This window comes from Pituophis catenifer, unplaced genomic scaffold, assembly GCF_029215685.1.
Source record: "Pituophis catenifer annectens isolate HBS135680 unplaced genomic scaffold, rPitCat1.0.hap2 SCAF_2, whole genome shotgun sequence".
NCBI classification, from domain to species: Eukaryota; Metazoa; Chordata; class Lepidosauria; order Squamata; family Colubridae; genus Pituophis; species Pituophis catenifer.
The window spans coordinates 79,177,243-79,321,421 of NW_027256882.1; the positions used below are offsets into that span (position 1 = coordinate 79,177,243).

At 37.7% G+C, this 144,179-nt stretch overlaps 2 protein-coding genes across 3 annotated transcripts; both read right to left on the bottom strand.

The window, feature by feature from the left end:
• Positions 1–7,964: 7,964 nt before the first annotated feature.
• On the bottom strand, positions 7,965–112,649 carry ATG7 (autophagy related 7). Of its 2 annotated transcripts, XM_070933669.1 has the most exons (18): positions 112,398–112,649; positions 111,037–111,091; positions 102,484–102,601; positions 101,090–101,167; positions 99,794–99,910; positions 96,720–96,869; positions 95,363–95,451; positions 92,818–92,939; positions 90,030–90,120; positions 89,173–89,317; positions 87,278–87,436; positions 84,331–84,525; positions 83,097–83,300; positions 82,453–82,568; positions 82,173–82,248; positions 78,789–78,869; positions 52,818–52,940; positions 7,965–9,425 (listed from the first exon to the last, which is right to left on the bottom strand). In XM_070933669.1, exons 1-18 carry the CDS (start codon positions 112,579–112,581, stop codon positions 9,393–9,395), a joined length of 2,136 nt encoding a protein of 711 aa, XP_070789770.1. In that variant the 5' UTR covers positions 112,582–112,649; the 3' UTR covers positions 7,965–9,392. The 2 variants fall into 2 exon arrangements, with proteins under 2 accessions (XP_070789770.1, XP_070789771.1); XM_070933670.1 differs by lacking the exons at positions 7,965–9,425; positions 52,818–52,940 and adding an exon at positions 72,740–72,815.
• Positions 112,650–122,405: 9,756 nt separating this feature from the next.
• Positions 122,406–123,863, bottom strand: HRH1 (histamine receptor H1). Its single transcript, XM_070933671.1, has one exon. It carries the CDS (start codon positions 123,861–123,863, stop codon positions 122,406–122,408), a length of 1,458 nt encoding a protein of 485 aa, XP_070789772.1.
• Between the last annotated feature and the right edge of the window lie 20,316 nt (positions 123,864–144,179).

The following is a 144,179-nucleotide window of genomic DNA, read 5'->3' on the forward strand; positions in this document are numbered from 1 at the left end:
TTTTAATGTCACAACTCACCCACAATCCCCACACATTCCAGCAGTTACAACTAGTCCATTGAATAGTGGGTTACCTAAAAGGATAGGTGCTGTTGAAAGCATATAGGATAAGGCAAAAGTCTGAAGTGCACGTGATGTCCTTTGGGCTATGTTATAGCATTGGGGCCAGAATTTATATTTTTGTAAAAATGAAAACCACGGTTAGGAAAGATCAGCAAAGGATCTGTTTTGTCCTGTTCCATAGAGTGTAGCTGCCTACTTTTAAAAGCTAGAAAAAGACAAGAGAAGCTCCCCCTTCATTTGCCCCTTTCACACATTTTACGGTCATGTTAATGGGTAGTTAAATGCTCAGTCACCTTTGGCATTCAGTACCCTACCCCTGTAAGAAAAGTGCAGAAAAAAAAACTTTTTTATATAGGTAACTTTAAGACCATCATTACGCTGTGCGTAAAGAATGTACAGAGAAATTTGTAGGTATTTTTTGAGGAACAATTAATTTGTTAATGATATGTAGCTATTTAATTTTTCCCTTTCCTTTATTGTAATCATTCTCTTTTATTTTTGTCTGGAGAAAAAAGTTGATCTTTTTTTTTTGTTGTAGATGTCTGTAATACAGTAAAAGTGCAGGAACACAGTTATTCTATAAGAACACTGCATTAGCAATTAATAGCCACTAGTGTGTTGTTGCTACAGGCTACTGAGCGGTCTAACAAGTACTAATGACTGCAGATGGACTTTGTGGATACAGAACCCTTTTGACATGTCTTTGAAGCACAAAACTACAAAGTTAAATTTACTTATCTGTGATAAGTAAATGGGGCGTAAAATAATCACTGCAGTCCTAACACACAACACTTGGGACATACACTTGTGTTGATTGTGGTGCAATGTTCTTTGAAGTAAATGCATTGAGGATTATCTTCTCAGTGTGATGTGTAGCGTATACACAAAACCATTTGGAAGAGAGAAAAAAATAGTCCACGGAAAATAGAATTATTGTTTAAAAGCCAAAAGGGTCGGGAGGGGGAAGAGAAGGAGAAAGGATATTAACCTCATTCTTACATGAAGTTTTTTTTTCACAGAGCCACAGGATCTACAGTCCAGATTGAACAATGTTCTCCATGTTTGTAAATCTGTAACATATCATTCTTTTGTGGCCTTGTTTCACCTGGCAATTTTTAAAAAAGGTTTGGCAGGCCATCTTTTTTTTTTGTACTTAAAAGTAGCCTTAATGAACAATAAAGTGCTCTTAAATCTTACAACCGTGAGCATGTGGTTTCTTAAAGTGTAATAAGGTTTGCCTAAGTTAGCAATGCCACGTCACTTGGTAAGATATTTTAAGTGCTTCCTTTCAAATAATGTGCAAAGCAGATATCTGTTGTACCGGTGATGGTTGGAATGAAACATATTGTTAAACCAATGATCTATACTAATTTCAGAAGATAATAGACGCAAGGATACAGTGACTGCAGGCTTAAATAGTGAAAATCTGTATTTCCCAGTCTGGAATCTTAACATATAAGCTCTAACCAATATGGGAGTTATATAGAAGCCCTGGAAGGAAACTTTAAGAAGCCCTGGAGAAGTCAAGCTTTAATTTGCTTTGCAAATAAAAGATTCCAATGGGTGGACTTGCATTTTAGTTGCCATTTCATGTCAGCAGAAAACAAAAAGCTAGGTTACACATTTTTCAGTGTGAGCAAAGCAACATAACAGCTGCTTTTGCATTATTTGTAAAAAAAAAAAAAAAAAGTACTGTATTTTTAGGACACGTATATTTGCCTTCATTTATGACAGTTTATTCTCAAAAGATTGATCAATAATGACAATTATTTCTTGTACTACAAATCAGCCTGCAATTATTTCAAACTATTTGAATGTTTCATGTAAAATATAGTACACTGCTCTCTGAAAATCTTACAACACAAGTAAATTAGCTAATACAAACTAAACTCTCCTCCAACTATTATGTTCTTTAGTGTCTCCCTCACAGTTGTAAGGATTCTGTTCTGCCCACCCGCCGGCTCCCACCCTTCTGTTCACGTATTTTATGTTGCTACACGCTTCCCTTCCTTGAGGTTATTGTGTCAAGATCGAGATCCAAAGAATGAGATCCAATAGTGATGTGTTTACATGACATACTGACACACACACAAAAAAACCTTTAATAAATGAAAATATTTCACAACTCACTCTTAACAGGGTTATGGTATTATGCAATTCCATTTGCAGAATATGGAATTTGCAAAATATGATAAGCCTATGGCTGCACATTTTATACTAAATTATCAATTATAATTGGAATATGAATATTCCATAATTGGCTGCTTTTACCAATAGTAATCCATAATCATGTATCACACAATGACAGCATGCTGGGCGAACACAGCCATATTTTGGTTTATAGTGGCTACACACAAGTCAGCCTTACGCACGTTCAACATTTTTATGTTAAACAAAACCAACTTTTGAATGAAAGCAAAGGACTGCAAACAACAGATAAGCATCCACAACACCATGTATGTAAAATCCTAACTTAAGAAACCCACGATTGAGTCTCTTTGAGATGGGCTGCTATAGAAATTGAAAGAATAAGTGATGTTATCCTGTTCAGCGCACTATGAAATGCTTCAAATGCAGCAGTCTACTTCAGTAGATAAGACTAATAAAGAAGTGGCATCAAGATCACAAAGGAGAGTTAGTAATTTTGCTTCACATTGCTCTGCTCTGCATTAAATTTGCATTGTTTGGGAAAGCTGAATCAAGCAGAAGGTTATGGGACTTTTCTATAATTCTATGCCATCAAAGGAATTGCTGTACTCCAGTAATAATCCATGACATACAAAAAACAATCTAGACTACAGCCAGTTATCAAGAATCAAAGCAGATGATAGGGAAATCATTCAACAGTGCACTGCCTTTAAACGCTTTGCTCCTGCGTTCTTTCCACTCTCACTCAAGAGGTGATGTGATTCTTAACATAGATGGAATAAACAAACAGAAATAAATACAGAAACAAACTTAGGGAAGGAGCTGAGATTTGGAAACATCCCTCTATGTAACACAAGCACACAAACTTTTTTATGTGTATAGTATTTTTTAAAAAAATTATGTTGCTTCCTTCAAAGTTAATGTATGTTGTCTGCAGAGTGTGCAACTTAAGCACCCAAGATGTAATATGTATACACACGAAGTATTCTCATAACAAGTAAAAACAAAACAATAATAAAGCAGCCTAAGTCATGTTCAGACCTTCATTCTTGGCTATCCAAAACCGGACCATAGCTATTGGTGGACTTTTTTTAAAAGCAGACTGGATCATGGGTGTTTTCTAGACTGATCTATAAAGAAGCAAATAAGACAATTTAGCTCTGCCCTGATTGGCACGGAGGACATAGCTCTGTCCACAAGCAGAGATAGTGCACATACTATTAACTGTGTAACTGCTAATATGTTTGCAACATTACAGCAGATGCTAAGATGGGGAACGTTGCATCTGAAGGTAGTATTATCCAGAGATTTCTATACATAATATCCAGAGAAGATGCATATATTTTCCTCCTCCTTTTCCCAATTATTTTTTTTCCCACGTGTTAATTTTTATAGAGATGACATCTTACACATATTTACAAAGCTTGTATCTCAGAGGAGGAAAGTGTGATTGTGCAGTTCAACTTCACTACCTATTTATAAACCCATAAAGGAAGAAGATGTCAAGTCAAGACCAAAGATTTGTCAACTCGCAGATCAAGGAGTACCGGCCAATTTGGACACTTCTACTTAGTGCCCTTTCAGATACAGTAGATAAAGAGAATGAACTCAGGCTCCAGCACTTAAGTTGCCAGCAGAATCAGATAGGAAAGAGCAGTCATCACACAACAGAAAATTGGCATGTCAGAAAAAATATTAGGTCCTCTCACTTTCTATTCTCCATTTAGGGAACATTTTCTCCTAATATTTCATTCTTTACATATGGGAGTGACAAATGACCATAAGACACAGAAATAGGGAGAAAATAATTTGATCCGGGAATCCAATTCCCTGGACTTGGCAACAGGGCTGAAAGACGATGAGCAGCCACTTCTATTGGAGCTGATCCATTAAGTCAACAACACATTTAGGAGGCTATAACTTCATATAGCACAATGATATATTCATTAATTGTGGCAATACTTTCGTTGATATTTATATCAGCTGACAAATTTCTATTTGTAACAAGATATGTGGGAGGAATTCTAAATTGACATTCTGGTTATTCATGGCAGTCCAGAAGCCAAAAATATTATCGCCATCACTATTCTTACAATAGACTTTTGAAATTTATGACAAAGCTGTGACTCAATTCCAGCACCCTTCAATCCATTTGACATGAGGCCATTTCAGCCCTCATGATGGATGACTGGCTGCACTGTTCATTGTTGGCCTGTCATTTCAGAGGTCACATTGATTTTGTTACAAAACATCTTTCATAAAGGAGGACATCGGTTATGTTTTTGGAATGAAAAGACCCCTCCCCTCATGCTTTCATTTGCATTCCCTATTCTGGTTCCTCAGACTTTTATTTTAGAAAAATGCAAGATTCTTTCCTATCCTATTACTACCAATGAACCATTCCCTCTTGTGATCCAAAGTGAGCTTTCAGCAAAAAAGTGGAGCCACTACAGGATTCCATATTGAATGTTGTCATTCAAGGGACAGGAACAAACAACAGTGGCAGTAAGTTTGGCATAAGCCAGTAAGTTAGGCAACCATATCTATTGTGCACACAACATTGAGAAACTGTTACTTCTTGTGATGATGTATGACAAAAAAGAACTTTTGCATTCCTCTAAACATAGAACAGTAGTGTAAGTTTTCCACATGATTCACGCCTCAAAGCTGAAGCACATGAGTATAATTGCCTGTTCCATTAGAATTAAGCAGTAGGACAGAGTCCCCATTTCTTCATGGACAATTCATTGTACAGCAAGGGGGTGGTTGTGTAAATGACATTTATGGAAAGTTCCAGTAACTTTAAATGTTACTTAATCAGGGTAGGGTCCTTTGACTGTATAAGAGTCTGGCATTAACTGTGTGATGTAGGCTACAGAAAGAGCCAAATGAATGTGAACAATACAGGCTAACATACATCTAATCATGTGTGGGTGAACCTCTACATCAGCTAAAACTGGATCAGATTGGCCAGATTGTAGCATTCACAAATTAATTCCCATTTATCCCTAAACAGCTGGGCTGATACAGAGGAGGTTCAGAGAAAGTTGCAATCCACTGAGAAGTCACATATTGCCTTTCCCTTAGTTCTATCTTCCTTTCAGGCTAATGGTTTTTAAAAGTATTTATCATGTTTGTGTAGCCTATCTCTCTTGCATGAAAGTGACTCCAGGTGGCATACAGCAGTATCAGCATGCTATAAAAAGGCAGATACTATTCACAGCAGTCTAGTTTATGTTTCTTTGGTCCAAGGGCACACACTAGCTACAGTGCAGAATCTGGAAATTGCCTAGCTTTATTCAAGGTACTTAGCAGTTCCTGTCCATAGAAAACAAGAAAGAGAAGGGGTTTCGTGGCTGAATCAATTGGGTGGCTGACAGAAAATCATAAAGCAGTGGCAATGAAGACAAAGACACATAAAATGGCACAAGAAGATGGAGCTGCTTCTTAAACAGAGGGAAAAAGGAAAGATATGCCAACTAAAGGGCCAAAACAGATGAATTTATGCGGAAATCTAGAAAGGGAAAAGGTAGAAAGCTGGAAAACAAGACTGAATATTGGATGTTGATGTATAGAATGCCCAAGAATTCGCATGTGCGAAGGTGATATAATCATAGGAATTGTTAAGCAGGGGATCCAAATGGGAGATGGAGGCTTTTGGTAAAACCTTTTAAACACAGCAGTGCTTTTCTGTATGGTTCTTATGCATAAAAAACATACATCCTCATTCCGATTAAGCTGCAATTCAATAGAGCGCCCCCCAAAAAACAGAACTAAAATTGAACTAAGTTGATGTAGAGGCTATGCAATCTCAAGTAAGGCATTAGGGTTGCCAGGAAGGGAGATTAGACTGCCATCCCAATTATGCCTCCTTATATTAGCTTGGGCTGCAAAGGGCTGCCATTTGGCTTGGATTTCATTTATTGATACCTCAATCCTGAAGGACTCTAGCCTGGGTACAAAATATACATCTACTGTACTTGAAATACTTGAGTGTCACTGTGGTGTAATGTTGCACTAGGAAAAAAGAAGCTCAGGTTCAAGTACAACCTCAGCCACAGTTCATTGAATGACTTTGGGTTACTGTTAGCCCAACAATATTACAGAGTTATTGTTGGTTTGTAGAAAAATAAGGAGGAAGATTTGCTACCTATGCCATCTTGAGTTCCCCAATGGATGTGGTCATGATAATGGATTAGATGAGGACTGAAGTTTAGTTCAGATAAAACAAAGTTTATGTTAGCAGATGTTCTTTTGCCCAGAGAAGTTGATGACAATCTGTTCTGAATGGTGCTGCATTCGGCTTTGTAACATTAGGATGCTTCTGATAGAAACCATATCACTTGTGAAATACAGTTGCTCCAACCTGAGCACCAAATCACAACTTACCAGAGCAAGGAAGTTACTTTGTAAAGAAAATGAACTGGCTTTAACCACCTGAATTGGTGGACCGAGACCTATACTGGTTCATCATCTTTATAATGGTTACAGACCAGCAAATATAGGACAAGATAACATTAAAAAATGTATAATAAATAAATAAATAAATAAATAAAGGATTTACACATAATGAAACAAAAGCTTGCTATTTTTAAAGAGACACTTCTCTTGATCATCTAACACTTAGCGTAAATATAAATTATTAGACTGTCCTGAGAATGTAATTAAAACAGGAGTAATCAACTAGTAAAAACTGTTCCTATAAAACTGACAAGAGGAACAGGGCAGTGGTTTCTGTTCTAGCCTATCACAGAGACAATATTATGTTTATAAAGTAAATCTCTTCCAAGACAGTTGAGGCGAAGGCATTAAAACAAGCTAGAGTTAAATGTTTCCTGAAAATGTCTGCTGAAATTTGGTACAGGTATGAAGCCATGCCAGCCCAAAATTAAAACAAAACAAACAAACAAAAAAACCCCAATCATTTAAAAGCCTGTACCCATTATCCAAAACTCAAATTGAAGTTCTTCCGTTCTAGAAGCGGCTGTGTGGGTAGTACCAGATGCCTCCTCTCCATGGATACAGAGCTGTGAGTAAAAGTGCTTGGAAGTTCTTTTAATGTACATTGCACTCATTTGACTAAAAGCTTTCATTATGTCCCCTTCAATTAAAGTGCTTACAACATTTTACAAAAGGAAAAGTTTGGAAGCAAGTAAGCCATTCTGTTTTGTCACAAGAGAGGGGGAAAAAACAATAAAATGGAAGAACAGAAGATCTTCTAAGTCATACTGGGGCACTTCTGCACAACACAGACATCTGGGAAGCATCTGGACAGGAAGCAAGTTCAGCCTTATACAATTCTTAAGTTACTCAAATTGCTAAGCAAGGAAACATCATATTACCTTGTGCTTAAAATGTCAGATATAGGTTCTTCTTTGTGGGAAAAAAAAAAGAGTTGACAAATTGAAAGTTGTTAATCCAAGAATCAAGACAGACATTTCATTGGATAGTATTCCTGGGAGACACTAAGCTGTTTTTGATTCTCAACAAACCAAGCCTGTAAAATTTCAAAACACAGCTTCCTGCTCACTATCTCCAAATGACGTCTGTATGGGGTGACTCATAGCAAGCGGTAAAGTCCTGATTTTCCCCAGTATGTTTTTTTTTTAATAAAATGAGCCTGAAAATCACTAGATAATTATTTAATTTATATTACAAGCATTTCATACTTACAATTGAAAAATAGCAATTAATGTTTATGTTACTAGAATGGTTAACTATACAAACTGAGCTTTCTTTAAAATCATGCCTTTTTCAAATCTAGATTTAAATGATCAAGAAATTTAGCCAGTGAACAACAATACTGGAAATATTGTGCAGAAGCTAGGCTCCTTACTAAATGCTGCATCAGTAAAGTAAAATATAAATGTAAACAGTGGACATTATAAACTGAGTAACATAGATTTAAATGACCTATTCGCATCATTAAAACTAAAAAATATATCATGAATTGCGTATTCTGAACCTTCCCGCAATTTTGTGATTATAATTTATAAAAGGGAAAGCGATACAAGGTTGAAGAATATGAAATATTTGGTCTCCTTGTCTAGGTATTTTATATCACTGGGAGTTCCTTTTGGAGGAAAGCTAAGTCAACAGATGCTAGTAGTATATGAAGCTACTGCTCTGGATAGAGACCAGTGTAGTATTTCCTAAAATGAAAAAAAAAAACAAAACCCATGACAGTTTGCATTGCATTGCTGCTTATAAAGAAATGGGTGAAAAGGAAGGCTTTCTTCTAAACCCAGTGAAGCTAACAATGCCCACACTTTCTACTAGCTAACATTCTGTGTCTTCAAGCAAAAACAGATTTGTCACTGTAGTAAAGCAAATATTTGTTACATTAATTATTCAGAACAACAACTGAATTGTTGTTCAGTACACACTTTTAATGTGAGTTAGAATTCCTTTTCCTTATTTTACAGGGATATAAACTACTAATCATTTGCAAAAAGGGAAAAGGTGGCTCTATGAAAGATTGAAGTTTGACAGCTTCAGTCTAAATTGCTGTTCATGCAATGAAGTTAATGGAATGTACTTGCTTGTCTACGTTGCAGCTTATTTCATTCAGAGTCCCTGATTTTTGAGAGAAAAGTGGGTGAAGATAACTGAATTGAGGGGAGAAGATAGAATTTCTACCTGTCCCTTGTACAGGTAGTAATCAAGACCCCGTGTCTTTTTGTATCCCAAAACATCTGGCCTTCTTTGTTTTATTTATTCTCTCTGTGTAGGTTACTTTTTTGGTTCAGTTTTCAGTTTTACACAATAATGACAAGTCCCTAAAACACTGTAAAATGCTTTTCAAATTTAAAATGAAAATTTCAAATTTCAAATTTAAAAGAAACATTCCAATTGGGGGTAGGTGGATGAGAGATACAAAGATATGTACTAAAGAAAAAATTTAAATATAAACTGTATTTAGAAACAATAAGTAATTTTAATTTGAGCTGTCTTATAACTAACTATATGTGCATCAAGAACACAATAAAAAGAGGAGCAACCACAGTACGCTTGCTTTGAAACTGTCACAGTGTGCCATCTTGATCAAAGATGTAGACTGAACATGTTTATGTTTGCAATAAATTCAAGGAAGCAATCATTAAATGACTGATAAAAATACATCCACAGAACTCTAAAGTAAGTTGGCTTGTTGGTCGTCTTTTACTTCACACACTAGATTTTCAGAGTGTTTCATCATCACTTATATCCCAAATCTGTAAGAAAAAAAAGAAAATTTACACTCATTAATTTAACTTTGCTTCTTGTTACTCATATGGTATAATTGTTAACAACATAAATTTTAAACATATGTTCTGGTTTTTCAGAAATTATTGCCAAAACTGTACATTGTGTAAAATAAAAACCTACCTTACATTAATGTAATCATTTTGGGCTATATTGCAATAAAAAAAAACAATATTCACCCGAAACTCAAATGTTTTTTTTTTAAAAGAAATAAATCAAAAGGAATCATTTGCCCAGTACCTTACATTACATTAACAGTTTTATATTTCATTTATTTATTTATTTATTGGTTCGATTTATATGCTGCCCCTTCTCCGGAAACTCAGGGTGGCTTACAATGCGTTAACCAATAGCCTTCATACTTTTGTATATACCTGCTTAGTAGGGCTTCCCCCCCCCCACGGTGTTCTTTTTTATACAAAGTCAGCTTATTGCCCCCACAAACTGCGTCCTCATTTTACCTACCTCGAAAGGATGGAAGGCTGAATCAACCTTGTGCCTGGTGAGATTTGAACTTGCAGTAATTGCAGGCAGCTGGTGTTACTTAACAGTGCTTTAGTCTGCTGTGCTACAAAGATCTTTGCTGCGCTACCAAGGTTCTTCATCACATGTATTTATGCCAAAATATTTATGTTTCAAAGACTGGGCTTAAATAAGCATTTTCTTTTTCTTTTTAGAACATTGGGTTGGATTTTTATATCACAAAATCAGCAATCATATAAATCATTAGTACAAATTTTGTTTTAAAATAATAATTTTAAAAAATGAAATTTCATACAGGATGATTTTTTTAGGTTTGAGGTGAGAAAAAATTGAATTTTACAGTTTTTTTTTTCTTTCTTCTACATCTTTGGAAAGATGCTTCATAGAACTAAGGATCTGTCTAAGACAGGAGTCTCCAACCTTGGCAACTTTAAGATTTGTGGACTTCAACTCCCCGAGTTCCTCAGCCAGCTTTGCTACCTATGCCAGCTTTGCTGGCTGATGAATTCTGGGAGTTGAAGTCCACAAGTCTTAAAGTTGCCAAGGTTGGAGACTCCTGGTCTCGGATAAGGCACACAGTAATACAGCTTCAGAATGAGCACTGGCACAAACTAGAATTCTGTTCCCTTTCTAAACAACGAAGTTCCTCTCAATTCTCTGGAACTCTCTCTCCCCCCAAAAATGGAAGATCACACTCGAGCCAAATCATAATAATCTAAAATCAGTTAAATCTATTATATTTGGAAATGATGAAATTATACCACAGCCTTTTATGTGCAGTTATATTACACTTTATAATATCAATTCAAATGTAGTCATGGGAAAATCAAACACATATCAATCATACACTGATCTCTGGAACTTTTGGTTTCCTTTTAAGTTCTTTAAAATCTGAATTTGCCAGCTATATGATAAGACAAGGCGGCTCTGTATTATATTTACTTCAACACTGTTTGGCATTTGGATATTTAAAGTTAAAAGAAAGTACTTTTTTACCTTTTTTGAAAAAATAAACTGTGCTTCTGTTTATTTCTTTTGAAATCGGCCTAGCTTTCAGAGAGAAAGGATAGAATCCTCTAGAGCAGGGGTGTCAAACTCAAGGCCCGGGGAGCGGATCTGGCCCGCAGGGTGCTTAGATCTGGCCCACAGGGCCGCCCTAAAAACAGTGAAGGGCCAACCCGCAGTGCCTCTTCCAATGAAAACAGAGCTTGGGAGGGCTGCGGGCAGCACTCTCAAGCTCCATTTTTGCTAGCAGAGGGTTGCAGGAGGCCATCGTAGCCGAAACAGAGCTTGGAACCCATTTTCGGTGGCAGAACACTTGGACCACCACAGGCACCCCCGACACGGGTGATGTCGAGCTAGCCACTCCCACCCTGGCCACACCCAACCCGGCCCTGAAGTCAAACACAACCCTGATGCGGCCCTCAATGAAATCGAGTTTGACACCCCTGTTCTAGATGCTGTGCTTTACACTACACAGCTGATATGTGAGATGCCCCTTGAAAGATAGATGACAGAAGAATGAATTACTATGCTCTCTATTCCAAAGAAAGATGGAACAAAGAGGTGACCCAGAGAATGCTGTAAGAGGCGGCCCCAACCTTCCATCCTATAGGACATTAAGCCAAGCCCAAGGGAATTAGATTTGCATCCACTGTATTTATATCTCAGATCTGTGTCTGTCTTTAACATATTGAAGTGGAGAGGAGGGTTATCTTTCCACTTTAGAAACACACATCCTCTCTCTCAAAGATTCCCCGCCTCCCCAAGTTTGTGAGATGTTAAGTACTTTTTTTACACAAAGGAAAAAGGGAAAAAAAATCCCCTTCCCACCTCAGTTTCTATTTATCCAGTGCTATAAAAGAATTTTAAGTGAATGGACTTTTTAAATGTGGAACAATGCTACTTTTCACCTCCTATTGGTTGCAAAAGCACCTGAAAAGAATTATTAAAAGGGAAGTACACAAGCAAACAAGGATCTAAAGGATCAAAAGGAAAGCAATTTTGTAACAGCTTTCAGAAAAAAATACATTACAAAATGACATTGCTTATGAAGCATTTTTACCATAAGTATTTTGTAGCAGTTATCTTAGAAAGCAGGGATAACTAACTGAATACTCCTACTAGATGTCTGATATAATGTATATAATGGCTGATATAATATGTCACGTTTGATCTAGTAGTTAATGTACCAGACTAGAAACCAGGAAACTGAGTTCTAGTCCTGTTTTAGGAATGAAAGCTGATTAGGTGACTTTGGGCCAGTCACTCTCTCGCAACCCAACTCACCTCACAGGATTGTTGTTTCAGGGAAAATAGGAGGAGGGAGGAGTATTAGATATGTTTGCCACCTTGAGTTATTTATAAAAATATTAAAAGTGAAATTAAAAATTTACACTGATTTCAATTTATGAACAAAATTTAAAAAAAAAAAAAACCAAAACAATGGAACAATCATGTCCGAAGTTCTTAATACTAAAAAGATAACGATGAACAATTAACCTAAAATCTATTTATCTTGTGTTGAACAGGGAAATAACTGCTGTAGTTCTTATATTGTTGAAAATTGAATGTAACCAAGTACAACATCAAAAAGGTAAATAGTTATGAGTGTAAAACTAGAAGCTCTAAAAAACAAATTCCTTCATCTTATTTTCTTACTGACATTTCCAAAACTCAGTATCAAGATCTAACTTTAATTGCTTAGCTGGAAGTGGCTATGACATGGGCATGCCATAATCTTATTTCCATAATACTAAGTATATATCCACACCAAAGAGCTGCTGGAAAGTAGTTAAACATTTGGATTCAGAAACCAATGAAGCAGTAAACCATCTTTTAACAATAAATTCTGATAGGGAAGGAAGAATGCGTTCTTTTATCAAAATAAAGTCTGAAGAATTGAGAAAGTGGGAACAGGAAAACTTGTCTTTATTCTCTAGACACTGAATAAACAGCAAGACCCAGATCAGGCATTTACACTTGTCTTTTCCTCAACTTGGCTTTCAACAGGAATTGATTAATGGCAAGTTATCTTCCCGTCTGCTTTTATCATCATCTTGAAGACTTTCTCTCCTTCTTTTCCCTTCTTTCTCTGTATTCTGGTGCCTATATTTCATAACTATTATACAAATGGCATCCAGTTAGTTCTCTTTTTCCATTCCCATTCCCAGTATTTTTCCTACATGTCAACCACAATAAGTAGAAAACATATTTTTTGAACATGATTTGATTTTACAAACCCAACCCAACCCAAACTCTTTGGTATTACTGGTATTACTCTTTCTTTTCCATGGAAGAAATCCTGTCACAAAATCTGTTTTTTATGTCTATTTCTAATGCTTATAGGGTCTTCTTTGCATAATTTTTAACAATTCCTTAAAGATATATTTTCCATTAATTGTTCTTATCTCTAAAACCTTATTTGCAGGTCATAGGCGATATTTGCTTACAAATTGGAGCCTTATGGATGTGGAAAGTGTTCACATTTAATGGAAGCAGAATGTTTTCTTTATAAGAACTTGTAGCAATTCTTTGCAGGATGAACTGTTCTCACATGAGGGATAGTTGTTAGTAGACTTGATGAGATTTGGTGTCTCTCATGGACAGCATGAGCTGACACATGAATACACATTTTTTTAGAGTCCTCATAGTAATAAGTTACCAGCTACTTTCCTCCTTTTTTACAGCAAACAGCTGCAACTCCCTAGCTTTCAGGGATCTACCACTTCCAGTTCCATTATGCCTTTTTCCCACACTAAAGGCTTGTTTCTGAGGTCTAGTGGTATACAATATCTAACTTCAGGCCTCCATTTGTGTCCATTTCACTTGTTTCTTTGTTTATATTATGGACTATGGACTATTTTTCCATGACCATTTCTACTTCAATGTTTCATTTCTCGGTTAAGACTTTGATAAGTCTTTGTCATCTGTTGTAAGCTGAAAAGTGTCACAAGAGTTACCCCAACTTTGAATTTTTGCAAATGCATGCAAGATCTTTTTAGGCAGAAACAGAAACCACGCTATAAGCACTGAAAATCACAAACACTGGTTCCTGTCCATTCATTTTCATAGAAAGTCTTTTCTTATTTTTTCTTTCTCAGACGCTCAGGAATATTTGTTAGTGACTCTCCCCTACCTGCAGTCGCAAATTCCTGTTTGCTTGATAAATTCACTTGCTCTCTAGAAACTGTCTGCCTTCTGATCAGTCTCTGCTTACTTATCAGGAAGCAGTGATTCTACCCATGATGGAAAATCAACAGCTCCCTGAATATAACTCTTGCAATCAGCAGCTGCTCTGGAGATGACTTCATAAGTCCTCTATACAAGTGCTCCCACTTCAGCCAGAATCTTCCACACTCAGGCTTCCAGTTAAAATTTAGAACTTGGCTCTTCAGTAAACACAAGCATGGGTAAATACCACGCACATCACCAACATCACCCAGGAGGGGGAAAAACCTGCTTAATACTACTTATGGTCAAACTAAACGGAAGAACAACTGACAGTAATCACCAATTGACCAATATTTTATTTAGAAAGCACATAAATTCACGAGCCTACTGTGTTTCCCCAAAAATAAGACATGTCTGGATAATAAGCCCAATTGGGCTTTTCAGCACATGCGATAATATAAGCCACCCCCGCAAAATAAGCTCCCTTACCAACTACTTACACGCATGTGCAGCTGGTCCCGCCATTTCCTCTGGTTGCTTGCTGCACAATCAAAATGAGTGGAGGTGAGGCCGGAGTGAGGGAAGGGGAGGGACATGCCATCCTCTCCCTGTTCCTTACAGCGGCCAAGCGGCCCAACGCATCCCACCCCACCCCACCCCAATGGTAACAGCAGCCTGGCTGCTTCCCTTCCCCGCCGTCTCTTTATTGAGAGGGGTGGCGGGGAGAAGCAAGACACGTGGAGCGAGACCTGGCTCCCCTTGCCGTCTCTTCTCCCCCCTCCTCGCCAGGCATGGCAGGGCTCCTGGACCTTGCTTAGCCACCCGCCCCCTTTAGGGATGCAATTTGGGGGTGGCAGGTGGGGTGGGTGAGAAGCGGGATGCAGGTCTTACCTTTCAAGCTCCATCACTTTCCTCGCTGTTGTGTCCAGGGAAACACACTGTAAAAGAAAACCTTCTCGCGAGTTCGAGAAGTTTGACTGAACTTTCTTTTATCCCATATGGAACCTTCTTTGATCTTTTAAAGCTATTATACAAATGCAATGATATTCATTTTATGGGATCAACAGAGACCAAAGAAATAACATACTAATCCAAGAGTGAGTGATAATATGAGAAACTATCATTTGTAATTCGAATAGAGAGGGCATAAAGTATCTCTAGTGTGTTTCCAAAATGGGATTATGTTACAAAGCTGTAAAATGAATTCTTTCTATAAAAACAGTAATATGTCCGCTTTAAACACAGTCTAAGTATTTGGCTCTTTGTTTTATGAATGTTCACAACTCTTATTTAAAAAAAAAAAAAGAACTGAACGTTCAGAATAATGTCTTACAACTATTGGACATGCCAATAGTGCCTAACAATTAATGTTTTAAGATTTAAGATGCTTAGTATACTTATCTGAATACAAATCAACAGAAACAAGAAAACAGGAGCTATTCTAATTAATATTATTTACTTAACATATGTTATGAGGCATCTACTTGCCCTTTCCAAACTAGACAGGGAGGCAGGAATGTACCAGAAGTCATGAAAAAGCTACTGAAATGATTACTACTCACTGCTTTCTAGGCTTGGGAAGAAAATTATGAAAATCCTGAGAAAAGCATGGGAGCGACCGCAGGGAAACTCAGCTCCCTGGAACGAAGAGTGCTTCTCATCTTCCTTGGGAGAGATTCTCACCATGACAACAGCATTACCGAAACTTAACATACAATTGCACTGCCAAAAATACCCATTTACAGATATTATAGAAGGAGAGTTGTGTTAGTCTATAATAGTAAGGGCAAAGAAGAAAAGGATGGCAGAGAATGAGGTGGCTGGATGGAGTCACTGAAGCAGTCGGCGTGAGCTTAAATGGTCTCCGGGGAATGGTAGAGGACAGGAAGGCCTGGAGGAAAATTATCCATGGGGTCGCGATAGGCCTGACATGACTTCACAACTAACAACAACAATAATAGTAAGACATTTGAAGTCTGGTAGCACTTGCTAACTAACGTATTTAATTAAAAGGCTCAGAACTTTGTGAGCTGCAGCTCACTTCATAAGATGCATGGAGTAGCTAGACCAGTGGTTCTCAACCTTCCTAATGCCGCGACCCTGTATTAAAGGTGACCCCCAACCATAAAATTATTCCTAAAACCATTGAAAATATGTATTTTCCGATGGTCTTAGGCAAGGGGTCCCCAACCTTTTGGACCTCAGGACCACCAAGTTCATAATTTTAAATTTTGCGGACCACTAATACGAATCCAGCACGCCACTTGCTGAAGCACCTGGACTCCCAGTGACGGGATGGGGTTCTTCAGGCACTCTCCCTCCTTTCTCTCTCCCTCCCTCCCTCTCTCCCCCTTTCTCTCTCTCCCCCTCTCTCTCTCATTCTTTCTCTCTCTCCCCCTCTTTCTCATTCTTTCTCTTTCCCTCTTTCTCATTCTTTCTCTCTCTTCCCCCACTCTTTCTCCCCCCTTTCTCTCTCCCCCCTCTCATTCTCTTTCTCTCTTCCTCCCTTTCTCTCTCTCCCCCACTCTTTCTCTTTCTCTCTCCCACCTCTTTCTCTCTCCCCCCACTCTTTCTCTCTCTTTCTGATTCTCTTTCATTTTGTCTCTCTCATTCTCTGATTCTCTTTCATTCTGTCTCTTCATCTGTCTCTCATTCTCTCTCTCTCTGATTCTGTCTCTTTCTCTCTGTCTCTCATTCTCTCTTTCATTTTGTCTTTCTCTCTTTCATTCTTTGTCTCTTTCTCTCTGTGTATCATTCTGATTCTCTCTCTTTCTCTATCTCATTCTCTCTCTCTCTCTCATTTCATCTCATCTCATGGGCCAGCCAGTGTCTTGGGGCTGAGAGGAAGTCAAACATCTCCCTGAGAGACTAAGGTGTGCGAAGCACCAACAAGGGCCGGAAGAAGTGTGGGAGCGAAGCACTACTTGAACTTGCGCAGCATGAGCATTCGCCTTGGTGTATTTGCGCCAGCCGGTGGCCAAGGCAGCCCTCATCTCCTGCTGCTTGGGACTCAGAGCGGTAAATGGTGACTGGTCTGGGGAGCAGCCGGATTTTGCTCTCCATTGCGGATGCCAGATCGGCCCCCTGCAAGCTCTTGTCTCTCGAGGAGCGCTCCCTGAAGCGGCACTGGAAACTTTAGTCGGGCTCCTTGAGAGAAGAGAGCTGGCAGGGGGCTGATCTGGTGTCTGCAATGGAGAGCAAAATCCAGCTTCTTCTCTCTGCTGTAAATGCGGCATCAGGATTCCACCTTGGTATATTTGCGGCACAAGGCAGCCCTCGCTTCCTGCTGCTTGGGATTCGGAGCGGTAAACAGCGTCTGGTTCGGGGAGCAGCCGGATTTTGCTCTCCATTGCGGATGCCAGATCGGCCCCCTGCAAGCTCTCGTCTCTCAAGGAGCCCAACCAAAGTTTCCCACACCACTTCAGGGAGCGCTCCTCAAGAGACGAGAGCTTGCAGGGGGACGATCTGGCATTTGCAATGGAGAGCAAAATCCGACTCCTTTCATGAGTAAGAACATGAAAAATATTTATGACTAAGTTGGCTAAAACTTAATTCACAACTTCTCTAACTTATTAAAAGGTGTTATCTAAAAGCATCAACTAACCAAAGCCATAAGGCACCGCAAAAGTCAGTATCTACAGGGCAATCTGTATAGCATATAGAAGAACGGGACTTGGAATGCCAGGATAATAAATGGCTAAAGTACATGAATTAATGAAAGACGAGGGTGGCTTATTTATACAGTGGTTGTGCAACTTATTTAACAGGCATGAGAAGCTGTATTTGGTTCTGATGATTAGAGAAATGCCATTACTGTTCTCCCATACGCAGAGAAAAGCAGCAAGAGTAAAGGAAAAATTATAGATGCATTTATTTGTTGAAAATACCTAAACCTTGTCCAAAAATAGTCCAACTGATAGGTTGCAGATATGACAAAAATGCTGCAGGCAGTCCTAAGGGCCTTTGCTCCCAGATCACCCAGTGTTCCCCATCCACACAAATATACTATCTATACTAGTATAGATAAATGGATAAAGCAGTAGGGAGTGAAGTATGTATTGGCTGCCTGTGGAGTAGGGATAAGGCTGAGCTTCCCATCCAATGTATATTTTGCAATTTTCCAAGAGATGTTAGGGTTCTTATTCAATAACGAGAATCAAATGAGGTCATCCTTAGAACAAGTAAACCTACTATTAATAAGTGTACTTGTAAGGGTAAAGCATAAGTTGCTATAGAAAAGGCAGCTAAGAAATATGCGAGCTAGAATTTCAGTTTCCTCTAGGTCACATGGGCAGATTCTCTTTGAAAAAGGAGTGTTTTATTATTTATACCTTCCCTGTAAAATCACAGAGAGCAAGACACTGAAGTGGGCTAAGGAAATAGTTCCTTAGTGTGTTGGACAATTAATACCAAACAGATAATTTGCACTGCTCTATCAAGCACCCATGCCAGATCCTGGCTCTAGCTATGGCTAGAAGAGCTATATTTGATATGCCACACTAGCATAAATCACTCTGAGGTTTTTCTCCAGGAAGAAGAAAAATTATCAAGATTATGGCAGCCAGGGGACCACTTGAAAAATGAAGCATGAGCCAAAAGTAACGTAGATATTTATGAGCTCTGGACAGGCTTGGTTTACCACAGGCAGAATTTCTTGTAGGCAATCATGCATCTACAAGATCTGCAATGACATGAAGACACTGGAAACAATAACGATATCTCAATAATTCTAGGTAAGCCAAGGTTCTCAAAGTGATAAGACTACATTCCATAGTCTTTTTTAATAGCAAATTTCATAGTCTGTTTTAATAGTAAATTTACTCATTGTATAAATAACAAAAGTATTTCGTTAGTGGACATATTTTGTCCACTAGTGGACATATTTTGCCAATGGGTGAAATATTATCAAAGAAAAATATAAATACATAACTAGGAAATTCAATTGTAATTGTAATATTGAAAATCGTAGCACCATATATGTAAAATTTAACTGTAACAAGATTTATCTTACAAAAAAAAAAAAGTATAACCCTAAAATATTGTGGCATTGGTTAAAATCCTTTATCTCTTTCACTATCTAGGAACCTTGTCTCAATAGACTAAAGTAAAATAGAAAAAAAAAGTAAAAATTATATTCCTGAGATGTAAAAACTAATTTATGGTCTTCCTGAAAAACTGTAGGAATTTTATTGCAAGTTTTCCTCCTGAAGTTAGCGAAGCTTCTGGCTATACAAATCCACTGAGAAAAAGTAATTTCCAACTGATGGAATAAAAATCAGTTTCTAAGCAAAACATAGCTTACTTAATGAAGATTTGATATGGAGAACATTAATTGCTACATTGAGTGCAGTTTGGCAACCGGTGTTCCCCAGTGAGTACAAAAGTCTGTTTCTCTGTAATAATTTATTATGTTTCTATGAGGTAGTTTTCTTGCAAATAACTCTGACATATGGACATAGTTGTGATTTAATATTACACATTGCAAAGGGACCCCACAAAAAAAATGTTATACTAATATTCCCAGCATAAGTGTTTTCTAATTATAGCGGAAAAAAATATTAAAGACAAAACTGTCCAATTCAAAATGTCTTACTGCATATATTTAATTTCATTGTATGAGGTGCAATGACAATAAAGTAAACTAAAACTAAAACTTTAATATGGGGGTGTGATGGCTCAGCTGTTAAAGACACTGAACTTTGTCAGCTGGAAAACTGACAGCTCAGGTTCAAGACCCAAGCGCCACGAGATGGGCTGAGCTCCCGTTACTTGCCCCCACTCCTGCCCATCAAGCAGTTCGAAAGCAAGCGAATGTGAGTAGATAAATAGGTACCACTTTGGTGGGAAAGGAACAGTGTTCTATGTGCCTTTGGCATATAGCCATGCTGGCCACTTGACCATGGAAAGGGTCTTTGGACAATGCTGTCCAAAGATGAATACCACCTATTAGAGTTGGATAGGGCTGGACAGGGAAAAAACCTTTACCTTTTTATTGCATATATGACATTGAAAGTTCAAAACAATTAAGTTCAAAAACTTAAATTTCTGAACAAATTTTTGAGGTTTTCAACTGAATACTTAAATTTTCCTTGGAAAATGTTAAGAGATTTAAATCAATTTATCTGCAAAATGAAGGACGAATTTGAGCACTCTCAGTCTCATCTCCAATATAAACTGATACTAGTGGTTTACACTGTTGGTAGCTGCTGTAAAGTGTTCTATCATCATGGTTATCCACACTGTAGTAAGAGCAAGCATCCCCTATATAATAATAATAATAATAATAATAATAATAATAATAATAATAATAATAATAATAATAATAATAATAATAATAATAATAATAATAATAATAATAATAATATTTCTATACCGCCCTTCTCCCGAAGAACTCAGGGCGGTGAACAGCCAATTTAAAAACACAGGACACAACAATAATTAAAAATTAAAATAATTAAATAGATTTGGCCAATTTAAAACCCCAAAAATTTAAAATACCCCAATTTAAAATTATTATGTTGATAGCCCTGCCTGGCGGAACAACAGGGTCTTCAGTGCGCAGCGAAACACCCGGAGGTCAGAGATCTTACGTATTTCCGGGGGCAGTTCATTCCACAGGGCTGGGGCTCCCACAGAGAAGGCCCTCCCCCTGGGTGTCGCCAGCCAACATAACTTGGCTGATGGCACCCTGAGGAGACCCTCAGGGTCGGTGGGAGGCTATTGGTGGCAGAAGACGGTCTCAAAGGTACCCGGGTCCTATGCCATGGAGCGCTTTGAAGGTGGTAACCAACACCTTGAATCGCACCCGGAAGACCACTGGGAGCCAGTGCAGCTCGCGCAGGAGGGGTGTCACGCGGGCACAACGAGTTGCGCCCATAACCACCCGCGCGGCCGCATTCTGGACCAGTTGGAGCCTCCGAGTGCTCTTCAAGGGGAGCCCCATGTAGAGAGCATTACAATAGTCCAGCCGGGAGGTGACAAGGGCATGAGTGACCGTGCGCAAGGCGTCCCGGTCCAGAAAGGGCTGCAACTGGCGGATCAGGCGAACCTGGTAAAAGGCCCCCCTGGCCACGGCCGTCATATGCTCTTCTAAAGACAGCCGTGCATCCAGGAGGACACCCAGATTGCGAGCCCTCTCTGTGGGGGGCAAAGATTCACCCCCAATAGTCAGCGATGGCACCTGCTGACTATATCGGGACGCTGGCAGCCACAGCCACTCGGTCTTGGACGGGTTGAGTCTGAGCCTGTTCCTCCCCATCCAGACCCGCACGGCCTCCAGGCAGCGAGACATCACATCAAGGGCATCGTTGGGGTGGTCTGGGGTGGAGATGTACAGCTGAGTATCATCAGCGTACAGATGACACTTCACCCCAAAACCACGGATGATCTCACCCAGCGGCTTCACATAAATGTTGAACAGAAAAGGCGAGAGGACCGACCATTGTGGCACTCCCCATGCGAGACGCCTCGAGGTCGACCTCTGCCCCCCTGCCAACACGAACTGCGAGCGGTCGGAAAGGAAGGAGAACCACCGCAGAACGGTGCCCCCTATTCCTAACCCTCTCAACCGCTGCAGCATGATACCATGGTCGATGGTATCAAAAGCCGCTGAGAGATCTAATAGGACTAGGACAGAGGAGCAACCCCTGTCCCGAGCTCTCCAGAGATCATCCACCAACGCGACCAATGCCGTTTCTGTGCTGTACCCAGGCCTGAAGCCCGACTAGTACGGGTCTAGATAGATAGCTTCATCCAGGTGCCCGGGCAGTTGTCGTGCCACCACACTCTCAACAACCTTCGCCACAAAACGAAGGTTGGAGACCGGACAGTAGTTAGCTAATTCAGCCGGGTCCAGGGAAGGCTTCTTGAGGAGGGGCCTCACCACCACCTCTTTCAAGGCGGCGGGAAAGGCACCCTCACTCAGAGAAGCAGTTATAATCCCCTGGAGCCAGCTTCGTGTAACCTCCCGGGAGGCCAGTACCAACCAGGAGGGACACGGGTCCAATAAACATGTGGCGGCACTAATCCTACCCAGAACCCTGTCCACATCCTTGAGAGCCACAGGATCAAACTCCTCCCAGGTAATATTCTCAAGACCTACCCTCATCTCCTCCCCCGGACTCACCCAGTCGGAGTCCAAGCCTTCCCGAATCCGAGCGACTTTATCGTGCAGGAATTGCAAAAAATCCTCAGCTCGACCCTGCAAGGGATCTTCCCGCACTCCTCCCCGAAGAAGGGAGTGGGTCACCCTAAACAGGGCGGCTGGGCGGTTCTCTGCAGATGCGATAAGAGTGGAAAAATGGTTAGATTTCGCTGCTTTTATCGCCACTAGGTAGGTCTTGATATAAGACGTCACCTGTGTCCGGTCGGAATCAGAATGACTAGTCCTCCAAATGCTCTCTAGGCGTCTTTTCTGACGCTTCATCTCTCTCAGCTCCTCAGAGAACCAAGGAGCCAATTGAGATTGGCATCAGGTCAGAGGCCGCAGAGGCACGACACGATCCAAAGCTCCGGCGGCCGCACTCTCCCAGGTGGCCACCAGCTCTTCAGTCGAGTCGTGTGTCAGAGTCTCAGGAAACGGCCCAAGCTCCGTCAGGAATCTTTCGGAATCCATCAGGCGCCTGGGACGGAACCATTTGGTCGGTTCCGTCTCCCTGCGGCAGGGGGAAGCGGTAGGAAAGTCCAAGTGAAGGAGCAAATGATCTGTCCATGACAAGGGTTTAATATCTAAGTCCCCTCTACCAAGATCATTCAACCACTGACCAGAGATGAAAATCAAGTCCAGAGTGTGTCCCCCTATGTGAGTGGGGCCTTGAACTAACTGGGTCAGGTCCATGGCCGTCATGGAAGCCATGAACTCCCGAGCCACCTCTGACACCTCACCCGCGGATGGAAGGTTGAAATCTCCCATGACAATAAGTCTGGGGGTATCCACCGCCACCCCGGCAATGACGTCAAGTAGCTCGGGCAGGGTCACTGCTTCGTGGCAGGGAGCCAGGTATGTAGTCAGCAAACCCATCTGCACCCCACGGCCCCACTTCACAAAAAGGGACTCACATCCGGCTATCTGAGGAACAGTGGTCTCCCTCGGACAAAGACTTTCCCTAATAATCACCACCACTCCCCCACCCCTCCCCTGGGCCCTTGGCTGATGAAATGCACGGAAACCTGGTGGGCACATTTCGACGAGGGGGACCCCCCCTCTTGGCCCAACCAGGTCTCCGTAATACCTGCCAGGTCCGCACCCCCCTCCAAAATAAGATCACAAATGAGGGGGGCTTTATTAACAACCGACCTGGCATTACACAACATCAGCCGCGGACCCTGGGCCTGAAACTCTGCACAACCCAGGCCACGAGTCGCACATTGGGAGCCGGAGTGCGCAATTGCTCGTAAACAGCGTGTGCGCACCCCGACACATGATATGGCCCCCTGCGCCCGTCATACCTGCCCCTCCCACTAATTATTTCAATTTCATTGCCCTTCCTGTTCCCCGGATAAATTTCCTTTCCCGACCCCTCTGCAGCAACCAATCAACCTATCGCCCTGCTCAGTAGCTATCTGGACCCCCCCAGGTCCACTTTTACAACCCCCTCCCTTCCTCCCGGGTCCCCTTAAAATTTTCATTAAAAATTTAAATAAAAAACCCCTAACCCCCTCTTTGCTGCATGCCATCTCTCGGGATTCCAAAATCCGTCATCAAGATAGGCCCTCGATAACATGGAGGGCCAGGCCTGCAAGAGGGGGGAGTCTCGCAACGCGAAGAGCTCAGCCGGTGAATACATCCTATAGTCTGTCTGGGGAAGATGAACGAGTCCAAGGATTCAATGGTGCTGATTAAAAAAGGTCCAGGAGAGAAAGTTCACCATTCCGGCATGGGTCAACCGGACTCCACTGTCCTCTCACTACAGTGGAGAGGAGTCTCAGGCTGCTGCCCCGGGAAAGCAGTGACCAAGCCATCCTCTCACAGCAGCTGGTAATAGCAGATCTTCTTCGGTGACAGCTGCAACAAAGTGACTCCCTCAGTGCCCATGCCCTTCCCAACCCCTCCAATCTCCACAAGATCTTTTAATTCCCCCCCCCCCACAAGTCCCAAGGTCTTCAGGTCTTCAAGGTAGCTCCAAATCAGTTCGCCAGGACTCCCCTTCCACAGCTGGCAATAGACCAGTTGGAAAAGGTCTAAGTTTGAAAAGTTCCACCAGGTCGTGCCACTTCCCTCGGCGTCGCCCCAACCGCCATTTCACTCACGCCACCGCAGCCGCCGCGCCCAACGTCGCCGCCGCTGCTGGCAGTCCCAAGCTTTTTCTGGGGAGGGGCGGGGCATCCAGGGGCGCTCTTGCATGCCGCCATCGCCCTCACACACCCCTACCCCATCCGGCCGCTGCTGGGGGGACGCCGAGGCAAGAGGCGCCACCCCGATCAATTTCAAGCCTCCCGTCTGCGCCGCCATAGCCTCGCAGCGCTCCACGGCTCCAGACAGCCTCACAAGCGGCTCAAAAGAGTCCAAAAGCTCGTAGCAGGCTGTCCTCATGTTCGACTTGCTGGGCCAGGGCCGTTGGTTGGAAATTCGGCCCTCCAGGAATCCATGGGAACACCTACATTGCCCCCAGACGTCGGAGCTTCACCCGCGAGCCGCCATCTTCGAGCATGCGCAAGAGATATGCAATGTATCACTCTCCTAGCTTAATACTCAATATTGGGATGAACACAATGAATTAAAAGCACATTACAGATACTATAAACTACTCTACCAGCTTGTACTATCTACACTGAGGTTTACATTTCTCTTGAAATACTTCAGAGATTAAACTCTGTATGAAAACAATTTGCTCTGGAATTGGTTTAGCAGTGCTTATTTTTAAATGTTTCATGGCTAAATAATAACCACTATTTTCTTTCTACCATTTTGGAGGAAACAATGATGTTCAAAGACCATTTCTGTTAATATGGTACATTGTGAGAAAGTTTTTTTAAAAAAGCTTCTCAGTGAAAACTTCAAATCAGATATTGAAAAAACAAGAGTTATATCTCTATACAATGTGATCCTCCTAAATCATATAGTGGAATGTTGCATCTCATGCTAAATCTCAAAGGTATAAGAAAGAGTTGTTAATTTCAATCACAAAGAAAATACATCATGGATCCTTTTCAAACTGCCTGGAGTCCTCTCAATAGGTAAAAAACCACAATAATTTGTTTCAGATTTTACTTGTTATGTAACTATTACTTCTATGAAAAAAAATTATCTCCCCTTGTCTTTAAAAACATCAACAACATCACACACACAAAAAGCACAATAGAACTTTTTTTCTAAGATCTTCCATATAGGAAGAATTTATACTTGGAGAGATCTAGACTTTTTATAGGATTCTGAGCCATGACAGAACACAAAAACCTGTCTCCAGAGACTCAATGGTAGCAACGTTTCATTTTCAGCCAAAGATTTAAAGAAGCATTTAATTTGATTCTTGGCATCCAAACTAGCAAAAAGATATTTTAGGGCATGCTCCATTAAGCACTGAGACTGAACAGCCTATATTAATGTGGATTATATATTTATCATTTTAATAAAAGACTGCTTTGAATGAGCAATTCTTACATTATTATAGAAAGGTTCCTATCATAACTGAAAAAGATCACAATATTGGTTCATGTGAAACATCTTGTAATTTCACCATTGAATTATACCATTGGAGCACATTATACACATACATAACTCTATTGGAACAGTGGATATGGATCTATCTAAAACAAATATATCCTTAAATGGTTTTAAGCCAAAAAAAAAGGGGGGGGGGGAATGTAATGCAAATCATGGTGTTCCACCAGCAGAATCTGTTAAATATTTAAGTAGGAAAGTTGATGCAAGCAAGTAATTATCAGTTCTTTAGTCCAAAATATTCTATCAAGTTTTTGTAAGGTACTGTAACAGCATGTAGGCTATAAAGGTTATTTTTTAAAAAAATTCAGAACAAAATCAAAAACTTAGGATATGGGCATTAAGTGAACAAGTGAACTTATGCTGGAAGGATGGCTGGCCCGATGACTATTAGGTGACTAGCCTAAGAATTCAGCTTAAACAATTGCTGGAAGATCAACAGTTGTCATAACGAGAATGAATTGCTTCAATCTTGGTTATTGAAGTCATATTCCCAAAGGCTGAGTGGTAGGAATTTCCTTCTGAACCGAGTGTTTTAATACTGCTGGGTCTGTTTTGGCTTCAGGCTACATATTAGAAATGATAAAAGTAGTTCTTTCATACATTTTAAAGTCAGAGTTGTTGTGCTGCCAGTATCAACATGAGAAAATGCTTTTGGCGATAAAGAGAACTCTGCTGTAAGTACTGGACAAGTGTGAACAGAAACTATTTTAGCCAATCAAAGCAGAGGCTTATCTCATCTCAGTCTATTTTTCCCCTTACCTTTTTTATATTTTAGTTTGATTTAATCATTATTGCTTTGGCAATAATTACAAGACAAGTTCAGCGCAATGTTCTCTCACTGGAAGGTGAAGTAGTATCTTTTTTCCTTTTCCCCTTGTTTGGTTAGCAAGTGAAAAGAAAGCAGGACCAATAACTTTCTATATTTTCCTCATCAGTCATTCAGTCACAGTGCTACACCCAAGGGAATAAAAAAGATGGTGGCTGCAGTTGTGCGATCAAGGACCTGATCCTTCTTTACGAGTTTCACACAAGCCTTTGGCTACATAGTATCATGAAAGGTTTGCTTCTATTCAAAGAACCTCGGTAAATGTTCTGTGAGAACAAGAAGAATCTGAATGCAAATTCACGTGGTAGTTACATTTAAACCTGGATGGAGTTCGTGGTATAATATTTCAGTCATTTGCGAAAAGAAAGAACAAAAAAACCCACATTTTCTTGGGATACCTAAATGCCTGTGCACAATCCTGTTTAGTTTCTGTGATCTTGGCCAACAGGTATTATTTAACACTTCTAACTTATTTTAGAAGTCAGTATTTTCAGTAGTATACATTCTGCTGTTCTGTTACACATATATATTAAGTAATGTACAAAGAAGACTAAAAATGCAGTTAGATAATGCCCATTTGATCACAACGGCTTTGTACAGAGCAAGGCTTAACCAATAGTATCCACTTAGCCAAAGTCCAGCTTATGTTTAAATGTGAAGGGGAAAGAACACCACAAGAAAGACCAACACTGACTTACCTCTGAACTAAATCCTTCCTCCTTTGAAGTGAACAACTTCAGATAACCTGTTAGTTAGAAATGCCTACTTAAATATCACTTTTTCAGGGCTCTTTTTGTCCTTTGGTATGAAAAGACTGGAATGTATAATGAAAAAGTTTATATTTTAGAATAACATTTTAATTGTTTTAGCTGGAACAGCATAAAAGGGAAAAAAAGTCCTATCTATTACTGTAATTGCCATTATGTAGTTTGAGTAGTACCAGTAACTTAAATAAATAATTTTAATACAGTCAAGAGTCAGACTTGCTACAATAATTTCATTAAAATATTATAGCTTATATATTTCCCCTTTAACATAAATCCATTTAGGTCTAACAGAAAAACACAGAGCTAAAAATAATTCATGAATTATACTTCACTGCCTTGGCAGATGTTTCAATGGGTGTGGGTCAGCTTGCAGTTTTAATATTCTCATAAATCCTGTTGGAACATGTTTGTAGAGAATTAAAGTTATATCTTTCTTATAAGCTCTATTTCTCAGATCTCAATGATTGAATTATGTATGGTTTTATTTGCCAAGTTTTTGATTTCCATCGTCCCAGATTATATCATAGAATTTGAAACACAATCCTTATTAGTTCTATTGAAAAAGTTGACAAAATACCTGCATCTATACTTCGACAGTTGGAAAGAAATATTTCTTTTGAAATAACTTATTTAAAAAAATATATACAACTTCAAATTACAACAACTCTTTTATACAACATAGATTATGGAATTTTACTATTTCATTATGCATTATTAGGCTTTTTAAAAACAATATAGAAAAAGTACAAGATTTTTATAAAACAAATTTAAAAAGTTAAAATATAAAATACAGGCTCTGAAGATTATGTTAAACCTGGATCCATTTTGAGTACCATTCTTTCTCCTCAAATTCATACAATTTCTTACACGTAATTAATGGTAGTTGGGAAATGTAATCTAAATTTTTATCTAAAAGCCCTAGCACTTATATTAGTATTATATTATTTCCAAAACTGAATGGGAAAGAGATTGGTGGAGGAAAAAACAATGACTTAGATAAGATCAGACAGTGAATTTGTCTTTACAATATTGTTCAACTGAAATTTCAGTCAGGAACTTCCAAGCTCACTGCATTGGCTAAATTAGATTTCAGTGTTACATAATTTATTCATATTTAGTTTTAAATTTTCTAGGCAGATTTTTCATTATTAAACATAATTCCCAAACAGGATTTTTTTTGAACAGGAATTAACGGAATTAGTTAGGAAGTAAGTAAATCATATCAAATCAAATCAAATCACTTAAACAGGAATTAAACAATACCAATATAATAAATTTTTAAAATGTTAAAGTAATTTTAAAAACAAGCAGCTCAGAGATAAGTAAAGATGAACTCCATACTGGAATGTTTGTATTGTGTCTTCTCCTATATTGCCACAAAGTATGTCCCTTGAAAATGTTGTCTTTCAAAACACAATCTTGTTAAATCTTAATTAACCAACATATTGGATCCTTTATCAGATATCCATTGTCTTAACTTTACATATGTGTAATTTTATAACAGCTGAACTATACTTTTCTGAATTTGATCAGGCAGATATTAATATATTAGATTATAAAAGTATTCTTTTTTTTTAGTAAAACTTATATGATGCTCATCTTGTGATAGTGTAGATTATGGGTGTCCAATCTTTTGGCTTTCCTGGGCTGGACTGAATGAAGAGGAATTGTCTTGGGCCCCATATAAAATATATTATATAGTTTTATAATATAAAAATCACATAAAAATGTTAAAAGGGTATGATCTTGTGGGGCCTCATTACTAATTGATATAGATTAATACACAAATTCTAATATTCAAATAATATACTTCCTTTCTCTAAAGACAAAAAAATAGTTTTAAAAGTTAATAGCACGAAAGATAGGAAATGCGATGCCTGATCGTTTTTTTCTCATTTCAACTTTTTAAATTAAGCAGGGGGGAAAAAAAGAAACCTACAAAAACTTATCTCCTTTAAATATTATTCAAAGCTAATTTGACATATATTATTGACATAATTTGACATACATAATAATATTATATTAAGCAATTTAACTCCAGAACCCTGTCAATTAGAAAAGAAATACAGAATTGAGTGTCCATGTTACACCAGGCTGAAGAAGACATATTTCAGATTATGAATAATAACTGTTCATATGAACCTATGGGTCTGAAATTATACCTCTCCAGCAGAAGGGAATAATACTGACAGGCCGCAACTTTTAAATCAGATTAGCTAATGCAAATAATGGCCTGGGAACAATAGAGGGTGTTGTTTCCTGAATCAGGGTGTTGCTTGACGCATTTGGAGGGACCCAAATACTGAATCACTGTTTGATGTTTGAACAGAAGTTGCAGCAGATGTAGTTGTGTTTAACTGGATCGCAATGAATGTTCATTTTCTATCTAGTCATTTAAAATAGGCAATTTAAATTGGTTTTAAATATATTGTGTTAGTTACTTTGAACTGTTTAGTAAGTTATTAACAAGGAATTACTGATGCTTTTCTGAACATAATACAATATAATGCCATACCTTAATTAAAAATGTAAACATATTTCAGTTTATAGCTTTATTTTAACAGGTTTGCACATAAATTCGCCTTCCACAATTGAGAATCTCTCCTTACGAGACAGGCTTTGATCTATCAGAGGGCTCCCTTGGCAAAAGAGGGAGACAACATTTTTATGAGTTCTTCCTTCCTCTGAAAATCCCAATGCTACCTTGTCTCTCATGTATAAACATGTATTATCCAAATGGAGCAGAGCTCAGAAAGCATCATCAACAACAAAAACTCTCCTCCCTACGACTAGGAATATCTTAAGAGTAGAATTCCATTGATGGCATCTCAAGACCCAGCCATCCTTAGTCAGGCTGACTGTGAAAGTAGCTACATGAAGTTGTGTAAGTACTAAATCTTGCCTTACATAGATTAAATTGGTCCTGATTAAGATGTCTTTTGCAAAGTGGTGCATAAATTGTTAACATCCATTCCCAGAGAGGGTACTTTGACATTCTTGTTTAGACAGTTGGTAAAGAGTACACAAACTGTTATAAAGAATATACATTTATTATTTTGGGAAGGGCAAACTGATTATGATTCATACCTTTTAAAAGATGCAGCGAAAGTCTTTAGTATCCCTAGTCTTTGATCCTAGTCCAATGGAAGATGTACACGACTTTTGGTTTAAAATACTATTGGTTCAGTTTGGATGTGGTTGTGGCTATAAATTTTAGTGCATATAAATAATGAAAGGAAGAATCAGAATGTATGAGTTGGAGCTGAAAATTGGAAGTCATTTTTTTCTAACATTCTCAGAAGCAACTTTTTGACAAGGCTGCTATCGCAATATGATATAGAGGTTTTAGAAAGCAAGCAACTTGTAACCACTTTGCCTCCACCCAAGTACCAAATGAGGGAGATAAGGGTTGCCTAAAAGATTGCCTATGTTCATTTATTTGGGTTTCAGGTTTTTTTCTTCTTAGGGATTTCCTGCAAGTGCAGGGTCTGTTTTTGTTGTTTTCAGACTGTCCAAGTGTTGATCTATTGGTTGCAACAGGAATTGACTTATTGGTCATGCATGAGATGATGGGGGCTGAGAGTGACTGGCCTAAAGTCACCTAGCTGGTTTTTGACCTGAAGACAGGACTAGAACTCAGAGTTTCCTGGTTTCTAGCCAACTGCTTTAACTGGCTCTCTTATGTGAGTATCAGTTAATGTTGCTTAAATATGTGAATGCTGATTACTCATGAACCTCAAAAGTATTCTCCCAAGCACTGTGTATGCATAGTGAGATATATAAAAAGAAGAGATGGAAAGTCTTCCACTTGTTTTAATGCTTACTTCTGAATTTGGATCTCACCCATCTTTTACAGAACACAACTATAGAGTTATCTTCAAATTATTTCCATGCTGTCTTTTCAATCAGTCACTTTAAGGAAAATTGCCTTATAAGAATTTTTTTCCCCCTAAAACATTGTTTTAATCAGAACTGAATCATGGTGCAGTCATTTCAAAACTTGAAATAGGAAACTAATAAAAGAAAGACTAAAGAGCAGACATATGAGCTGTTTCTTTTTGCAATGCATAATTAAATTAAAATCACTCCCTGAGATGTTATTTAATTTAATTAAAGTAAAGGCCAAACTGTGTGAAGAAAATGTAGGGGAAAAGAACAAGATTTCAGGACCAGGGAATGTGAATTTCTGATCCAAATATCAATAATTTAAACATATTTAATTAAAAACCTCTGTACAGAGGAAATGTGCAAGAAAAACATCTCTAGATTTTAAGCTTACTTTCTCCTTTTAGGCAATGGAAAGAAATAAAATAGGAAATCCTGCTAACACACACTCTGTATGGATAAAACAGGATTTGGCTAAAAACGTCTGTTTTTCTTGTCATAAAAATCTTTATTGTGCTCTTTGGAAGTGCCAAGGACTGAGACTCAAAGTGCTTCAATAATTTTATAGAAAAAATATAAAAATGTAACATATCAAGCATCTTTTGGCCTTTAAGTATTTTAAATCAATCCTGGACAAGGATGATTTTTTTAGAAGGTTGTAGTGAAGATTCTAGTATTGGGGTGTAATCTATTTCCTGATAATATCCTTTTCCCTAAAACATCATAACCAGGTTTGCCAAGATCCTCACATTTTGTAAGACTTCTTGTACTCAAGTTCTTCTACTATAAATGTCTTAGAGATTTATTTTAAATAGAAAAGCATGGCATATTTAAATAAATAAAAGATCCTATCTTTTATACTATATTATACTAAAAGTATCCTACCAAGATCCTACCAAGATCACGTGAAGTGCTAATACCACTTTATAATGCCTTGGTAAAGCCACACTTGGAATACTGCATCCAGTTTTGGTCACCATGATGTAAAAAAGATGTTGAGACTCTAGAAAGAGTGCAAAGAAGAGCAACAAAGATGATTAAGGGACTGGAGGCTAAAAGATATAAAGAACGGTTGCTGGATTTGGCTATGTCTAGTTTAATAATTTAAAAAAAGGACTAGGGGTGACATGATAGCAGTGTTCCGATATCTCAGGGGTTGCCACAAAGAAGAGGTAGTCAAGCTACCTCTGCAGAGCCTGGTGGCTCTGCAGACTGATAGCATTGTGATTAACACCAGCTGTCTGCAATTACTGTAAGTTCGAATCTCACCAGGCTCAAGGTTGACTCAGCCTTCCATCCTTTCTAAGGTAGGTAAATTGAGGACCCAGTTTGTGGGGACAATAAGCTGACTTTGTATAAATATACAAAAGTATGAAGGCTATTGCTTAACGCATTGTAAGCCGCCCTGAGTCTCCGGAGAAGGGCGGCATATAAATCAAATTTTTTTTTAAAAAAAAGGCTATTCTCCAAAGCACCCGAGGGCAGGACAAGTAGCAATGGATGGAACCTAATCAAGGAGAGAAGCAACCTAGAACTAAGGAGAAATTTCCTGACAGTTAGAACAATTAATCAGTGGAACAACTTGCCTCCAGAAGTTGTAAATACTCCAACAGTGGAAGTTTTTAAGAAGAGATTGGATAACCATTTGTCTGAAATGGTATACGGTTTCCTGCCTAAGCAGAGGGTTGGACTAGAAGACCTCCAAGGTCCCTTCCAACTCTGTTATTCTATTCTATTGTAAGTATCCTATATCAGTGGTTCTCAGACTGTGGTCTGTGAATCCTGGAGGTCGGCGATGTCTTCACAGTGGGTCTCTACAAAGGCTTGAAGATAAATTATGATTTAAATCTTGTGTTAAGTCTTGGGAGATCCATGGCCACAAAAGGGAGTCTGTGGTGAAGAAAAGGCTGAGAGCCACTGTCCTACATGAATAATGCCACCATAACAAATGAAATGATAATTCTGTGCTGGAATACAGCAAGTGCCTCTGCTGATTTGGTTACTGATCCTCTTTCCTATCCAACCACTATAATGTAAAGAGAAAAGGCAAAAATATCTAAATTGTTGATACCCGCATCTTTACATGCAAATAGTTCTTTTTGGAACTGCACCTTTTTATACCTTCCATTTCCTACTTCTCTCAACATTATTTTTATTTTCCAAACAGAAAATAAGATGTCTTGCTCAAACACAACTATTTACTATAATTTATATAAAAGTTAATAAAATTCCAGATTCTAATTTGATCCAATGCTCCGAGTCTAATATCAGGCTTTCCAGTTCTGCATTTCAAAGCAAATACAAATTGTCCTATGATTACATTTTAAATTCCTAAATTCAACATAAAGAGAGTATAATATTTTAGTCAAATTGAAATAAAATGCTTTATACCAGGACAGAATATAAATATATACAATATTTCATACCGCAAATAATAGATTATTGTGTTTGATCAGCATTTTATGTTTTACACATTGGGTCTTTTTAAAAAATTAGGTGGTTATCTTTTCTACTGCTTGTTTTTGACACAGTCAAGAGTCACAGAATTGGGCAGCCCTCTAAATTCCATAAATAAATAAATAATGGAAAGGCATTATTAGTTCATAATTTCAGATAAAGTAGAGATAGAATATGACATTATTTTTCCCTTTATAAATATTTCAAATAAAAATCTTAATTTTATATGCAATAAGAAGTTTCCTGGTAACCTAAATTTTATATTGATTTCCTATCTTCCAGGCATCTTTCATTATTCTCATCTTTCTCATACATGCTGTCCATTCAGTTCCATACTTTGGTCTATTATTTCTGCTTTTTTTTCACTTTGCATCTTTCCTCTTTTTCTTTATCCTTGGCCATTTCATACAAAGCCATTTGCAAAAGAAGAAAAAATTATGCAGGAAAATCAATGAACATTAAATATTAATAAGTGACCAAATATCTGTATCAAAGATAAGTGTCTCAGCAGATAGCTCTTTAGTAATCAAGTCATTCTCACTTGTGGTACATTTGTTTATCAATTTATATATTTAAAATGTGTTGAACTTTTCATTACTAGTGAAAAAATTCAGATGCTTTTATTATATTAGGAGTACAAAATAAGATCTGAACAATTTTTTTCAGACAAATAAATGTGCCATCTTTCCAAAATGAATGTGCTTCCTAGACAAAATATATTCTTCATTCCTAAAAGTATTTGAAACAGAATTTCCTTGAAAATGTTAATGAGTAAGCAAAGTTGTACGCCACTTATCACACTTATGCTATCTGCTCTTTTAAGTTCATGCCAAATTCCATCCCTTACCGTCATAGCTACTTACAGAATATATCTGTTTAATTTCAGCCTTGGAAAAACATTAGTTGCTTTGGAGACATACTCTCTGAAGGCAAAACAGAATGCTTTTTGAAATGAATGTATTCTTGGGTTAATTTTAAGTCCTGGTAGCCTAAAGCCACTAATATTTTAGATGCAGTGGTTTCCAAAATCTGCTTCCAAATTCTACATTTTAGGAGATGGGCTACAACTAGCACTTCAGTGCACAAGGCAGTATATTGATAAATGTCTAAAAATACAAAGTATGGAGAGATGAGCAGTCCTAAATCTCCAAAAGAAATCCTTGACTGCTACGGGACAACACTAGAAAATCATGTATGCCAGTTATCAACCACCAGACAAGAAAACAGCAAAGAACAGGATCTTAAATGGGATTTATTAAATTGAGGACTAAAATACTACATCATTTTACCTTTATTTATTTAGAAATATATTCAGTTCCTTGAGTAGTAGTATTAATTGCTTCGTGTACAAGTAATCCTCAATTTATGACAAGAATTGAATTGTTCTGACCCAAGTCATGCTGGCTAGGCTGAGGTTAAATAAAGTCTGTTTATTACACACTTAACACAGTGCCAATGCCCCATCAATGGTGCCGGTGAAGCTTGCCCCAGCCCTCAAGTTTTCCCTCAGTCCAAATTCCCTGGTTCCACGAACTAAGTCCTAGCCAACCCATGAGGCCAAGAGGGAAGTCGCAATACCCACAAGTACCAAGTCCATAAAACAAGTCCAAGGTTCCAAAAACCAAAGCACGGTCCAAGAGTCCGAAGTCAGGGAGCCAAGTCCAAAGTCCACAAATGAAGTCTAAAGTTCAGAGCAAGAAACATGATCCAAGAGTCCTAAGACAGTATTCACAAAAGTGAGGAAGCTGTACATCAAAGCGAACATCTCAACAAACACCTCTTTCCCCAAAATCTGGTTATACCACCCTTCCCCAAGTGTTCCTTGTAAGGAGGTGCAGGGTTGCTTCCTCATGAGCAACCTTTCTGACCTCTCTGTGCTTCCCTCTGCTCCACTCTCCACACTCATGGATCGTAGACAGCTGTTCCTCATCAGAGGTGGTCTGGAGCCTGTCATCTTCACTGGTCCTCTGCAACTGATTTACTCCTGCAGGAGTCTCTCCTGCAGGCATCTCTCCTTCCAATTGGCTGTTACATGCCTTGTTCTCAGCCCTGTTTGTTCCAAGAGGACAATGCCATCCACACTGGATGGTCCCAGTTCCAACTCCTCCTCCTCTTCCAAATTGTGGAGATTGTGGAGGAATAGTTAATCTAAAACTAAAGCAATAACAAATATGCCTCCAAAAGACATTGTAAACCATTGCTTTTGTTTCATAACTGCCTTTAATTTTATATTTTCCTTTGTTTCCACCAAAAATATTTTTATTGAAGAAAGAGGATTAAATCTGGAAAAAGTAAGAATGCATCTACTAACATTTGGTTTTGCAGAAAACTCCTGAGAATACCATGGACACCCAAGAAAATGAATAAACAGATAATTGAATAAATCAACCTAGAGTTCTTACTTTGGACATATTAAGCCAAAACCTAGGTCTGTAAAGACGACTCTGATGCTGGGTAAGATGGAAGAAAAGAGGACAACCAGTAGTTAACTGGCTCGTCTCAATTATAGTATAGCACTGGAAGATCTGAAGGTTCAGGTTAAGGATAGATTATAAACAAAATCTACCTATACATTGCTAAGAGTCAAGATTGACTTGATGATACATTATAAATCAGTCACTATTGTGTGACTATTGTGAGTAACACACCCAATTGAATGCAGAATTCCAGAGAATAGCTAGAAGAGGTAAGAATGCCTTCTTAAATGAACAGTGCAAAAAATTGAAGAAAACAATAGAATAGGGAGGACCAGAGATCTCTTCAAGAAAACTGGAGATATGAAGGGAACATTTCATACAAAGATGGGCATGATAAAGGACCAAAATGGCAGGAACCTAACAGAGGCAGAAGAGATTAAAAAGAGGTGGCAAAATTATACAGAAGAACTATATAAGAAAGAGCTTAACATGCCTGATAACCACGATGGGGTGGTCACTGACCTTGAGCCAGACATCCTAGAACCGTGATGGTGAACCTATGGCACGCATGCCACAGGTGGCACGCGGAGCCATATTAGTGGGCACACCAGCTCAGCTCTGGGGTGCATGCGTGCACCGGCCAGCTGATTTTCGGGCCTTCTGGGCCCACCAGAAGTAGGGAAACAGGCTGTTTCCTGCCTCTGGAGGGCCTGGGGGTGGGTGGGGAAGGCCTGTTTTTCTTTCTTACCTGACTCCAGATCCTCTCTATGCATCTGAGATGGGCGAAAACAGCCTTTCCCACTCCCTTGGAGGCCCTACGGAGGCTGAAAGGGCCCATTTCCCGACTCTCGGTGGGACAGGAAGTGACATTTTTTCCTGTCCCCAGCCTCCAGAGACTCCTAGAGAGGCTCCTAGAGAGGTTCTGGAGGCTGGGGACAGCAAAAAATGTCACTTCCTGTCCCACCGAGAGTTGGGAAATGGGCCCTTTCAGCCTCCATAGGGCCTCCAAGGGAGTGGGAAAGGCTGTTTTCACCCTTCCCAGATGCATAGAGAGGATCTGGAGCCAGGTAAGAAAGAAAAACGGGCCTACCAGGCCATCATGTGCCAGGAGCGGGGGTGGAGGAGGTTGCGTGCGTATGCGGGTGGGCACGTGCGTGCGTGACCCACCCCCGCTCCCATCTCCTGGCACGTGATGGCAAAAAGGTTAGCCATCACTGTCCTAGAATGGGAAGTCAAATGGGCCTTAGGAAATCTGAGCAACAACAAAGCTAGTGGAGGGGACAGTATTCCAGCTGAGCTATTCAAAATCTTAGAAGACGATGCAGTAAAAGTGCTACACTCAATTTGCCAGCAAATTTGGAAAAATCAACAGTGGCCACAGGATTGGAAAAGGTCAGTTTACATTCCAATTCCAAAGAAAGGCAATGCCAAAGAATGTTCAAACTATCGCACCACTGCACTCATTTCACATGCTAGTAAAGTTATGCTTAAAATCCTACAAGCCAGGCTCCAGCAGTATGTGGATTGAGAACTACCAGAAGTACAGGCAGAATTTAGAAGAGGCAGAGGAACTAGAGATCAAATTGCCAACATATGCTGGATCACGGAGAAAGCTAGGGAGGTCCAGAAAAACAACTACTTCTGCTTCATTGACTATGCTAAAGCCTTTGATTGTGTGGATCACAACAAATTGTGGCAAGTTCTTAAAGAGATGGGAGTACCAGACTATCTTATTTGTCTCTTGAGAAACCTATATGCGGGTCAAGAAGCAACAGTGAGAACTGGACACGGAACCACTGATCGGTTCAAAATTGGGAAAGGAGTCCGGCAAGGCTGTATACTGTCACCCTGCCTATTTAACTTATATGCAGAGCACATCATGAGAAAGCCAGGGCTAGATGAATCACAAGTTGGAATTAAGATGGCCTAATGCTGGGAAAGATTGAGGGCAAAAGAAGAAGGGGACAACAGACAAGGAGGTAGCTGGATGGAGTCAGTGAAGCAGTAGGCGTGAGCTTAAATGGACTCCAGAGGATGGTAGAGGACAGGAAAACATGGGGTCCCGATGGGTCGGACATGTCTTCACAACTAACAACAACACCATTGTGAGTAACTGACACAGCAAAACTAAATGCTGTGATAGGGTGAAGTAACCAGGTCAGTTTGGTCCTTAGGAACTCTGACATAGATCTTCAAGGTTTTTTTTTTTCAACTATTAAGAAATCATTTTAATGGAATATTTAACATGAACATTTATCAATCTATTTATATTTCACTTAAAACATCATTGTGATTCACTTTTTTTCTTTATATTGACTTGATATGGCTCTATGCTTTGAACAATTTATAAAAGTTTTAAAAGATGACATATTTAAAACATCACCTGAAAAGCCATTCTGTTGTAGGAGATGATTTTTTTAGAGGAAACTTGTTCCTCTCTTTTGTTAGAGGGAACTAACTAATGTACTTCTATTTTTTGGAAAGTGACTTTGTGACAGTTGAATTTCTTCCTTTCTTTGGCTTTCGAAAATCTGCAATTTTACAGACTGTGATGCATTATCATATGATACTTTGCTTCTTCAAGAATAATCTAATAACTTAATAATAGCTTAATAAATAAATAAATATGAAAATACTTCAAAACCACAAATACATGCATCTTTAAAGTCAATATCTTGTAGATACCGGTAAAATTTTAAATCCTTTTTTTTTTTTTTTGCTGAAGAAAAAATATTAATGTTTTCCTTTCAATTCAAAGTTGAATGTAAAAAATGCAATGTATGAATAAAAAAATTAAATTCTTACATCCCCATCTCTTATGTATCATGGGCCAAATGCATTTCACATATGTGAGCAGAGAATACTGGCATTAACCACATGTGAAATAAAACTGTTGGCAGGAAAATCAGAATTGTGTGCCATTTAGAAAATTGGAATCAGAACAATGTAGCTTTTCCAAAAGTGAAGAAACTTAACAAAAGAAAAGAGGAAGTGGTAATGCTCTGTGGCAAAGTTAAGAACTGCATCCAAAAAGGTTCATTTACTTAACTACACAATGGTCATTAAATCTCTAAAGATTTAAGATTGTCAACTTAAATACAAAGATAGGAGGATCATAATATATACTCCTTCTGTTGACAGATACAGGAATTTGCAGGCTAGAAATTGCCTCACTTGACAACAATAATTAAAAAGATTACATTAACACATTATTTGCTGACTTTTCCATTGTGCTAAACAACTGAAAATTTCTGAAATTCCTACAATGGGCCCTATCATTCACACACTCACTTATCAAACTCAAACAATTGTCAGTTGTTTTGAGAGTAGAAGTTGTACTTACCTCGTGGGGGAGTGTTCAAAAGAATGGGAACCCACCCCGTCCCCATACTTTTTTCAGAGGGGTTGTTCCCAGCAGATCCTCTCTAGAGTCAGATGGAAAGATTCAGTTCTGATGAGGCTTTGCCTGATATATCACAGTATTCTGCTGCAAAGCTTTAGAAACCAGGATTTTGAACTGTACCTGGAAGCTTACTGGCAACAAATGTTAAAACTGGTGTTACAAGCGGTGGTGTTCAAGACTACACAGAATGACCTAGTGATATCCAGCCTGACACTGTTTTTTGGTTCAGTTGCCACCTCCAAGTTATTTCTGGAGGCAGCCTAGATAATCAGGTAGTGATCAACTCAATGATTGCTAATTCTGGTCCAAATGCACCAACCAAAGTTGGGCAAAGGCTTTGATATCCAGGGCTTCTGCCTGCTGTTTGAGCTGGATCCAAGATATTCAGGAGGACCACCAAATCACAAGTCACCTTTTCTAGAGAGGGCATGATACTCTCCAAAGTAATTATAACAGTCAATATTTACTGATTTATTCATACCTCATATTTGTGAAGCCATACTAAAATAAAAATTAAGTATGAAAACTGTTTGATGATTAATCCTATAGCCTCACAATCTCCCAATACAATCCATCCTCAAAGGAGCCACCCACTCACTCTGACTCAAAGCCTGGGGAAAGCGCCAAGTCTTTAGGACTTGTCTCAAAGAGAGCAGGACTGCTTGAATGGAAGCTGTTTGAATGTTTGAGGAGATAATGTTTCAGAGAAATCCCAGGATCCCATCAGATGGCATTGATTCATGGAAAGGCTGAGGTTAATGTGAACTCGTACAGAATTGGAGTGAACATCTATATTAAATCTAAATAATAATAATAATAATAATAATAATAATGATGATGATGATGATGATGATGATGATGATGATGATGATGATGATGATGATGGTGATGATGGTGGTGGTGGTGGTGGTGGTGGTCGTGGTGGTGGTGGAAAGAATTACCAGACCCAGAGAGCTTCAACATCCACAGAAACTTGAATTTTGCTAGAGTGGAGCCTTGAGTTTGCTTTCCCCAGTCCAGACCACAAAAAACAAGGGATAAGATCTTGATGTAATTAGATTGTTCTAATATTTTATACTTTGCAGAATCAATATTGAATACAGGCATACCTGTAGGGGAATATCTATGAAACTGATTTTTATTTACTTTCATCAGGCAGTGAAACATTTAAAACCAACCCTTAATTTATTATGTCCTATATTCTAAACTGAGCACCAAAGAATCAAGACCTTTGAACTATGGTGCTGGAGAAGACTCCTGCGAGTCCCTTGAACTGCAAGGCGGTCAAACCGGTCAGTCCTAGAGATCAACCCTGACTGCTCTTTAGAAGGCCAGATCCTGAAGATGAAACTCAAATACTTTGGCCACTTAATGAGAAGGAAGGACTCACTGGTGAAGAGCCTAATGCTGGGAACGATTGAGGGCAAAAGAAGAAAGGGACGACAGAGAGTGAGGTGGCTGGATGGAGTAACCGAAGCAGTCGGCATGAGATTAAATGGACTCCAGAGGATGGTAGAGGACAGGAAGGCCTGGAGGAACGTTATCCATGGGGTCGCGATGGGTCAGACACAACTTTGAGACTAACAACAACAACAACAATACTCTAAGCATGGCAAAGCTATTGTCTTACATCAGTGGTGGGTTGCTACCGGTTCTCCCCGGTTCTTGCGAACCGGTAGTGGAAATTTTGAGTAGTTTGGAGAACCGATAAATACCACCTCTGCCTGGCCCTGCCGCCAATCTATTCGCTGCTTCCCAGTCTCCTAGCTGATTGGCTAGAAGGAAAAAAATCAGGGCTCACTTGACAAAGAAGAGAAAAAAAACACAAGACACCATCGCTTTAAATTGACAAGCCAAGAAGCAGCTGCTGGAAGGAGGTTTTTACTTGCAGAAGCGAAGTGACATTCAGCAATTTGTTTCTGGGTCAGCTGAACAACAAACTGGATAAGAGGAGGGATTCTTATATGGTTCTATGTTTTTGAAGTTTTGGGGTTTGTGCAACATGGGCTTTGTGTTTTTAAAAAGGTTGGGGCGATTTCCATTGTGAAATATCCTGTCTTGAATGAGTTTTCTGCCTGTTTGTAAATGGAGCCGAACTTCCGGCTTCCACCTTCTATTATCTCTAAGCACCAGCAGGAATGTGGAATGAGTATCAGGCTGGTTCCTTGTTAGCAGCTTGATTTTTTCTTGCTTTTCTGGAAACCTTTTCTTATGAGTAATATTTTATTTGGGGAAATGAAGAGGGGGGAGTTTGATTCCTTACCAGAGCAGGTTAGTGGGGTGGGGAGGGAATTGGGATTTTGAAGTAACCTTCCCCTGGAGTGGGGAGGGAATGGGGATTTTGCAGTATCCTTCCCCTGTCTTGCCCGCCACGCCTACCAAGAGAACCGGTAGTAAAAATTTTTGAAACCCACCACTGTCTTACATGTGCTGATGGACTCCAATTCACATCATACTAATAGTTAGAGGTTATGTACCACAGTGCATCTGAACAGCCACAAAGTAGATATCTTTGCTTCAAAATAACCCCAAATAATTGAAAGTTTTTAAAAAATCATTTAATCATGAACAAATTTTCTCTTAAGATCTGATTTTTAATACATGTTCTTCCGGTGTACAGTGCTAATCTGTTTTCTGTATAATTTGACCTCAAGATTCACTCTAGTATTTACGAATACTGCTCTACTCTACCAATGAAATATTATTTTAAAAACTCCTGATTATTGCTGTTCTGAAGTATAACAATGTATCTCAACTCACAAGTATACTCACAACCTGGGGAAATTGGCTCAGTAGTTTGTTTTTAATCAAGAGCTATACCTCCTTGTAAATAGCTGCAATTTCCATGGGGTTAACAGTATACCCATGTCATTTGGATTAACCCCTTCTACCTCTAGTATGATGTAAGATATATAAATAGTAAGGAAAGAATTTGGTGGACACTTTTCTTTCTCAAGGAAATGGAAAAACTGAGCCACACTGGCTTTATATGGAATGAGAATTTCCAGAATCAAACACATGCAGATTTCTAAGAGCCACTTATTTTGAAAACATAAAAACTGTCAGGCATTAAATATATGAAAAAATACAGAAACATTTTTGGTTGTATCAGCAAAATCATGCTAATCCTCAAACTGCTTTTTAAATTAACAGTACTTATGTAAGAATATAATATGTGAAACAGTGTGTGGGAGGGCAAGATAAGAGTTATTAGCATTTTCAAGAATAGAACTTCTTGGCCAGTGATAGCATAGAAAGGGTTAATTAAGTGTCCTGATTATTATATATTTTCCAACACTGGTGAACATTTAGTTTCTCTAAAAAAAAAAAAAAAGTTTTCAATTTATTACACTCCCTTGAATCAGGATATCTTTTAATGTATGTATGGGAATCTCCACATTAAAAACTAAAAATAGTTTTCTGGGGTTTTCCATCTGAATCTTACATTTCTTCTCCAGGCCAGAAAAGTTTTTATCATCAACCAGCAGCTGAAGACAGATAATATTTTTCCCTTCCATGTAATGTAACCTGTCTTTAAAAAAAAAAATCTGATTGCAGAACAGGAATGTGTGTGTGTGTGGGGAGGGGGAGGGAATGTATCTAGAGACAACTCTCTCTTGGAAAGAGAAAACTGTATAGTAGGAGACTAATGAAATTGCAAAACTCTGTCAAAGGTACGTTTTTAGTTAAATGATACAATTTGCTATCACACCAAGTTGACTTTAAAAGGATATCAGTGCAGGATAGGACTATCCATGGCTCCTAGAGACAAGTTTGTGTCTAGGCATATTGACAGCATGACCTTAAGTAACAAACCATTGAAAAGCAAAGGGAGCGAGCACTGAATTTATGCTCCTTTGTGAACTTCCTTGTGGCATCTGCTTGGCCATGACAGAAAATAGAATATCAAACTAGACAAAATCATAGAATTGTGGATCTGGACAATCATTCCAACCTATTGCCAATGTGCAAGAAAATAAACAATCCTCAAAAGGAGAACCCACAATCACCATAAATTGAGTATTCTATTGTTGCACATCTCCCTGGTTGGCAATTACTGGGATCTACTTTTCCCCCCTAAGGAGGGACTTATCTGTTCTTCTCCAATCATTTGACACATTCCTTCTTCTTCAAGACCCTTTTGATTTATACTGCTGACTAAATCAACAAGAACCTAAAGTAAACCTAAGAGATCATTTGCTGGTAGGAGTTTTTTTGATCCAAAAATATTCTTGCTTTCCAGTTTGCCATTAATTGCCACATGAAAATGGCTTTCTAAATGCAGTAGTTAATGGCAAGTATGGATTTATAAGTGTAGGAGTTGCAGGAGAAGTTTCTTTTTTCTGGAAGAGTTCCTCTGGTGATTTCCTTACTCAGGAATAATACAGTAGAACAGTGGTGTCAAACTCAAGGCCTGCAGGCCGGATCCAGCCTGTGAGGTGCTTAGATCTGGCCCCTGGGGCAGCTCTGGAAACAATGAAGGACCAGGTTGCGGTGCCTCTGACAGCAAAAACACAATTCTGTTGCAGGAGGCCATTGCAGGTAAAAATAGAGCTCAGGAGCCCATTTTTGCTGGCAGAGTGCTCAGCCCGCCACAGGCACCCGACATGAGTGACGTCAAGCTGGCTGTGTCCCGTGGCCATGCCCCCGGCCCTCCAGAGGTCAAACACAACCCTGATGTGGCCCTCAATGAAACTGAGTTTGACACACCTCCAGTAGAATATCCTACTAACCATAATAACCATAGGAAAGTGGTTGTGACCTAAATACACAACATAGGCATTGTTTCTGACTGCTATGTTGACAAATACCTATGATTTGATCTTGTAAATGTCTCCTATCTGCCCTCTTAATATTCTTTTAACAAGTGATGTTAAATAGTTAAAGTCTATACTTAACCCTTTAGAAAAGAGATCTAACAATATAGGAAAGAAGCAGTATGTGTGCTATAGAACAAAATAGAATCAAATATGTAGGCTCCTTTATGTAGGACGCATTCTATAGGAGGTTGGATAGCCATTTCCCAGAAATGATTTAGCTTAGATTCCTGTTCGATGTTGTGGTCTAAATAATTTTTTGCATCTTATGATTCTATAACATTTTATTTGCATATTGAATATTCTTAATTCAACATGTTACAGTGGGGCAAAAAAGTATTTAGTCAGCCACCAATTGTGCAAGTTCTCCCACTTAAAAAGATGAGAGAGGCCTGTAATTGTCATCATAGGTAGACCTCAACTATGAGAGACAAAATGAGAAAACAAATCCAGACAATCACATTGTCTGATTTGGAAAGAATTTATTTGCAAATTATGGTGGAAAATAAGTATTTGGTCAATATCAAAAGTTCATCTCAATACTTTGTTATATATCCTTTGTTGGCAATGACAGAGGTCAAATGTTTTCTGTAAGCCTTCACAAGATTGGCACACACTGTTGCTGGTATGTTGGCCCATATAAGGGCCTGGTAGCTCAGCAGACTGATAGCATTGTGATTAACATCAGCTGTCTTCAATTACTGTAAGTTCAAATCTCACCAGGCTCAAGGTTGACTCAGCCTTCCATCCTTTCTAAGGTAGGTAAATTGAGGACCCAGTTTGTGGGGGGCAATAAGCTGACTTTGTATAAATATACAAAAGTATGAAAGCTATTGCTTAACGCATTGTAAGCCGTCCTGAGTCTCCGGAGAAGGGCGGCATATAAATCAAATTAAAAAAAAAAATCCTCCATGCAGATCTCCTCTAGAGCAGTGATGTTTTGGGGCTGTCACTGGGCAACATGGACTTTCAACTCCCTCCAAAAGTTTTCTATGGGGTTGAGATCTGGAGACTGGCTAGGCCACTCCAGTATTTGAAATGCTTCTTACGAAGCCACTCCTTTGTTGCCCGGGCGGTGTGTTTGGGATCATTGTCATGCTGAAAGACCCAGCCACGTTTCATTTTCAATGCCCTTGCTGATGGAAGGAGGTTTGCACTCAAAATTTCACGATACATAGCCCCATTCATTCTTTCCTGTACATGGATCAGTCGTCCTGGTCCCTTTGCAGAGAAACAGCCCCAAAGCATGATGTTGCCACCCCCATGCTTCACAGTAGGTATGGTGTTCTTTGGATGCAACTCAGCATTCTCTCTCCTCCAAACACGACGAGTTGTGTTTCTACCAAACAGTTCTACTTTAGTTTCATCTGACCATATGACATTCTCCCAATCCTCTTCTGGATCATCCAAATGCTCTCTAACAAACTTCAGATGGGCCCGGACATGTACTGGCTTAAGCAGGGGGACACGTCTGGCACTGCAGGATCTGAGTCCCTGGCGGTGTAGTGTGTTACTGATGGTAGCCTTTGTTACATTGGTCCCAGCTCTCTGCAGGTCATTCACTAGGTCCACCCGTGTGGTTCTGGGATTTTTGCTCACCGTTCTTGTGATCATTTTGACCCCACAGGGTGAGATCTTGCGTGGAGCCCCAGATCGAGGGAGATTATCAGTGGTCTTGTATGTCTTCCATTTTCTAATTATTGCTCCCACAGTTGATTTCTTCACACCAAGCTGCTTGCCTATTGCAGATTCAGTCTTCCCAGCCTGGTACAGGTCTACAATTTTGTTTCTGGTGTCCTTGGACAGGTCTTTGGTCTTCACCATAGTGGAGTTTGGAGTGTGACTGTTTGAGGTTGTGGACAAGTGTCTTTTATACTGATAACAAGTTCAAACAGGTGCCATTAATAGAGGTAATGAGTGGAGGACAGAGGAGCCTCTTAAAGAAGAAGTGACAGGTCTGTGAGAGCCAGAAATCTTGCTTGTTTGTAGGTGACCAAATACTTATTTCCCACCATAATTTGCAAATAATTAATCTTTTTAAGTGGGAGAACTTGCACAATTGGTGGCTGACTAAATACTTTTTTGCCCCACTGTATATGATAAAAATTTTAAGGTAGACATTTGCAGATTCTTAGTTTTTTTACTGCCAAAAAAGTCACAATGAGGCTGAAAAAATGTTGCAAGATTTATACGGATATTGAAAAAAAATAAGCAAGCTGTATTTATTATTATAACAAGAAAAGGTGGAATAACTCCATGCAGAAAAGCTTTGCTTGTATACTTATTTAGTTTCTCCTTCTCATCTCTGTCTTTTAAAACAAGTTCCATTTATAAATGTCCTATCAAATAGTACTCATTTCACTTTTCAAACAACTTATGCTTTGCATTGTTAACTGGCTTTGTTCCATTTGGCTTCCAAACATTTGTCATGGTCTGGTGGTTGGCTTGTTCTCCATCTTTTAACTTTATAATCATAGTTTCTACAGTCTTGTTTTATTTCAGTGCAATAGTTGTCCAAAAGAATTGCTCAACTTAGCTGTACTGACCACAAACGAAGTAGGCTGTCCCTAAAGGTTCCACACAGACAGAACAGACTAATTTCTACCAAGCCAATAATTTGAAGAACAAGAATAAAAGTATTGTTATCTGAAATATCAAACTACTGAAAGTAGTTCATAGGACAGGACTTATTTTTCCACGATGAGGCTAAATCGAAGATATTTATGCTACTTTTATGGTAAGCATTCTTACCAGTTTATCTGTAGGTCCAAGCTACTCATCACTCAAGAGATTGTCATTTTCACACCACTCCCAGCTTCCTTACTTCTCCCACTGCGGTGGCTACCACTTGCAGGGAACTTTTACATCTCTTTTACTTCTCTGATGATCTGTGATACATTTTTAAATTAACCAGCCACATTCTACTTGTGTAATCTGAAGCTTGCTCCACTCCGCCTCTTGGGGAATTTGTTCATCATTAATGGACTTTGCGCAATGATTTGCTACTTTCATTATCCTGAACACTGATTCAGTAGAAATTTTTGTCTCACATTTAAACACAGTGAGAAATGCAAATATTGTATTAAAAAGTATTAAATAACTAGTAACAGAGCTTACAAATGTATGCTATGAACAGTATATTATTGAACATGGTACATATATGACTATTTTAGTATATGAGTATTTAATTCAAAGACTCACCACAAACTCTCTCTGCCTCAACGAAGTAAACTGTTTCTGTTTATAGTAGGGATACCCTCACAATAAAGTCATGATTGTGAAGAAGAATAACCATTTTGTTAGCCTTTTCTATGAAGAACAGCAAGAGGAAGGAGCAGGGAAAGTGGTTTCCCAAATATCTTACTTTTCTCCTGTCTTGAGAGTAGGAGGAAAACACAATGCAGAGGACAACCAAATCATAATAGCATCATACCATGAAGTCCCAGAAAAGTACTGTCAAGTTAAGTACATATACAATGGGAATACTTACATACATACATACATACATACATACATACATACATACATATGTACTTCATGGTGTGATGTGAATAATTAAAATACTCTTAAATGTCATAATTAATCTTGTATGAATAGAAAACAACTTTAAACAATGAATATTTATATAGAATTAATATTTAAAAAAACTCAATTTATAAGATGCAGAGTTGCTTTGAATAATTCATAGAAATGATGTTATGAGTTTATAGACATCTGGAAGTAATTTGTACAAATGAAACTATGACTTTTTCTTCCAGTCCCAAAGACTTACAGGGGCTTATATACCATAGAATTAGTCATTTGTGTGTTGATAAACTGTTCTATAATTTATGTGTTTAATTACAGCAAAAAATGTTGTAATTCTTACTTGTTTTTGCAATTCTTACTCTTTTAAGCTATTAACAGAAAGTGTCTCAAACAAGTTATTTATAATTTATTGCAATAGAACCTGCTGTAAAGAACAATCACCAACATGGAAAATATATTTTAAGAAAATGCTTTTGCAACTGATTCAAATGAGATTTATTTTAAAAAGTTGCATATATGAACATAAAATGATCTTATTAAAATGATCTTAGTGCCAAAAGAATACCAGCAACTATAAAGTTTTATTGATGCTGCCTGCAGATAAATAATCTGTTTATGAGTATCAGTTACAAACCAAGTTACATGAAACTGAGATCTGTAGACCAAAGCTAAGAACTGTTAACCTGTAAACAGAGGGAGTAAACAGAGATCAAAGGACAGAGAAAAGGAGTAGTGGTAAATTTACCTCATTGAGCAAAATGGACCCTTCTATCCAGTCTTCCCCTACCAAGTTTAGCTGGTGGGTTTCAGTTCTCCAAAAGCTTGGCATTGGTCCTGAGTCCCAAGAGCAGACAGGAATATGGACTTTTGATACTCTGACTGGAGCCTGAACTTTGTGAGTGAAAAATAACCTAGTTTCCCACTCTGGTTTTAATTGACTTTAACTGAATTGTTGATTCCCTCAGAACTGTTAACGTGCCTATAGCCAATCTTCTCTAATATTTTACAGCCTATGAAAAAAGACAAATTAGTAGTAATATACATGTCTTTGAAATCTTCTATGAAACATATGTTTAATTGTAATAGTAAATACTGTAGTTATATTCACCCAACAGCCATTTTCTGTCCTTGCATACTAAATCAGATGTTTTCTGGTGTAATATTCATGGAACACTTACAGAAGAATCTGCCTCAAGTAGAAAATTGGGGACTTTTGATCATAGAATTCCATAATAGTTTTGTCACAAATCTTATTTATAAGTTTTGCGAAATCTCTGTTCTTACTAAACTAATTTTTGTTGTTGTTGTTGTTGTTAGTTGCGAAGTTGTGTCCGACCCATCATGATCCAATGGACAATGTTCCACCAGGTCTTCCTGTCCTCTACCATCCTCTGGAGTCCATTTAAGCTCACACCTACTGCTTCAGTGAACTAAAATTTATGTACTTCTGATTCTTCAGTGACTGAATGAATATAATTTCACCATGAAATTTCCATCAGCACAATAATTGCTTCTTTGAGTTAGGCTGTGCTTGTATCATGGACAGCATCTAGCCACCTTGACTTCTATCAATCTCTTTTTTGATTGTCTTATTTTTTTCATGAATCAAGCTTCTCTCCTTGTTCATCAGGACAGTTGCCATCTTGTTATGTGTCGAAAATATCTAAGATTTAACTTCATTATTAGTAATTCCAGAGAGCAGCTTGATTTTACTTCATCTAGTACTCAATTATTTGTTTTTCCAGTCCAAGGAATTTTATGTTTTCCCCAGCACTACAATTCAAAGAGATCTCTTTTCTTTGTTTACCCTCTCTGATAGTTCAGGTTTTCCAGAAAATACGTTACTTTTAATAACATTTACCTTTGTTATAATATGAAAAAGAACTGCAGTTCTAAATATATAATCCAAGTTAAAAAGAGTCACTTGAGAAGCAGTAGTTGCTAAAAATGGGTGGGGGATATAGGAGAGTCAAATTAAAATTTTAACATTAGTCCCAACTACAGTAAACTTCTTTCAGACTATGGAGCAAAATACTGCAGCGGGGGACAGACAAATAGGACAGTTGTCAAGGATAATAATGAATGAGGATGTTGGGAAGATATTACTCTGATATTTATGTAAAAGTATTATTTAAAAACAGTATGAATTATAGGGAACATGAAATCACAGAGTCACTGAAAATGATAAAACAGAATTTGTATGGGATTTTAAAATTTAGACTGATCAATACTTGGAATATAATACATCAGGCATTACTGTCCCTGAAAAGAACCATATTTGGGTTATTGATGCAGCTACCCTAAAAGATAGAGTAATATTGAAGACAAGGAACAGGAAAGGAATACAGTATAATCCTAACAAAAAATTGCAAACTGGAAAAAATTGTTGATTAGAGTATCAATTATTAGTGGAACTCCAAGTACAATATCAGGAAGATATAGAATTTGGGTTGCTTGACATTGGGATAACATATTAAAGCTCAACTACAAACAATAACACTAATAGGTACCTCATACATAATTATTCCCTTTTACAATATTGTGATTCAATGTTTAGATTGTGTAATTCATATTTGGTGATTTTTAATTAGTTAAGTGATCCCACTCCATCTCAGCATGTTAACTAGAGTGTTACAATATTTACGAATGCTTAATGTAAATCCTGACATATATAACTTTGAAAGAATAAAAGAAGGAAGGAAGGAAGGAAGGAAGGAAGGAAGGAAGGAAGGAAGGAAGGAAGGAAGGAAGGAAGGAAGGAAGGAAGGAGATATATAGGATACAACTATTCCGTACTAACTAATGATCTTAACCATTCAAACTAACCATAATGTTGTACTACTAGTTATAAATGGGATTGACTTCAGACTCTCCCTCACACCTAGATGAGTAAAAAGACAGATACTCTTTCAGAGAAGGCAATGCTTCCTACAAGACAGATTTTAAACTAAAACTAAACAGCCAAGCGTTCATGAGTCATAAGACTGTGGAAAAAAAGCAGCAGCTACCCATGTTTTGAGGAGAAAAAAATGCACTCTAATAATGGCTCTCTGGTCTTTACTTCAAACCAATTTCCTGTAACAGAAATGTGAAACCTCAGTGAAAATAACTTTACCAAAACAGATCAGAAAAAGAGAAAGTATATTTTATTTTGGTCTATACCAAGCCCACATTCAGGCTCTAATAATAAACTGTAAGAGACCTAAAAGCTATTCAGAGCTGAAATTAGGACCTGATAACTTTAGGCAGCTGTTAGGACTTTTGAATCCTGCAAGTCCTCAAAAAAAAAAAAAATACTCTGAGAAACACCAGGTAATTTACTAGTCGAAGAACAGCATTTGCACAAGAACTGAAAAGTGATGGTCTGGAGATATAATTTGTTATTAATTTATTTGATTTATAAGGGTGCCCAGTTAACAAATTGAGGCTAAATGGCTAATACCAAAACAGGACCAATAACAAAGAACAAGAAAGAACACACTACCAACTAGGGCCAATACGTAATCATTCAATATACCAAACACTCTAAACAGCTCACCCAGCATCTTGGCCAAGGAATTGGTGGACATCTACCAGTTTCCAATATCTGCCCACCACATGCTTTTAGTAAGTTCATGAAAGAAACAGTGTACTTCTATTTTACCTAGCATCAGAGACACTGATATCATAGTTTAAATTAATCAACATTTCTCTGTGGCTTTTCTCATTTGCCACATAATGGAAAGAAGCCAGGAAAACACAGGATCTTCCAAACTACTTCAGAGTGTTTCTCGGGAGATCTGAGAATACATTTTTATGTTTTGCATAGGTTGAAAATAAATGTATTAAGAGTTGAATCTGTATATTCCTACCTGACAGATTAAGGTCAAGATTAGGGTCATCCAAAAAGAATACAGGGTATTCTTAAATATGATGTAATCATATCTAATAACCTCATAAAAACAATATATTTAATCTATCAATTATTCATTTTGTTAATAAGGGCAACACAACTAAATAACATTATTTTTTTCCCTTACACAGACAGCTGTTACAAAGTTAATGCATTTAGGATGCACCTTGATTATGTAAAGGAAACACAGAGTGTGCCACACTAGCTGAGTTATTACTTACATTGTGCACTTGGAATACATGGGAATGCATGGGGCGCGGGGCAGTGCACACAAACAAAGATAACATGATGCTTTTGAGATGAAAAAATGAAAATTTTGTGTTTTCTCTGCAAAAACAATATATGCCTCCATCAATATTCTCTGGAAGCTTGACAATAACATTGTACTATGTACACTGATGGCTACAGATGAAAGGACAATAGGTAAGTTATGAAGACACAATATAGTTCAATTTCTGGAGTTACAAACTTGTAATATAGAGTCTATTGGAGTTTGGTGGCTAATACATTTAAATAGGATAGGTAATATATTGTCAGTTCTTAAAATAAATTAGCATTTGCAAAACTGAAAACAAAAATAAATTTCTTTTTTATCCTATAACAATTATTTTGATAGTAGTTAATAATTAAAATGCCACATTTTACCATAATAATAGCACCAGCAAATTTTTCCTTCAGTCATACCTTATATTCACTCCCATATTGATTGACTCATTGAATATTTGCCATCAAGTTGTTTTCAACTCCTAATGACATCATAGATAGATGACTCCGTATATGTAGAATTAAATAGAAACTGTTTGCTATGTAACTTTAAAATAATAGTGAACTGAATCCACTGTGGGCGGTGGATATATGGTTTAATAATCTGATGGAGTTTTAAGGGAAAGTGAGTTCTAACTGCTGCATGAATCTGATTCATGCAAATTATGTGAAAATAATCAGTAAAAAAAACCTCCACCCTAATTTGTTACTAATTAATGAAGCTGAACAGCAATAACTTGTTATTATAAATCTTACTCTTATTTTCTTTTGTTTGAAGAAACCTTACCTCAGCAGCTTGGGTCTCCTGATGCAACAAAGTCAGACCTGTAAGATCTTCTAAGAACGAATGGGAAGAATTAAAAACCTTTGCTAGGAAATTAAAGCCTTCTCTTTCATACTGGTCAAGAACCTGTCAAAAGAAAGCACAAGGGACAATATTATTTCTTGGTAGTTATACAAGGACCAGAGTTTTTGAATATGACTCTTAATATAAATTTACAAGGATAAGGAATTGCAGCTTCCTATTTACAACAACAAATATTTGTGTTTCTGCTAACAGAATCACGGAAGTTCTTTTCTATACCATTTAAATAAACGGTGGTATGAATCCCAAGATTTTTCACTTCAGCTTAAACAAACAAACAAACAAACAAAAAAACAAACACACACACACACACACACACATTCACATTCTTTGTATATGATCACTGCATTAACATTCAGTCATATTTTGGTGGTTATTCATATTCATTTCAAGATAATTAGCAGTTTGGACAATAACAATCTTTACTTCCCTGTTTCTTTAGGTCTGGCATTGCTAAAATCATGAATTATGAGGAATTTTCCCTTTAACAGAAACCATTCATTAAAAAAAAAAAACCAACCAGAAAATGAAACCTCCCAGCATATTCACATCAAGGAATGGGAGTTTTTTCTTTTTAAGCGGAGGATACAAAGAAGATACTCCGAGATTTTTATATCATCAGTTAAGTTCTAGAGACAAACCCAATGCTATTTGCCTATTTTGTAATATGTTATAGGTTCTGTATTGGGCTTCTAATCATATGTATTCATAGCAAGAATAGAGAGACAACAAAACCAAGTAAACACAAATAAGTTAATAGTTATCTGTATGAATTGCTACTGAAATATTCTAAAGCAGAGTGAAACAAAATGTAAATATTGAATTAAGAAAATATTACAGTAAGGTTGTACTGTAACATTTTCTTATCTGCAACTGGTAGCAGGGTATATTCATTTTCTTGTGGAGTTACAGAAATAAATATGTAGAAGTACAGGATGAATCAGGACATGGCTAATGCTGACTTAATTGTGATATTTATTCTCTGTTTTATCTTAATTTTCACAATGGATAGACATTTCTTAAAAGCATATACCGGTAATAAGCCTAATATAAGACTGGTCTCTTTTAATATTCTTTTGCTACGCTCTCATTAAATCTGGTTTTTTTTCCCAGAACACCCCCTTCCACCAAGGATTTCTCATGATAAGTACAGAGCCTGTTAGATAACAAACTACTGCTTACTACCCCTTCCAGGACAAGCAAAATACAATCAAAGTAGTTTTATCACAATAGCCATCCATTTCTCCTCAGAGAGCAGAGCCAGCAGTACGGTAAGTGCTCTTCCAAAGATAGAACACAGACTGCTCTTATCTGCAGACAGACACAGATATATATATACACACACACACACACACAAAGAGTTTAAGTTTGAATTTGGCAGAAACAAGAGAATTATGAGGGACAATGTAAATTAGGCCTTCATTAAAACATTTGTCTTCAGAAAAGCCTTGAAAGTGATTATTAAAAAGATTGTGCACATACATTCCAAGCAACAAAGACTTTTAGGGGGGAATTAAGGTAAGGACCTTAGGAAAAGTTAACTTTCATTTTCAAAGATCCAAGAAATGAATGATAGAATAAGAACAAATGGCTCTCCATGACTGCTGGAGGTGATATTTGGGTATTAATTATTTATTTATTTATTTATTTATTTATTTATTTATTTATTTATTTATTATTTATTTATTTATTTATTTATTTATTTATTTATTTATTTATTTATTTATTTATTTATTTATTTATTTATTAAGAGTATTTTCTGCCTGTCTCAACTTGGACTATTCTAGACAGTTTATAAGGCATATAATTTATGACTGCATTAAATTGAAAACTCTTTGAGGAATGTTTAGCAAGAATAAATTGGGCAACCTTCACCCACAATTCCTGTCAAACTGAGTGCCTCATAAGCTAAAGCAGGGTGTCAAACTCGATCATGTCACATGATGTCACATGATGTATCATGACGTTTTTTGCCTTTGCAGAGCCGGGGTGGGCATTGCCTGCGTGTGATGCATCTGGCCCGGAGGCCACCAGTTTGACAGCCCTGGGCTAAAGGATATATACAAATGACAAAAATAAATAAAAGGGAGGTGAGATTTTGCCTAGCACTTTTTAATAACAAAAAGGAGGCGTGGAAACCTTTCAAACTAAAGCCACCCCAATAAAATAACCCTTCAAAAGCAAATCTGAAAATCCTATACTTAGTTAATGACATAATAATGCCACCCAGTAGCACCCTTTGTCACCAAAACTTTATTTTAAAATTGTAACCTGTCTGTTCCTTTCTTGATATTATTTTGGTACATGTTACACAGAAACAATAATTCTACATAGTTACATAGAAAAGTTATATAGAAAAAAATAATTCTACTAGAGGTCACGGCAAAATGTAGGTAACAACAGGTAAAGACAGATGCACAGTTGCTGAAAAACTCTACAGCCATCCATCATAAGGAGAAATGCCTTCTTGAACAGAAATGTTCAGATCTTTAGCATCTTATCCAACAGCAGGAAATCTGACTTGAACTCTGAAAATGTATATAAACACAATGAAAAAAAATTGAAAAGGAACAGTGGAATAATGTCAAGCTCGGATTCAGTATCACCTCTCTTTTTATGATGAAGTAATACTGCAAGGCGATCAAACCAGTCAGTCCTAAAAGAGATCAACCCTGACTGCTCTTTAGAAGGCCAGATCCTGAAGATGAAACTCAAATACTTTGGCCAGTTAATGAGAAGGAAGGACTCACTGGAGAAGGGCCTAATGCTGGGAAAGATTGAGGGCAAAAGAAGAAAGGGACAGCAGAGAATGAGGTTGCTGGATGGAGTCACTGAAGCAGCCAGTGTGAGCTTAAATGGTCTCGGGGGGATGGTAGAGGACAGGAAGGCCTGGAGGAAAGTTGTCCATGGCGTTGCGATGGGTCGGATAGGACTTCGCAACTAACAACAAGTAATATCTTAAGAGTTTAAACAATTATTCTCAGGAGATCCTGCAATATCCATTGTCCCATGATGCTTCCTGGTGCTCTGGAATCTAGTCATACTTAAAATCATTTCATTTCATTTCATACAAATGAGGTTTCAAATATGATTTGATTCCTGCATACTGAACCTAACTGATAATTTCACTGGTAGTAATTGCATATCAACTGCCCTCACAAATGAACTTCAGTGTCCCTCCTGACATCTTGCTGAGTAAATATTCCTAAAAGACTATAGTTGTCTGAATGTATTTTTCTTGCAGCAGGTGTTCATAGGCCTGTTTGGTTTATGCGATAAATGCATTCAGTTGATTGTTGTTCTCTGGAGCTTTTTTCCTCTCCTCTCTCTCTCTCTCTTTAAAAACTTTACTGAGTATGATCAGGGTCAAGGAAGACTTTCTTGGGAATATAACACGGATCCATCAGCTTCTTTGCTAGTGTCAAAAGCAACCAATGCATGGATTCTAATGGATGCTTATAAAATCTGAACTTTTGCACTGAATAATTTCCTTGATATTTGAGGCAATGAAAATTTCATCCTACAGATCTCAATAGATATAGATATAGATATAGATATACCATTTGCCTAGACTATTTGCCCACCCCTGGCCTAGACTATTGAGCACATCCTTCCATAACTATAAAAATTGTCAGGATGAAGATGAATGGAAGGCACAGCCATAGAGATCTACAAAGTAAAGTGCAGAAGAGGGATGGATTTTGTTTATGTAGCAGACTCCCACAGAACTGTCTGATATAATCTAGTCAGACAGGCAATAAAACTGCCTTGGGAAGCACTGAATACCTTTCAAAAGGTGAGACGCTTGAGTTTGTTCATGTGCTATGATGCTTCACACATCAGATGCAGTGGTGGACTGAAAGCATTGTAATTAAGATTGCCAATGACAGCACAAACCTATCCTGCTACATTTGAGTAGACTACTGAAAAATCAAGACGATAATGGATGTGCCATCCTACTCATTAGTAGACTAAAGGAATAGAACCCTTCTGAAGGAATAGCAGATGACAACATCAGAAACTAGGGAAGTATCAGAAATATAATCTTTAGGTATTGATTTTTCATAAAATTACAAATGAATATGATTCCAGATATATGTATGTATGTATGTATGTATGTATGTATGTATGTATGTATGTATGTATTTATTTCTCTTTAGCCAGGTTCTTCCTACATAAACCATAAACATAAAGGCCTACAAAAAGAAAAGAAAACAAATACTGTACCTTTACAGGGAGGATACATGGGATGAGGGTGTGGCTAACTGATGAGGACTAATAAGTCTGAAATAGATCTATCTTAGTCTCCTTAGTCTCCCAATGGGCAGCAGGGTGCTTGCCGGCTGCCTGAAAAAAGCCTAGAAACTAGTGGATTGTGATTTCAGTGAACTAGGAAGAACCTGGCTAAAGAGAAATACATATACATATACATATACATATACATATACATATACATATACATATACATATACATATACACATACACATACACATACAAATTCATCTCAATATCTATAAAAATATCTGGGCAACATTATTTGATATGAAAAATATAGTCTCTTTTATGAGGTTTGAACACTGTATTCAAATAAACTAAAAGTTCTGTTATATGGAGAAAAAATTATTTTTACTGAAGTATAGAAACAATTTTGGGCAGTAGGCAATAAAATAAACATCCCACAATTTTGAACTATTTTTCTTTTTGACCTAGTTGGACTCAGACAGTATAGGGTTATTAGAGCAATTTCCTCAGTGCCAACAATGGGGCAGCTGAAATCTGAGAACTCTCTATGAGTTGGAAAATTCAGAGACAGGAGAGCAGCCAGACAATTTGGTATGTAGGACATAGTAGGAGGCTTGGAAGAATACAACAAATATATAATAACTTCAAAAGTTGCCACTCTAAAAGCTTACTCCCGGAGAGTGACTTGAAAATAAGTAGAATGAATAGAATGAATGCAATGGCCCTGTTAGTGGGGGCAGGACAATGACTGTGCCTTTCACCAAGGTTTAAAAAAATAAAAAGCAATCATTTATGCCTATCTGAGAAGAAAGTCTGCTCCAGAAGTGAAATAGAATCTTAGGGCCATAACTTGGTCCTCCATCACATGATTGGAAGATAAGATGTCTTCATGAACTATAAAGAGTTTTGAAGGAAGCTGAGATAAGATTAAAGGAAGTATGTAAAAAAAAAAACCCAGGCAAATCATTTAATGGCCACTAAAAATTAACTGAAGGTGAGAATTGTGCTTAGTCACATGACATGTTTGAATAGTGAGGCTCCTAAGCCCTAGCCTAGAAGGTTTCCAAACAAGGCCAAGTAAACATGTGTGTGTGAATAATAAAGATTCTGATATTACAAATATGCCTATTGTTATAATTGTACAATTATGAATAAAACACTAAAGATTTCTGTTATTTTCAAGAGCAACCTATAAAATTAGCAGTAGTCTTTACTCAGGCTTGTAATTGAACTATGATTCCAGGTACACAAAATACAGATTAATTGTATTAACTAGAAACAAGCTGCATTACCTAATAATTATAGCAATTAGTAGAGACAGAAGAGCTAGTTTGCTCATAGCACATCGTCTGCACTTACATGCTGTGCCCAAACATGGCTTGTTTTTAATATAATTTGTCAAACATGCTATAGGATGTATTCACATAATACGGTTGTAAATCCAGTTTAACTGAAAACCATGAGCAGCATGCCTGAAAACAACTTCGATTGCCTTTTTCCCAGCACGTGTATGAAAATCTGGTCAGAAGGATGCCATATAAACATGACAGTGTTTCAGATCATCAATCATACAGAAAAAACTAAATCACAGAGCAATGTACGAACCCCTCCAACTGAACATGCCAAAGATTTCCAACTATTTTCACAATAGTTATATTCACTTGGCATTTCATTAAAGAATCACACTAACTATACCCTCCCTAGTCAAATATCTATCAGACCCAAGTTGTGTTGGTATTTATTATAGCTGCAAATGTGCACACAATCAATAATAATAGCAATCAAAAATTAAAGCTTATGAAATAAACAGTTGGCCAGGTGCAAACAGGAAAAAGGGAGGGAAAGAGGATGGGTTTGTGCTGAAATACTTGGGTACTTTACAGACCAAAAGCAAGCAATGGCATCATTTTTGGCTGTACTTCTCTTGCATGTGGATTTAGAACTGTCTCATTTTCCTGTAATTACTATTTTAAATAAAAACAACCGATGAATAGAAGAAAATGCTCTCAGATGATGCAGCTATGAAAACTTGTTATTAATCCATTTCTAAGAAAGCCGGAATTTTTGATATGTATAAGAGAATCTGCAGCAATAGTGAAAGTATTTTGCCGATTCCTGATGCTTACAAGAATGCTCTGAAATGTCAATTCCTGGCTGAGAGGTAAGGCAGATTACTTCCGTGCTGTGATTGATGTCAACCAAAAACAGCTGCCTACTGTATGGCATGTTCTGAAAACTAATTTGCCAAGTAATTGACACTTCTCTCCATCTCATTTCCACTTTTGGAATGCAAAACACTTTATATGTTTCAAATATCATTCATTTGTGTCATTCTGGCTTGCTGTGTTCCCGAGAGAGCCATATGCTGGCTCCATTTCCTGGCAGGGGCATTCAATTCATTATTCCTATGGAAAAAAGAGATTCATGCCATCCACGGTGGATAGATTAAGAAAATACAGCCCTTAGGCAGGAATTTTGCTTTTACTCAACCTTTCCAGGCTTGGGACCCAGTGCATTGTTTATTGTTTTCATCATAATCATGGCAAAGACATCATTCCCTTATATTTTCCTCTCCATTCAGCATAAAATGGATAAGCCAAAGTATGAGAACCAGAATTACAGCCAATCAAGGCAGAAGAATTATTCAACCATAACAAATAGGAACCAATTGTGTAACAAACATTCAAATTTAATTAAAAATGTGATCTATTTCTGCTTGGTTTTATTGAAGATAATGACAAGCAATTGTTGAATGGGCTCACAAATCATTTTACCATGGTGTGATTTAATTGTGATATGTTGAAGAAGCCTGATTCATACACAACATTCAACTATAAATCATGTATTGCAAGTACATATTACTCTACACATGTAGGAGAGGGAGAGGCAGAGTCTGGAGGTGCAGTCAAGAGAGGAATTAGTCTAGAGTCACTATGTTCCCACAAGCAGTTCAAATCTAGCCCCTCTTGAATTCCATTAACTCTTGTCTACTGTAATGCCAATTTAGTACTGAATGTTTTACTAGATTCTTTTGTATAAGTTTGATAAATCAGCTTAACTGGAACTTAATGCATGGTCCTGGTTCTTTGCACCTGACAATGTTCAAAGGGAAACAAACTACAATATGGCTTCATGGACGATTGTAACTTACCAGAGCATGCCACTGCATCCTACCAACAGGTAAAAGTTTATAATTATATGTCTGCAAGTTGGCCTTGGAAGCCACTTAGGAGTTATGGCTACCCTTGGCAGCCATGGGTCTATCCAAGATCATCTCAGGTCCGACCCAGGACAATGGCCACACACCAAATATGATCTTCTTGTTAGGGCAATGGGAACATGCCCTGATGGAGGAATGTTTCCATTTCCCCCTAGTCATGGGGGAAGATCACACCCTTCTGTCATGGTCATGGTCAGATCACACTCTTCTGTCCTTCAGATTCTCTTATGCTGTTCCCCTCTGCAGGGAGGCTAGACCCATTTGTGCGGTCTGTCCCTGGCAACTGATGGCCCCGAGTAGGACTCAGAGGAAATTGGGGCTATCCCAGGGGCCTTGCTGCATGGTCCTGCCGAATTCTTGGTGATGTCCTGAAACCAGAGGGTGGCTGAGGATTTGAACAGGATTATGCCTGTGCTGTCTCTCTTGACCCATTGCTCCTCATCCTCCCAGTGATTCACAGAGGAGTTTTTGGGTTCTGAAAAGGGTTAAAAGACATCTACAGCACACTGCAGGAAAATGCAGTGATGGTCATGGAGTCATGACTCCAACCTGACATGACTCAGAGCTGCTATCCAGGCTTATCTTGTGGCAGTAAGAGTGGCAAAACGTTACTATTTCATCTTTATTGCATCCGCAGAATGTTGCCCAGCAATCCTGTTCTGGATCACTTAAGCCTTCTTGGGTCAGGAGGGTTTGGATGTTCATGTTCAGAGGAATTTGCTCAATACCTGATGAATCACTTGGATTTGTTCCCAATTAGAACGTGGTGCAAATTCATCTGACATGCCTGGAATGGATATTGTCTAGTTATCTGGGATCAATTCAATCAGGTTGGACCTCATGAAGTGTATAGGACCCTCAATGCTGTCAGTGCAACTACTTGATTCCTGTCCCTCCTGGTTGGTGAAAGCCTCCAAGATGGTGACCGCCAGGATGGTTAAAGCAGTGATTAATTCCTCACTGTAGGAGATGTTCCCGGGGCTTTTTAAGGAGGCCTTTGTTTCCCTTCTACTTAAAAAAAGCATCTTGGATCACACCTGCCTGGACAATTTTTATCCAGTCTCTCATATTCCCTTCCTAGGGAATGTGGTAGAAAAAGTGGTTGCCTGGCAGGGGGTCCTGGATGAAATGAATTACCTGTATTGCTTTCATCTAGGATTCAGCTGTTATGGGATGGAAACAGCATTGGTCACGATTGTTGATGATCTTTGGCGAGAGTAAGATAGGGGTAGTGCAATAATTCTTGCTCTTCTTGACTTCTCAGTGGCCTTCAATACCATCAACCATGGCACCCATTTGGGCCAGCTACAGTGGATTGGAGGCACACTTTTGCACTGGTTTGGCTCCTTTTTCCAAGGTTGGTCCTAATCAGTGTTACTAGGATGTGAGAGATCCAGCCCATAGCCAGTCCTCTGTGGTATGCTGCAGGGCTCAGTACTCTCTCCACTGGAGAGCCTTTGTGGAACTTCATGTTGTGTGCCAGGTGTGTCCCTTCCTGGATCAGGAGTCCCTGCACTCAATCACTTAAGTCATTTCATGCTGGAATTAATACAATGCGTTCTACATGGGGCTACCCTTGAAGAGAATTTTATAAAATAAAATTAAAAAAAAATTTGGCAGCTACAATTGTTGCAGAATGCAGCGGCTGGAGCAGTTCTTGAGACACACACCCCAGACTGGCCCATGTTACACCGCTGTTCTGCAAGCTGTATTGGCTGCCAGTTTGCTTCCAGGTGCAATTCAAGATGCTGATTATTAGCTTTAAACCCCTGTATAGCATGGGTATAGGCTATCTGAGGAACCATCTCACCCAATGGGATTGGCACGCCCCACCCTTACTGACAGAGTGCATTCTACGGACCCTGTCAGCCAAGGAATTCTGGCACGTGGGGTCCAGGAGAAGAGACTTCTCTGCCATGGTTCCTGTCCTTTGGAACATCATAACTCCTGAGGTGAGGTCTGCACCAACCCTCCTGACCTTCATAAGGGCCTGAAGACTTCTGCCAGCAGGCCTGGGGCCCCAGGTCTGGGGTATTGTGAGGTATCACTCTGGAGATGGCTAGTAGATTGAGAGAAGATCTCATCTCCACTCATGGTCTTCTTGGTCCTTGCTCCTACATGATTTTTTTTCATGATAATTTTTTGGTATAACTATGATTACTGTTATTACTATTTTATCATTTAATGTTTCTGGTTTTAATGTTTGTAAATCATTCAGAGTCACCTATGGATGAGATTGGCAGCACAAAGAACCAACCAACCAACAAAAAATAATTTTGTATTAATCTAAAAAAGTGTTATCTTACAGCAATGGCTAGTTTACTTGTGAATTCTTCTCTATGTCTTTGACAGTATACTTGGGAAGGCTGGTAAATTGCGGCAGGTTCAAAAGCTACAATTTTCAAAATCACAATACAAAGTAGCTGCACCGTTCAATACCTCATTTGAAGAACACATTCATATGAGACCTCAGGCCATACATATGGATTAGCAAACACATCAGCGCATGCTGAAGATTTCTGAGGAATTCTCAAAAATGGCCAATCATTCCAGAAAACTGCAAATGCTCCAAGTCCTCTCTATAAGGATTCTCCAGAATGAGGCAGTCAAACTTTTCTTCTGATTATTACTGATTACTCCTGCAGCAGTAGTAAATTAACTGGGATGGCTTTTTGGCATGTGTATCAGACCCAAATGCCGGGTTCTAGGCCAGGATTGGGTAATTCACATTCCCCAAGATATCTGAGTCCAGGCTGTTGAAGTATGGCATCAAAATATAACTATCAGAGTCATAATTCTTATTATTTCCTTCTAACACGATACTTACTCAGAATAACAGCAACCACCCACCTCATGCCCAAAGGAAAATGAGACATAAAAATACATTTGCCTCCATTAATATATTCCTCCAACATTAAAAGTCATTATTCGGAGGGGAAAAAACCCTTTTCAGTTGAGTATAGTAACAATTAAAGCCTCTGCTATACCTAAAACACTTATTTGGCACTGAATCGTCTCTGAATCTTCCAATGCCCCCCGCCCCACCCCCCAAAAAAACAGGTCTAAAATTTTAGCTTTACCCCAATGGTGATATCACCACTGGCCATGCTCTACGAGTCAGAAGTACTTTTTAAAATAATACTCCCTAGCCATAAAGTGGTTATTCATCAATGGTCTAAAGCAGGGGTGTCAAGCTCAATTTCATTGAGGGCCACATCAGGGGTTGTGTTTTGGAGGGCCGGGGGGGGGGAGTGGTGGGGTGTGGCTGGGGATGGGTGTGGCCATGGTGGGTGTGAACAGACACTAAACAAATGGTTTTAAGTCAGGGACTCCCATTGACTCACAGAGCTGTTTGGAGAAATTTTCAGGTAAAGATGAAAGGAATGTTTACCTGGATTTTTTAACTAATCTTTTAAAAATTCCAAAGGGGATTTTGTATTTGGGATAGTAACTGCTACATTTCACTTTCAAATATTGTTCAACTATAAAACACTTTCAGATTCTTTTCCTTAAGAGAAGTAATAAAACCTCATGTGGGAGGGTGGTCAGGCATTACTGTAGTAAATTAATTTTTACTTTTTTTAAACCTCCTCATGGCTTCAGTTAGTCCTTCTAACTCAGCCTTTCTTGAGGGTTTTGAGTGCATTGGCTGCTTTCACAGCCAATGCACAACTCATTGGAGCAATGAAGAATAATGAATTTCTTTAGGGTATACAGTAAATGCCAAGGGTTGATGACACCATTCAAAAGGTAGATCTTACCATATAACTGCTCATTACATTGTGCGAGCCCCCCACCCCCTGTGGCCCCTTTTTGGCTGGCCGAGTGCTGCAGCAGACCATGGAGGCTGAAAACAGCCCATTTTGGGGTCCTTTGATATTTCCAGACCGGACCCGCGGGTCAGATCTAAGAAGCCTGTGGCCTGGATGCAGCCCGGGGGCCTTGACTTTGATACCACTGATCTAAAGGCATTATGAGCATAAGATACCACAGAAGGAGGTGGCAATGGTGGCAGATTGGGGCAACCTCTAAGCCTATTGACCCAAATTATACATCTACATTACATTTTTTTGTGTGAATACATGTGATTTTTAAATTCAAGAATTCATTTTATTATTGTAAACTCCTCTACACGCCATTACTTTCTACATGTTCAAATTTAGAAAATAACTATTCACATTTCCAATTTTAATCTTGAACTCCATTCACACATCAAATTGTTAAGATTTCATACTAGGCATAATTGGATAATTCTCTCTTAGCTCAGAATTCCCATGTAAACTCTAAAAGGTTAGATAATTAATTTTACTGCAAAGAATCATCTGTCAAGAATTTCTGTATCTAATAGCATACAAGACATCTTCCCACCCACCAATCCCACATGCTGCCTTTCAAGTCCCAAAAACCTTTTTTTTTCTTAGCCATCATGTTTGTAAAATGGCTTCCTCTTTCATGATAATCAGGGGCTCTCATCTCACCAATTCAACTCAAATTCAGTACTGAATAATACAATAATCTTATGAAGACATTTTACATTTTTATTGAAATAAAATGTTCCGCAAAGATTGATATTTAGCTACCTTTGCTACTGCTCACAGGGCATGCAACCAAATACTTCTGTAGAAACTATCCACAAAATAGCCTTGGTCAAACAGAATACATGGGATGCAGCCCCTTGAAGGACTGCAATGAGCCTATAGGACAAAGAAAGATAGAAAATTGAAGCAAAACCAGTCTTTTTGAAAGATGCTGAATTCTGCCACATGCCTGGGAGTGGAAGAAAACTCTGTATTTAGTGGTGCATTCTTGGCGGCCTTATCTTGACATTCAAGCCCAGAACATCTCTTTCTTCCAAGATTTAAAAATGTAAGTTTTTTGAAAGTGGAAGCAAGCTTTGAAATGGTGGCAGTAAATTATTGGCTTAGACTTCTATGAAAAAAAAATTCCAAGTTATGGAAATTCAATAAAGAACTGTGAAAATAAAACACTAAATGATAAGAATCAGTATTAAAATCCACAGACAATAATGTATGACATTAATCATACACACTAAATTACATTAACGGGTAATCCTCAGGTTATGGTGGCAATTGGGACCAGATTGCTATCACTAAAAAGTGTGATGTTATGTAACCACATGACTTATTGACAAGCCTGAGAGTCTTGGTTGCTGTTGTAAGCTCAAGACCTGTGGTTTGTTAAATGGGAAGTAATGGGAATCCAAGGTGAGGAGCATGGAGATGCTACAGAGGAGTGGTGGTTGCGGTGGAAGAGGTCCTGGAGGTATAGTGCAGGCCATGTTTGAATCCAGGGAGAGCCAGTGCAGGCTGCATGTAAGTGGGGAGAGATCGGAGGATGGACAGCATGGTGGGTTATGAACATAGGAAGGCCAGGGGCCAGACAGCACAGCACGACCATAGCAAAGCCTAGAGATAGACTATGGAGCATGAGCATAAGAAGTCCAGGGTAGATGTAATCACATTACTAAAGGAACACCATGATAGCTGGAAATTTGAGGAACCTCTTATAAGTACCTCTCATTTAGCGCTATCACAACCTCAAACAGTAAGCAAGAATTACATGTAATGTGCCAAACTGATGGGAGAAATCCTTAGGGAGCAACAAGTTTTTGGTTCACAACAAGTAGAGATTTACTAAAAAGTCAATGAAAAAGGGACCCATACACTAACATACAAACAACATATCCCGCAATGTTTTGCGGTCAACAGAACTAACCCACTGGAGGATTTTCCCTTCCCCACTGCATAGCCCACAAGGCTGTTCAGAGACAATTTGCGACACCTGGGTGACATGTAGGGGAGATCAATTCAATAACTAGCTATCCATGCATGTGACATGCCACCTGTTAACTTTAGTGTTACCATCACATTTTGCGGAACAAATTCTACGGTTAACTGTGCTATCTAATATTTCCCTTTATTCGTTTTTAGACTTTTCTGATTATAAATGCTTGTATTATGACAAGATACCTGTTCTGTCCCCCTATCTCACATAGGCAGACACATGAGCAAAAGACGTCTACCAGTAATTTATTTTTACAAGTCGACCTGAATCCTTTGGCAGATAAAAGTTCTGGCAGCTACTTTCCGAATACCTGCCAAGTTTCTTATCACTTCTAGAAACAGGAGTCAGCATATCTGTAGTCCGTTGCTGGGGCAACCAAGAGTTCACAAGGCACAAAAGAGTAGTCAGAAGTCATTCACAAAGTCCAAGCCTTAATTCCGAAAGATATCCCATCCGAAGCTCACGATATGCAGTTTTTGTCCGTCACAGAGCCTGCCGAGCAACCCCACCCACTTTTATCCCCTGTGGGGCATGGCTCAGTGACTCAGCAATCTCTGGCCCTTCCACACCTCTTCCTTTGCTGCGCACGCCTCTCCCTCCGACGCTACCTGGGATCAATCCAAGATTGATCTCCATCACTCCCTATTAGTGGGTGCTCCGACATGCCTTCCTCCTGGCCTTCAGCTGGAACCTGAGGCGTTGCCAGAAAGGAGGGTCCTGGAGAGGGAGGCCTTGTCAGTTCCTCCCCATCACTTTCAGAGTCATCTTCCTCCATGAGGACAGGCTCGGGAGCCAGAGTCACAACAATATCTATATCCATTCTCTATATGATGTACAAACTAATCTATAGTAAGTATCTAAAATGATTTACAATTTTTCTTTTGAGGGAGTTTTTTCAGCTTCAGAATATTTTGTTTGCCTTTTTTTAAAGCTCTGAACTATGCCTTTTCAGATACTGGAATGAAACTGATTTTGCAAGATCTGGAAAATAAGCTGCATATTAACAAATACTTCTCAAATTTGGCAGTAATTTCACAAGAGGATTAGTGCCATCAGAGACTACACTAGTAAAATTAAAGTTTAGAAAGTTTCTCAATTACTTGGGAAATTTCCACGCACAATGCCAGAAACAATTTCACAGCAATCTAAAAATTATTTACAGCCATTCTGCATACATTGCATCAAGAGACACTGTTTTTTATGATTTTAGGCAAACCTTTTACCATAAGCTACCACTCAAGAGTAAGCTCATATTCAAATAAACATACCAAAATGATTAACAATTACAATAAGAGCACAGGTATCTCACCATTCAACAGAACTGAAAAAGAGAATAACTCTTATAGTTGACATCAGTCTGCAGCATTTAATATATTACAGTTGTTGTTCTTGGCTGATTCCTTTAATTGGAGCTATTTCATATTGTTTCATTGGTCTGTATTGCTATATCCTGCTTTAAGGTTATTTTTAATGAAAATCAGGCTATTCTTTTTATAAGTAAATTAACTATAATCATATACAAATGTGTTTATCCTTTAATAGTATTTCATAAGTAATGTCTTTTTCAAGTGGTTTCATCCTTAGTGACAACATGGACATGTACTTTTCATGGTAGTAATATGGAAGGGAGTCCTTCCAGAATGCTTTTTGACTAACCTGACTAGCCTGCAGCCTTGTTACCATCTGTCTAACATTTGGCTAGGTTTGAAGCTGCTTAGCTTTTCTAGCTAATCTAAGAACTGCTACCTAGCTGAGTTTCCTAAAATGTATAACTCTTTTCCTCCTTCTTGAATTTCAAGGCAGGACACACTCCATTTTTCTCCATAAATACTTATCCCACTCAGATCTATATAAATGATCAAGGCTTCTGTTGCTTATGCTACGAGCTCAGGGTTGCAAAACCAGCACAGGCAGACTGAATAATTGACAAGCTATGAATCCTTAATCTGAGTCACAATTGTTCCTTTAAAATATATATTAACTTGGAATGTATCTATTATGTGTCTGAAGTTAACTAATTGCAAATTTATCGTTTTATTTGCATGGGTTCAGTAGAAAGCCCTTTGAAGCTGAAATAAAGGAAATGTGGGCCCTTAGGGTTGAATCAGACCCACCTCTAAGTACTTCAGTTATGAGGTAACCGCACCTGTGAATGAACAGTGACTGGAAAAAATAGGTCTCCCTGCTGCTACCAGCCTTTCACTACAAAGCAGTTTCTCCTTTCCATAGCAGGAGGGGATTGAAGAGGAAATCTTCACCCTACCCTGAATCTGGCTAAACACCAAAGGGGAAACCAAACAACCAAACAAAAAATTGGTAGTTAGTAGCTTAGCCAAGCTGAGACACATGCTAAAAGGCAATTGGCTCATTCCAGTATTTGAACAAAAATCAACTTTATTAAAGGTACCTACCATGTTTTTCCAAAAATAAGACCCTAGTTTATATTTTTTTGAAGCCCGAAATAAGCGCTTGGCCTTATTTTCAGGGAGGTCTTATTATTTTGGGGCACATTGAGCAAGATGGGATTCCTTTTGCCATCTTACCTGATTTCCAGCTCTGTCTCCCTAACCTAACCAGAGGAAATGGCAGGGACTGGCTGCACATGGATTAAAATATTTTCAGGGATGGTTTATTTTAGCGCATGTACTCAAAAGCCCGATTGGGCTTATTATCAGGGGATGTCTTATTTTAAAGGAAACAGGGTAAATAGGATTCGTCATACAACACACAGGGTAAAATGATAAAATAAAATTTTAAAAAAAACCTTCACACAATTCTAACCAAAACCAAACCCCTCAATTTCTAAGGAGGTTACTCTTTCATCCCAGACTCCAGCCAATTCTTTCACAAATGCCATACTGATACTTTCCATCAAACCCTGACAGAACCTCCTTCTTTTCCCTTATTAGTTCTCAGGAGTCAGATGACTCCCTCTGGACACAGCAGGCAGGTCTCTGATTGCCAGTTGCGTCCTATTACAATAGCTTATAATAAACAAATGTAAATGCTTATTATACTAAGATAAAATAAACACAAAAAGTTATAAGGAAAGTGACAGAAATATCCAGTTGTACCAAATATGCAAGACCTATTTTTTTAAAAATATTTTTTTCAGGGGAAAAAAATCTATAGATTATAAAATATTTTTTGTTACTTTAACTTTCAATATTATATCTTAAATACTAATTGACCATGTTTCCTTTTTATATAGTATGAATAATTTTTACACTTATTGCATACTGTTGCTCAACATTATATTGAACTATTTATAAACATTTAGAAAATAAAATCATAAAACCATATAAATATGAAATATAATCTATATAATCGCCAGCTATTCCAATTTCAAAGACACAGATTTTAAAATAGACAATCTTCCTCCTCCAAGAAACTACCTCAAAGCATGCTTGAACTTTATCAGGTTCAAATAAGATGGCTAAGGGAAAACAATTTTGAGAAGATTGTTCCATAACTGAGATAATTATAGCCTTGAAACTTGCTATACTTTTAACACATCAAATTGCATCTTTATGTATATATTGTAATACCACAAAAGTTTGCGTTGAACACTATTTATTTCAAATAGTAAGGAGACCATGGATGTAAGGAAACATTTAAACAGATTCATCCGCCTGTGATACAACCCAAACCAGAAAAACGTAGAAAATAAGTGTTCCGAAACAGAATCAGTGGTTTTGTGGTTAAGGTGCGAGGCTAGTAACAGGGGGACTGCAAGTTCTAATCCCGCTTTAGGCATGAAAGCTAGCTTGTTTTTTTGGGTCAGTCACTCTCAGCCCAATTCACCTCATAGGGTTGCTATTCTGCGAAAAATAGGAGGAGGTAAGAGTATTACCAGTACCTATGTTTGGCATCTGGAGTTATTTACAGGTGGAATATAAATAAACAAAACAAAAACAGCAGACTTTCAAACTTTTTTTGCTGGTGCTGCTCATTAAAATAGCCTGTAATTGCATTTTTAATAGCCATTTTATAATACAGGTAGTCCAATCAATCTTTATTTATTGATTAGCCCTTGGGCCATATCAAAGTGCAGCGCTCCAGAAACAATTATTACCAAAGTTTGGTAGAAACAATTTAAAATGAAATTGGAATAGGAATAAAACACGATTTAAAATGAAATTAGAGTGAAATACGATCTAGAATGAAATCAGAATAGAATACAATAATTTGAAACACAAATTAAATATGATTAAAATTATATTACAATATCACCCCTGCATCTACCCAATCAGTCTTAAAACTACTATTGATCTTTCCTTCAATCTACCACATTCTGCTGCACCAACTTTGATACAGGTAGTCCTCAGCTTATGACAATAATGGATCCCAAAATTCATGTTGTTACGTGAGAAAATTGTTAAGTGAGTGTTGCCCCAATTTATGACTTTTCTTGCCACTTTTGTTGAGTAATTAACAGTTGTTAAATTACCAACATACTGTAGCTGTTAAGTGAATGTGGTTTCCCATTGACTTTGCTTGTCAAACGATCACAAAAGGGGATCACATGACTCCGGGATACTGCAACTGTCATAAATGTGAGTCAGTTGTCAAATATACACATGTAAATCACATGACCATGGGGATGCTACAACAGTTGTAAATGTGGAAAATGGTCATAAGTCACTTTTTTCTGTGCCGCTGTAACTTCAAATGGTCACTTAATGAACTGTTTATAAGTAAAGGACTACCTGTATAAAAAATACCTCTATACCCTAAATGCTACTGTCTTTTTGTGAACTATTGAACTGAAGAAAGGATCATATTGGGAAGTCCTTGACTGCCTTCAGTTAAGAAACAAAAGTCCATATTCAGAAAGAAACTTACAATAAAAGCCAATTAAGATTTAATGACAACTTCAGCTTTAATGGTTTAAGACAGTGTTTATCCTCTCCTTGCACTGTTCACTTTAAAGCTGTCACATAGTTTTCTGTTTCAAACCAGACAGAAGAGAAAATTAGAACATTACATCAACTCTGCAATGTAACTGATTAGCACTGTAACTGATTATTATAAAACTATAATTATATAAAAACTGATGGTTATAAAAGGATAAATGACAGAGGGAATACAGATGTATAACCACAATAGAATAACCTCTTATGTTCAGAACATCATTACAAACAAAAAGTCTCATCAACTTCACAGCTATTCTCAACTTCTCCGGTAAAAATCAATTTCTGCTCAAAAGATCTGCATATTCAGTCAATTTTTTTCCTTTCTCTTCTATACCCCCAAAGTAGGATTTCCTCTTTCTTGTAGTTATAATTCTTCTCTAAATTATTGAGTTACATCACAAAAAATATCCTATTATTGTCTTGCAGACATATGTAAGTTGTAAACAATGACTTTCTTGTTAAAGATTAATGATCTGAACACTAGCTTTCCAAAGCCTGAAAATTAAAACTTTTTCTCCAACTTTAATTAAAGAGAATTAAATTACATGTTCATAACAATGCGATGCTTTAAATATTCCCAAAAAGGTTTATCAAAGGAACTATACTTGTGGCTTTAAAAAGAAGAAAGGGAAAGAAGGGGATTTATTTTCTTCTCTCTATGCTTCAAAGTTTTTCTAAGAAAGCCTTCAGTGACAAATTGCTTCATAGTTATGTGGAAATGAAGGTACAGGAGAAAGCCAAAAGAATCAAACTCTCCACCCCAGGTTTTTAACCCTGGTAATTTATATCTCTGTATACTTGCCAATAATATAAATGACTATCTAATTCACACATCTGAAAGCTTTTAAAAACCTCAGAACATAAAAGATTTTTTTTAAAGAAAGAGCATTAGTAATTTAAGTTCTCAAAGGCAAAAATGTGTTACTCATTTACTCAACACAGGATTCTCAATTTAAGAGGTTTTCTAAACTACCAGCCTTCCATTTCCCAAGACTACAAGACACAATGGCATGAATGTATAATTCTACATTGTCTTTACCTTTCTCTGTTAATATCCAAAGTGTCATAAGCAAGGTCGCATCTACATTTTTGCTGACCTACTATTTTCAAAATTTCAGTATCATTACCTCCCAGCTGGCCAAAGCTTGAGTATCCACAAATGTGAGTTTCCTTCATCCCTCCCACTCAAAAAAGAAAAACAGTGGTATCCCCATTCATCTTATCATATATATATATATCTACATTGACATCTATCTGTACATATTGGGTACATTTGTAGAACTGTGGGGGAGAAATACCTTTCAAGAAGCAGTGATGACAGAAAATCAGGCAAAACACAAACCAACATTGCTAGATACAGCACCTCCATGACCCAGCTAACACAGCCATTCCGAGCAGCTGCAAATTATGCTGAAACCCAAATACCAAATCCCTGGTTAAGTGGCAGCAAAATTTGTGCTATTGTGTATTAATCTTCCTGCACAGTGAGGGAGGGTGTGTGTGTGTCAGAATGTAGGAATAATTATTATTAAAAAAGATACACAACCAAAATTTCCATGAAGTAAGCATTAAATCTGTACAACAGAGAAGACAAGGTGATTTATTGCATCTGCCCTGATTTCGGACAGGAATTAAATGCTGAGGATGCAAACCTTTGGTAGTGGTAGCGAAATATCAGTCTTCAGGGCTGTCACAGAAGAGATTCCTACTTAGGTAACACCGGCACCATTTTGAATCTCAAAAGAAAAAAACCAGATTCTCATTATTCGGGGAAGTACAGAAGAAGGGATAAAGAGACACCAGGCCTCATATAGGATGGCTTCTGAAAACTGCCCGCAAGTCGAACATCTACTGACAAGCTAAAAGGCAAGCTAGAATTCTTCCAATTATTAATTGCAGCTACCAATAGCTGGCATCTAAAGTCTTGTTGTGTACTGTATTTATAAATGGAGGTTTCACTGACTTCCCTTTCTCTTTGCAACTCCCTAAATCTTTTCAGGAAGAGATTTTGGGAAATAAAAATCATATCTGGTGTGAGAGATTACAATTTGAGGGAGCAAATGTAAATTCAAGGGGAAACTGACATTCAGACCAATAAGAACATTTTGGTGGGGTTAAAGAAATATTAAAATGGCTCCTACTTCTGAAAATGAGTTCTATAATGCTGAACCAATTCAATAAATATGGCCAATTTCTGCCAGACAGGTATACTGGCAAGAATTTATGGAAGAAAACAAAGATAAACCCACAGAATAGACTGTCAAAACAAATGACGGATTATGATACTGGTTATATATCACTAGGATCAGTGAAGAACATGCTGTGTTAAATCTGAAAAGACAATCATTTCAACACACATACATTTTTACACACACACACACGCACACAAATGTAAAAGCCAACATCAAGAAACAAGAGTATTGTATTTAGAAGTGTAAGAGCTAGACCCTTGAAATTGAGCACTGTATAAAAAAAAGGAATCCTCCCAAAATAAGAGCAAAGGGCTGGCAAACATCCTGTTAAACTTTTAACTTTTAAAAGATGCTTAACTAATGGTTTTTCACTGTCATTTTAAAAAGCAAAATAAATCTGCCCTCCCTCCCTCCCCCTTCCTTCTCCTCCCTCCCTGAGAAATAGGAGAGAAAATTTAAAATCAGAATGATTAGTATTCCGATTAATCTTTAGGTACCTGAAACACTGGCCTACCTTGAATGAAACAAATGTCTTTCAACTCCATTTACTTTTATAAACCACTTAAAGAAGCACACGTACAGAATTGTCCTTTATTTATTAGATTTTTATCCTGCCTTTATTACTTTATATAAAGTAATCTTTACTTTAGAGCCAGAAGAATTTTAATAAGAAGCTGAGTTTTGAGCATGGAACATTTTTTCTGCTATGGGTGTGTGACGCAAATGAAGATAAATATAATTACAAGCCTGCATTAAAACAACAGTTCCAAATATGTTTGAATGCCAACAACAAAAGCGTCAGCTTTATAAAGAGAACAATGAAGTCATTTCAATTGTTGGCATACAGGTGATGGAGAAAGGGGAAATGCTGCTGCTGCTCAAAAAAAAGCAAACAAAAAGGGAGACATTCCTACTAGGAAATTTTTGTGAGGAAAGAAAGGTTATTTTTTTTATATGTAATGAAATTTGAGGTTTGGACTGAGCCATCATCTGAAAGGACAATTCAAGTAAGAAGTCTTTGCAGATTTTCTGAAATACATTCTTTAGGGGACTCTTGGTTGCAAATCCAAATTACTAACAGGAAACCAGAATGAGACATATCAATGTAAATCCAAAGAGACAAAATAATTACTAGGGCCAATAAAAAGGCTAACTCTTCTTTGAATGTGTATCTATGAACTGGCAATCTCAGGTGACCCAGCATTCCTTCTAGCATCTAAAGATTAATGGGGTGTGGAGAAAGTGGATTGGGCCATGCCAGGGAGTGCATTAGGCATTTTAAGATGTGATTGTGAGAGCCTTCAGAAAGAGGCTGCGGAGACTGGTGTGTCCAAAGAACACACATTGAACACAGATTAGTCATGCATAAGTGAGGGTGCTTGTTACATGCTTCTTTCTAGAATGGTTTCTACTACCATTACTCTATCTGGGAAGTTGAGCTTATTTCTTAAGAAAGTACAGACAGTAAGAAAAATGACTGATGGAAGTATGCAAAAATTGTTACCTAGACAAGAGGGGCTGAATTCTTTTCTGAGAAAAAATATAGCATTCGACAATGGCTCAGGCAGATACCTTTCTAATTCACTTGAGTATTTAGAAGGGAAAAGGAGGTACAGCATAGGCAGTTTTGCAATGTTTTGTTATTGTAGCCAATCTCTTGTTTTTAATTGTTGATTGGGAGCTGTCCAGAGTTCGATATAAAATGGGTGGCTATATAAATATATTAAATAAATAAATTTCTATCATTACATCATATCCCATAGTCTCTTGGCCCAAATGACCAATGAAACAGCCAAGTGTTTAGAACTTTAATGAAAAACTAACATGTTTGGAGCCATCCAGATTTTTTTGTGTGCAAAATATGTCTATCAGAACTACATGAACCATAAAGGCATCTTTACAAATAAATATGATGCTAGAAACTGTAGCTTTGTAAAAATGTTGGCTTCCCAGGTGGGTAGGCAGCTTGCCAAGGGCCAAGAGAGGCCACCTGCTTCCTTTCTATGTTCCTGTAGGAATAAATTGAGACTCACAAACCATTCCCTATAATTAAATGCATGATACTAGATGAAACTGCGTGCTGTCTTTTCACTAGTCAACTTTTCAGTCTTTCTTGTATGTTAATGAGGTTAAGCAGCTATGGGATCCAGTTCTTTCTATCAAATTGAATCCAGAGTTTACTATAGTGAACAGGATCAGTAATCTGGAAGACAGCTGCCTGACATTCCATTCAATGTGATATAACATTTAATGAGCATGGCAACTATGGAAGGCTACTGTCAAACCAAAATTAAGAACTTGGTTTCTTATAGGAGCCATTTCATAATTCCTCAATGGCTCCCTCCAAAGGTTAGAAACCCATCTGCTCCGAGAAGTTTGAAGTTTGACATCTAGTTTCAAAGACTAAAAACCTTTCAGGCATAAATATTGGAAATAATTAGGGTGAAACTGTGACAAATGCATTACAGGGATGAGGTGGGGTGGAGGGAACCCACAGAGAATCCAGATAAACAGATCACTGAATTTATCATTGTTTGTATCAGAAATCTCAATGCTTTGAAACAGTACAGATTTTATGCTACAAACTGGAGCAGGGCATGTAAATAACTGTTATGTTTCTACTGTAAAAAAATATGCGTACCCCTGAGCCAACCTTTTCAGCATAAAAGTAATTTAATATTATTACATGAAAAATGATCACTATGGAGTAATGTAGCTGTCAAAGCTCAAGTCATATTTTATTTTAAAAAAAGAACTTATTTATGTAAAACAGAACTCTTTTAAAAACACCACAGTAATAAGAAAAAAAAGTCACTTCTGTCTGTCCTTTCTTCCCAATGTTTCCACCATACTTGAAGCAGAAAAAAGATGTTCACACCATGGATGATGACATAGAAGTCAAAATCAGGAATACCTGACTTTTTTTTTTAGCAACGTGTACACATTAGTAATCAGCATGCTTGAAAATTAGGGCACAATGAGCATGACACTCCTTAGAGAGGAATAATCTGGGAAAATAACAATTTAACAAATACCAAGAGTCCTGCTGTATCAGACAAAAGACCATTTTAGCAGGTTGTTTTCCTCAGTGGCCAATGAATGATTGCGGGAAGTCTAAAAACAGGCTAAGCTGCCCAAAGTTCTTTGCAACTATTGTTCTTCAGAAAGCAATATCCAAAGACATGTTACTTCCTGGAGATGATGTGGACCATAACTGAAGACCACTTCTGTTTTCTCCCTTAATTTCTCTACCCACCCCTTACCATCAATACAAAAAGGAAACTGTATTTCTAACTCTGCAAGATAGGAATTGGATCATAGTCCCCTTTGTGATAAAATTGAGTAAATTATCATCCTCCATGACTATTTAAATTCTTTCAACTATCCATATTCAGGCATTTACTCCTTTGAAACAGTGCCCTGTGCCTAAATTTTGGATTTAGCAATGGGTATGCTACATCCCCAAGTTGACCCTAAATATATTCACAATGTGTCACAATGGGAAGTAAACATATTAAAAGTAGTAAACTATCATTACACTTTAACATAACTTAAATCTATGGGGTTTTTTTTTAACCTACCTAATTCTCACTTCTAATCCTGCTGCTCTTTGATCTACAACACATTTCACCAGAGGAATTTTTAGTAGATGAGTGAAGAAATTTCTATGGATGAAATTCAAACTCTAACCAATTAACTTGGATGTCCTGATTAGATGTATTTTATGTGATTTCTTCAGGATCTATTAAATTGTGTAAAACATATAAAGGAAATCAATCTGTAGTGTATTCATGTAAATTTTGTTCTGGTTGCAGAAGAACGGAAACTGAATTTCTCCTAGCCGACCTTAAGCCCCTCTAAGTTACGATGTATAATTTAACTTAAAGGCAATTAATTTTCAGAGTAGTATGTGTTCATAGATGCAGTAAGATTATATTAAACTATTTGGTTCACAGATTGCCTCCTTACCTAATATGATACAAAGGATTTTAATAATCTGTCAATGTTTTCTCTGTGGACTCCCCACACACTAAAAACAAAAGATCAAAACCAAATAGGGAGGGTGGTTGTTCAGTTTGATTTTGTTGTTATTGTTTTGAAAGACTAACCAAAGGGTAATCACATTACAAATGTGACAAATATGATAAATCTTTGGTGCTGAAATGAAATATAGAAGGCTCTTCCTGCTCTAAAGAATACACCTGTTGTAATTGTCTGACATGCCATGATAGTACAGAGGGTTTTAGAGTCTGGCTATCTCTGCTCTCAAGTCCGGCCACTTAAGGCATCTTCTACTATCTCTAATCGGTATATGAAGCTCCCTTCCTATGTGTGATAAAGGTTAGAAAATATGTCAAGGTGAGTTTTGCCTGATTTTATGATCTTTCTTGCCACAGATGTTAAGCAAATCACTGTAGTTGTTAAGTTAGTAACATGGTTGTTAAGTGAATCTGGCTTCCCCATTGATTTTGCTTGTCAGAAGGTTGCAAAAGTGATCACATGAATAGTGCAATCGTCATAAATACAATCCAGTTTTGTTCGTGTGACTATGGGGATCCTGCAAAAGTGTGAAAAATGGTCGTAAGTCACTTTTTTTCAGGGCTGTTGTAACTTTGAATGATCAATAAACAAATGGTTGTAAGTTGAGGACTACCTAAAGTTGATGAGAAGGAGCCCACACGACCACTCCTTCTTTCATCAGCAAGGAAGGAAGGAAGGAAGGAAAATGTTATGGAATGGATTCTTCCTATTCATGTCTACCTTTACCCGAGTGATACTTTTTGCACAGTTGAATACCCACTAATATGGAAGTGCAGTAATCTATCCACAAAAGAACAACTGTCTTAACTACAAGCAGTACCAGGCAACTGAAGGAAAGGGGAAGAGGAAGATATATTATCAAGTGGGACTTTTAAGTCAGAGGAGGCATAATCAATACATTCACGGCATCTGAGTTTAGAATGAGGTTTTGTTACAATGGACACTTTGGAAAACCTTCTTCTAGGAGATTGTGTGAATATGTCAAATATTTCTCTGAACACATTAGATCAGGATCCAATCTGAATCGGTCACTGGGACGAGAGGTTTTGTCTGAGCTTTCAGACTCATGCTGGAGTCCATCTTCAGGGAACTTGTGAGTGAAAGCATCAAGAATTATTTTATTCTGCATAAAACTTAGAAGTGATGAAAGACAGTATCTTTCTGGACACTCTGTACCGATACAAACATATCGCACTTGTTTGCCCATAAATCGCGTTGGAATTTTAATATTTGAACCAAAAATATCTAAAATTGTATTTGCTAAAAAGGATAGATGAGTATTCATGTCTGAGGAAATTCACATCTCAAAATCATCATCTAAACCTCTAAAGTTTGCATGCAAAATTGTACACAAAAACAAGCATACGGGAAACAATAAAAATAATTGTTTGTTACAGAACATTTTCTTCTGTACACACATACACACACACACATACACACACAGAGAGAGAGCATGTACACAGATACAAAAGTTACCTTGGGTGAACAGGCAGTACACTTGTCAAACGCCAGACTGACAGGAAGAACATTATCAAATCTTGATAAAAAACCTCGGATCTGTCAAGACAAGGGATATATAGCAGCATTTTGAAATCAGCAGTATTACCCTGGCTAAATTTCTCAGGTCCCATGTAATTCAGAAAATGCAGACAACTTGTACAGATCTGATGATGAAAGAAGGCCTTTTCTACAGAAACTGAGGGCTTGGTTATTCAGGTCGGATGATTGCATGTAGTGTGATTTCTCTGTAGAAAGATACACAGCACCACCTGGAGTATAAACCTCTTGCAGAAAGGGACTGAAGGAGCAGTAAGGGAAAATGCTGTTACTATGTACCCACATGGTTAATTCTCAGAGAAAAAGGAAGCTTCCTTTCCTGCTGTTCAAAGCTAGCCAATTCTAAATATTACAGAACTATCAGTTTCAGGTCCTCCAATTTAATATGATGATACAATTTTGTTGCCCAATAAAGGATTCAATCTTTTTATTCCAGTCTGAATGGGTAAAATAGAAGCATCAATCAAGCAATTCCTTTCTCCTCGGTAGCCATATGGGGGGGGGGGGGTGTTGAGGTGTCAAAAAGGTGGCCATAAATACATGACACAAGTTTTACACGTACGGGGCTTGCAAAAAAGAGTCAGGAGTTTGATCATATGGTTGTGATCACCATCTCAACTTTTATGGTATGACCTCTGTACATTTTTTAACTTTGTTCTTACTTCCCCTATAAACTATGAAGACTCATTAATTATGAACAGCATTTCTACAGCATTTCTCTGAGCTATGGCTATGCTGATTTTGGCTCTGCTCTTGTTGGTACTGTTGGATTTAATTACAATTTGGGTCTTCTTTTGATTTTTGGAATATCTATTGCCCACAGCTGCAACCATGCGAGGTGAATAGCCATCTAATTAGTCCTCGACCTATGAACACAATTGGGATTGGAACTTCTGTCATTAAGCAATCCGACGGTTAAGTGCGTTGCATTCAATTTTAGGAAACACCCCCCCCCATCTTTTTTTTACAAGATCATTAAGCAAATCATTGCACTGATTCTGGCTTCCCCCATTGATTGCTTGTCAGAGGGTAGCTGGGAAGATTTCCAATGGTGATCATAAGACACCAGGTTTGTATCCAGGCTAAATACATGCGGGATGTCAAGAATAACTAAAGCCAGTGGTTTGGAATGTAGAGTAAAATGAGTTACACAACTCAGTCAAATATATTTTAGCCCAGGATCCTCTGTAAGCTAAAATTGATACTTTGGGATGGATAAAGCCTTGATGGTGCAGTGGTTAGAGTGCAATACTGCAGGCTACTTCTGCTGCCTGCCTGCATTTTGGCAATTCAAATCTCACCAGGCTCAAGGTTGACTCAGCCTTCCATCCTTCCAAGGTCGGTAAAATGAGGACCCAAATTGTTGGGGGCAATATGCTGACGCTGTAAAACCGCTTAAAGAGGGCTGTAAAGCACTGTGAAGCAGTATATAAGTCTAAGTGCTGTTGCTATTGCTAAAGCCCTCTCACAATTATCAAACAGTTATATTATGCTTGCTCAAAAATAACACCAACTAAGTTATAAATGACTTAGGTTGACAGCTAAGCACATCAGGGATTGTAACTTTCTAATAATAAATATACCATCAATTTATTTAGAATCTCAGGTTGCTTAAGTAAGGTATGCTGTCCTTTTCCTGCTTTCCTTAGTGGGAGAGCATGGCAGCCACTGTGTGACAGAGAAGGTCATGCTGTGACAATCAAAGAATGTAAAATAACTGCGCCAAAATCAACTCACAAAAATTAACATTAGGAAATGCTAAGGGACAGGGACCTATTTTTTTTTAAAAAAAAAATATGGCGCTGTGCATTTGTATTTAAATTGGAAACTTGCTGACTTTTAGATAGTAAGATTCTGATGCACAGCAGGAGACCTTTAAACAATAAGAATAAAATATAGATATGAAGAAGAGAAAGATGAAAGTAAATTAGATTATAGTGCACCATCTCTATTTCTCTTAATTCATACAAGCAAGAAAAACAAGGACCAAGAACCAAGGACTGTCTGTCTGCCCGCTCCCCAGCATTAATCCTAAATGGATATGTTATCTACAAAGAGAACTTGGATAGCATTACATCTTCTTAGCTAACAGGAAACCAGTTGTTGACACAAATGTGTAGGGGGGAGGAGTGACTATACAGGATGAGATTTTGTAATGTAGTTAAACTTCATTTTGCAAGTGATTTTTGCAACAAAAATGACATTATTTTTACTGATCAGAATTTTTTACAAGGGGAAAAGCATCAGGACCAACTTAATTTCATTTCCTTGTGCAACAAAGCAAAAACATCGTTTTCAAAACTTTAACAAGTAAACAACAATTTATGTTGTTGAGTAAAATAGTTAAGGAAAAAACAATTAAAATGCCCACAAAGTTCTGAAGTAAACCAATCATGCTTTCAAACATCAAGAGGAGTAGGATGTGAATAAGCAGTGTGCTTGATGATGCAGGAGGAAGAATTAACTACTAAATACAGTTAGTCCTTGATTTACAACTATAATGGAGTCCGGGCATTCGGGTCATAAGTTGTGAAGGTTGTAAAGTGGGTTGGTCACGTACCTGACCTGATTTTACATCTATTTTTTACAGCAGTTGTTAAGCGAACCAATGTTTCACTATGGGGGCTATTTTGCTGAAAACTGAAAATAAATGCTGGTTTTCAGCAAAAATGTGGTCATGTGGTTACGGGACATGGCAAATAGCTGTAAAGATGGCTGTATTACCAAGCAACAATAGGGGAGGGGCTGTTGGAACTTCAAATGCTCGCTGTGCCTCGGACTCTACATTTTTGTTCAAGTGAAAACCCAAACCAGGATCTTTAAGTTTCCTATCAGTGAAAAAGCACAATTAAATATTGTAAGTAAGCCAGACTCAGAAGCCAGCCTTAACTAAGCTTTGAAACTGGCTTATTTTTTAAAATATATTCCAAAAGCAACAGGAAAAGGGCTCCTTATCAAGCCTTGGTTTAGAATGAAATTAGAAACTGGTCTCTGAGACAAAATTAAAGGTAATGGGTATTTTCAAATGCCTATCCATTACTTGTGACCTCAGTACAAAGCTGACCTCTATTTAATGGCTAACATTTGGAATACACCTCCATGTGTTCTTAAATTTAAATTGATTTCTCCTCTCAATTTATGTCATTCTGAATACTTAACCTGAAGCCATGAATCACATTGTCTATAGTTTTTCAACCATTTCTCTATTTTTTTACTACTAGAGGGCTGCTCATTGCAGGGGTTTATAAGGCCACTTGATTTCAGGGATACTTTCACAGTTGTATTCCTTTCCAATTTACTAACCTGATGAGGCACAAGCCCAAGAGAGGTGGGAGGTTCATTCATTCTGTCATCACTACTGCTTGCAACTGCATAGCCTCTAACAAAAAGGAGGAGGAGAGAAAGAGACATAACTTACAGAAGAGCTTGACATTCATCATGTTTTGACAAAGTAAAACATGAAATAAAATCCAAATCAACATTATTTGACTGATCTTCAGAAGGGCAATGTTTTCAAGAAAGAACCGGTGCAATAAAATAAACATCCTAAAATGTTACTTTCTTTTCCACAATGATGGCTTACCCTTCTGGATGTTGCAAAATGGATACCATTAATTCGACAGCAAGTGCTCCTGCTATCATGGCTAATCCTGGTCGACTGACTGTACACTGTTGATCCAGTGTCCGATCCCTCGTAGACTGCAAAGGATGAGAACATATTAGGTTTTTTTCCTCTCTGCACCTTTTCTTAAAAATAAAATACAGAATAGTGATTTACGGTTCTCTTTCCAATTACCTTCTAATAATCCCATTAATAAAGGAGAATATTTGTAGCTCAGAGTTGACATGAGGGGTCCTTGGTGCTCTTTGAACTTGTTTTCTTTCAGTGTTTCATAACCCAAACTGACATTTCATTACTTAAACAGACTGATGATGTTACTTAGTTTGGAACTAAGAAGAGTTGGAATTGCTAAAAGGCTTTCAATCCCTTCCTTTCTTTAGATATATGCAGCTTTCTAGAATACTTTTCTTATGTCATTATGGTGGCATTAAGGAGGTAATGGCAGTGGTGACTTTTTTTAAGTCACCTCTGAACCATATCAGTAGAAGTCTTCCTGTAGTGGGAAAAATCTTAACCAGATTTTTCTCACTATTATACTAATACAGAGAAAGGGGGGGGGGGGGAATCAAAGAACAGTCCTATCCATTTGCTTAAGCTCTACTTACATCTCCTGGTGCAACTACATCATTGCAGAAGTAGCAACCAAGTTTATAGCCGGGAATATTTGAAAAAAGTGATGATCCTAAAAGATCGACTGAGCCAGAAGAATTATTGCATGGGGAATCTCCAATTTCATGATTCTTTGGTTTCTTTAGCCCATGTCTCATCACGACAAATGTGTCAAATCCCAAAGCAGCATTGATGACCAACTGTGCAAATATTGAAAAGCAAAGAAAGTGATGTTCAAATTTAAGCATATAAAATAAGCAAAATGTTAAAAAATACAAATGAGCAGCCAAGATTACACAAATAAAGCTTATCTTTCAAGTCAGATAGCCTCTTTATCATGTGTTCACTGAGGAGTAGTGGAAGCTACAGAAAGAAAGGCCCAAATTCAAAATAAGGAAATTCTTGACCACAATAAACATTAAGCAATGGAACTGCCTGATATGTGGAATGCTGAGCTCTCCATTATTAAAGGTTTTCAAACAAAGGTTGGGCAATCATTTGTCTGGGTGGTTTGAGGATTCCTCTCCTGAGCAGGGGTTGGATTACAAAATTTCAAGGCCTCTTCTTACTTTACAGTTCCATGGCTCTGTAGGTTTTTACAGTTCAATAGGAGGAACTGCTCAAAAGCAGAGGCCAATAACCTAGAATAGCAGAATATGCATTTCAGTGTTAAAATTATAAAGTGATTCCATATTTATTGCTGAATGGGATTCATATGCTTTACAAATATTTATGATAAAAAGCATCAAATTAAAAAATTATTAAAACAATTATTTTTTTCAAAATATTCAAAAAATATTAATAGTCTTTCTGAAAAAAACATCAAAAAATAGCACTTTTAGTCGTTCTTTCTAAACTTTCAATATACATGGAAATAAGGAATGGAATTAAAGTTTTCAACCTCATCCCTCAATTACTTGTCTTAAATTCATCAACCTAATCTTCGGATTAAACTTCAATGAAGAACACTGTATGCCAGTAAATATAAAAAATAAACTCTATAACGGTGTTTTCCTTCCTTGATCACTTGAAGATATGTGGACTTCAACTCCCAGAATTCCCTGGTCAGTATGCTGACTGAAGAAGTTTATGAAAGGAATCCCTACATCTTCAAGTCGCCAAGATTGAGAAACACTGTTCTGTATTCTTAGTGAAAATGTTTTCAAAAAGCCATTGCCAACCCATCCCCTCCCGTTTTAAAACTGCCTGTGGGAAATGTACATGCAATACCTTTCTCTTGCTGGCTGAGATGACAGCAGGAAGCCATCGACTTTCCCTAGTGTCCATTAGCAAAAAGATGACATCATGGCCATCAATCAGCTTTTCCAGCTGAGCCACATCCTTTTGCGCTTGCTGCAAAGTTGTTTCAGAAAAATTCACAGGGTGACCTGGCATTGGGATGCTCATGTTAAAACCTTCAGCTTTCTAAAAGGAACACAACAAAGGAGAACTCATCACAAAGCAAGCAAAAGGCTTTTGAAGGCCAAGACAAAAATATGCAGCACCCTCAAAACTCTTTCCATCCCACTTTTTTTTTTTTTAAGACAGAATAATTATTGCAGACAATTGAGACAATAAGTGGTATCTCAGCCACATTTGGAATCATTGTTGAGTTTGAGTCATGTGCACTTCAATCTTAAGCAGCTGTTCTAATTACAGAAAACACTCCAGTTGTAGCAGACTAAGGCACTAGTTAAACAGTATAAACGGAAATAGAGATCACTTTTTGGAAAAAGAAATAGAAACAATACTTGAGGTCTTATACTAATGGAAAAGTTGAATTGTAACTGTTCCTTGAGCTGCACACCTGCCTTATGAAGAGATAATGCACAATTGACTATGCCTTGCCAAAACAAACAAACCTCTCACAATGTAAACATTCCCATTCACTTTAAAGGCTTTAGTTCTTCCAGCCTGTTATTAATCTGCCCAGATACTGCTATCCTTTGATATAGTCCCCATTATAAGGGTATCACATTTTCCCATTGTACAATAGGAATTGTAGCTACAGGAAAAGTGTGTTAATGTTGGATTGTGCAGACAATAAGTGTGCTAGTACCACAGGTATCTATCCTTCCCTCCGTCCTTCCTCTCTGCAGCCATTTTGCATGGACTGCAAGGTAGCTCATCATCCAGCATATACTTACTACAGAACATAAAATGATTTCAGATTCATCTGCCTTCCCATAAACATATATGGAGAATTTCTCACTTCCTGCAAGTAACACTAATAAAGTACTGAAGCAAAGAAAAGATATTTCTATTTAATCTCTACTTAATAATTGCTGATCAAGACTTTATTTCTCTCTTTCAAAAAGAAAACAAGGAAGGATGATTTCACATAGCAATGCAGAAGAGGGTACTGTTCTCTGCCAATCCCAAAAGCTTGAATTAATAGTCAGTATCACTTTTTTCTGGATTCAACTTAGATACCTAGAAGGAAAACTATAACTGTAGAAAATACGTATTTTTCCCGCTTATTGATAGAGATAATTCTTTTTTTTTTTAGCCAACGTAGAATAGCGGCAAAAATATGGTGAAAATGTGATGTTCCTGAAAAATAATATTTTAAAAAGGCATATATAAACATGCACTTCTAATTATTTTCTTGAAATGAACTGCATATGCAAATAGTATATTATTTCAGAAACTAAAACATTTTAATGTTCTGATGTTAAAACAGACGGTATATTAAAGAGAAAGATGACACAACCTGAAACACAGCCCAGAATTGTTGAAGAACACATAAAATATACAGTTAAGAAAGCAAGCCCTGGAGCTTCCGGGCCAACAGATGGCAGAAGAAAAAAAGTTTCCAAATTCAGTCAATACAACAATCTAACAGTAGCATAAAATGATGTCATGTTTTCATTAAGCCAAGATGTTTACACTCAACTGGCATTTGTGGAAGATGCTCATTGAAAAGGAATTCTGAAAACCAAACTCTGCATGGCACTCTCAATCTATGTCACCAAAGCATTCAAAGATTCATGCTTCTATTCCTATCAGCTTCCTTTGCTGCATGTTTTCCCAAGTTCACCTTCCTACTGCAACTTCTGCCTCTCAACTTAACTCTTTGCTAAAGCCTCCTCCTGCACGGAAGAGATAAGGACTTCTCCTTGCAGGAAACCGCTCACATTCATGCTCCCTGTATAGCAGGGATGTCCAACCTTGGCAACTTTAAGACCTGCGGATTTTAACTCCAGCATGGCTGGCTGGAGAATTCTGGGATTCGAAGTCCACAGATCTTAAAGTTGCCAAAGTTAGATACAGTACTTTTGATGTACAGCATGCATCAGCTTTCTTCAAAATTAACAACATTTTACTCTACGCATTTTAATTACAAGATCCATGCATGAACTGTATTAATGAACTGAGCAGCATCTACCTCGTGAAGCATTCAAACCAAATCATTATTAACCTACGTATAGCTGTCGTAAGTAGAAAAAGGTAACAATTTACCTTATATTACTTTGATAAACTGATTACATCAAGAAAATTAACCTTATTGAGAAGTTAATACAAAGAAAATGGAAACGGTGGTATATAAAGTCATCTTTTTACCATTTTCATCTTTCTCCCTCATTACGGAATAACCAATTTCCCAAAAGTGTTTTAGTATATCTCAGATATATCATGTTTGCTAGCAAAAATGCTGATGTTCAACTGATTTTTTACAAGCAATCCTTGCAAGATTGCAGCTTAGTTCTGCACAACTGCTATCGCCATTTCCTACTATATTATTTTTCCATTTTTGTTTTACTGGTATTTCATTTTATTTTTTTATCAGATGCATGTATCTATATTATTTTATTTTACTGGATTGTATTAATTCTTACTTGGTCTCAGACATTAAACAAGGAACACTGTTCTTCTTTTTGTTATTATCATCATCGTTATTCTTTCATGTTTACTTTATCTCACCCTTGAGCAAAAAGGTAAACAGCTGATTTATGACCAGTTCCAAAATAAATCTGCTTCTACACCTCATTTTTGTTTTAGGTTTTCAAGATGCAACTTTAAATGCAATTTCTCTTTACTGTAAAAATCTGTCAGTCATTAAAGCACAGCAATTATTTCTTGTGGTTTAGTTCTTTTTTGAAGAACAAACATAAGAGTAATCTTTGGCTTTGGTTCAAGCACGTATGAGGTTTGATCATTAAATTCATTTACTCACCACTCCAGGGAATATTTTTTGAAGTCTCTCTGCTGCTGCAACTGCTTTGGACTTTCCACCCCCAAGGCAATCTTCAAATTCATAGAGTGGTTGACGCACAGGGTTTGAATAAGAGATATTTGCATTGTCCACAAATGTAATCTTCCTGACTCCCCATCCCTGAAAAAAAAAGATACCCAACATAATTATTTAAATCCTGAAAAATGTGTAACTTACTCATGAACCCTGGCTATTTTCAAGACTGAGAATCCTGAGAAGAGTAAGAAATCAGGATATCAGGTGTGAAGAAGAATATGTTGTCATGCTGCCTTCCTCATTTAAGAAAAGACTCAACTTCTTGTATCATTTATATGCTGCTAAGGAGTATCTGAAACACAATTGGCCAAATTAATCACAATTCCTGTCTTCATCTATCTGGGCTATTGATATCAGCATTGTTTGTACCCTCATGATTGAAGGCTTCTCATGTAATATTGCTTCTAATGACAGCAGACAAGGTAAAAATGAAGTTATATTGCTTTGACAATGACTGTATGAACCAAAAAACATATAAAAGGAGACCAGATGGGTTTCAGGGCACTTCTTTCAATTGTTGGCAACTCTGAAAGGAATTTAGTCTCATATTGTCAAAATCAATATGCTAAAAATCTACTGCAAACAAAGTAACACAGAATTAAGTGTGTCTTTTCATCCTGGTCTTCAACTAAAACAACACTGTAACATTCAATGATAAACTATGGAGATTGTCAGTCATCCAGGTCATGGCTGACCAAGGTGCTTTTTCAAGAGGCAACTGGACTTTCTGGGGGTTTTTTGAAGACATTTTGCTCCAAGAAGTATCTTGGATGAAAAGTGAAATGTCTTCAAAGAAAAACCAGAAAGTCCAGTTGCCTCTTAAAAAAGCACTTTTGGGACAACCATGACCTGGATGACTGACAATCTCCATAGACATTCAATAATAAAATCACAGTCATCCGTTGTGATAGAAACCCAACCTATATAGTATGTGAAAAATTTAGGTTACTTACATTTTAAAATCATGCTGCCAATATCATTAAAATTACAGGTAGTCCTCGACTTTCAATCTTTTGATTAGTAACCGTCTGAAGTTACAATGGCACTGAAAAAAATGACTTATGACCATTTTTCACATTTACAACCATGATTTTTATGATCTAAAATTCAGACACTTGGCAACTGGCATATATTTATGATAGTTGCAGTGTCCTGGGGTCATATAATCAACTTTTACAACCTTCTGAAAAGCAAAGTCAATCGAGAAGCCAGAATCACTTAATAACCATGTTAACAACTTAACAACTGTAGTGATTCACTTAAATGTGGCAAGAAAGGTTGCAAAACGGAGCAAAACTCACTTAACAACTGTCTTGCTTAGCGTAGAAATTTTGGGTTTAATTGTGGTTGTAAGTTGAGGACTATCTATATTATGCTATACAGTATTATACTAAAGTCATGATGCCAACATCTTTAAAACTGTAAGATTTAAAATTATAAAAAATGAGAATGGTACACCATAGACGTTAGTATAGAAAACTACAAAATGATTATTAAAAATAATTAATAGCTAACTCTGTTTCACTAAAATTTACAAGTAGAATGATATTGCAACTGTAAAAATTATAATATTATGATATAAAATAAAGTAGTGGAACGACAATAACAACTATACATTTATACAACTGTTCTAGTGTGTTATAGTTCTCTTATTCTGATGCTTTATTTAAGACTCACACTAAGTTATACAATTTAGTACACTAGAGAAACATCAACTTACATATACAAATTTTTCCTTCAAATTAGGGAAATATTAAAAACATTAGAGTTCCTTCAAAATTGAGAAAAATTAGGAACAGCAGATAATCTTTAGTACTTGCCATCAGAGTTCTGGCTACATTGCAGCCCAGTGTACCAGCTCCAAGAAGAAGACACTTTGCAGATACAACTTTCTCCAGATCAAGAGTAGGTACTAACCGCCAGCACATCAATTTAAGGTTAAGATCCACAGATGACTCTGCTAGCCTGAATATGAATTTTTTTTTAAAATGTTATATTAAATGAAAAAGTTTTATCTCCAAACAGAAAAACTGAATGCATAATTTACTTTAACACTCCCAGCTAAATAATAATATTCACATTGGTATTCACGACTCCCAGGCAAATACTTCCTCTTAAAAGTGAAAATTCAAAGTATAAGGGCTATGTATTAATCCAAATATCTACTCAAAGGAATATTATCAATTAAGGAATCCATAGTTACTAATTCCTCTGTATTTTTAAAGGTTCATGCCAAAATATTAATATTACACCAGTGCTCTACAGTGAAATTAGCTGTCAAATTCATAGCTAGTTTTTCTAAGCGGATGTATACATGAAAGTATATGCACTGTCACATTAGATTATTTACAACATTTTTGCCCCAATGTAAGGATTTTTTCTGCAGAACTGTCATAACAGAAACAAGAGAATGAGCACATTTAAAAAAAAAAAAACAAGTGTTTTTAAATAAGACCACAAGTATCTAACATGACATTTGAATTTTTATTCACATGTCACCTGACTTTATTTCTCAACAAGACATAACACTCTAAACATATGACTGGAGAAAATGCTCCAAGACAAAAGGAAATTATGAATCAATTTTCTTTTTAGCAATATGATGTATCCATACTTCTAATAGTGCATCATATCAACTAGAGTACAAACTAATTTTATCAAACATAATGATGTATACCTTTTGGGGTCCATGCATTCACTTAGATTCACCATCCTTGGGCCCATACATCCCTTTGGATTTTTTTCCCATCCAACAGCTTTGGGACAATCTGTTGAACGATAGAGGAATTGTGTTTAAAAGCATCCATTCTCTAAGAGGAAGGGGTGGGGGGGAACAACCCGATCCTACATAACTACAAGTTGTTGATAATACAAACATGAGTTATTGGAGTTATTACTGAAATTGTTATCAAAGGTCCATCAATCAATCCTATCCAAAGAAGCTGCTGGAAGTTTGTTCAGTTGGATAACTTTGCCGCAGTGGGCAAGGCAATTACTTTCAGTGGGCTGGGCTGTGATACGAGTAATCCTTGATTTACAACTATCCATTTAGCGGGTCATTCATATTTACCATGGAACTGAAAAAATGATTTACAACCGGTCCTTGCACTTAGGACGGTCACAGTGTCCCCACAGTTATGTCATCAAAATTAAGGTGCTTGGCAACTAGCATGGAGTTACAACAACTGCAGTATCCTGGGGGTCATGTCCTCAACATTTATGACCTCTCAGGCAGCTTCTGGCAAGCAAAGGCGAATGGGAGGAGCTGGATTCGCTTAACAACAGTGCAATTCATTTAACGACTGCAGTGATTCGCTTAATAACTATGGCAAAAAAAAATTGTAAAATCAAGCATGATTCATTTAGCAACTGCCTTGCTTAGAAATGGGAATGCTGGTCCCAGTTATGGTTATATGGGTAGTCCTCGACTTACAACAGTTCATTTAGTGACCATTCAAAGTTACAGCAGCACTGAAAAAAGTGACTATGACAATTTTTCACACTGTTACAGCATCTCTATTGTCAAGCGATTTACATTCGGATGCTTGACAACTAGTTCATATTTATGACGGTTGCAGTGTCCCAGAGTCATGGGATCATCTTTTGCGACCTTCTGACCAGCAAAGTCAATGAGGAAGCCATATTCACTTAACAACCATGTTACTAATTTAACAACTGCAGTAATTCACTTGACAAATGTGCCAAGAAAAGTCGTAAAATGAGGCAAAACTCACTTAACAAATGTTTCATTTAGCAACAGAAATACTCACTTAACTAATTTATCATTCAAGATAAATTCTGGGCTCAATTGTGATCATAAGTCAAGGACTGATGCAGACAAAATGTTTTTTGCTTTTAAAAAAGTTTGCTTTAAGGGATTCTATGCAAAATGGCATAAAAAGCGTCGATCTACATCAGCTGTGTCACTGAAACCGAATGGTATCACTGGAAAGGGTTCTAAGCACTAAACAAATGCCACATGTTGCCCTGTCCTAGCCTAAAATAACTTGAAGCATCATTAACAACAACTACAATCAAGATATTTTATTGAAAACATCCCAGTTAATTAAAAAATTAAGCTTTTGGTATTAAGAGCAGTAAGAGTTTATAACTGTAGACTTCATTATACACATTTCTGTTCTCTAAATCTCAGTACTGTTTCCCTAAATCTGAAATCCTCAGTTGTGTATTTTTCATCATGCAGCTATCTCCTATTAGTACATTTTTAAAAAAAAAATTAGGTGAAGGAAATATTCAGAGCTTTCTCATTAAAAATTAATTGGCTGACACTCCTCACTGGGAATCAAAATCAAAGAATCAAAAATATGATATCATTCAACCATATTATTCTTAGTGAGTTCCACTTCCCTAGCTATTGAAGATAAAAGCAACAGATCTTAATTTATCTCTGTCTGTCTGTCTCTCTCTCACACACAAACATCTATGTATATAGTTTAGAGAGTCAATTTAGTGCAACTTTTAAGGCACCAGGAGACAGTGAATTCTAGTTCTGCTTCAGGCACAGCTGTATGACCTTGGGCCAGACTCTCTCTCTCTCAGACCTAGGAAGAAGGAAGGGCAAGCCATTTCTGAAAATATTGACAAGAAAACTGCTGAGGTTTGACTAGGCAGTCACAAGAAGTCAAGGCTGTCTTGAAGGCACACACACACACACACACACACACACACACACAAAGGTCTATAACCGACATCTCTTTTAAATGAGGCAAAAACATACCCACATTAGGACAACACCAAAAGAAGAAAAACTTACAAAGAAAATTTAATGTAGAAAAACGAAAAGCTTGCTCAAATGAAACCATTTTGGAAGAGGTAATCCTGTATGTCACCATTAGCCCCATCTTTGAAGTTACTCTCAAAGATCTTATATGATAATCAGACAGGATAGGCAAATGCACGTCAAAGGACAGACTAATTTAGATCTAGGATCTTTTGAATTTTAAATGTAATAATTAGCATCATGTAATAATTATCTTGGTCATAAAAAAAGATTATATATTGACAACATAAGTATGACTTAATTGTATTCTTGAAGCATACAGAGCTAACTGATGAGTTCAGATGGAAATGAATAAACAGCACATTGCCTTTTTTGGACAACATAGCATAACAAAAGACGGAGCTATTAAATCAAACAGAATTATGAATTTGAAGCTAGAAATGTTTTAGTAATTAAACACATTGTCAATTGTTGCATTACATGATGGAAATAATAGAAACATAGGCAACTGGCAGGAACAGAGAAAACTCAAAATTGGCATTAAGATAAAACGGATCTTTTTCTAAAGATGTTTTACTAACTAAGACTGAAGCAGGCCTTTATTTACAGAAATAGAAGCACTTTTATTTCTTCTCTCTTTGGGAATTATCCAATAACCCCGCCTACCACACTCCACAAAGAGCAACAAAATCCATCATAAACACTTATCTTTCAGAAGGGTTACCTGAACTGCTTGTCAGCTGTGGAAGCTTTACTTCAAAAAGAATGCTGTGGGAAATGTCTCGGGCTCCCTGCATGGTCCTGTCTCGGAAGCAGAGCACTTCAACAGACTGAAGAAGGCCTCCCCTGTCAGGAGTGAAAATTCTGTAAAAGTAGCGGCTCCAATACCCCAGGAAAACTACAGGCAACTCTCTTAACGTGATACCAGAACAACTTTCCAAAAGGATTATGTTTCAATAGTCACACAACTCAACAGTTTCAAACTCATTTGCTAGCTCAAAAGTTATTCAGTTTACCTGAGGAAAACAAAATACAGGTAGTCCTTGACTTACAACAGTTCGTTTAGTGACTGTTTGAAGTTACAATGGCACTGGAAAAGAGTGACTTTTATATTTATGACGGTTGCAGTGTCCCGGGGTCATGTGATTTCATTTTCGCGACCTTCTGACTTAACAAATTCCTCTCTTAGCAACATAAATTTCAGGCTCAATTGTGGTTGTAAGTTGAGAACTACCTGTACCAGACAACCAAGATTTTGCTTCCTGCACACTTTTGGATGTATTTTATACTTTTGGATGCTAATCATTAAAATAACCTGTAATTTTAACATATCACATAACATTTTATAGAAATTTCCTATTTTTACATAATGACAATATGTACCCTTCAGTTTATTGGCTATGTTGCACTCTCAAAAGAAACATATCAAAACATGGAAGTGTTGTTGAAGCAGATCCAATATACCAAATACACCTGAAATACCTGTGGAGATCTAAAAAGTAGTGGCTCTGTTGCTTGAAATGCATCTTGGGTTATACCAAGTGCTGTTGTTATATATACGAATGGGATAGCCATGTAGGAGAGTCATGTTATATTAAAAAGAAATGGCCACTCTGAAGAATTTGATTCCAGGATAAAAAAGTACGACACTTGAGCCACTTGTTGACCCAACAAAGTTATTTTTGCCTCCATTTCACATAAACCTCAGACTAACAAAAAAATGTGTGAAAGCAGTGACCAAGGAAAGTGAAGGTTTTCGTCATTCAAGCAAATGTTTCCAGGAATCACTGATGCCACGATCAGTTAAGGAAGGCATTTTTGTTGGTCCACAGATCAGATATGTCATCAGTGACAAGCAGTTCAAAGATATGTTAGTGGGGCCAGAGAAAATGGTCTGGAAAACATTTAAGGATGTCATTGAGAATTTTTTCTTGGCAACTAAAGAACACCAAACTACATTCAGTTGGTTGACATACTTGTTTCAGTATACGAGATCATAAAGTGCAATATGTCACATTCTGAATTCACACCTGGGACTTCTTTCCCCTAAAATCTAGTTCTGGTCAGTAACGAACATGGTGAAAAGTTTCACCAAGACATCGCCATAATGGAAAAGTATCAGGGGAACTAGAATCCATCAATGCTGGCTGACTATTGTTGGTCACTGAAGTGATATAGATTAGATGCTATTTGCAAATGAAAATCAGCAGCAAAATATATTTAGCCCTGTTAACAGTCCTATTTCACTGGACAATAAATTTGGTTTCTGAAACACTTTTGGCGATGATAGACCCCCTTCAAATGGAACACAAATATAATTTCAGAATAACTGTATCACATAGAAATCTTAAGAAATGTGATACTATCTTTTATTGACTGTAACGCATTTAATCACGTTTCCATTGGAATTGGAAACATGTAATTAAATGAATTAAATCAATAAAAGATAACGTATTTCTTAAGATTTCTATGTGGTACAGTTATTCTGAAATTATATTTATGTTCAGTTTGAAGGGGTCTATCATAACCGCCAAAAGTGTTTCAGGAAGCAAAAACAAAAATTTATTGTCCAGTGAAATCGGACTGTTACCTTACAATCTATTCATTTAACCAACATGTTGTGCTGGACATTACAGAGCAAGAATTTTTTGAACAACAGAACAACCTAGGGATTGACCATGCAAACATGGAATCTGAGAAAAAGTTCTTCCTTAAATGGTAAATGCCTAGCAAAAACCAAAGTTTCTGATGGTAACTAAGGTCCTTATTTAAATTCTGCTGAGGCTTTGATCTGATTTAGATGAGTCATTAAGGCAAACCAAAACATGAACTAGGGATTGTGTAGAGAGGATTGTGTAACTCAGAATTGGCTCTCGTTTATAGAAAACACACTGGCCCCCGAGGTTTGGACAGTTGCTACTCTAAGGTACTTTGAAAAAAACAAACCAAAGATTCACACACATACACCCCAAAGGACATTTAATACCTGGTTTACACAAATGCCACTTTTTGTGCACCCATTTTTTTAAAAAATATTTGAACTTGTTATTATTTATATGATTTTAATGCATATTTCTGGACTTTGCTGTTTCCCACCCAGAGTCCTTTAGGATTGGGGTAAGCTATAATGTTTATACTGTAATAGATTCTGTTTAATCCTATACTGAAAAATAAGCTCTACCAAATTCAGTGCGATTAACTTCACAGAGAGTGATTAGGATTGCAACCATGGAAAAACCATGTTCAAGGCATCACCTAATAATAAATACCATCTGTGCGCTGCAAGGATCAGCATATTTCTCAGTGGCCATCCTGGATATTGGGTGAAATTACAGGGGTCATAAACACCAAACGTCACCTGCAAAGAAAGAAAAATAACATAATAAGACTATTATACGTTAACACTGATAGAGTCCAAAAGTTGCTAATTTTATGTGTATAGATAAACTGGACTAGAGTATTAATCTACAGAAGATCCAAATTAAGTGAATAGAACAATTTCTTCACATATTACACAATAACCACATCGTACATTTCCAAGCAAGCAAATTAACTCTAGCAAAAATCCAGACAATGACACAAATTCCATGTTTTTATTTGTAATTAATTTCCATTTGTGAAATTGGCCTGAGGAAATACTAAGTGATGTGGTCATATCATGCGTTTTTGCATTGCCTAAAGCCCTTCCAATCACCTTCAGGCAGTATATTTGTGATTAGAAAGCTAAAACCCAATAAATCCAAGGTATCCACACTTGACTTTCTCTTTGGCTAACAAAAGTGGCAATATTGCATATATACACAGAATAACCATATTTGTCCCTTCACCCAAAAAGCAAAATGGAAAAGCTTCTCCCATATACAAAGCAGCAGCTCCTTTATCTGTTTCATCTTCTTATCCTTGAGCTATTTTAAAACTCCACACCTTAGGCCTGCTCACTTTTCATTTCAAAGTTGTCTGGGAGTAAAGTAGTTTTACCCTTAAGTCAGAGCTAAGCCTAAAACCCCAGAATAATAAATTCAGAATTGAGAGAAGTCTTTTATTTTCAAAATTATACAGGCTCTTACAGGCTCCTTTTCCCCAATATCCATCTAATTTTACTCTCTTTCCTCTATCCCAGGGTGTTAAACTCAATTTCATTGAGGGCCACATCAGGGCTGTGGTTGACCTCGGGAAGGGGTGTGTGCGTGGCTGACTGGGTGGGCATAGCCAGCTTGACACCACTCACTGGGTGTGGCCGGATGGGTAGGCGTGGCCAATTGAGTAAGTGTGGCCAGCTTGACGCCACTCCCCAAACTGCTGGCATGTTTCCTCTTTGCATTGGGTAGACCAAACCGAAGCCACGCTGGGTCGATGTTTCCTCTTCACATTGGGTAGACCGGGCCAAAGCGATGCAGGTTGACCGGGCTGAAGCTATGCAGGTAGACTGGGCTGAAGCAACATGGGCCGGCCCCTTACATTTTCCAGGACATGGGCTGATCCAACCACATTGCAGGCCACATCTGGCCCGCGGGCCTTGAGTTTGACACCCCTGCTCTATCCTATTACTAAGAATTGAATGCTCTAGAAATTATGGGAATGTTAATTTCAGCGCTCTGTATTTTGCTCATCTGCGTATCTTTTTACCTTTTCCCGTTGATCAGAAAAAAAGTCATCCCAGTTCCTAAGTAAGGATACGTGGACTGAATCTTCATGGCATTTAATTAAAAAATAAGGCAGGGCTGTAAGACCTTCTTTCTGGCAAAGTTGATCATATGAATTCTGGAGGGCTTCAGTCTGAAAAAAGACAGAGACAATCAACTAAGTTTCCTTCATACAAAAATATTGCTGCATTTGTCCACTTGCAGAACTCCAAGAGGCTAAAAATCCATTTAGTAATGGATCCATCTAGTAATAGTTTTAAAAAGAGGTTAACTGAAAAGGAGCAATTAATCAGCAAAAGAAAATGCAAAAAAAAATAATGTTCATTAGAGCTCAGAATAAAAAACACAAAAGCCAATGCAAAGCATTTTAAAAAATCATTAAGATGAAAATGTTTGGATGGCAAGAAGCAGTTGGCTACTTCAAGACCACCAACTCCCCCGGTGGGCTTATTAATATCAATATGAGAGCTGAGCTGGGCTGGGCTGGGCTGGGGAAACAGGCCTTAAAGCTACAGAGTAAGTTAAGGCAAATGAAGCAGCACTGCAGAGGCTCACAACATTCATTCTTTCAGATGTTGCCAAAGTTCAGCTCCCAGGAGAGCAGCTGCATCTTCCAATATGCCAAACCTAATTAGCAATCTGTAGCAGTATTTTGCATATTAAATCCCATATTGGAGATGATTTCCAGTATTGTGATGACTAAAGAGGCTGGCTTTAATGGACAGAGGGAAGACCCACTTCCAAAGCAACAATCAGATAAACAATGCTTAAGAGCAGGCCAAGAAAGTGGGTTAGGAAAACACCTCAGGCACTTCCCCTCCTCTTAATTCTCATGAAGATAAATAAGGCAAGCAAGAGAAGCATATTCACATTTGCAAAATTGGTTACTACTAACAAATCTAGATCTGAATGGTCAGATTTAGATCTGAATGGTGTCTGTTTCTCATTCGGGTCTATCTTATTCATTTAATAAGTACCAAGAATAGTGAACAGAGTTTAACTGTCTAGAAGCAGATACAAACAAGAAGCTTGAGAGCTGCTCACCTGGAACTGTGGATGCTCCAATTTTAGAAAATCCCTTAGAAGCAGGCTATAAAGCAGGCCCATCTCCATTTACCCAATACAGTTCACAGCATCTAGTTAAAGGGCAAGAGGTAGGCCATTTTCCTCAATTCTATCTCTATTACTCTGAAGGGAGGGAGGTCATACCTTTTTAGTCAAGGAAAGCTCCAATTCTGGAGTCCATGATGTGAATCATATAGCTTAAAGCCGAAGGTGAGCCCAAAATTAAACAGAACTCACAGCATTCACTAAACCCAGAAGCAGAGCAAGGCAATAAAATCAAAATAAAAAAAATGTATACAACAGGAGTTTTTTTTCTAAAACAGGATAAAAGATTTTATGTCATTTCATTTCCCTTATGCCAACCACCTATGCTCTTCCCACGTCCTGTTCAATTTTTATCATACACAAACTGCATTTGCAGCCTAGGATGAATAACATTAGTGAATTTTGGAAGGTTTTTAACATTTATTTTATTTAAGATTGAGTTGAGATGCCATTCACTATTATCTTTACCTTTTAAAGAATTCCAAATCCTTGAAAAATGACAACCAAAAGGCTTTTTTTTAAGCTGAAGCGGGGAATTTAAGAATGAGAAAATAACTCTTTCTTCTAGAGTCTGCTCCCTACCCAAAACGGAGGAGAAAAAAATCAGCTCTGCCTTGTGTAGTGTGGTCACGCAAGCAACTAGCCTCCTGTGGCACTTAAGAAGGTCGAGGGACCAATCTGCAATCCCAACTATTAATCACCAATTATATTATCTAATTTATATTACCCCAGATTTTGAACTGTCACCTGAAATCAGTTGCTGCTTGTAGCACTGAGTAATGTTAACCTTTTTCAAGAAAATAAATTCTGCAGAACTTATTTAGTTTAACACATTATTAGATATGTGTTATAAAATCCTCGCAAATGGTCAAATAAATCATTCTTCAGATTTACAAGCCTTGTGAGAGAAAATCCTTTTTTCACACTGAAAATGATTTTGTACAGTTAGGATTCAATAAAAAAAAAAGAACTGTCCCATGCATACAGACTTCTCCTCTGAAATGTTGGCAGCTTTTGAAATATCACATAATACACAGTGGGTTGCCAACACCAAAAACAGGGAAGATGAATAATCTTCTTCACAGTTCAAGAGTTTACCTGATCACTAAAACGTCCAAATACTGTTTTCTAATTTTATGTAATTTTAGATGCTATCACACTTATAGCTTAAACATAGATAGTTCCTTTTGGCTCTTATTCACACCTAGTCAGGTTGTTTAATAGATGTAGTTTAATTTTATCTTAAAATTTATTTACTAGTATCTTGAGGTAGATATAAAGGCGCTTATAGATAGATGGGCATACTTCTTGTACAGGTCTAAGACTATGATAAACTGTTTCTTTTATGGGTCAGTTGCTCCCAATTCAAAGAGACTTTGATCAGGATAATAGTGGCATTCTGAGTATTAAGAATTTTGCCATTTTCAATTGTACTGAATTTAGGGACAGAAACCCATTTTATATCTTTACTTCCTATCTTTATGAGCAACAGAGCAAAAACAAGAGAACATGAAAAACAAATAGCAATAAAAATCTCACAAGACACTGTGATAAAAAAAAAAAAGATTATGTCTACAACCTGCAATAGGGACAAAGACCACAATTTCTGTTAAACATTTCTTCCAGGAAAAAAACAGCCAGAAATAACAGTTCACTGAAGTGGAAGAAAAGTGTTTGTGTAGCAAATTTTGTTAGGATACAGTCTTATAATGGAGATATCTCTCCTAAAAAAACTTTTTTGAGTACCCATTCTTCAACCCTGTCGGTCACTGAAATAATGAAGACAGTTTAGAAAATTTCATCCAGACAGAGGTAGATATAAAAATCCATAAAACACTATTTACCGTATTTGTGCTTAGTAATGATGTAATAAATTACTTTATGTTCTATGTTATGAAAAGTACTGTGTGTGCTAGGCTACTGTATCTGTGTAATGTTTTTAATTACCTGAGTTGGAGAGAACTTTGTATTCAGAGGCACTGGCTGTTTAACCAAAGGGATACCTTCTGGGACATACAATGCAGGATAGCAAAACCAGTAATAGAAACGGTATCTCTTTAGATCCTAAGGGAGAAATTATATAAATACTTCAGAACTTGGTATTAACCTGGAAAGAGTATTTGATCTAATTCTTACACTTCAAATCAAAGGAAAAGAGACTTCTTTCAGCATCAGAAATGACCCCCATCTTCTTAAGCATCACCCTGAATGAGTCCAAATACTTCAATAGAATCTCAAGAGATTGGTTCAAATTCCAAGTTTTTTATGGATTTCTCAGCCTTGCGTATCTTCTCCACCATCTTTAAAATGTTCACATGGCATGTCAGACGGCCAGGTGAACATTCTTCTGCAACTGCAGAAATGGGCTGTCATTTATCACGTGCCTTTAATCTTCAGAAAGGCATGTCTTGTTAGTATACCGTCCATCACATGCACATTTTTTTTTCTTATGCAAGCATATTCTCTCCCTTACTCCCCATTTACAAAATACTATTGAAGACAATAGTGTGAGAAATGGTATACAATAGTCCTCACTTACCAACAATTCATTAAGCAACTGTTCAAAATTACAACAGTGCTGAAATAAATACTGTTACAGTCGATTTATGACTTTCATCGCGTCCATTAGTCATGGGATCGCTATTATGATCAGTACACAGTATCCTGTACCAGACATGTGTATTTTTTCCCTCCCCTTGCAGAGCAGAGAGATTGGAGAAAAAGAGATTTCAAGAGAGTAAGTAGTTTTCCCTTCTATACATTGAAAGCAATGTGATCATATTGAGAGAAGAGAGATTGCCTACAAAAATAAATTGCTTTTTTCTGTCCCTCACTCTTGCAGAGAGATTGGAGAGAATGGAATTTCAAGAAAAAAAACCTGTTTGCATAGCTGTGATATGATCACATTGCTTCTGATGTATACACGACAGAAAGTAGGCACTCAAATATTCCAAGGGGCAGAGAAGTGACTAGGAGGTAAACAAAAGTCAAAAATGTGAAACTGATAGTCCTGTTTATTTCCAGGTGGAAAGCACAGTCCTAGTCATGAGATTTTCCACTTAGAAGCTGTTTCACTCAGCAGCAGTGTTGCTTATCCCAATTACCTGTAAATGTATTTCCCAACAGATTGGATTTTGTGGATGGCAGATGTGTGATCCATTAACTGGGATACAGGGATAACAGTATTAGTATTGTTTGTAACTATGGATCATTTGGTATCTTTTTTTGTACAATTTAACTTACTGCAAATGTTAAGAGAAGAAATTTGTTCAATAAAACAGGATTTTTAATGGCATCCCCCGATGTTATTGCATCCCATATCTATGGGGAGAGAAAAGAAACAGAATCACCCAGGATATTAGTGACTAATTTCATGGCTGTTGAACAAAATATGCTACATATTGTATGCTACATATTTATTGTAACAAAATTTAATTTGGCTTAATCTTCATTGTAAACTAGTGTGCAAGTATAATTATAAAGTGGCAAATAATGAATAAACACAAAGATTCCACTGATTTCACTATTATCAAATCACACTAAGCAATCCATCTGATTTACACAACAATTTCTGTAAAAGAGGACAAGGATCAACAACAAACATATTTTGTAGACAGATTAAACTTTACCCTGAACACTTGGAAAGTTTCTTGGGAAACAGCAAATAAATGATTGGTTTTATTTATAGTCCTCTAAAACACAACAATGTACATTTGAATGTCATAGTTTTAAAAATGCTGCCTTCTTTTTTTTAAAGTAGTTTCAAATATTCATGCACAATATCTAGTCAATGCTGCAAGTGAGAAGCCCAAAACTGAGCAGCATCTAATGAGTTACTGAAATTTTGAATTGTGAGCATTTCAAAATTCAGAGCTCAGTCTAGGAGCCTGCTCTCAAATGAACATCTATAGCATTCTGTCTTCAATGACATATTGCTGAAGTGCCAGCCATAGCCAGCAAAAGTAAGGTTAATGTTTGTTGAGTTCTATACTTCAATTGGATCTAAAAGGTTACAGTCCTCACCCATGACCAATTAGTTTTCCTTTTTTGTTTAAAACAAAACAAAACAAAAGGAACATGGCAAACAAGCAAGATAAGCCAACATGGAGATTCGTGATTTTGAGATTTTTCATCTTGTACTCCTCCCCTTGTTGACTATTTATTCATTTACAAAATTGTAATTGTTCAGTTTCTGGATTTCTCAAACTGTGTTGTATGGAATTATAAAGTTCCACAAGGAATTAAGGGAGGGGGCTAATCCAAGCGCAACTAATTTTTTTCATTAGAGCTTTACCTCCCAATTGGGGTTCTAGAAATTGTTTTCTTTTCTTTTTTTTAGCTTACAAATTCTGCAGCCTGAAAAAAAGCTCAATAAACCCTGGAATACCTGTTCATTGTTTGATCTGTGATAGGACTATCCAAATAATATATTATTAGACAGTTTTGTGCTGAAATATAAGCACTCCTTTCTTGAAATGAGATGAAAGTCTAAAATAACAATGCATGTGAATTGGGGGGCCAACTTTTATTCAATTCAGTAAAATTGCATTGTTCATAAAACAACTATAGGTTATTCACAATGCACTGTTTTTCATCAGTGCTTCAGGTTTGGGGAACACATTCCCATTTTACCTTACCTCAGTTGCTGCTTCTTCAAGGAGAAGCTTTTTATCACAGGATTTGAAGGATTCCAGTGTATTGGTATTATATAACCTTCCAATAGCAGGGCAACAATGTGCTGGTGTTGGGCCATTCCTGGAGGGAAAAGAAACAATCTTAAAATGTATATGGCATTTACTGTAGTCTTAACTTAAGCACATACTTTACCAACAATTTAGAAGTAAGAATGAAATGAAAAAAAAAAAAGATATTTTAGACAGTAATGTAAGTCAGCCCATATATATTGTGTAATATATCATCTCAACATCAGTTCCAACAGTTGCGTTTTACCTTTGCATGGACGTTGGCTACAAAAGAAAAGGTGACAGGCATTGGATTGATGAAAAGTGTAAAAAGGAAGCCAATTAGAACCCTGAACAGAGTAACATGCATAGCCTTGACCATTAATTTTCTGTTTCATAGAATGATTACTTCACTCTAAGCAGGAAAACAGGCCATGAGTCTTTTGCAAATAAGCAGCAAAGATTTTATCTGTGGAATGTGGTTTAGCCTCTAAAACGCCACATTCGCGTAAGAAGGAAGCACGGGGTTCAGACAAGCCTGCTTACCTGACACTTGATTGACCACGTTATGCTAAAAGTTACATCTTGTAACAGAAATATTGTTCTTCAAACTCCATATTTATTTCGCTTACCAGTCCTTATCTCTCCCTCACTTAAGCTTTATATTTCTCCTATATTTCTGTTATTTATTTAAGTACCCCTTTCTTCAGTTAACAGAACTGGGCCTAGCTGGATTGAGAGAACCTCAGGGCTTTGGAAGGATTGGGAAATTGAAAGTCATCTGGAAAAAGACAATGGCTAACATCCCATGCTCCTGCCAAAAAAAACTGCTGAATTGTATCAATCTAGCCCAACCAATATGTGGTTTATATTTTTCCTTCTGGATCTGTCCTGTTTTTCAACCACAAGGCTTTTTAACTTTCAACCTTTAGGCTTCTTTTGAGGATTACTCCTTCATACTCATTTTTCCTAATTCTTGAAGTCTCCAGGTTCCTTGGTATTATCAAACTGGCCTTCGGAAGCAATTGTACACTACTGATTTATTCTCCAAGTGGTTAAAATGTAGAGACCTGATCCCCACCACAAGATCCAAAACAAATTGTTATAAACTCTTCATGAGCTGCTGTATAGCAAATTGAAAGCTTCCTTTAGAGACATTGCATGTTCAATGTCTCATTAACTGGCATCACTCCAAACACATGCCAACCTAATTTATTTTTATTTATTTATTTTTATTTTATTAAATTTATATACCGCCCTACTCCCAAAGGACTCAGGGCGGTGAACAACCAAAAAATAAAACACATAGATTACAAAATTTAAAAGACAGTATAAAATCACATTAAATAATTTGGCCTGGGACAAATTAAAGCATCCCCAATACTTAAGACAAATTTAAAATTTACAATTTAAAAAGTTAAAAGAGAAAAGTTAGGCCAGGCCGGCCTGTTGAAATAAAAAAGTCTTGAGGGCACCAGAGCTGTGGAGTCGGGAGATAAATGTTCCGACTCCGACTCCGACTCCGACTCCTCAGTTTTTTGTACTTCCGACTCCGACTCCGACTCCGACTCCGACTCCTCTGTATTAATATGCGAATGTATTTTATACATTCCTTGAAGGAAAGAAAGGCAACATACATGTCATTACCACAGGACTACTGGCTGGGAAGCCAACAGTCTACTGTATTGAACAGTTTAAGCAAAAGACAAACACAATGAAAACAACAAAGTTTTATTAATTTTTTTTTATTAATTTAATTAATCAAGTTGCTGGATAGTAGCAGCAGGCATAAACATCAGGAACAGGAACTTTACCAGTTCAAAAATACAAACCACATTATTTGGTTGTTTTAGAACAAAAACAAAGCTTATATATATGAACCAAAAACAAAATCTGTAAAACCTAGAAATGGTTTATATTAATCTTGAAATGTAGTTATAGGCTTAGCAAATGCAAATCAATTCAATGTAGAGTTCTAAGGAAGAGAATTGCCTCTGCCAGATCCTCTTTCATAGAGGCTCTTAAGTCAGACTTTATTATTTTTAGGGCTGAAAATAATCTTTCGACACTGACTTGGGTGGGTGGCATTGCAGTAACTATTCTGGCCACATCACTAACGATCTCTGGATAAACAAGGATGGCTTCTTCAACAGTAAGTTTTGATGAGCGATCATACTTTTCAACTTCTTTTAGTGCTTTATAAAACTCCTGTTGGAATTTTTTTATTTGGACATTTACTGGTTCTGTAACGCTTATGCGACGTCGCTTTCCTTTAGCAACTTCCATTTTGTCTAAGAAGGAATCAAAGTCTAATTCTTCGTTTGAAGAAGATGATTCTGAGTTACCACTATTGCTTAAAAGAACTCCATCCTCCTGTGGAGGTATTTCAGGTCGTAATCCCTTCATGCGAACTGCTACATCATAGAGGGCCTTTTTCCCAGTAGCAATCTGTTTACTGTTCAATAAAAGTCGGCTCATTGGGTCGACATAAATAGCCGCTAACAAGATTTCATTTTCCAGCAAAAGACTCTCTCTTTTCATCATTGAAGATGCAATGCCCTCAGCTATTAACCCTCCATTTTTGTTCAGGCGATATAACAGGCTCTTCCATTCCAAGAGGAATTTACCCGGGGTTAGATCATCACATTGCAACCTCTTGGTGACAGTGAAGGGGTGAGAAAGAAGGTTCTCCAGCTCTTTTGTTTGTGTCCACTGGCTTGCAGTTAATGCAAGATTTTCATTGTCCATTTCTTCTATGAAGTCTTTAAGTTCAAGCAAACGCTTCACCATTAAATAAGTGCTTCCCCAGCGAGTTGTTTGATCCAAAATGGCTCCTTTTCCTGCACGTCTTTTCAAAATTGCATCTGTTTTTGGGGCCCTGGCTGCAACAGTTACTTGCCGTAATTTGCCAATTAATGTAGCTGCATGGCGATCTTTTAATCCATCTCTTATGGCAAGTTGCAGTGTATGAACAGCACATCGCATATGATGAATAGTAGCAAGCTTCAATGCTTCTTCAACAAAGTTGTCTAAAAAAATGTCAGCATTCTCTTCAGTTTCTAAACTTTCTCTAATACTTGCAGAGCTGTCTTCCTCTAAGTCTAATATCTGTTTGATACCTTCTTCATCTGCCTTCATCTTCTCAATTGTGCTCAACATGTTAGAAGCGTTATCTGTCACAACACATAAAATCTGTTCCTTTTTAATTTCAAAATCTTCTAGAACACCCTCCACTAACTTCTGAAGGTAATCACTGGTGTGATGTGCCTGAGTGTCCTTTACTCCGAGGGTCCGTGTTATTGTTTTGTTATTTTCATCCACAAATCTAACATTAATAGCGAAATAATTGACTCTGTGACGTGTGCATGCATCCATTTTAAGGAAGACAAAACGTCCTTTCATAACTTTCTGTAGTTCTTCCTTTTTACATTTGGCCTCCTCAATTATAAGTTTCCTTATACTTTCTCTTTCCAGAGAAACACCAAGTTTTTTTGCCATTTCTCCATTTAGGCCTAAAAAGGCTGTCTGTGAAAAGAAGGATAGTGGTACACTATTCTTTACTACCATTTCAATAATGTGGTGTTTGAATTTTTCTGGTGTCATCCTTATGGTAACTTTGTCAGATATAAAGAATTTTCTTATTTGTGATTGTTCTCCAGTAGATTTCTGAACGTTTTTTGTCACAGAAGTAGATGCAATGTTTTCATTGCTATCTTTCTCATTCACGGCTTCTAACACTTTGGGATGAAAACGCTGTAAGTGTCTTTTCAAATTTGATGCTCTTGTAGGTGCATTTTTATCAGGCCCACTGAAACTGCTAATTTTTGCATCACATTGTTTTTCACCATCATCATCTTTTCTAATACATTGGCACACGTAATGTTTTCCATCACTTGATAATGCAAAGTGCTCATAAACAGTAGACTTTGTTGTGTTTGTTGTTAGCAGTCTTTTTGCCATTGTTTAGGATGCCTCTTTCCCTAAAATATAAAATATGTTATACTAACTGGCATATAATTAGATTTTTAATATCAACATACACAGTCTTGTAAGTTGTACGTACATACAAACAAATAAGCTATATATCCCAGCACTAAACCTAGACATGATTTGTCCTATACAATATAAACACTTACAGTTGAATCCAAGAAGCTGTTCCACCAAGTTCTTCTAAGCCAGTGGTTCTCAACCTTCCTAATGCCGCGACCCTTTAATACAGTTCCTCATGTTGTGGTGACCCCCAACCAGGGGTGGGTTCTAAATTTTTTTACTACCGGTTCTGTGGGCGTGGCTTATTTTGTGGGCATGGCTTGGAGGTTATGTGACTGGGTGGGTGTGGCTAGCTGGTCATGTGACCGGGTGGCCATGGCTATGTGTATAGAGGGCTGAAAAAAGTCATTTCTGACAGGTCCTCGCACTTTTGACTGGTCCTCACACTTATGACCATCCTCACATTTATGCCCGTGCAGCATTTTTAACAACCATGTCACTCATTTCACAACTGCTTCTCTTCACCATGGTGACAAGATAGGGCAAAAACGTAAAATGTGAGGACAGTCGTAAGTTCGAGGACTGGTCAAAAGGGAGAGGACCAGTCAGAAATAACTTTTTCAGCCCTCTGAGTAGTCCATATACATAAAAGGATACAGCAATAGAGAGGGATGAAGGAAGGGAAGGGAAATTAGAGTAGGAGTGAGGGTAAGAGAGGGAGGAAGAGAGGAGGAGAAGGAGAAAGGAAGAGGAAGTAGGGAGGAGAAGAAGAGGGTGAGGAAGAGAAAGTAAGAAGGAAAGAAAAGAGAGAGGTGGTAGGTTTGAGGAGAAAGATTGCTGTACAATAAAAAAGATGAAAGGGAAGAAAGCCAACCCCAAACAAATATAAAGATATTAAGATAAAGAATGAATTGTTAAACTTTAAAGAATAAAAGAGAACAAATATGAATAAATAACAATAATTAGAAACACACATACAAACATACAATGTATTTTCTTTGAACAGAGTATTTGGCCGGTTCATAAATTTAAACAGTGTTTAGTCATTTCAATTAAATTTACAATTTCTATATTTCCTTTTTGCCATATTTATTCCTCATCTATTTTTGTAAAAAACCAATATTACCCTTCATCCTCATCTCTAATCTTAATCAAATTCAATTTTTCCCTTCTATTCTATATTATACCCCTTCCCATTGTCATCTATTTTTATATCCATCCTCACATTGGTTAATTATGTAATATTACAGTTGTTTAATATGAATTCAACATTTTAATATAAATCAATTAGTTATATAACTACCTTTTTTGTATATTAATCAATATGAACATGAATATTCCAATTATTTCCATGCAATCCAATTTCTTACAAATCAATTAATTATATTTACCAATAATAATAAACCAAATAATTTCCCCCATATATTCCTCCAAACCACAACTTAACCATTTCTGCTTTCAACACAATATACAATTAATAGTATCTCAATTATTACAATTCCCTAGTTAAATAGAGCTTTTTTTCTTTTGTGTTTTAAAATCTCCTTTTTTCCCTAAATTTCCCGTTGTTTGCACCTACCTTTTTTGGTGAGGAAAAAGAAAAGAAATCTGCCTGCCTAATTTTCTAACATGCAAAACCAACAGCCTGCTTTACTTTCTCTTTCCTTTTTCAGTATAGCTAGGGGGGGAAAAATCTGCAGTCTTTCCAAGCAAGCAAAAGAGCACTGAGCAAAACAGCTCAGAGCAAATCAGCTGGGGGTCGGGAGCCGATCTAATCAAGGGCTAATTAGCCTATGCTGAAGCTCCGTGGGCCAATAAAATTACAAAAAAACCACCGAACCATTTGTTAAATTGCTGGGTCGCCCGCCCCTCGCCCACCACTATTTATTGGCAATAAATGGTTTACAGCTTCAGTCTTGAACTATTGACCCTCCATTCCCTTCACTTATGCAAGTGTCTCTAGTCCTGCAAAAAACATATTTACTTAATCCCTTATCAGTGAGAGGCTAGGTTACCCATGGGCGCTGCGTTCCCTGTAACAGCAGAACACAACACTATGGAAAGTATAAGTATTGCCACTCCTAATTGTGCGTTGCGTGCCTTATAGTGAAGCACATGAAAAGCATGCTTCTTCACGGTCACTTAACGTGTTCATTTTGCGGTTACGTGAGGCACTGCATGCATTGGTCTTTATTCTTACAGTAGAGAAGTCATTAATTATAACTTTTTGTGAATTGGGACATTTAAACTTGCTTTTTTTAAAATTCCAATCTAAATTTAGTAGGAGTCGGAGTCGGAGTCGGTGCATTGTTTGCCGACTCCGACTCCGACTCCAGGTACCCAAAATTTCCTCCGACTCCGACTCCTCGACTCCGACTCCGACTCCACAGCACTGGAGGGCACGGCGGAAGGTGCGTAGATCCCGGATCCTCCGGGGGGAGCTCATTCCAGATAGCAGGTGCCCCCACAGAGAAGGCTCTCCCCCTGGGGACCGCCAGTCGACACTGTTTGGCCGACGGCACCTGGAGGAACCTCTCTCTATGAGAGCGTACTGGCCGGTGAGAGGCTACGGGTGGCAGAAGGCGGTCCCGTAAATATCCAGGTCCTAAGCCATGGAGTGCTCTAAAGGTGGTAACCAAAACCTTGAAGCGCACCCAGAAGACCACCGGGAGCCAGTGCAGCTTGCGCAGGAGAGGTGTTACATGGGAACGCCACATCGCTCCCATAACCACCCACGCGGCCGCACCCTGCACCAGTTGGAGCCTCCGGGTGCTCCTCAAGGGGAGCCCCATGTAGAGAGCATTGCAGTAGTCCAGGCGGGAAGTGACGAGGGCATGAGTGACCATGCGTTAAGGAGTCCCGATCTAGAAAGGGACGCAACTGGCGGATCAGGCGAACCTGATGAAAAGTCCTCCTGGTCACAGCCGTCAAGTGCTCTTCTAAAGACAGCCGTGAATCCAGGAGGATGCCCAAGTTGCGAGCCCTCTCCGTGGGGGCTAACGACTCGCCCCCAATAGTCAGTGATGGCACCAACTGACTATATTGGGACGCCGGAAACCACAGCCACTCGGTCTTGGATGGGTTGAGCCTGAGTCTGTTTCTCCCCATCCAGATCTGCACGGCCTCCAGGCACCGGGACATCACTTCAAGGGCATCATTGGAGTGGTCCGCGGTGGAGATGTACAGCTGAGTGTCATCAGTGTACTGATGGTACTTCACTGCGAAACCAGGGATGATCTCACCCAGTGGCTTCACATAAATGTTGAACAGAAGGGGCGAGAGGACCGACCCCTGTGGCACCCCACATATAAGGCGCCTCGGGGTCAACCTCTGCCCCCCTGCCAACACAGACTGCAACTGGTCAGAGAGAAAGGAGGAGAACCACTGCAACACAGTGCCCCCCACCCCCAACTCTTCCAACTGGTGCAGCATGATACCATGGTTGATGGTATCAAAAGCCGCTGAGAGATCTAACAGGACCAGGACAGAGGAGCAACCCCTGTCCCGAGCCCTCCGGAGATCATCAATCAACACGACCAATGCCATTTCCGTGCTGTACCCAGGTCTGAAGCCCAACTGGAACGGATCCAGATACACCGTTTCATCCAGGTGCTGGGGAAGCTGTCGCGCAACCACACTCTCAACAACCTTCGCCACAAAGCGAAGGTTGGAGACCGGACGATAATTTGCTAACATTGCCGGGTCCAGGGAAGGCTTCTTGAGGAGAGGCCTCACCACCGTCTCTTTCAAGGCAGCGGGAACGTCACCCTCACCCAATGAAGCATTTATAATCCCCTGGAGCCAGCCTCATGTCACCTCCCGAGAAGCCAGCACCAACCAGGAGGGACACGGGTCCAACAAACATGTGGTCGCGTTCAGTCTACCCAGAATTCTGTCCACGTCATCGGGAGTCACAGGGTCAAACTCTTCCCAGATAACATTCTCAAGACCAGCCTCCACCATCCCCCCTGAATCTACCCAGTCGGAGTCCAGATCTTCCCGAATCTGAATGATTTTGTCATGCAGATACTGTACAAAATCCTCGGCTCTACCCTCCAAGGGGTCCTCCCATGCTCCCTGGTGAAGCAAGGAGCGGGTCACCCTAAAAAGGGCAGCTGGGCGATTATCTGATGATGCAATAAGAGCGGCAAAATAATATATCTGCACCATTAATAGTTCTTGTATCTGACTCTATCAACTCATGGAATAGAAACAACCATTGCAATGATTATGCCAAATAGAAATCCTATTTGTCCAGAACAGCAAGTGAAGACTGCTGGTGATTCTTGGTTCATTTAAACAAAGCTCGCTCAATGTGTGTATTGTGTCTATTCATTTCTCTACCTCCTCACTAGCATAAAGTAGACATTTGTGCTGGCATCCTGAACCACTACCCTCACAGACTCATGATTCTAATATACAAATCTTGGTTTACAGCCTAATGATTACAATGCTAAGAATCAGCCTCTGTATCCTAATAACTATTTCAGGGCACAAGATAAAGGATATATTACTTACATATCAAAAGCACTAAATTCAAGGGTTAAACGTGCTGGCATTCCAGGAGGATCTCCTAGTACGGGGAGGAAAAAATAAATAAACAGGTTATTAAAATAGTGACAATTAAACAATCCGGGACATCTCCATATAATGTTCTGTGAAGACAGATTTATGACAATCTGTCATATTCTTTTTTATTTATTTTATTTTATTTCGAATTTATATACCGCATCTTCTCCCGAAGGACTCAGGGCAGTGTACAGCCAGATAAAAAACATACAATACAAACATTAAAAACAATTAAAAAGATATATATTAATTTGGCCCCAATTTAAAATAACAAACCAATTAAAATATTTAAAAAATATATTAAGCCAATGACTGAAATATATATATTCAGTCAATGACTGAATAGCCCAGATGTTCTTTCCCCATGTGGTAGTTTCATAACTGTTTCTCTATTTCATAACAGGAAGCAATGTACAAAGGACAATGTGAGAAAAATGCCTGTCTTATTCTGTTTGCACAAAGAATTTTTCCACCATTTATTCCCTCCCCCCCCACACACACACACACTTACACGTCAAAACCTAGCCACATAACAGAGGACGACAGAGGAGTTGGGAAGCCTTTTGTCTTAATTCCTTTTGGGGGGGATGGGGGAAGCATAATGTTTTAGTATTTGGCATCCTTCTACATCTTATGAAGGGGCAATAGCAAATTTCAGAAAGAAAATTTACTTTCACCATTAACCACCTTCTTGAGCAATCTAGCTCTTCAGCTTGGAGAGAACCGATTATGACACAGAGTCTCTCATAAGATGTACTTCATAATATTCATGCTGCAACACTTAACTAATACTCAACTAATCTTGGAAGGTGGTGTTCCTAGAGGTACCCACTAACTGAATCATGATCTATACGTATTTAAGTAAACTACTTGGGAGTGTTGAAACAGGTACTTTTCTACTAGTTCTCTATGTTCTTTAACCTCTGGCCGTTTATGTTAAGGATAGCCTTTCAGACTGTCATGGGAACAGTGTTCCAGCTACATCTGGCAACTGGCAATCTTCTCATCCCCGACCAGTAGTACCCACTCAAGTGAAGGTCGAATGAACAGGTCTTTAAGCAAAGGCAGAAGCTTCTAAGTAGGGTCAATATTCAGTATAGTGGACACGGGTGAAAGGTTAGCTTGCGGTAAGAAAACCCAGCCAGGCTTGTTTACTCAGATATCAAATCCCTCGGAGTTCCCGGGGATTTGGAAGGACGTGCCAGCGTTAGGCTGAACCTAACCTGAACTCTCCCAGTTCACACAGCAGGACGCGTCTCTCGAACCACAAGACCCCTCCAAGAAGGAAAAGTGTTTTACGGTCTACTTGCCATTATAGTAATAGCCTCTGATCGGTTTCGGAGACTCGTCCAGTTTGTATTCATTGAGTTTTTTCTGAGTGAGCTCATGCCAGAAACCTGCGTCCAGCGCGCTACTGAAGGGAACAAACTGCAGATTGGGACGCCCACCCTCCGCGGGGTGTCGCGATTCACCACCGCCGCCACTGGCCATCATTTGTCATCGGGAGCTATCAGCTGAAAGCCAGGGCCAGGCTCCCTCCGAGTTTTCCCGGAAACCGCCGGTTAGCCCTCCCCAACTCCGCCCGGGAAGAAAAAGTATCCCGAGAAATGCGCGTCGGCTCCAGCGGCAGCAAAGATCCCTTTGCATGGAGCAGGAAGGGGAGGAGCAGGCGGAGGAGGCATAGCGCAGCGCGCGCAGCAGAGTCAGGAGGACGCGGGGCGGAGCTTCCCGCCCGGGGACGCCAGGAAAGATGCTCGGCCTCCGAAGGAGTTTGGTTGGGGGGAAAAAAAGGAGGCGAGGCCGGGAAGTTCATAAACGGAGAGGGCGTGGCCAGGGGGGGTGTCTTATCGTGGATCGTAGATAAGGGAGAGCACCCCGTTTGCGGAGTTTGGGTTCTTTTAAGTAGCAGAATAAGAACAGAATCAGAATAGAATAGAGCTGGAAGGGACTTTGGAGGTCATCTAGTCCAGCCCCCTGCACAAGCAGGAGACCCTATACTATTCTGGGCAAATGACTGTCCAATCTCTTCTTAAAAACCTCCAGTGATGAATTTTTCAGGAGGAAACTGGACTTTCTTGTTTTGTTTTGTTTTTTCTTTTGAAGACGTTTCGCCTCTCATCCAAGAAGCTTCTTCAGCTCAGACAGGATAGTGGAGAATGGAAGGGTTTATATTCCTTGCAGACAGCTGGTCATTTGCATCCTTTTAGAGGGTGGTGGAAGCGCTTGGAGGTTTATCTGTGTCCTCAGGGTCACCTGAGTAGTGTTCCTGGTTCCTGTAGCCTGCAAATGTTGGAGAGGAAGGAAGGAAGGAAGGAATATAAACCCTTCCATTCCTCACTATCCTGCCAGAGCTGAAGAAGCTTCTTGGATGAGAAGTGAAACGTCTTCAAAAGAAAAAAACAAGAGAGTCCAGTTGCCTCTTGAAAAAGCACCTTTGGGACAACCATGACCTGGATGACTGAGAATCTCTACAGACCTCCAGTGATGAAGGACCCACAATGTCTGAAGGCAAGCTGTTCCACTGTTTAATTGTCCTCACTGTTAGGAAGTAATCGAGCTTTGCGACTCCCAGAAGTCTGTGATTTCATATCATAAAGGCCAGTGTAATTAGCAGAGGAAGACCAGCATAAGTGGCAAAGGCTTTTAATTTCAAAATACAAACACTGGCTTAATTTACAGAGAAATTTGATTCATTCCGGAGACATTGGGTTGCATAGACTTATACGGTTTTGCTTCGCAAGTATTCACTTGGCTCACAGATATTCGAGTTATTCTATCTCATGTACTGATTTAAGTGGTAGAGTCTGGAAAATTCTCATTGTAATACAGAATCAGCGCTCAGAGGCTTGTAATCACCACCACAAACACATAGTGGCAACGATGTCTTAGTTTGACATACGGTGGCATTGCTTCAATTCAGTAGCAAAACATGTATAACACCGTTGCAAAAATGAAACAACAAAGTGCTGCTTTTGTTTTGATTTTGAAATGGTTGAGAAAAATGGAAATATATCACATTATTTTGGATTGATGGATATGGAGCAACCTAAAAATGGGATTAATGACTGTTCTGTACTAATGGACTCAAGGGGCTTGTCTTCTAAGCAGGGGGTTGGACTAGAAGCCCTCCAAGATCCCTTCCAACTCTGTTACTCCTATTCTCTTCTCTTCTCTTCTCTTCTCTTCTCTTCTCTTCTACTCTACTCTACTCTACTCTACTCTACTCTACTCTACTCTACTCTACTCTACTCCACTCCACTCCACTCCACTCCACTCCACTCCACTCCACTCCACTCCACTCCACTCCACTCCACTCCATTTCCATTCCATGCTTAGTTGGCTGGAGAAGAAATAATTGCTGTCTGACTCTGTCTCCATTCTTCAATTTGGCAACAGCCCAGATCTTTGCCCAGACAGTGTTTACCACAGACCCCAATTGATAGATTCCTTTTAAAAACACACACCCTTACTGGGAAAGCAAGATCCAGTTGCTTTCCTTTCTGTGGATTAGTCATTGAGGATATGTGGTTTTCATGATTTTGCATCAGCCCTCTCTGCTGAGGCTCCAATGGGGGAAAAATACATAATTTAACCTTTCAATCATTTAGGAAGTGAAAACTGGCAATACTTGTCAAATTCATCTTTAAAAAAAAAAAAAAACAACCTCAGAATTTCAGCAGTGAAAAATGGGAGCAGGGAGTCCAGTGGTCACCAATCCTGTTTGACAACCTGATAGTTGCTATAACAAACTGTGCATGCAGATAGAAAAATTGAATTAATGCTTCAGAGCATTGCTTGTTGATGATATAGAAGGAAGCCATGTACAGGTAGTCCTTGAGTTGCAACAGTTTATTTAGTGACCAAAGTTACAACGGCACTGAAAAAAGTGACTTATGACTGTTTTTTCACACTTAAAACCATTGCAATATGCCCATGGTCACATGATCAAAATTCAGACTCTTGGCAATGAACTCATGACAGTTGCAGTATCCCAGGGTCATGCGATAACCTTTTTCAACCTTCTGACAAGCAAAGCTAATGCGGAAGCCAGATTTACTTGACAATCCGTGTTACTAATTTAACAACTGCAGTGACTTAACTGTTCACTTAACATCTTTGACAAGAAGGGTGATATAATGGGGCAAAATTCACTTAACAACTGTCTTGCTTAGCAACAGAAATTTTGGGCTCCATTGTGGTTGTAAGTCAAGGGCTACCTTTAATAACTGAGATGCATCTTAGGGTTTAGGCATATTCCTTTCTTTGGATGTAGGCAACCCAAAATAGCCATGAAGGAAGTGGAGGAAGCATGTCAGCAGCACCTTACACTATCTGATAAATATTAAATTACCTCGGTCAGATTAAAACACAACAGAAAAACTACAAGGTTGTGATGAAGCAAATGAGAAAACAATGTTGAAATGGAACAGAAAAGCATCAAGTGTGGATTATTTTTGCACCAGACTAAGGGTGATGTCTCTTGAAGCTTTCTAAGTGCAACTACTGAAATGTTGCACAGCCATGGCCAGAAGGTTCTACAGTAAGACCCCTACCATTAAATATGGAGCAGTAGTGCTTTTCTGTTAATGCAGAAAATCCAGAAAACAGTGCCTCCTCTGGTCCCACCTTGAGCACAATGCTAGCTGGGTGACCTTGGGCTAGTCACTTACTTTTAGCCCCAGGAAGGGGGCAATGACAAACCTCTGAAAAACTTTGCCAAGAAAACTGCAGGGATTTGTCCGGACAGTTTCTGAGAATTGGACATGACTGAACAGGAAAAAATATTATACTTAGATGCATTCATTTAAGGCATCCGATCTTAGAAGAAGGAGGAAGTCATTGTTCTGTCCTGCTGCTTCTACATTTGTTCTTGAATAGATGGTCTTTAAACATCAATTCTTGTAGTCAGTAGCATCCGTAACAAGCCTCGGTGACATCAAAATGATGATATGGATCATTATATTTCATGTAACACAAGTATGGTATGCACTTTCATCATGACTTCTGTTGCATGTATGTAAGTAGCATCATTTAAGTGCTTGTAGCTAATTCTGGTAGAAGAAAATATTTGTAAGTCAGGGTTGAACTGTGGGGTTCTTGGTGCTCTCTGAGCTTGGTTGGTTTCTTGCAGAAGTTCATTACCAAATTAGGTAGCATCACCAGTGCATACTGATATATGCATGTAAAATTCTTGCTGTACTTACACATCCCTTCATATTTGGGGCTAATGCATTTTGCTTATACAGTACATTTCCAGGAACGTGATCTTTGTTTCAGTAGACAAAAGTATGTTGACTTAAGAAGTAATCTTTAGATTTGAGTTCCTACTTTACATACCATTGCAACATGAGCATGGTTGGGGTCAAATTGAGATTTAGCTGTTGCATATTGCACAAAATATGCCGAAACTGATCACCATTATGGCTTCCAATTAATCAGAGGACACTGTATGTGGCATGGTATGATTAAAACTTGTGGGCAGTGTTAGGCTTCAAGGCAGATATGTAGCAGGCCATGTTGCCTCCTAATATACCAGCCAGAGTTGCTGGCAAAACATCAGAAAATCGGTTGGCTAGACTATGGTCACCAAACCATAATCCCAACGTTATGTAACAAATAAGAGCCATGAAAATCTACATTAATATAAGCTAGTCTACTCTTTCTTTATTTCACCCAAAAACCTCAGTTGCTCAAATTCATGGTAGACAGAGGAAGTATTTTTTCTGTACTCTTATTTGTGCCATCTAGAAGAATTATTTTTTTCTTGGGGATCACATATATTCAGAATGTTACACACTTTTTGCAAAACTGATCCCTGATTTTTCCATCATCTAGTCACTAAAACGTAACATATAGCTATCACCTATTGACTTTCATATGCACCTAAATAATCCAGATTATACCTCTTCATACTTTCCGATATACATTTTTAATGATTTGGAAGAAAGAATAGACTATGTTATTGGGAGCAGGCCATATGCAGCATTTATTGCTAAGGATGTGGACATTGCTGGTCAGTTTTGGCATATTTGGTACTGAAGTCCAACTCAAACATGTTCATACAGTACTATTTTATGTAAATTAGGACCTCTAATTTAGAGACTACTTTATAAACCAAACTATAGTTGTTCTCACTCCTCACCTGGGAAGCATATATAAAAAACATACTGACCCATGTTTATCTGAAAAAGTCAAGGTTCTTCTATGTTACTTTGGAAGGACATCCAATTGGACTTCTTTTTCCCAGAAAGCACTATGGTAATATCTTATGATTTCTTATCCTCCAGTTAGCATTATAAGTAAAACCACACTGTGGTTTGTGATTGAAAACTTTAGTGCACAGTCGTATCTTCTGTCTCTAGAAAGACTTCTGCTAGCATTGCATTCATACTTTAGCAGCATCTCTGTTATCTTATTAGACAGTTTTGAATAAACAAATGGTCTTTATTTGTATATTGGTTGGTTGGTTGGTTGTTCTCTTCATCATGGAAAGTCCAAAAAAAGTCCAAGTTGTTGAAACAATCCCAGTTCTATGTAGAGCCAACTATGACAATTGTAAAATATCAATCATATGCCATCTATTTATCAAATGCTATGTATTTGGCTTTGGTGTCGTTCAGGCTGTCCTCCCACTTTTCTCTTTGTTCATCCTATAGCATAGCAACTACTAAAGAATTCAAAACCCTGTAAACAGTTTTCTGACCTGTAACACGGCCTGCATTAATATGGGCTTTGGAACTCTTACAGACAAATTGGATACCTTCTTATATGGTATAAAGTTCCTCAGTCATGCTATTCTTTGTAGACGGTGTTATGTACACTATCTATGTGGAGGTTCTGATTTATGATACGCCCCTTCAAACTTGGTATTGGTTTATAAGGTTTATATACAGTTTATGTACAGTTCTTCATTTTGAAATATTTATACTTCATATCCAGTGTCTCCTTTTCTGTTGTTGGACTTCATTACAACAATCATTTTAAAACTGCTGTATCATCCAATGTGAAATGGAAAATATACTCCTTTTCACTTTTGTGTACAAAATACCTAGAATAACAAATAAGCTTCACTGGAAATTAGTTTAGAGTCAGTCACAGAAATGAATTCAAGCAGTGAGGCTGATCCTGACAAGAGTTCTAGCATCTTAACCCTAAATTTAATTTGAATGAAGAGCATAAGAAGATAATTCCTACTCCTACTCTGCTAATTCCTACTCTTTTCTGTGGTTTTGCTACTAAAGCAATTAAGAACTAACTCGAGGATCAAAACCTAATGATTGCTTTAGAAATAAGAAACTCTGGGGATTATAATTCTAGTATCATCCTTGTAATCAAATTTTATGAATTTGGCAATTTTAGGAATAAGGTGTTAATCAGGGTTAGGGATTGTAACATCTATTTGCTTTCTCATGAATGCAGCAAGACCGTTTTGAACATAATCAAGGTTGTATCAGGTATATTTTAATATTCTTTTTAATGGTTTTAACCTTATAATTATTTTTATACACAATCTTATTAATATATTAAAATATTCAAAAGACAGAGCATATATTCCATTGACTTATAAAAGAAACACCTCATTTATGACATTCTACATGCGTTCTTTATTTTAACAGTTCTGACTTTTTAAGAAATTAGTCATAGTTCTCATACCATTCAAATTTGCTTGTAAATTAACCATGATCATTATACATTTTACTCAGTCCTGGATTAACCACTAATGACTACATGGTTAAGACACCAAGGGAAGGGGCACCACAGAGGTTTTCCTCTAGTTATCATGTCCTTTCACTAACACACTTGGCTTTAGTTTTCAGCACTTATTTAATTTAACGTCTTGTCAGTTAAGCAATGAAAGAGCTGAGGCACTTCATTGTTGGATTGTGCTCAGGACATCACTTGGATTTAATTGTGATTAAACCATGATTATACCTTATTATATAATGAATGTGTGACTTTTCCCCTTTTTTTGAAATGATTATGGTTGTATACACTGGCCATTTATCCATATACATTCTAAATTGTCTATTTTATTGAATTTGAAATTTAGGCACTTTCAATTGCTTCATTAGGTGAGACAGAGGAGCGGTAAGTTAGTATTTTTATTTGACTCAATTTCTAGCCCACATTTTTACAAAATTGACTATAAAAAACTTAAAAAACAAATTAAAATTCAAACTAAAATTGCTTAGTAATTAAAGGCCTAATAAAAAAGATTAGCTTCTTTTTTTTTTCTAAATGCCACAGCTGGCAAGAGGTCCTCTATTTTCTCTTGTTTTAATGTCTTCCCCCAACAGGTATAAATGCTGCTGAAAAGGATCACTTGGACATAGAAGCATGTAAAGTGTGCCTTGTAAATAGTATGATGATTTAAGATTGGTGTGTTCATAAACTTCACTATGACCGTAAAAGAATTAACATCCTGGTAGGCTAAGAGTTTATAAAGAGTGTGTGTGTACACACACACACACACACACACACACACACACACGGATGTTGGTGGTGGCTGAGACCACATGAGGGAGGAAAGGCAAGACAAAGAGCTGAGTGGTATCAGGGTGGTAAAATCTGCTACACTGGGAACTGCTGAGGGGACAGTGTGAGCCAATTTTATTCTACTTACCTCACAAACCTGCTCAAGCATTCCTGCAATTTCTGTTTCAGCAGAAATCCAGTGCAACAAAAATGATCCAAGTTTTATTCCTGCCAAATTGTGATTCATCTGGAATAGTTTGGTGAACTTCCAGAACACAAAGCTTTGCTTTGAGTTACAACAAAAAAACGATTTTGGGCACATCCCTATTCAAAGAAAAAATAATCTTCAACTAATAAGAGGAACTAATAAAATACTACATTTGCCAATAAAATATCAAGAATTAAAACTAAACCAGGCTCGATAATGGTTTCTCTCTAGAGAATGATAGCTAATTTGAGAAAGGACTTCATTTCCTTTCTCTGCCATCTAATACCATTTTATCAGTAAAAACAGAGCTTAGAGCATCATAAAATGGTGGATGCAGTGAAAAACCATTATTTATTATTTTTATTTATCAGTTCTTTGGAAGATGGTAGCATTGGGAAAAAAAGATAAGGCGGGGCACAAGATACCATTTTCACGAATATGTAAATATTGTTTGCCTTAAATTGATATTCTCAAAAAAATAGGAACTCATACCTCATGGAGCTTAATATCCATTTCAAGCAAATGTTTTCCATCTTGCCAATGGTTCATACTGCTTTACACCAATATTAAGTACTATTAAGTTATCTGAGATTTTGTAAGATAGTCCCAATTGAAAGTCTTTCTTTTAAAAAGCTTCTCTAACAGATGGAAAATGTATCGTTATGTTTGAAAAAAGGTACAGGAAGTTAACATTAAACTAAATATTTATTAATTACACTGGGTTTTTAAAAGTTTATTCATTGAAAATTGTTCTTATTAAATGTTAGACTTCTTTTCACAAATACTGAAATCCAGTTTGGGAATCAGATTTTCAGATTTCTAACCGATAAAGAATTATGTTTTATATGTGCACAATTATATGTCCTGTAAAAAGGACAAAAAAGAGCATTTCAGACATAACAACTTTATGGTACACATTCCACTATTTTATAATATATGAGGAATGCTAATGACCCAGGACAAAGAGTGTATCCAACTCTAGATTTCATGACTGTGCTATTATATGGATTTTCTAAAAATGGACATCTCATTCTAAGACACAAAGGTATGTTGTTGTAGATCTTATTCAAACAAATTAGACACCATTGTGTGTGCTGACTACTAGCTTTTTATTATTTCTTTGAGAAAATTTATTTTTTTCAGCATGATAATTCTCTGAAAACTGAGCTGAAGAGAATCAAATTCAGACTGAAGGAGAGAGAGGTCTAGAAATTTTAAAAAAACACTGAGTTCCAAAACGGCGAAATCACGAATGAAAAGAGAATAATATCTCCCAGCCCTGAGCATCCTGGAGAGAACGTTGAGCAAAGATTCCCTTCTACATCCCCTGCTGATCATTTTGTCCCAGAGCAAGTATGTCATTTGGACCGTTTGTGTTTTAGGCAGGCAAAATGCATCATTAATAGCTTTGAAAATCTGGTGGATTTTTAAAAAAAAAATAAAAAAAAAATAGGAGGACCTATTAGATTCCCTTGAATGGGCTGAATGTTTAGAAAGAACAATGGAAGCTCTTTGGGAAGCAAAGTAAAAAGATAGGCAGCATCTAGCTTGGTTGATCTCGAAAAAGCTATTGTTCTAATTGTTCTTCTAGAAGCCAATTATTCATAATTAGATTGGTCAAGAAGACAACAGTTGGTTCTCGACCTACAACAATTCGATTGTGATTGTTTGAAGTTACAACAGCACAGAAAAATAACTTATGACCATTTTTCATACTTAGGACTGTTGCAGCATCCCCATGGTCACATGATCAAAATTCAGATGCTTCGCAACTGAGTATGACGGTTGCAATGTCCTGGAGTCATGTGATCACTTTTTGCAGCCTTCTGACAAGCAAAGTCAATTGGGAAGCCAGATTCATTAACAACCATGTTACTAACTTAACAACTGCAGTGGTTCACTTAACAATTGGCAAGAAAGGTCATAAAATGGGGCAAACTCACTTAACAAATGTCTCACTTAGCAACAGAAATTTTGAGCTCAATTTTGGTTGTAAGTCGAGGAAAATGCTTTGGCAAACCACTCCTGTATTGTTGCACAGAAAATGGCATGCATATACATGAAGCAACCAAAAGTGAAGCTGGAATGAAATTTTGTCTTTACCGTAATTCAGAGCTGAACTGAAAATACACGTGAACAAGATTGCTTCTCTTTGATAACAAAGGGACAATGAATTCCCTGACTCTAGGATGTCTGCTGTCGGTTTCCAATTTCTTGGTAAATAAAACCAAAATATTATTAAAAGTTTAAATTTCTGGTGAATTCTTTTTCTGGAGAAAAATCAAAATAGAAATAAATGCTGTTTTGAAACCCTTGAAGTTTTGGGAACACAAAGACTACTATAACACAATATATATACATTTGAAAAAGTCACTGTGGTAAATTAAACACTGATTAGAATGATCAGATATAAAAGTTAGCATTTAGAAGATATGTTAAATTGCAATATATTTCATTCTAGCTCAATCTTGTTTTAAGCTATAAAATCTACTGTTAAAAAGACCACAAACCACTAGAAACAGAAAAACAACTCTTTTAAGACAAACCATTGTTTAAAGATTTAAATAATACCAGATTTCCTCCTTACAACATAAACCTGCTCATCTGTCCCCATATAATTTTTTTCTGCAATAAGTTAAGTTTTAATATGAAATATCTTTTTGAAAGCCTTTTTGAAGTTTTCATTACAGAGTGGGTATATAAATGGATTTAAAGTAGAATTCACATAGCCAAGCCAAATCGTAAACATGTGAAATGGACGGTTATAACATATTTCACAAAAGGCCATGACCATAAACAATACAAAATATGGTATCCAACATAGCATAAAAACTGCCATTATAACACCCAACTGTTTGGCAGCTTTTCTGTCCCTGTTCACATGCAGCTTTTGACTCTGGCAAACAGACTGAGTATGTAGCTTTCCCCATGTTTCTTTCAGGTAACAGAGTTTTAGGGGATCTCTTCTGTTAGAATACGTCTGAGGAAAATGTTGTTCAGTATAAGAATTTTGCTCTAGGGAGGGATCCGAGTGAATTGTCGGCAATGATCCTCCTGCAAAACTCTGCCTATGTGATATTTTGCCTAACTGGGAGATAGGATTTTTTATATTTTCAGTATTGTTACTGACACAGGCATATTTTCCCTTTGTATTGCCTAACTCAAAATCTTTCTGCATTATAGCTAGAGGGAAACAGTTAAGCTTTATTACTTCATGGTCACTTTCTTTAGGAAAATCCTTCGAGATTTTAACAAAGCTGCTTAATGGAAGGTTAGCTTCCCTCATTTTGTTTTGCTCGAAGTTATCATTTGAATTGAAAGAAAATCCTCTGTCTTTATTGGAACTTTGGGAACAAATCTTTTGCATTTCCTGAATCTTTCCATTATGCACACTAATGTCGTTAGAGTTACATCTGTATGATCCATTTATGAGCTGCCGATGCCGATAATGCTTACAGACAGCCCTGTAAATGTTTGCATAGAACCACAGCATCAGCAATGATGGCACATAGAAGTTGATTGTGGCTGTCAAGACTTTAAACCATGTAGTTCTACAAAAATCTGTTTCACATATGTCTTCATCATCCGTTCGGTTATGAACTGTCATACCATTGTGATCTGTGAATTTTCGCCAGCCAAGTATTGGAATCACCCACAGGAAGGACAGCAGCCAAGCTGTTGAAATCATGACTGAAGCTCTAGTTTTGGTCCTGTACTTGAGATATTTTAAAGGCTGTTGGACTGAACGGTAGCGATCTACACAGAGTATGAAAAGGCTGAATATAGAAGCTGTGCTGGCTACGTAATCCATTGAAAGCCAAAACAGGCAAGCTTTTCTAGTCAAAATCCACTTATCCTTCAACAAGTATACAATGTTTAGTGGCATCACAGCTGCACCAACGATCACATCTGCACATGAAAGACTGACAATATAAAGATTGCCAACTGTCTGTAGTTTCTTTTCTGTTTTCACTGCATATAGGACCAAAATATTCATAACCACTGTAACCAGCGAGATGGTTCCCAAGAATAGTCCTAGGACAGGTTGAACCTCTGTAGAATTCCTGTTTGTGCTTCTGTCTACCAGACACATCCTTTGACTCAAATTTGATGAAAAAAGACACACAAAAAAAAGTCTTCAGAGTTCTGTCTTGTCTGGTGAACTGTTGGGTCAGTTTCTTTTGTTTCTTTGATCAATCTGAAAATTAAAACAAATATTTCACTATTGCTGTTTCTTGAAGTTTTTACAGCTAAAGAAATAAAAGTGAGAGTGAAGTCAAGAATAAATATTGCAAAAATATTACATAGTAGGAGCCTGCCTCCAAATTTCTTATCCAAATATCTTACGTCCGGAGCCTTCCAAGCCATATGGTATTCATCAAAAGTTTAAACTACCAGTTTCTGAGCCAAGTGGAAGCTTTCCTCTTAGTCTCCATTCAAAGGAGAAGGTGCTGGACCTGAGTATTTCCAGGACTGTGATCATTTTAAATCTAAGGTCCAGAAAGTAAATATATTTGTAAGTAGCATATAGGAAAGACCTGGTTCTACAGCAAAGCACTTTTACATAGGTAACAAAATAGATACTTTCTCCTCTTCTGATATCTGCGAGGATAAAGCAATCATGTTCCTTTCTACTTCTACCCAAAAATAGGAGGGTGCTGATAAGAATAAGAGATGTTCACTGCCATGAGTTGAGCAAAATATATTTTAAAAGGCAAGATTGAGAGAGAAAGTGTGTGTGGGGGGGGGGGGAAGAGAGACTGAGACTGAGACAGACTGAGTTTGGTATGGATATATCACCTAAATCCAAATAGGATAAGGCCATAGGATAGTGCTGTAGATTCCTTTTGGAATAATTGTACCCAAAACATCAATTCCTAATCATTTTCTGAAAAAGCAGACAAAACATTTTCATAATCAGGGACACTGTGAACTCTCCTATCATGTTCTAAAGGTGCATTGTCTGAATTAGAGAACTATGGGGTTTAGGTTTTCTTATGAATGATGGGCACCTACAAACAAATGGATGTTTATGTGTGTGGATTTGATTCCACGTAAAACAGACGTTTACTGCTGCAGCTCCATTAAAGCAACTATAATTGCTTTTTCTAAACTCTATAGCAGTGTTTCTCAACCTTGGTAGCTTGAAGATGGGTGAACTTCAACTCCCAGAATCCCCCAGCCAGCAGCGCTGGCTGGGGGATTCTGGGAGTTGAAGTCCACCCATCTTCAAGCTTCCAAGGTTGAGAAACACTGCTCTATAGGCTGTTGAGAACCTGCTAATGTGTTGTCAAGAAAAAAACAGCAGGTTCAAAACAGAATATCTGTTGGAGGGACCTTGGAGATCTTCTAGTCCAATCCCTGGATGCAATCTCCACTGATGGAGCACCCACAATATTTGGAGGCAAGCTGTTCCACTGATTAATTGTTCTCACTGACTGGAAATTTCTCCTTAATTCTAGATTGGATTTCTTTTTGATAATTCTCCATCTGTATTTTCTTATCCTGCTCTCAGGCTCTTTAGGGAATATGTCATCCTGAGACAAGGAGAAGGAAGAGAGGCAGGAACCTGAGTTTTTGGAGAAAGGCAGCATACAAGTTGAACAAACAAACAAACAAATAAACAAACAAACAAACAAACAGAAGCTCAGGACATGAAGCATCATAGGCAGAATTCCAAGATCAGAAGAGTTGTGATCAAAATATTTCAAGCTAGAGCAAAGCATGAATGAAGTATTTAATATATTCATTGTATTTATATTTATCATTTGGTGTTTTTTCTATAAATAAATATCTTTATTGAAGATCTAGGGTGTATTGCTCAACATCTGAACACAAAGCTCACATTACAAAGGAAGAGTTTGTAATGGATTTATTCTCAAGGATAAAGCTTTTTTCCTATTAATAAATTCATTATGTTATTTAAAAGGAATCACAACTTGAGATATGACAGCTATCAGCTGCAGTACATGATGTGAGAGGTACTGATGCTCACACCATCGAAGCCTGTGAACAATGAACAGGAGAAATCCTGGTATGCAATTCATTCAGAAATGCTTAACCACTTCTTTGCCACGGGAAAAAGGCGTTAAATGTGACGAGTGGCTTGATCTGCTAGTTTCTCTTTATCAAGTTTCATCTCCTTAAAGGGAACTAAAACCATTTAGATATACTGATAAGAAAATAAAAAATGGAGTATAAACAATATCTATTGACGAAAGTTAGCAAATACATCCAAAAGGGTCTTAACAACCGTCACAGTTAATCAAGAGCAAGCCCTGTTTATATGAAGTTCAGACCTTTTTATCTTTAATTTTTTGTTCCACCCTACCTAAATGAATCCTACTTTTTTTAAAAAAATTACTTATTTATAACACAACACAATATAACAAACACAAAACACATAACATATGTTCCCTTTTTATAACTGTTTCATAACAGTAATCTAATATTTACATTTTTTACATTTACGTTATAGTGTAAATAAAGGATAATGAGACAAGAAGGACATAAATAGTATAAGGGGAATTGGGGAAAATGAAACCTACTTTTGAATAGACTCCCTTGATTCTATCTATTATTTGTTTTTATGGTGCTCAAATTTGTTCTTACACATACTATTTACTGGCAATGGGAGAACTGATTTTCACATTGTCCACATGGCATCTGCACCACCAAAGGGTACCCAGGCAGAAATAAAGAAAGGAAAACTTGAAAAGATTCCATTGCATTGTCTCATAATAAAAAAAAAGAAGAAATATCAGATGTGGTATGCAAAAGTCAGTTAATAACATGAATGTTACTTGTTCAATGTTTTATGCTGCAAAAGAGTGTTACTCCAAGGTGTCACTTCTACACTTATGATTTATATTGTTTTATTTAGTATCCTAGTATGATTTATTTTGATTGCTTATTTAGTATCCTATGACTATCATGGAGTGCTGTATCTTATGATTTATGATGATTGTATTTATGATTATGATCATGATTTATCACTTGTTGCTTTTATGTACACTGAGAACTTATGTACCAGAGACAAATTCCTTGTGTGTCCATCACACTTGACCAATAAAGAATTCTTTTGATAGTCCCTTGGGGATACTTTGTTTTCAAGAAGTAGTAATATGCTAGCAAAACATAACACTATAAACAGTAGTCCTTGCAATGCAATACCAAACTATAACTTAACCTCATGGTTTATCATTTAGATTGTAAATCATCAAGGAGTGATAACAGCTCACTTCTTGACAGGAGCTGCTGTGTACAGAATGTTTTCCATCATTACAGTAGTAAATGAAGATGATCTGTAATGTCAGAAAAGTTCTCCCCACCACCATGAGTGTGCTGAATGTATCCACTGGTGCCCAGGCAACTGATGTCTGTTGCAGCATCAAAATTTTGTGTATGATGCATAAATTTTACTACATTGCTTATGCCAACTCTTATTCCAAAAGCATGATAAACTTTCTAAATCAGCAGAACATTTGTCAGAGCTGAACAGACTCATATCACGAAGCAAAGAATACTGTGGAGGGCCATATATTTTGCTAAACAGACTTCAAAACAGGAAGATTTTCAGCACACTGGGGCTTAGAATGGTCTAGTGATGGTCCTCTTTCCTAGCAATGTCTTATATCACAAAGTGAATTAGTATAGCTTTCTGGTAGCAAATAAGAGGTACTGTGTGCTAATAGAGAGCCAGCTGCTAGTGGTTAAGGCATCAGCCTACAAACCAGGTTCTAGTCCTACTTTGGCACAAAGTCAGAGCCACTCTCTCTCATTCACCTCTAGGAAGAATGCAATGACAAATCACTTCTCAAAGAACTTGCTAAGAAAATTGCAGGGACTAGAAATAAGCATGTCCATAGAGACTGGTATAACCAAAGAGTTTTCAATTCTTTGTAACGAAGACTAATCATATTGATTTTAAAGATTCTTTAAATAGATGGAAATAGCTCATGAAAGGAAAAAAAAATGTTATGTAACTGAATAGTATGTGGGAGATGCATCTCCAAGCATAAGTACACCATGTAAACTCAGTTGCGCAAATATGTTCTCCTGTTTCATAAATACAATTAATTACTGATCCTGTATCCAAGAATCAACAATGTTGAAAAGAAAAATATCTAGAAATGGTTGCTTCCAAAGTTAGGAAAGTTATAGACAGAAGGATGAATATGTAATAAAATCCCAATTTCTTGGAATTGTTACACACCTGTGAATTATGTACTAGAAAAAGATCCTTGCAAGTAAATACAATTTTAGTTAAGTATTTTTATTTTATTCTTTTTTTGGGGAAGAGAGTGGTGCTCTCTAATCAGTCTTGCCTTCTGGTTGACTGCCTGGGCTACTCACTTCACAGCATTGCTGTGTGGGGAAATTAGGAAAAGGAAGGAGTATTATATATATTCGTTGCCTTGAGTTACTTATCAAAGTAATAAAAGGCAGGATAGAAACATCTAATAAAAAAGACATAATCTCATTTTTTTTCAGATTTTTCTGCTTTGTGCAACACAAAAATAACAGCTGTGTTCAAACGGAATGCTAAGTTAGTATATATTAATTATTATTTCTTGCATTATCCATGATTATAGAGCCGAGGTGGCGCAGTGCAGTATTGCAGGCTACTTCAGATGACTTGCTAGCTGCAGTTCGGCAGTTCAAATCTCACCGGCTCAAGGTTGACTCAGCTTTTCATCCTTCAGCGGTGGGTAAAATGAGGACCCAGATTGTTGGGGGCAATATGCTGATTCTGTAAATCGCTTAGAGAGGGCTTGAAAGCACTGTGAAGTGGTATATAAGTCTAAGCGCTATTGCTATTGCTATTGCTATCAAAAGGAGGTTTGCTTGTTTTGGTTATGGCTTTTTTCCCCTACACATTCCCAAATCTTTTAGATGGTCATATCTAATATTTCACACTTCTTCTATGCTATAGCAGGGACATACTTCACCTACTTGCTTGTCATCTGGCCGACAAAAGAAGGATGTAGAATTCATGACAGTCATCTGAACATGCAAGCCTTTTCCTTAGTGTAGATATTCTCTTGAATTACATACCTAATATAAGGAATTTGACAACTGGACAATATAAATGGATTCTCCATGCCCTTACTATAGCTAAAAGACCTATACTGCAACATGGGAAAGATAAATGATCGGCCCTATTTACTCAATGGATTGAAGACCTGATTACATTTGTTACTTCTGAGCACATTGCCTGACATAGTTTTCATTTGGCTAAGTTTAATGAAACATGGGACTCACTTATACAAAATACAGTAGGTTAAAAAAAAAACATGATAGTTATACAATAAATACTGTACAACTACACATACACACATATCTGTGTGATCTCTGTATTAAATACTTTTGTATTATTTTGTAGTACATATAATTTTAACTGTTTCCTGTTGTAATGACAAATTATACTCTGTATTCTAATTTTTTTTCTGTTGTATTTTTTCACTTATTTTAAAGCACTATATTCTTTTTTTTAAAATAATGATTGTATTTTTGTCCTTTTGTTTTTTCTCTTTTTCTGTTATTATTTTAAAAGAAGGTGAGGAGTGAGAAAGAAGGGGAAGAGAGGAAATCTGGTGGGGAAAAAATGAGGTAAAATAGTCTTGTAAGATTTGTTTTTGATAAATTCATGCTGATTTCTGGTAATTACTGCATTTGTTCAATGTTCTTACAGATTGATCTCTGTATGAATTACTTAGAATATTTCTCCCCAAAATGATGTCAGCCTCATTAGTCTGCAAATTGCTGAGTCTTTCTTTTTCTGTTTTTTGAAATTAGGGGCAACATTTGTTCTTTTGGCACTTCACCAATTCTTCTTAATAATAGTAATAATACTTAATTATTCAGGGCATCAGAAGTTGTTTCAGAACCTTAAAATATAATTTTAGTCCTTAAATTTATTCAAAGTAAATAGGTATTCCTCATTACATTTCTATCACTCTCAAATTTCAGTCTTCCTGCTTCATCCTGTTTTTCACAATTTCCTGCTGGACCATGTTTTGTTGAACCAGAAGACTGAATCAAATAATGCTTGACTAGCTATGCCTTCTCTTTGTTACCTCTTAGAATTTCTCCTTCTTTATTTCTCTTTTATTTTGAATATATCTAAAGAAACTCTTTTATTACTTTAGCATCTTTTGTTAATATTGGCTCATTCTGAGCTTGCTTTCCTGACACTAGCTACAGAAGTTTGGGCTGTCTATGCTATATCTTTTCTGACAGGGACCTCTATTCATTTTCCATATGCATTCTATGCATACTTTTTTATTTGTCAATCATCACTTTTTATATAGCTACATCTTTTGCTGTCTTCAATTCTTCCCCCTCCTCCCTCTCTCCAGAATTGTTTACAATTGGTCTTTTAGAAAATTCCTATTCATCATCACCTTCTTTTTCTATTAACTCCTCCAGTCACTTTTAATCATTGCTCTAAATTTATTAAAATCCATTTTTAATTCCCAACTTTTAGTTTTTCTGAAAAGCCAGTAATTCCAGTAATTTCCCCCTTAGATTCCTATTACTACTTTTTCTTTGGCTAAGTATTCTGTATAAGTTAATATATTATCGAGTCAATGATATGCGACCCTTTTGTGCATTTATTTGGTGATTGATGAACTCCAATAGCAACATTGGCCAAACATTTGCTGAAAGGGCCATGCCAGCAAGAGTCTGTCTCCCAAGCGATGCTGACATAATTAATCTAAGTAATTATTATTCAGTGGAAGATCTGCATTAAAAGAGCTAAGGCCTGCTTTTAGAAGGTGTTATGTATACGTTCTCCTTGGTTGAGAGGATAGAAATTATTTTTGAAGTGAGTGTTGTAATCCTATGGACACTTACCTGGGACTGTTTTTTTCTCCTTCAAAATAAGTATGTAGAGATTTGCACAGTCCATCAGAATTAGCAATTTAATTACTGTGAATTATAACATCTGGAATTAATCTGACATCTTGTTTTATGATAGGCACAGTGGCTTGGATCCTAAATTCACAGGGTTGTATGCATTTATGTATCTGTTTCCTGGTGGTGAAAGGAAGGTGGTTCACCAGTCAAATCTATCCCCACCTCTTCCCCCAGCAACCTGAAAAAATCATTCCCCTTTCTTTCTGTAATTTTCTGAGCTGTTTTCTGTGGTAATTTGGGAGTTTAGTGAAAATATAATTGTTGAAACATTTTAATCCTATCTTATAAACAGGAGACTCCGGTAATTTAGAGCTTCTTCTATGAATGGAAGAAGTATTCACCTTCATTTTTTATTTCCTGGAAATATCAGAAGTTATTTTACATTGAATCAGTTAATTTGATCCATATAATTCAATTTCCTTGATGCCTCTAGCTAAGTTGTAGTCCTATCCTATGCATCATTTATATATTTACATACATTTTAATCTTGTATCTTTACCATGGAAGTTACATATCCTGCTGGGCTGCTGGCAATGGTTTTGCAATGGTTCCTATTTTCCTGAGCAGGAAAATAGCTCCATTTGAATGAAGTATGACAGATACATAGCCCTTGGTTCTATAATATAGGGCTCAGCCATCTCCCCCATACTGCTCAATATGTACATGAAATCACTGGAAGAATCAGTTTGCTGATGATATCCAGTTGCATGTCTCCATGGCTTGCTCAGCAGAAGATGCAGTGGAAATTTGGGGGGCTTGTGAGAATCTGTTTGGAGAGGAATAAACTGAGGCTTAAGCCTGACAAGAAGGAATGGCTGTTGATTTGGAAGAAAAATGAAAGTAGAACTTTTGCCGAGGTTTGGCTGGTGTGCCAACAGCTACATTTTTTAGAGTGACTCATTCATGCTCTTATCTTTTCAGTGGGACTACATACATTTGCTCCTAAAAAACCCCACAGAAGCTGTAGTTGGTACAAAATCCAGCTGCCCACCTGATAACATTAGAGACCCGCATGACCTCTGAACTGCATTGACTGTGGGCTAGCTTCTAAGTAGAGTTCAGATATGGTGCTTGGGACCTATATATAATATATGGTTTGAGTATCTTATACAAATACTAGACTGCTCAGTTGGACTGTACTGTTTTAAAAAAATCCTGTCATTAAAAATAAGCAGTGAAACAAAAATGTTTCTATAATATTATTCTTTCTCTAATTATTAAGTCCAAAAGCATGACTATAATAGTGACACCTTGCAAACACTTTATGTTCCATGTATATAAATAGCATTTGTTTATCTCTCAGATGTACACAGAACTTATTTCTGACTCTCCAATTAAGGAATTTTCCAGGAATCCCAATCATACACAGAGGTATCTAAAGTAATTACATGCAATGTGTATTTATCGGGAAGGATAAAAAAGGGAAATGTAGGAGCATTATGGTTCCTGTTTAGCACCCTGTTTAGTCAACCCACACCACTTGCACCACATCGCAAATGCCCTCCAGAAAAACCCTGTCTCCAGCCTCTTCCAGAAGTTAGGGAGACCTTCCAGAGTGTTGGCACTGCAACTGAAAAATAATTGCTACAGGTGTCAACCACTTCATCTCCTGGAATTCAACTACTTATCCTGATATTATTATAGCAGTTGGACTGGCTCTAATGGGAAGAGTTGGTCCTGTATGTAACCTGGAGCCAAGCCATAAAAATATACTGCTCAAAAAAATAAAGGGAACACAAGCAGAAGACATCCGAGATCTGAATGAATGAAATGGCCTTATTAAATACTTTGTTCTTTACATACAATAGTTTATACACTGTTCAAACAACTAAAGGGAACACAAAACTACTGTATGTAATGAACAAAGTATTTAATAAGGCTATTTCATTCATTCAGATCTTGGATGTCTTCTGCTTGTGTTCCCTTTATTTTTTTGAGCAGTGTATATATGAGTAGCATATATATGAGTAGCATTTGAATCCTGTGATTTTGCATATGAAAGAAAACTTGTTTGCTATAAAACCTGCATTTTCTCAGGGTGTAGTAAGAACCCAAATAATGGCAGATCTAACGATGAAAAGAGAAGTCCACCATTCATCCCATTCGCCTTTTTTTCCCTCAGCAAACCAACTTTCCTTACTATTCCCTGTTTAATAATTCTTAGGAAAGTAGAAAAGCAGCTAAGGCACCATTTTGTTGCATTTTTTTTTTCTGGACAAAAGTAAATTGCTTTTTCATGATATGAAGCCGCATAGAGTAATTATATTTGTTCACAAAGTAATTATTGTGATTTCCGCTGAATTGAATTATCATACCAGAATTACATTTTATATGAAATAATGACATTTTCCCCCTCTACCATTACATAGTCTTAGATATTCACAGAATTTAGTACATGATAAAATAATATGAAAAATAATTTCTAACTTCCATTTCAACATATGTTACATCTGAAAAATTTCTTGTTCAGAGATCAGAAAAGAAATACTTTCCGCTGTAAGTCATGTTGTACACTTTCTTAGAGTTGAAGTCACACAAGACCTGGGTGGGTACTCAGATACTTTAGGTTATATTTTACAATATATTATGCTAGGCTGTGGAGTACCCATAGAGAAGAAGCTGTATAAAAACTTCCTCAAGAACACAAGCTCTAACAGAATGCAAGACAAAATAGGATAGATTGGTAGTTTAGTAACATGCAACTTCTTACATCCCTAACCATTATTTTCAGAACTGTTTCTTCATGGTCATGATTGAATAAAGGTATGTTATGGGAAAGCAGTGTTTTTAAATGGTTATATTGGATAAAATACTGATACGAACAATTTTAATAAGCACAATTACCCCTCCCTTAACAAAACTTAACAAACTAAGATGTTACTGTGTATTGCTTCACTAATAAAAGTATTGTGTAATGTTTCACTAATAAAAGTACTGTGTAATGTTTCACTAATAAAAGTACTGTGTATTGTTTCACTAATCCATAATTTTCCCAAGATGGCACTCTAAGTAAACAGCAAAATAATACAGACTATACAGACTGCTCAATTGTCTGTATACATGTGTGCACAAAAGGACATACATGCGCTGAAAAGGAAAATAAAATTTTACAGCCTCAATCTTTGATAGCAGAATTTCAGCCTCCTATTAGGCTTACTACAAAGAGATTCATTCTACCTAAACTTTGGACGAGCCAATATCAAATGTTATCAGGGAAGAAAGGCTCAAAGTTCAACCCGTAGGATACCAAGAGTAGATTTCACTCCATGGGGAAAATGAGTTTGGATTGAGTTTGGATTATTGCCTGCGAAATGGTGTTTCTCATCAGTATCTTGAATATAAGCTTTTAAGTCAGAACTGAACAAACCATGACTCTACTGCAATTCTGGCTCATTTAATTAATGGAGATCTGATCATCTCCAGCCCGCACGAATTGCCAGTCCCCCTCAAAAGGGACGGAAAATTTATCCGATAGCTACCCATCGTTCGTAGACTGGGATGGGCTCCCCAGTAGCCGAGATTCTCCTCGACTGCCAAGCTTACTTACCCACTTGGCACTGAGGCAGAAATCGCTGGGATGACCTGGGGTGACGCAAAGGGTTTCCAGAAGCTCCCCAGAGTTGAGAAGAAGAGCAGGCGAAGAGGCTTGCCAGGCGCCAAGTCAAGGGGGAAGCTACGCGTCGGTCCTGCTCAGTCGGTGTCTTAGGAGAGGAGGGAGACCGAGAATCCCGCCGCCCTGAGCGAGGCATTCCCTTTCCTCAAGGCTCGGCTGATGTATCGGGAGGCTTGTCTTTAGCTGCCAGGCAAGGCTACCTCAGTCCGCCCGGAGTGAGGTGCGCTAGCTGGCGGCGGGGCTACTCTCGCCCCTCACCCCCAACCTCTTCCAGGGAGGAAAAGTTTTCTTCGAAGTGTCTCTCGGAGCCTCACCTCTGAAACTGAGCCAGATCGAGATGGCCCCAAACGCCTTCAATAAAACGATCCTTGGCTTTGCTTGAGGGGGGAGAGCTGTTGAGTTTCCAACTACAAGCTGCGTTTCCAAAGTGGGAAAGCGGCGTGGTTTGATACTGGAGGGCAGGGGCTCCTGAGGTGCCTGCGCACTCCGAGGAGGAGCAGTTCTTCCATCTCTGACCACCTTCGGCGTTGGTTAACCCCGTCTTTCTTTCCCGGCCACCCCGACACCCACGCTTCAGCTAAATGAGCTCATCCCTCTCCCTTTCTACCACCCCTCTCTTTTCGGACGAGCTGACCTCAGCCCTCAAGGAAATGCAGTTTGTTCTGCCATCGCCTCCTCCTCTCTCCCAGCAGGCTGAAGTATTTTCATTCCCCTCTTAACACTTTCCCAAAAGGCGAGACAATCTACACCTTGGCGACTTGATTTAATTCTCCCAAGGTGCCCCACATCTGATGGAGATTGATGAGTCTGGGGACCTGTATGTGCCTGTGTGTTTGTGTTTGCCTTTTTGGGAGGAAAGAAGCAAAAGTGTTTCTTTTGGATCAATGTTTGAGAGAGAGAGGGGAAAAAAGGGTTGGGTTAGCTAGATTTTGAAAAACAACTTTTCTCCCATTGCTGGTTTAGTATTATTGGGACAATTCAGGCATACCACACCCTGGAAATTAGCAAAACAACAACAACAACAACAACAACAACCCTCAGTCAAAACTGCTTCTGTGTCATTCTTATGAAATGACAACCTCACGGGTCTTCAGATATAATGTCAACATGCACTGTATTCAGTTATAGTATATTAAATATAATATACTCTCTCTGTCTATGGAGATTCTCAGTCATCCAGGTCATAGCTGTCCCAAGGGTGCTTTTTTTCAAGAGGCAACTGGACTTTCTTGTTTCTCTTTGAAGGCATTTCGCTTCTCATCCAAGAAGCTTCTTCAGCTCTGTCTGGAAGGATTTATACTCCTTGAAGACAGCTGGTCATTTGCATTCTTTTAGAGAGTCGTTGAGGTCACCTGGAAGTTTATCTGTGTCATCAGGGTCGCCTGAGTAGTGCAAATTGGTGTGGAGCTTTCTTGGAACTGTTGGAAGGACTGTGTTGTAGACTGCAGACAGATGATGTCGTATCCCTCTCCCCCTGTTGAGAAAGGGCTGTTCAATTTTGACATAGATGGCTTCTTTGACTCTTCTTTCAAACCAGCGGTCCTCTCTGTCCAAAATGTGGACTTTGCTGTTTTCAAAAGAGTGGCCTTTGTCTTTCAAATGCAGATGGACACTGAATCTTGTCCTGATGGATTTGTTCTCCTATGTTGTGCCATGTGTTTATGAAATTGTTGCTTTGTACTGCATATACCACACTGTTCAGTTGTTTCTGGGTGTGTTATCCTTGGGGTGGACAAGCTTCTGCCTTAGTGTATTCTTGGGTTTAAAGCGTGTTGTGTTGGCTGAAGATTCTCCTGAGCTTTGTCAGAGCTGAAGAAGCTTCTTGGATGAGAAGTGAAAGGTCTTCAAAGAAAAACAGGAAAGTCCAGTTGCCTCTTGAAAAAAGCACCTTTGGGACAACGTATTCTCTCCTAACTGTGAAAGCATTGGCAATAAGTGCACAGTAGTATGAATTGTTTCAACATGTCTTCAAGTACAGCTCTTCCCCTTTCGAATGAACAACTTACATTCCTTCAACATTTTGATTCAGTTCACATATGACAGTTTCACATAAAGTTATAATGAATGCTATATCTCTTGCCGTTTTTTTTTTACATCCTTAAGCTTATTTACAATATATGTATTATGATGGGTAAGTAATATAAAATTCCCAAAGAAAATTTGGCTGCTGCTGTGCTATATTTTGAGTTTAAGGATAAGCTGAAGAAGGACTAATAGAAGCTCTTATATAAGAAATTGGCTGTTTGATGAAACTTTTTTCTATCATTTATGTAAATCAAATCCTAAATTAATTATATCACAAGGAAGGGCTTCTCAAATGTTGTGTTGCCCTGATCTCCTATTGTAATAAATGAATTGGTATGATATCCCCATATATAATGACATTGGTCATAAGAACATCTACACAATATATGGCCATCAGTAGCTACAGCTTTTTGCAGTAGATATTTCTGATACAACTTGATAGGTGAGAAGAATTTTGAAAAGAACACATATTTCATATATTTAACAAGATTCAGTTTTTGGTTTTTATTTCATCTCTTCTTTGAATGAAAACATCCCTAGATTTCTTACTAAGTCAATATGATTTGGTTCCAAATAATGCGTTAGCTTTCTTGGCCTCATATTCCAAGAAGACAGATCTTGTTCAGACAAATAACACGCAGAGATCATTTTTCTTCAGTAACAAAATGTTAGTAAAAGCAAAATATGTGTAACATTCATCATTCCTGTAAGATTTAATCTTACTATTATTAGCAAGATTTGTCATTTCTAGCTATTCATTTGCCACCCAATAAAAATGTTTTTAATTTAAAGATTGGGAAACTAAAATAACTTCATCAGCTTCATTAATACTGATTGTTTCACTTCTATGTACACTCCATATATTATTGAAACAAAACAGAAACAGATGCATTAAAAGAAAAAAATGAAAAAGAAATATGGGGCCCGGATGCCTCATTATAAAATCAATTGACTTGTTTTGAGGAATTGATCTTATTCAATAAATATAAAATTCCAGTGTTCATTTTCCATTTTCAATAAATTCCCCAGTAACTGTTGATAAGAAAAAGTCTGGATAGCAGACATTGCAATTCCTGGAAACAGCAGAAGAGAAGAGAAACAACCAGAGAAAATAATGAAATATAAAGACCTGCAAATAGAAGTAGAATGATTGTTGCAAAAGAAAGTAAAGATAGTACAAATAGCAATAGGCACCTTGGATGCAATCTCAAAACAACTGGAGCACCACTTGAACATCATCAGTCAATTGCAAAAGGCAGCTTTACCTGGAACAGCTTACATTCTGCAGCAATGCTTTTAATATTGTTAAAGATTATATCTGTTTATCCCCAGTCCTTTAGAAAGAATCAATAAGTAGACAAAAATGGCAACTTTGGTTTAAACATCTGGCTAATTCTGTAACCAACCATAATATAGGTAGTCGTAGACTTACAACAGTTCATTTAGTGGCCATTCAAAGTTACGTCACTGAAAAAAATTGACTTAGTCAAAGTTACCACCTTTGTATCATCCCCACTATCATGTGATCAAAACTCAGATGCTTGGTAACTGGTTCCTATTTATGATGGTTGCAGTGTCCCAGGGTCATGTGATCACTTTTTGCGACCTTCTGACAAAGAAAGTCAATGGGGTAGCCAGATTCACTTAACAACTGGGCTAGTTACTTATCAACTGCAGTGATTCACTTAACAACTGTGGCAAGAAAAGTTGTAAAATGGGACAAAACTCACTTAACAAATTGCTCTCTTAGCAATGTAATTTTTGGGTTCCATTGTGATCATAAGTTGAGGACTACCTGTAATAATCAAATAAATTTATATGCCACTTTTTAAATTTAATACAGTTACCCATAGAAGGACAAAGACAAAAAAGTACACCTGTCACCTATGTGAATATGGTGCTTGCAAGAATTAAAATAATATCTATTGAACAGACTAATAAACTTGCCTACATTACAGCAGTAGTGAATGCAGAAGAACTGGGTATTGAAAGTAGAAAACCAACCACTGGAAGATCAATCAAGCCAAGATAAATAAAGATCAAATGCAAGTACCCTGTTTCCCCCAAAATAAGACATCCCTTGATAATAAGCCTAATTGGGTTTTTGAATGCATGGCAATAAGGCCAAGCGCTTATTTCAGGGTTAAAAAAATATAAGACAGGGTCTTATTTTTGGGGAAACACGGTAATTTTAAATACATTTAGGAACAAAAATGGAAGAATGTAAGGACTAAGACAAGTCTCATCAAGAAGTATTGGCTCAACACCAGAAATAATGCAGAAGTTTTAGAAATCATAAACAGCAATAACTGGGAAAATTAAATGGCATGAAGCATGAATCATCCAATTTAAGCAAAATTAGCTACATCAGTCAGACCAGAGTCATTCTACCAAAGTAAAAATCACAACAGAAGTTCTAAAAATGGAAAACCAAAAAGAAAACAATCCAGTTTTGGCAAGATTTTAAAAGATTAAAATAACAATTCTGAATGGATAAGATAATGTGTGGATGAATTTAGTAAAAACCAAATGGAAGAACAGCACAAAGGATTAAAAATTGAGTGAAAAGAATTAAGTACTGGATATCATATGGAAAAGACCAATTGCATGACTTTTGATTCAAGTATATGACTAATTTACATCAAATACCTAAATAACAATGTTGCATAAGGAAGACAGTAGTGATTGGTGAATAATTGGCAAAATCTATGATTCAAAAAGGCCTCAAAAAGGGACAATACCAGGAAACTCTAGACAGTTAGCATGCTTGCCTACAATGTTTAAATTACTCATAGGCATAATAGCAGACAACATCCAAAATAATTTGGAAAAAAATAACATTCTTTCAGTAGAACAGAAAGGATATAAAAGGAAAAGCAGAGGCACAACTGATCTGTTTCTGATTGATAAAGTGGTTTTGGAGAATTGCAAAGCTGAAAAACTAATTACATAGAGTCTTAACTTATAAAAAGGTGTTTTATTCATAGTTGGATCATCAAATGTCTGGAAACAACTGATGTCAGCAAAAACATTACAAAATTTATAGAAAAAAACAATGAAGCAATGGAAAACAGAATTGGAGGTTGGAAATGAAAAATATGGGCTTGTCAACATTAGGAAGACCATCTTCCCCAGGATGATTCATTGTTACTTTTATTATTTGTCATAATAAAATAATGACAAATAAAAAGTGAGTATGAGCCCACTTTTGGTAATTTTGGAGAAAACAAATCTTGGCTATCAAACAGCAAAAATGCAAATAAAATATCACATATGGGTGATCGAAAACTATGAAATATCAGAAATTGAAATCCAGTCATTGACAAATACTGTAAGAATTTTACCATACAGAATGGTACCTGGAGAAATGTGTTACAGTAGCAATAAAACCGGGTAAAATTATGAAGAGTGAAAGAAATGAAATACTAAATGGCCAAATCACCAGGAACCATCAGGATGAAGCCTAGAAGTAAATGGGCATTTTACAGTTGAATAACATTAAGGATGGATATGTTAAAAATGTAATTAGTAAAGAATACATGTAAAGAGTGAGAAAACTGTTAAAGAAAAAGTTATTAGAAATGCCATCAAAGCCATCAATACCCATAACTGTTATATGATACACTGCTGGAACTATTAACTGGACACAAGCTGATCTTGACAGTTTGGACCAAGAAAACTCATGACTATTCATGATATATTACATTCCTGTAGTGATATTGATGAATTATATCTGCTCAGCAAAAATAGAGGCAGAGGTTTTCTTCAAGTCAAACAAACTGTCAAAGGAGAAAGCATGCATTATGTAAAAAATAGTCAAGAACAATCATGAATACAAGTTATAAACTGGAACTTATTGAATGCACAGGAAACAAAATATGACTATCAAAATAATATAATAAAAACATGAACAGAAACTGGAAAAGTAATACACGATCAATTTCTTGAATTGAAAACAATCATATCATTTAAAGGGAAGATTGTGCAAAAAAGCAGAAGAAACTATAAAGCAAATACTAAGCTCATACAAGAAGTTTACAGAAACTGACTACCAATATAAACAATGACATAATACAGTCATTAAAATGCTTCACTGGAATATCTGTAGAAATTATCATTTACCAGTATAAAAAAATTGTGGGAATATATCACCCTTGGAATACTGCACCCAGTTTTGGTCACCATGATATAAAAAAGAAGTTGAAACTCTAAAAAGAGAGCAGAAAAGAGCAACAGAGATTATTAGGGGACTGGAGGCTAAAACATATGAAGAACAGTTGCAGGAATTGGGTATGTCTAGTTTAATGAAAAGAAGGACTAGGGGTGACATCATAGCAGTGTTCCAATATCTAAGTGGCTGCCACAAAGAAGAGGGAGTCAACCTATTCTCCAAATACCTGAAGGCAGGACAAGAAGCAATGGGTGGGAAAGAACCAGTCTAGAAATAAGGAGAAATTTCATGACAGTTAGAACAGTTAATCAGCGGAACGACTTGCCTCCAGAAGTTGTGGGTGTTCTAACACTGGAGGTTTTTAACAAGAGATTGGACAACTATTTGTCTAAAATGGTATAGGGTTTCCAGCCTGAGCAGGGGGGGGTTAGACTAGAAGACCTCCAAGGTCCATTCCTGTTCTGTCCCCGTCTCACACACGCACACAAACAGATATCCAGGGGTTAAATAAAACTGGCAGACAACAAATTCTTTCGATAAGAGGATTGGCAGCAACCCAGTAGCTGCTTGCCAAGAACTTTACCCATAAAGGGAGGGGTTGTTCCTCCGACAGATAAAGCCAAACAAGATACACACAGTTCAAGAATTGTCAAGTCCAGTCCGTATTAAATCCAAGGCAGATATCGTTGTTGCAAAGATACAATGTGACTCGCTAGTAGTTAGTTTTGTCCGTCACAGAGTCTGAATGGCCACCTCACCCCCTTATATCCCCTGTCAGCTTAATCTCTGGCATGCTTCCTTTTCTGCAGCGTGCGCTTGTCTCTCCGACACTGGCGTGGATCCAGCCAAGACTTATCTCCGTCACTGTCCGACTGTGAGGAGATACCTGGCTCCTGGCCAATTTCTTCTCCCTTGGGAAACAACTGAGGCATTGCCAGAGAGGAGGGTCCTGGAGAGGGAGGCCTGGCCAACTCCTCTCCTTCATGTTCGGAGCCTTCTCCCTCCGATAAGTCGGCCTCGGGGGTCGGAGTCACAACAATTCCAAATCTGTTATTCTGCTAAATATAGTTTAAAAAGGATTGAAAATGCAGGATAAAATATTATTCAAAATATAAATTGATAAAGTATTGGAGCATATCATATTTAACTGTGGTTGAAAGAAAACAATGTGAATAATTGATGTGGCAATACTAAGGGATAGTAAAATAGAAGACAAAGAATTGGTAAAGATCAGAAAACTGAACTTGAAAAATCATGGCAAAAATAAGCTTTTGTGATCTAAATGGTTATTGGCCACAGGGTGCCATATCAAAAAAAATTGGACAGCACTTTTATGTATTGACAAAATTTCAATCTATGAATTACAAAAGACCATGCTGCTTGGATCTATATACTACATATACTACACCATGATGGCAAACCTATGGCATGCATGCCCAAAGTGACACATGGAGGCATGTCACCTGGCACACCAGCAGTCACCCCAGCCCAGCTCCACTGCGCATGTGCATGCGCCCGGCCATCTGGTCTTTGGGTCTCTGCCGTGCATGCATGGGGGTCAGGGCACATGTAGGAAACACACGCATGCATGCGCTGGGTCGGGACACATGTGCGGGGAGGCACTTACATTGCATTTTGGGGGCTTGCGTGTGCTGTACCCCGTTTTCTGCCTGGAAGGCCTCCTGCACAACCTGGAAGCCAAAACAGGGTGTGTGGGGCCCCCTCCATGCCCCATTTTGGGCCTGTAAAGCCTCCTGCACCAACCTGGAAACCAAAATGGGGCAAGGGGTTGGGACACATTCATGGGGGGCACTCACATTGCATTGGGTGCGTGCTTTGGGCATTCAGCACCAAAAAGGTTAACCATCACTGTACTACATTGATATATTATGATATTATAGGTACAATGATATAAATTAATTAAATGTCTAACATGTTTTAGATCTTCAAGTATCTGTCACTCTCTCTCTCACACACACACAAACATTTTTTATGGAGTGTGTTAGAAGTACAAAAATAACTAACATTTGTAACTGAGATTAGGTGATTATGATAATTCAAAACACCAAGGTAAGAGCCTTGGTACTACAGTGGTTTAAAGCACCCTGTTATTAACACAGCTGCCTGCAATTTACTGCTGGTTCGAATCTCTCCAAGGCTCAAGGTTGACTCAGCCTTCCATCCTTTCTAAGGTAGGTTAAATGAGGACCCAGTTTGTGGGGGCAATAAGCTGACTTTGTATAAATATACAAAAGTATGAAGGCTATTGCTTAATGCACTGTAAGCTGCCCTGAGTCTCCGGAGAAGGGCGGCATATAAATCAAATTAAAAAAAAAAAAAAAAAACATGCAACCTTTCTGGTACATTTCTCTTTTTCTCAGTATACCTTCCAGCTAAAGTTCTTTTTTCCATAGATCTTAAGCTTGAACTTCCAACACATTAGTGGGATAAAAACAAATCTTTAGTAAACTCAACTTAGTAAACGTAGAAGCTCTTTTTTTAAAAGAAAGTCAAAGGTAATTAAAAGGTCAGGCCTTATTCCTGAACATTGAGGTATTTAAAAGGAAGAAGACAACAACTGTTTCTTCTTTAGCACCAGCCAAATTTGCTATTCATCACTACTGTTCTTCCTGCCACAGATCTATAAGAAAATAAAGGGAAGTATTTTTGTTTCCTCTTTTTTATTTCCAGATAAAAGCTAAAAGCTTCTCATCTTCTGCACTTGAAAACAAAAAAAAAAAGAAAGAAATCTGCTGTAGAGAGTCCAAAATGAACAGAGATGTCTCTGGGGATTTGTCTGAACTGAGCAAAATTCTGCTTCCGTCCGAAATGAAGCTACTTTCATGATGAGCTTTGAATTTGCAGCTTTGAATCTATTTCAGAAGCCAGCAGGGTATCTGGAACAAACAGCCTGAGGAGAGGAGAATTATGTACAACAAAAACAAATTAAAGAACAGGGAGATGTCCAGATTTGCCTAGATGCTGACAATTTGTTTACAAGGCTATTGTGTGAAAGATTATACAACATTTGACTGTGTTCATCAATCCTCTAAAGAATATGTTGTTTAAGAATGAAAACAATATCAGACACAAAGCAATCTTTCTGTATAGTGGAAAATAAGCAATTGTTTCTAGATTTTCTGCCACTGTAACAACAGGAGAATGGCCTAACAATCAAAGTGAATGGCAATAGCTCTAATGAAACACTGTCCCAAATCTAAAAGGATGAGACATGAATGTGTGTGTATGCATTTGTGAGTGTATGTATGCTTTCATTCCTTGCTTCGTGGCATTCTGTATGGTGAAACGTACAGCCTAACTTCCTATATTTTCCCCCTATCCTTTGCTCCCTGTTGCTCCCTATATTCTATTTAAGTCTAATAAAACTGAAATGAAATATATGGAAAGCCGATATATGTGGTAAGTTTCCATGTATAAAAGAATCAGGATGTTAGACTGCAATCTTAAATAAATAAATGAAACAAATACTCCTGAATTTATGTTTGCAGTCTGTCCCTAAATGAATTTATTAGCCCAGAAATAAAATAAAACACAATAACAAACAATTGCGCCAAATTATCACTCATTAATGTTGGATTACTCATATCTGAGTTTTCTCTTAAAATAATGTCAAATGAATAAATAATTTTCTCTCCTTGTAAAAGTTAAAAGCAACT

Coding starts and splice junctions, on each gene's coding strand:
- ATG7 (XM_070933669.1), bottom strand. CDS start 112,581: ATGATGGCCAGTGGCGGCGGTGGTGAATCGCGACACCCCGCGGAGGGT. Junction 111,092..112,397: donor CAGAGGCTATTACTATAATG/GCAAGTAGACCG, acceptor TCCCCGTACTAG/GAGATCCTCCTGGAATGCCA. Junction 84,526..87,277: donor AAAAAATATTCCCTGGAGTG/GTGAGTAAATGA, acceptor TGTTCCTTTTAG/AAAGCTGAAGGTTTTAACAT.
- HRH1 (XM_070933671.1), bottom strand. CDS start 123,863: ATGTGTCTGGTAGACAGAAGCACAAACAGGAATTCTACAGAGGTTCAA.